The sequence below is a fragment of the Pseudonaja textilis genome, chromosome 1 (assembly GCF_049901715.1).
Source record: "Pseudonaja textilis isolate UNSWEBS1 chromosome 1, rPseTex1.2, whole genome shotgun sequence".
Taxonomy (NCBI): Eukaryota; Metazoa; Chordata; class Lepidosauria; order Squamata; family Elapidae; genus Pseudonaja; species Pseudonaja textilis.
Genome location: NC_141990.1, coordinates 22,334,379 through 22,460,203, shown reverse-complemented (window position 1 = coordinate 22,460,203; position 125,825 = coordinate 22,334,379). Strand labels below are relative to the sequence as shown.

At 41.3% G+C, this 125,825-nt stretch overlaps 5 protein-coding genes and 1 long non-coding RNA gene across 7 annotated transcripts; 4 read left to right on the top strand and 2 right to left on the bottom strand.

Moving 5' to 3' along the window:
• Nucleotides 1–10,465: 10,465 nt before the first annotated feature.
• Nucleotides 10,466–27,959, top strand: POM121 (POM121 transmembrane nucleoporin). The gene is made up of 13 exons (XM_026708473.2): nt 10,466–10,960; nt 12,652–12,867; nt 13,349–13,516; nt 13,985–14,065; nt 15,668–15,842; nt 17,053–17,165; nt 19,211–19,281; nt 19,909–20,033; nt 20,401–20,503; nt 21,076–21,249; nt 22,816–24,519; nt 25,165–25,287; nt 25,661–27,959. The coding sequence occupies exons 1-13, from the start codon at nt 10,530–10,532 to the stop codon at nt 25,753–25,755; spliced, it is 3,579 nt and encodes a 1,192-aa protein (XP_026564258.1). The 5' UTR covers nt 10,466–10,529; the 3' UTR covers nt 25,756–27,959.
• Nucleotides 27,960–28,358: 399 nt separating this feature from the next.
• Nucleotides 28,359–40,804, bottom strand: NSUN5 (NOP2/Sun RNA methyltransferase 5). Its single transcript, XM_026708474.2, has 10 exons — nt 40,630–40,804; nt 38,057–38,179; nt 36,745–36,916; nt 36,080–36,188; nt 34,711–34,846; nt 33,821–33,936; nt 31,754–31,932; nt 31,072–31,276; nt 29,995–30,144; nt 28,359–28,550 (listed from the first exon to the last, which is right to left on the bottom strand). Exons 1-10 carry the CDS (start codon nt 40,753–40,755, stop codon nt 28,445–28,447), a joined length of 1,422 nt encoding a protein of 473 aa, XP_026564259.1. The 5' UTR covers nt 40,756–40,804; the 3' UTR covers nt 28,359–28,444.
• A 2,969-nt stretch (nt 40,805–43,773) lies between these two features.
• Nucleotides 43,774–58,217, top strand: TRIM50 (tripartite motif containing 50). Its single transcript, XM_026708476.2, has 7 exons — nt 43,774–43,983; nt 45,757–46,282; nt 47,381–47,476; nt 52,549–52,779; nt 54,989–55,011; nt 55,732–55,856; nt 56,793–58,217. Exons 2-7 carry the CDS (start codon nt 45,878–45,880, stop codon nt 57,395–57,397), a joined length of 1,485 nt encoding a protein of 494 aa, XP_026564261.1. The 5' UTR covers nt 43,774–43,983; nt 45,757–45,877; the 3' UTR covers nt 57,398–58,217.
• A 2,115-nt stretch (nt 58,218–60,332) lies between these two features.
• On the top strand, nt 60,333–72,400 carry FKBP6 (FKBP prolyl isomerase family member 6 (inactive)). Of its 2 annotated transcripts, XM_026708460.2 has the most exons (9): nt 60,333–60,717; nt 61,809–61,923; nt 64,035–64,124; nt 64,400–64,602; nt 65,763–65,882; nt 66,433–66,627; nt 67,768–67,877; nt 69,492–69,583; nt 71,989–72,400. In XM_026708460.2, the coding sequence occupies exons 1-9, from the start codon at nt 60,634–60,636 to the stop codon at nt 72,012–72,014; spliced, it is 1,035 nt and encodes a 344-aa protein (XP_026564245.1). In that variant the 5' UTR covers nt 60,333–60,633; the 3' UTR covers nt 72,015–72,400. The 2 variants fall into 2 exon arrangements, with proteins under 2 accessions (XP_026564245.1, XP_087784616.1); XM_087928490.1 differs by lacking the exon at nt 71,989–72,400 and having other exon boundaries at nt 69,492–69,933.
• Nucleotides 72,401–103,033: 30,633 nt separating this feature from the next.
• On the bottom strand, nt 103,034–111,975 carry LOC148127523 (uncharacterized). Its single transcript, XR_015742511.1, has 3 exons — nt 111,914–111,975; nt 104,970–105,022; nt 103,034–103,325 (listed from the first exon to the last, which is right to left on the bottom strand). It is a non-coding gene; the product is annotated as an uncharacterized LOC148127523 (long non-coding RNA).
• On the top strand, nt 108,825–111,716 carry FZD9 (frizzled class receptor 9). The gene has a single exon (XM_026708459.2). The coding sequence runs from the start codon at nt 109,456–109,458 to the stop codon at nt 111,250–111,252; it is 1,797 nt and encodes a 598-aa protein (XP_026564244.1). The 5' UTR covers nt 108,825–109,455; the 3' UTR covers nt 111,253–111,716.
• Nucleotides 111,976–125,825: the final 13,850 nt, after the last annotated feature.

Below are 125,825 nucleotides of genomic sequence, written 5' to 3'. Positions count from 1 at the left end.
ATTTTTAATGTAATAGGTGGGATAAATGACTAAATATATTTCAGACCTACATTTGTTATTACATATATTTCATCAAATATTTTTGTTCTAACCCACCAATTTTCAGGGTTGACCTTTAATACATTGCTCAAAAACTCCAGCCTATAAAAGTTACATTTGTCTGAGAAAGTGACAGTTTCTCATTACAGATTGCAGTTCCCATGCATAAAAATCTATACTAACTTTGTACAATTGGTGTCAGAATTATGTAAATTCATAGCAGCTGATTTTGTTCTATGTTATAACATGATGGAAAGCTAGCGCCCATTATAATCCCCTGGATATCTTATCCCTGGCTGAATGTGAAAAGTGAGGTGCAAAAGCATTGCCTGACTACCAGAATAGAAATAGCTTGTATTGCTTTAAAATATTGCTTCTAGTTGTGTGTGGTTTAGATGGGTAACTGAACCTTGCTTTTGGGCTAAGATGAAAAAAAAAATTTCTGTCTTCACAGGATAAAAACTGGGGCACACCCAATTCTCAGGAATGAGCCATATGAAATGACAGAATTGGTAGGCTTTATTGACAAACTGATCTTCAATAAAGCCATCCAGAGTAGCCCTACAGTGAGATGAGTGGCAAATAAACTTAACAAGAACAAAAATATAAAGCACCAGGTCCAGTGGCATCCACCCAAGGGTTATTCAGGAGCTTAAGCTGAGATTGTGGACTTTCTAATTAAAATATGCATCCTGTCTCTACACTCAGCCTCTGTAGTTGAAGATTGGAAGGTGGTCAACATTGCACCAACTTTTAAGAGCTCAAGGAAAACCCAGAAAATTATAGGTCTGTCAGCTTAATGTCCGTCCCAGGGAAGACTGCTATTAAAGATAAAATTGTCAAACATTTGGAGACAGGCTTTGCTCAAGAATACCTGACATGGATGGCTTCATTAAAGGGAAGCTTCTGCCTAACTGCAATATTATAATTATTTTTTTTTGAAAACAATTTTATTAGTTTTTAAAGACAAACAAAACATAAAAACATCCAGCTTTCTTTCATAAATATACAAACAGTGTGTCGGTGGTTTACCAATTTTGGTGCACCATTTTGTAGTCTCAATTACAGTTACATTACATAATAACTCATATTATCAATCAGAAATTATATACCCTAGTATCACTATTAAACAATCATTTGACTATAATTTTATTCATTCATACTTTGCAAGATAACTATAATTTACTTAGTTTATTTTATAACAAATCATATAATCATACCAAATTTATCCTGAAAACATTTTATAAATATGATATCAAATAAAAAAGAAAAGAAAAAATATCTTCTAAATATTCTATTATTGTATTTTATCATCCAACCATTGATAGAAAAGGTCCCAAATTTTATAGAATTGTTTATCCTCTTGTTCTCTAATTTCAAATGTCAATCTACTCATTTCAGCACATTCCAATATTTTCTTAATAATTTTTTCCTGCAATGGTATTTTCTCATTTTTCCAGTTTTTAGCAAATACAATCCTAGCCGCTGTTAATACATTTACAATCAGGTATTTCAAATCTTTACTATATGTATCAGGTAAGATTCCCAATAAAAAGATCTCTGGTTTCAAGTTTATGTGTTTCTTTGTCATTTTTTCCAACCACATGCGAATTTTAGTCCAGTATTTTCCAGCGTCCTCACAAGTCCATCACATATGGTAATATGAGCCAGGTATCTGATGACATTTCCAGCATTTTTCAGATTTATTCTTGAACATTCTTGCTATTCTTGTCAGGGAAAAGTGCCACCTGTAAAACATCTTATACAAATTTTCTTTATAAGCTGTTGACATTGTCATTTTATAATTTTGAGACCACAATTTTTGCCATTTCTCTAAATCAATCCCATATCCAAAATTCTTCCCCCAAGCAATCATAATTTCTTTAACTTGTTCTTCCTCCAGTTTAATTTCCAGTAAATAACTGTATAAATTTTTAATCACCTTTTCATCAGTACCTGTCAAAATCTTATCTAAATCAGTCAATTTATCATAAAATCCCTCTGTTTTAAAATCTTCATCATACCTTGAATGTATTTGCGCATATGAAAACCAATTCATCTTTATACCTTGTTCCTCTAAGTTTTGCATCGATTTAAGTTCATCCTTTTCATCCAGTATTTCCCCATATCTAACTGTTCGTTCCTTCTTATGAATTATAGGATAGGAAAATGCTTCAATAGTCGATAACCAAACTGGAATTTTCAAATAACATTGTCTTTTTATCTTCTCCCAGTTTAACCACAAAGACTCCCGTATATAATGTCTTCTAAAGTAACCCCGTGTTTTAGTTCCCTTATACCATAAAAAAGCGTGCCAACCCAACAGCAAATCATGACCTTCTAGTGTCAACAATCTAGTCTTTCTTAGTGTTATCCATTCCTTAACCCACATCAAATTTGCAGCTTGATAGTACAACTCCCAATTAGGCAAACCAAAACCACCTCTAATTCTAGCATCTTGTAAAAGTTTTAACTTTATTCTCGCTTTCTTACCTTGCCATATATACTTCAACACAATTTTATTTAAATCTTCAAAATAGTCTTTTCCAAGCCTGATTGATATTGTTTGAAACAAGTATAAGATTCTGGGTAGAATATTCATCTTGATTGTTGAGATTCTCCCTATTAACGACAATTGTAGATTTTCCCATTTCTTCAAATCTAATGCTATCGGTTGTTTAAGTTTAATATAATTGTTCTCTTTTAATGAACTGCATCTTGGTGTCAAATAAATCCCCAAATACTTGACCTTGTTCGTGACTTGAATTTTCAATAGGTCTGCCAGTTCTTCTCTTTGTCTTAGTAACTTATTCTTTGTCAAAATCTTTGTTTTATCTTTATTTATTTTCAAACGAGCCACCTCACCATATGTCTCTATCTTTTCCAATAATTTTGGAGCTGTTTCTAAAGGGTCTTCCAAAATAAAGGCCAGATCATCTGCAAAGGCTTGCAATTTAAATTCTTCCTTTTTAATTTTCATTTTATGCTTTTATCATCTCTAATATTTCTATTCAACTCTTCCAAAGTCAATACAAATAGCAAAGGTGATAGAGGGCATCCTTGTCTTGTACCTTTTCTTATATTAATAGAATCTGTGAATTCTCCCTCTATCATTACCTTTGCCGTTTGCTTGTGGTATATGGCTTCTATTGCTTGGATGAATTTTCTGGCAAAACCCATCTGTTCCAATAATAGTAACATAAATCTCCAATTCACATTATCAAATGCCTTTTGGGCATCTAAGAATACCAAAGCCATTTGCTTTTCGGGATGTGCCTCAAAATATTCCAAAGTGTCCAGGATTGCTCTCATATTGTCTTTGATTTGTCTCTTTGGCAGAAATCCATTTTGATCTGGATGAATAAAGTTATTTAAGTGTTTTTTAAGTCTTTCTGCCAAAATTGAAGCAAAGATTTTATAGTCTGCGTTTAGTAAAGAAATAGGTCTATAATTCTTAATTTATAATGGATCAGTCTCTTCTTTTGGAATAAGTGTAATATAAGCTTCTGACCATGTTTTAGGTATCATCTTCTTTGACATAGCTTCATTCATGACTTCTAGCAATGGAATGCTCAATGATTCTTGAAGTGTTTTATAAAATTCTGCCAGAAGCCCATCTGGACCTGGTGCTTTCCCATTGTTTTGCTTCTTAAGTGCTTCAGTTAATTCCATCATTGTTATATTGCTTTCTAACATTTTTTCAGTCTCTTTAGGTATCTTAGGTAGATTACCATTCTGTAGATACTGTTTGACTTTTTCCTCATCAATATTCTCTTGCTTATATAGTTGCTCGTAGAAGTCTCGAATAATTTCCCTTTTCTCTTTATTACCATAGCAAACTTGGCCTTGATCATTTATTAACTGTGATATTTTCCTTGATTCTTTCTCCTTTCTCAATTTGTATGCTAACCATCTACCTGGTTTATTTGCATCTTCAAAATAGTTCTGTTTAGCACTTCTAATTTTCTGTGCCAATTCTTTCTCTATTTGACCCATTTTATGTTTAATTATGTCTCATTTTAGTTTAATTTCTTTTTTCTGTGGCATTTTCTGTAGTTCTTTTTCAAGTCTTTTATACTCATCTTCCAAAACTTTAGTGGCTTGCCTTTTCCTGATATTCTTTTTTCTTATATAGTCTATTATCAAGCCTCTAGCATATGCCTTCATTGTGTCCCAGACATTCTGAATTGAAGTATCTTCTTTTTTATTTTCTCTAAAGAAAAAGGCCAATTCTTTCTCCATCCATTGTGTAAAATCTTTTTCCTTTAAAATAGTATTATTTAGCGTCCATCTCGATCTTTTTTTTGGTCCTTTCCATTTAATTGCCATTGGATTATGGTCTCCCCAAGTACTTGTTTCAATGTTTATTTCTTGAATGTTAGATATTAGTTCTGTTGAGATCCAAATCATATCTAATCTGGACCATGATAAATGTCTATTTGAATAAAAAGTATATTGTTTGGTTTTAGCATTTCTTTCTCTCCATATATCTTTTAAATTTAATTCATCTATCATTTAAAAAAAAGATTTAGGGAGAGTCTTTCTGTTTTGCTTTGTTATTGTTGCTGTATAGTCCAGTTTATTGTCCACAATTCCATTAAAATCTCCCATCATAGCTGTATTGACATAGTCCAATCCAATTATTTTCATGTGTAATTTTTTGTAGAATTCTTCTTGTTTATCATTCGGAGCATAATTTGCAATCAGGAGTGTTTTCATATTATTATCCATTATTTCCAGCATTAATACTCTTCCATCTTCATCAGTATAAATCAATTTTGCTGGGATAGCCTCTTTAATGTATAAAACCACTCCTCTTTTCTTACATTGAGTCAAAGAAGTAAATATTTTCCCTAATTTGGGCCGTACCAACAATTGTTCATATTGTTTTTTGATATGTACTTCTTGTAAACAGATTATATCAAATTTTAATTTCTCTAGTTTATGAAAAGTTTTCCTTCTTTTAACAGCTGAATTAAGTCCATTTATATTCATTGTAATCAGTTTTTTCTCTTCCATGATTATATTTTGTAATTAGGTTTGGCAGCTCTCGTAGTTCACGTTGTTCTTTGATCTCCACCTGTCCACCTATTGTGCCTTCTTCTTTTTCAGTCCCCATTTGGTCCTCTTGGAATTCAATTAGTGAGACCTCTTTTTCTGCCTCTTCCTCTCTCCTTCCAAAAAATTCGGCGTAGAAAAGTTCTGCTTTCTCAATTGAATCAATTCTGTGTCTCTGTTCTTGCCATGTAAACATTAGTCCTTCTGGAATCAGACATCTATAATTCACCTCATTTTTCAATAACATTTTAGTCAGGAATCGATATTCTCTTCTCATCTCTCTCACTCTTCTAGGTATTTGTGACCACAATCTCCTTGCCTTTGTATTTCAACGTCTTCTCTCTTGCCACTTGTAATATTTGTGTTTTAATGGATTTTTTTTGTAAATCTGATGTGAACTTCTCTTGGTAAGTTGTTTCTCATCGCATATCTTGTAAAGACTCAGTATACCTCATCTACTCCATCCATCATCTTTTCCTCTGTTATTTCCAAGGCTTCAGCCAGAATTTCTATCATTATCGCAGCTAAGTTTTGTCCTTTTTCTTCCTCTATATTTTGAAATCTGAGATAGAATTCTGACCTGTTCAGCATCCCACTTTTATCTTGTTCAACCACTGTTAATCTGCTGTCAATGTTTCCAATCTTCTCCTCCCTTTGTTTATCTTCTTCAATTTTTTGGAATCTCTCATCATACTTCGCCATCATTTGTTGGATATTTTCAATTTTTTCATCGGTCTTCCCTGTTCTTTGTTCAATGTTCTCTATTCTTTGTTCAATATTCTCTGTTCTCTTTTCAATGGTATCTAATTTTGTCTTAAGATCTTGGATTCCTTGCATAATCATCTGTAGAATCACTTTTTCTTGTTCTTTATCTTGCTTTAACATTGTCTGAATTAAGCATTGTCCTCCAGATGGTGGGGAGGCAGAAATAGAGGTTGAGGCACCAGAAGGTATGGGTTTCCTACTCATTTTGAGTGATTCAAAACCTTCAAATTCTTTTAGACCTTAATCCAATTAGTAAGGTAGCCAAGTATAATCCAAAGTGGGAAAATAGTAGAGAGTAAAAAGCCCAATAATAGTAAAAGAAGAAAGAAAGAAAAAGTTCTTCAGGTTCTTCTGGACCTTAATCCAATTATGAAATAGTCAATTGTAATCCACAATAAAGGATAAAAATAGGAAGAAGAAAAAAGCCCAATAATAATAAGAAAAGAATAAAAGAGAAGTTTCTTCAGGTTCTTCACAACTTAGTCCAATTGAAAGATCTCAATAATAAAAAGAAACCATAAAAATAAACCAAAACATGGATGGAAGAAGCAAAAAATCCCAATAAAAAAAGAAAAAGGAAAAATTCTGAGGCTTTCCCTTTAAAATAAAAAGCGAACATAAAAATATTGCAAAAATAAAAGTTTACAGTAGAGCTGGTAAGGAGAAAACTAAAAGAAAATAGAAGAAAACACACTGCACTTTATTTAATTATCCAAGGCTCTTGTTATGACTCTCTTCTCCACAAACTTCAAAGCCAAGCTTCAAGTGTTTAATTGTTGATAGAAGTCTAGAAGAACACCTGTAATAACACTCTCCCGTGGTCTTCCCTCTATCTTATCAAGTTGCAATGTCCTTGAAACTGAGAGAATTCTCTCAGCTTCAAGTAAAATATTTTCAAGCCTCTAGTTGGCAGTGTTACAAAGTTTCTTTATTCTCACTTTCCCCCTCCTTTCCCAGGAAAACGTAATTGAAGTTTTTTTTTTAAAAAGAGAGTATATACATACATACATATACATATACATATACATACATACATACATACACACATACATACACACACACACACACACACACACACACATATATATAAAACTAAAGGGAGCCTCTAATCTAAAAAATTGAAAAATCAAAAAGGAGAAGAAAAAAAGAATATATATAAAGGAAAATTCAGTCCAGTTAACAACTGCTAAGTCACGATAAAGTCCAGTAAAAAAGAAGTAAAGAAATAAAAAGCCAAGCCTCACTTTGACGTCTCCCTTTAAAAATCGCTGCTTATTCAATGTTGTCAAAAATCTTACAGATTTCTTCTTATTCTTAGAGTGTCCTTTCAAGTCTCAAAATATTATTAAAAAAAAAAGTTCTCACCCAGCCAACACACTTTCTCTTTCTGTCTCTTCCTTTCGGAGCTGTCCCAACTTCAGCAGCTTTGGGGTTGCCTCTCCGCCCCCGGCAAAAGGGACTTCTCCTAAATCAACCAGGGACTTTGTGGTGTCCCTGGGATCCACAGGATGTGCCCTTCGCTATCACTGTCTCTACGGGACGGCTTAGGTCTGTTTGGACCGACCAGGGGCGAAGATATCAGCTGCAATCTTAGAGCCCCGAGATTGCAAGCCGTACCGTCGCGACCTCCGCCCTCCCGCAATATTATAATTTTTTGAGGGTGTTAATAAACTTGTGGGTAGGAGTTTGACTTCCCAATAAATTTAATAACCATGCAATAAGAAGACAGCTTCTCTTGTGAATAAGCAACTGCCTAAACAACAAAATAGGAATAAATGGAAATTTAAATAGAGGATGTAAGTAATGGGGTTTCCCCAGAGTTCTGTCCCAGGACTTGCTTTTTAACCTGTATAAATGATCTGGAATCAGGCATGACTAGTGGAATAGCCACGTTTGCTTATGACACTAAAACATACACAGTGGTAAAAATAAAAGACTGCGAGCAACTCAGTGGTAGGATTCAAATTTTTTTACTACCAATTCTGTGGATGTGGCTTGGTGGGTGTGGCAAGGGAAGGATACTGTAAAATCTCCAGTCAGAGGAGGTGTTTGCCAGTTCTCCAAACTACTCAAATTTTCTGCTACCGGTTCTTCAGAACTGGTCAGAACCTGCTGAATACCACCTCTGAAGCAGCTCCAAGGGATCTCTGCATATTGGACATCAAAATGGCAATTGTCATTCAACACTGCAATTGTTCAATGATGCATACGGGTGCCAAAAATACTAATTATTCATAAAACCAATGGGAGCAATGATAGATGAGGAAAGTAATGGTAAACAGTTCGGTGAAGGTAATAACAGTGTGCATCTGCTGTAAAAAAAAGCCAAGAGCATGTTAAATAATAAAAGGTATCACAATGCCCATATAGAAACCAATGGTAGGAAATCATTTGGAATACTGTGTGCAATCCAGGTTGCCAGGCATAAAAAAAGGGCATAGAGGAGCTAAAGACGGTTCAGAGAAGGGCAACAAATCAGGGGCTGGATCCAGGAGGGCACCGCTTATCCTCATATTTTATTTCCTGCTATCCTTTCTGAAAAAACAACTACTGGTTGTCAAGTCTAAATGGAACTCAGTCCTAAGACAGCCAGGTCCTTGCCCAACTGACAAATGTCCATTTTATTTGCCACAATTCAGTTATATCCTGGAGAAATTCAGCTATCTAAGCTTTTTATTTTAATACAAATAAAAATGGTTGTTTCTATTTAAGAGCAGGGATATAATTTGTCTCTGTATCTCAATTCCCAGCCCTTAAGAAGGTCAATGGAAAAAGAAAAACAAAACAATTCCTTCAACTATGCTTTTTCAATTAAAAAACCCTGAAATTCCCAGTGCAGAACAAACTTTTCTGAGATCTTTGTATCCTTCAAATTTTAATCTTGGTTTCCTTACAGTGTTGTGATATACCATGGCTTGCACAATTCTGATTTCTGTAGGTATAAACACATCATGGCATTTGAATATCTCTTCCAAGGATTTTGCTTTCCCAAGGACTGTAGCGTATTTCTTACCTACTTGTTCCTTTGCCATTGATGGTTGATCCTAAAATGCAGTAGCTATCCACCACTTCAATCTTCATTTCGTCTAAGGCAGACTGTCCTATCTGTAGTCATTAGTTTTTACATTTTAGTTCCTTCCGCCCGCCCCCCCTTTGTTCCATGACTTTCATTACTAGGGCTTGCAGATCCTTTACATTTTCAGCTATCAGGGGTTTCTTCCACCAACCATGCTTATCTTCCAACATAGCTTCCTTTAATATATATTTTGAATATAAGTTGAATAAGCAAGAGGAGACTATATACAGCCTTTGCCAAAGTGAAATCAGTCTGTTTCCCTATGTTCTGTCCATATGGGGCTTCCTAACATATCTGTTTCTCATGAGGACAATGAAATATTCTGGGATTCCCAATTTTCTGAGCACTTCTCATGTAATGTGATACATTATTGATACATTATTCTTGGGCTTTCTCAGTTATCAAGCATGCATCAACAGCAATGTCTCGTGTTCCTTGGTCTTTTCTCACACCAGTTTTGAACATTTTGCATGCTGTACCTTTATACATCTTTGAGCATTCTTGAATTGCTGTCAAAGTGCCTTTCAATAACTTTTTAAAAAATGCCAACTCTACCAATAGATATTAAAAGTGCCAGAGCCTTTGCCCTGGGCAATACAGTATAACAAGCTGCTTTTTATGTTAAGACAAAGTGCCATCGGCAGGTATAATACAAGATTATCACTCCAGTATTCCCCATCGGAAATAAGTGAGAGATAGAAGAGATAAACAGTCCTTACTCACACTGATGATGCTACCTAGTTAGGGCAATGAAACGTCTGGAAAGAAAACAAGCAAACTCAGAGAGCACCAAGGATCCCCACAAAAGATATTCTGCTCGTGCAGTCCCTTTTAATTCCCATCTAAAGTGACATGAGTTGTTCCTTCCCTTCAGGAGGCAACTGGACTTTCTTGTGTTTTTTTTTAAAGACGTTTCGCTTCACATCCAAGAAGCTTCTTCAGCTCTGACAGGATAGTGGGGAATGGAAGGATTTATATTCCTTGCAGACAGCAAGGAGCACTTAGGGATGACCCTGAGGACACAGATATACCTCCAAGTGCTTAAACGACCGTCTAAAAGGATGCAAAAGGCCAGCTGCAAGGAATATAAATGCTTCCATTCCCCACTATCTTGTCAGAGCTTCTTGGATGAGAAGCGAAACGTCTTTAAAAGATAAAAACAATAAAGTCCAGTTGCCTCCTGAAAAAGCACCTTTGGGACACCCATGACCTGGATGACTGAGTATCTCTATAGAATTCCCTTCAGAACGAAATGGACAGACAGAGAAGCCGCACTGAGCCCGCCTTTTGGTCAGTTAGCTAGTTCAGACACCAGTTAGTGAACGCCCCCTCCTCTACCCGCCCTCCCTCAAGGTCTCTCTCTCCGCGCCTCTCGCAACCGCCCCCCCCGCACCGCGCTACGAGACACCCCGCTTCCATGAGCCACGCCTCCTTTCTCTTCGCGCTAATTCCTTCAACCTCAAAGGCCACGCCCACCCCAGCTCGCCTGCCCGGCTGCCCATCGCTCGCTCTTCTTTGGCGCGCGGTGCATGCCGGGCAAGGGAAGGGGAACTGTGAGAGGAAAGGAGGGGAGACAGCCGTCGCGGCCTCGATGTCTCGAGGCGGCTCGGCGCCCGGCTGGGGCTGGTGGCCTCCGTCGCGGCGGCGGGGGCGGCAACAGCAACGGGCCAGGAGAAGGGCGGCCGCCGGTTTCGGCTTTCTGGAAGGAGCCTGGGCCTTTCCCGTGGCAGTGCTGGCGGTGGCGGGACTGGCGGCGGCGTCGCTCTCTTTGCTGGTGCTCGTGTTGGGCCTCTCTGGAGCGGCGCTCTCCCTGATCGTGGCAGCGGCGGCTGCGGGATCCTGGATAGTATCCTCGGGATTAGGCGGCGGCAGCAAGGACCGGAGGGGGACCCCCTTGCTGACCCACCGCATCTCCTTTGCGTCCAAGAGTAACGATACGGTGCTGGCTAACGGGGGCCCCTCCATGAGCTACTCCTCGCCTGGACTGCTCGTGCCTGAAAGGAGGCGGGGGCAGGTTTGCGGGTGAGGAAATTCATTGTACTGGAGCCCCTCGACCTTTCCTCTCTGTGTGTCTGTCTGATGGGGTTTGCATTGCAATCTGTACATGCTCGCCTGCCTGTGCTGCCGGAATGGAGGTGGCGCTTGGAACAAGCGTTGCCCGGGCTCTTTGGGCCCTCCAGTTGTGAAAGGGAAGAAGAGCATAAATTTGACCGGACAGATGCTTCTGCTTCCTTGGGTACCCGGCAATATTCCAGTGACATGCTTCAAACTTGGTTAGGGAACCACTGGAGAAAATCAGGCTTCTCTCAATCTACTTATATATAATGGGGGGAAATGTAGCCTTATTCATTCAAACTACACGCACATATTTGCACAGTGTATATGCTCTTATTTGAGTGGGTATCTGTATATAAAAATATACACACATACACACACAGTTAGTTAGTTCTTAAGGCATATTTTGGACCAGTCAGTTGAGTTTAGTATTTGAACTCTTAATATGCAGAGTCATTTCTTCTATAGAAGTTGGACTACTTTTTGCTGGTCGTACCCAGCATTCTTTTTGTTTGTTTTTCTGCTTTGTATCTTCTCCCATTTTATTGGCTTTCCGTAATTAATAGTAGAGTTGGGGGTTTTTTGGTAGTTGTTACAATTTCATTCGGTCCCTCAGGTTGGAGCCAGGTTTTCATCTCATCCTTTTCCCTTTACTGAGGCTCTTTTCCTTCATCTCCTGTACATGTTTCATTCTGTTTCTCAGAGATGGTTGCTGTTTTGCTTGACCTTGGTTTTAGGGAAATGAAAAGCAGAGGTTTGGAGATGTGGTGTGCTTTGCACTTCCTAGGGAAGAGGAATAATTTAATCATAGCATCTCCATCGTGCTATCTTTTATTGTTTTATCTCTCACTTCATTCTGATATTAAACTTAGCTTGATTTCACTGCATTCTCCAAGATGCTCTTTTGTCCTTTCCCTCATCCATTACAATTGCCTTATCAGTTTCCTCTTCCATTTGTGCTCTGGGTTTCCCCTGGTGCAGAAGCTCAAATTCCCTTACTGCTGCATGTGTCTATGACATGTTTGCCACCTTTCTCATATTGTATTCAGACCAGATGTGATGGAAGGGAGAGAGCTGGAAATCTAAGTGGACCTTGCGAGTAACTAAGAATCAAGGTTTTTCTCAAGGTTGTAAGCAAGACTAAATGTGTTAGCCGAGGTAAACAGCTACTATGTGTGCAAGACAGGCATTGTGTCCTTATTGTAAGCCAGTGTTCACCAGTGATTCAGTTTTCACTTAAATTGGGTAATTAGATAAAAAATTCAACTCAAAAATAAGCGAATGAATTCCACAGCTGAAGTTTTCTGCAAACCATTTTGAATACATAATGCTCTCACTTTCTAGATTTATTGATCTTCATGTTGATGTGCTGAGAATAGTGTGATAGATTTTCTATTTGCACTTTAAAATAACTTTATGAACTGATGGGAAGTTATATATTTCTATTGCTGAATGAGGAAACAGGACTTAAAGCATTTTGATTTTCTGTGTCTATTATTTGCTGACAAGAGTAAGAAATGAATATAATGGATATAAAGGGTGCTGTATATTTGGTCTGAGATGCATTTGCTGCTGGCATTTTGTACAAGAACAGTTTTGCTGCTTATATAATTTCTTCATTTTCTTTGATTACATGTTTTATTCTCCATTCTTTTTAGGGATTACCTGAGTCCATCAACTCGTTTTACGCTGACTCCTCGGCGGCGCTATCCTATCCAGCAAGCCCAATATGCTGTGTTGGGAACCCTGCCTTCAGTTTGCTGGGATGAGCATCGGCGGAAAAACAGGCTATCCATTCACCATTCTAGCATTGCCCACAGCCCTGTAACAGTGAAGATTGCTCGGCCAGAAAGCAGCATTGGCCGTTCTCCACTGTGAGTTTGTTTCAGTAATTGCTTTTGGGAAGTTTTTAGATTTGCAGGCTTGACTGCAGAAAGGATCTTCTCTTGGAGTGATCTCATTTCTCTTCCTGTTTTATAGCGATACATATTAATGTTGTGGAAAGCCTGGCAATCTCTTAAGCTATTTCCTTGTGGCCCAGTTACTTAGGACACATCTTGATTGGTTGATTGGTGGAACTAACTGAGCTATTCCTCTTCCTGCCATCAGTCTCCACAATTCTTGGCCTAAAATGACTTCTTAACCACTCATCATATTGCCTTAGAAGTGTTTTGTGAGGTCACAAGTAAATCCTGAACTGATGTGAACAGACTGCCTATATTCAGCCAGTTTTCAACTTGAATCCCATTGGATAGGTCCGTGGTCATGAGGAATGGGTAACTTAGTTCCTGGGGCATCATATGGGCAATGAGAGGAAATTCACATTCTTGTGACTACTGTCCTTTAATCTGACAGGTTGGAGCAGTTGGTTTCTCCTGTGGCTTTCTCTCCAGCATCTAATACTATCCTGGATCCATGCGCAAAAGAAACTGTCTTGAATGCTCTCAAAGAGAGCCGGAAGAGAACTGTGGAGGAAGAAGAGGAAGACCAGAACTTTCCAAATGGTCAGGAGAACAAGAAGAGGTAATGACGAATGGTCTCCTTCTGCATGCTGCAGAACAAGACTCTGAAGTTAGCACAGTAGTTAAAACACTTTGGTTAAAGTTGAATGGAACTCAACATTAATCTGAACAAAATACTTTCTGAGATGGATCATAGCAATCCTGTTTACATAGGGGCATATTTTAGTATTTTAATCCTCAGATCAAGACAGGTATTCTTCCGTAATCCTTGTAAAAGTTTTGCGAGAGAGGTTTAGTAGGGTCCACACTACAACAAACAGATAATAGATTTGCAGCAAACATATATTTTGTATATAAATAAAATCTGGCCAAGACTTGTTCTACCAAGCAACAGGGCTTAGAAGAATCAGAATGCTTGCACCAATATTAAATAAATAAATAAATATTAAGTAACTTCCAAATTGTAATCTGTTTCTGATTCATCTTTGAAAAATCACCAAAATGTGTTTAATCTTTTTATTTTCTGCAGGCGCCATGATAGTACTGGAAGTGGCCATTCTGCATTTGAGCCCTTGATGGCCAATGGAGCACCTGCATCTCTTGTGCCCAAGTAAGTGCCAGAGCTTTGCTTAGAATGAGAAATGTTTTCCTTTTATTGTGCTAACAAATGATCCCATGTATATTCTGGAAAAGAGACAGAATATTTGCTTGGGGGACATGTTTAAACCCTTTTCTCCCCATTTGCTACTTCTGTCAGTTGAAGGATCCAGATTATAGTGCATGTATAATTCAGCTAAATGAATGAGAGAAGTGGGTAAAACAGGAATTTTTAGAAAAGGTGGCAGAGAAAATGGTGACATTGCAACTCCAGAGGATCCTTGAGGAAACGGATTATCTGGATCCTGTCGGGTTGGAGGCCTGGATATAGGACTGAAACTATTGGTCGCATGCATGGATGATCTCTGGCAGGGGCAGGATGGAGGTTGTGCTTCCATCTTTGTTCTCCTTGATCTCTCAGTTGATTTTGATACTATCAACCATGGTGTCCTTTTGAGCCAACTTGAGGAGTTGGGGTTGGACAGCACAATTTTGTCCTGGTTTACCTCCTTCCCTCAAGGCCAGTCCCAGTCTATTGATAGGGAGTGAGAAGTTCAACTCAGGCCCCTCCTTTATGGAGTGCTACTGGGTTTGGTGCTCTCTCCACTCCTTTTCAACATCTCCATGAAACCGCTGGGTGGGATCATCTATCTCCATGGGGTGAGGTATCACCAATATACTGATGATACCCAGTCATATATCTCGGTCCTGGGTGAATTGAGTGTTGCAGTGGACATCCTTTCACAGTGCCTGGAAGCTGTGTGATCTGGATGGGGAAATGGTAGACTTTATCTGAACCGTAGTAAAACCGAGTGGATGTAGGTAGGCCCCAGGAGTTTATCATCTTTGGTCTTGGATGGAATTGTACTACCGCAGACAGACCTGATGCCTAATGTGGTCCTCTGGGACTCATGGCTCATGCTTGAAGAGCTGGTGGCAGCCATGGCCAGAAGAACCTTTGCCCAACACCATGTTGTGCGCCAGTTATGCCTTTTCCTAGTCAGGGAGTCTCTATCTCTGGTCATGTCCTGATTGAACTATTGCAATGCACTCCACATAGAGCTACCTCTGGAAAGTATCTGGAAGCTTCAGCTGGTACATAATGTAGCTGCACAAGCCATGCTAGGTGCCTAAAGAAGAGCACATATAATACCCTTGCTCTGCAAATTGTACTGGGTATCATTTTGCTTCTGGGTCCAAATCAAGGTCTTTGTAATAAACACTGTGTGGCATAGGACCAAAGTACCTACGGAAGCAGCTTCTCCAATCTCATCAGTCCATCTCAATCAGGCAGGGAATGAATGCTATAGACCCCGTCAGTCAAAGAATGTTGACTGGTAGAGTCTAGGACAAGGATGTCAAACTGGATTTCTTTGAGGGCCGGATCAGCATTGTAGTTCTCCTCTGTGGACCAGCGGTGGGGTGGGGCTGGGATGGATGCCTCCAGCAACACTCTACTGGTCGAAAATAGGCCATGTGGCCTGTTTTTCAGCCCATTTAGTCCTGTTTTTCAGCTGTTTGGGGGCTGTTTTGGGCCTTGAGTTTGATACCTGATCTAGGAAGAGGATGCATCTAATTGTCTTGCAGCAAACCTATAACCTGTCACTTTTCCTAGGCCTGGCTCTCTGAAGCGGGGACTTGTTCCTTCCCATTGCCTAGAAGATTGCTCTTCTAAGAGATCGCGGACTTCTTCCCTCAGTTCTGTGAATAGTCTGTCTGTGGGTGGTATACCAAGCTCTATCCGCAATGCTATTGCCAGCTCATACAGCTCCACCAGAGGTCTCTCACAGGTACATTGTTAGATTATTAACTCCTTTTATGCATGAGATACTGTAGGTATTTCCCAGTTGTATTTTCCTGAACAAAAGCTGTGATGATAACTTGCTATTCTCTTCTCTTTAACAAAACTGGATTATTCTGCATACAAATGTTAGTTTCTCTGTGTTTTCAGATTAGAAGAATAAATATAGCAATCAAGGGATTTTACTCTTAAAATGTAAAAATATGATTGCAGATCAGTGAAGTTTAGTTTTCTAGGGTGATAAAAAAAATCAACCATAAATTATTGTAAAATGATCTATGAATTCAATCCAAGCTTGTCATGGGATCTGATAATGGAGTATGAATGGAAGTTCAGAAGTGAGTCTGGAGTTGCCTTCTTTGGTGGATTTATTAGAGGTGGACAAACCTTGCTACTGATTTTTATGCTGAAAGTTACGCTACTCCATTAAATCCTTTCACCCAGTCTGATTATTGTTATACAGGTTGTCTACTAAGATCCTAGTGACTTCGACAGTCCCAGTTGATATCTGAATCTGCAGGTCACAAATGGATATCCATACCTGGATGATATCTTCATCATATATTCATCCAAATAATAAAAGTGGAGTATGTACAGCCTCTCATAAATTGTTGAAAGGCCCTTGGTGTTCTATCCACCAGCCATTGCAGAAAGTTATCAGGGATCTCGTAGGCAACAGACAGAATTAGAAGAGCCCATTAGAATCAAACAGCCAGAAAATCTGGCAATCTAGCTGACAGTTCCACAAAACCTGAAGGTAGCCAGCTGCTATGTCTATACTCGGGCAGACTCATCGGGGGAATAAGTCTAACTTTCTCCTCAAAACAAACAAACATACCGAATGCTGATCTATCCAGGCAGAGACTACCAACAGAATGAAACAAGGAGATACGGTTGAGTTAGGGAACCTGTTAGGGAGCAACAACTTTACAGGGGCCAGTAGTAATTGGATAGGGTTTCAAGAATAAAACTGGCATGTGGGATTCTTAAAACAAGTTTATTATAACTATAGCTTTTAGATGGCAGCATTTAATCATGGAAACTTCTTTTTGCCATTCACCTCCTGTGTAAGTAGATTTCAAAAGGGTCTACGTTAATTTAATTTTCTCTGTATATAAATGTTCTGCTTAAAACAAAAAGTATTGAAAAGATTCTTCTTGTTTCCAATAATACTTCATGCTTTATTTTCTCTCCTTTAGCTATGGAAGAGAACGGGGCCAAGTTCCTCTCCTCTTTCCAGCCCAGCATCTTCTCGGTCTCAAACACCTGAAAGGCCTAACAAGAAAGTAAGATATCCCAGCTCCAACATCACGTGAGTGCAGCTTTTCTTTACCCTTTTGTAATCAGAAGCTGGAAGGGTCAAATATGATGCAATTCTTTTGAGGCCTCTTTCTGATAAATACTCCGGTTTCCATAAACTTGCCTTTTTGTGTGTGCTTTCAAGCCAATGTTGACTTCTGGCAACTGCCTGCACAAATCCATACTGTTTTCTTGGCAAGATTTAAAAGTGGTTTGACATTGCCTGCTTGCTACCATGTTTCTTAGAAAATAAGACAGGGCCTTATTTTCTTTAGACCCCCGAAAAAACGGCTAGGCTGTCTTTTCGAGGGGTGTCTTAGTTTTTCCCCCACATGCCTCGCCTCGCCAAGCCACCGAGCCGCTTCTATCGCAGCTGAAAGGGACACGCCAGGTGCCTTGCCTCTCTACTGGGCTGCTTCTTTAGCGGCCGAAAGGAGCTATTCCTCAAGCTTAGCAAAGACTGAGGGAAGAATGGCAGGCAGGAAAATTCCCCTTCCCCATTTTCCTCCCGTGCTCCAAAAAGCCTCCATTCCAAAACTTCAGTGTTCAGAATGGAGACTTTTTGGTGAATGGGAGGAAAATGGAGAGGCGGTGGATTTTCCTGCCTGTCATCCATTCCTCAGTCTCCCTCTCCCTCCCCATTTTCTTGCCTTTCACAAAAATGGCTCTACTCCAAGCCTTCAGAATATCCCAGGACCCTGCAAGGCTTGTTGTAGCGTTGCACGTGTGAGCGGCGGCATTGCTGTGAGGTTCGTCACATCGGCGCAGCCTCTTTGAGCAGAACCCTGCAAGGATTGCTGTGCCATTGCACGTGCGAGCGCCGGCACCGCCGCCAGTTTGGACACACTGGCGCAGCCGCTCACGGCAGGATGCCAGCTGCCCCGAAGTAATGAAGCTCACGGAAGTGCTACCATTCATGAGTGCAATGCCACAACAAGCCTTGCCGGGTCCTGCTCCAATGAGGAATGGATAGCAGGCAGGAAAATTCCCCTCCCCATTTTCCTGCCTTTCACGAAAACGGCTCTACTCCAAGCCTTCAGCCTTCCAATCCTGGGATACGCTGAAGCCTCAGAATGCCTCTGCTTCAGCTCAGAATGACTCTCACCCCTCTCTGCAGCCGGACAGTTGCTCCCCACATCCCTGCGCCCAGGCCGCCAGTCGTGCCAGCCATGCCCGTCCCCCGGGCTTATTTTTGGGATGCGGTAATATTAGGCCCATCTCCCCCCCCCCCCCCAAAAAAAATAGGATTGGTTTATTATTGGGGTGGGTCGTGTTTTCTGAGAAATGCGGTAGGGCTGAGAGTGAGTGATTGGCCCAAGGTATCCAGTTCACTTTTTGCTTAAAACAGCACTCGAACTCAGAGTCCCTCCGTTTCTAGCCTGATGCTTTAACCGCTACATCAGTGGTTGGCTCTCTCTAAATATATCTACAGAGGAGGATTCCTCCCTTCTCTTGTTTAATTGGTAAAGCTGAACCAAGACATCTTTCCTGCATTTAAACATCTCGTGAAGATCAGTCTTCTGCAAGAACGAGAAGATTTTTGCATGTGGTTTTTCATAGGCAACATCCTGTCTGGACTTTAATGGAGGTAGGGGTGGGGGATATATTTATTGAAAAGAGGGCAGACTATTAAATAGAAAGCATTTTCCATGACATTTTACCAAACTGCATTTCTGAACTTTACCTAACCATTAGATAAATTGAAAGGGCTACCAGCGATTGAGGGTGTTCAATGATTTGGGTTGTTGTCTTGCAATCTGTTGCTTGACATTTTGGTTACTAGGGAGGTCTTCAGAGCAACATACTTGGTTGACTGCTTTCATAAGATGCCTGCTTGCATTACCCCGAGAATCTCCTCAAACCAACATGCAAAGGGCAGGTGGCCAGCTACTGTCCATAAAATGAATGACAATAGTATATGGGAGGAAGAAAGGTAGGGAGGAAGGAAGCAGATCTTCCTTCTCCCTTTGACTGTCCCTCTGCAAATCTTTGAGCCAGAAATTCAAAAGAAGAATTGCTTAAGTATTCCCTTTCGCTTGCTTTCTCCTGTTGCTACAGGGAAGAAGAGCCTCAGAAATCCAACTCGCAAATGCCTGTGACAGCAGACAGAGAGACACAGGAAGAGAAGAGTAAGTTCAAGGGATCGGGGTGGGATGGGCCAAGAAGGGTTGGAGAGCAAAACTGAGGGGCAACTTTGAGTCTGGGGTGTGAAGGGAGGATCCTAAAGTAAATAAATAAATATTAAAGAAATAAATAAATATTACATTGTCAGTAAGGCAGGAAAATGTCTCTCTAGAGTGACTTTTACACAAATGGATTGGCATGACTTTGCAGTTGCTCAGAATAAAAAAAAAATCACCTCTGCAATAATAGCAATGTATTGTTTCGATATTTCAGACCTATATTCTGAGTCCCAATTCTTACCTGTGAAGATCACTAAGATCTTACCTCTATCTTTTTCCCTCTGTTGAATGCTTTCTAATTAATTGGGAGGGTCTGTTAAGAACACTTACAGAATATTTCTCTAAGGAAATATTGAAATTTTAATTGCTAATACTGTAGCATATAAATATTCTTACAGTACACCAACCTAGCTTCTTCCTACTTACTTTTTTGTAGCCTCTATGTTCATATTACACTTGTCTGTTTTTAAGCCTTCAAAGATGTTGTGTATAGACATGGATCATGACTACTTCAGAAGCCTGAGCTGCTTCTGATTAGGTGGCCTCATGCATGACTTGTCAACTTGGTCTCAGTTTCAGAATCACCCTTGAAGAATAAATGCAACTATGTGAGTTCACCATCTTCATCAGGAAGCAATGGAAAGCGCAAGCGGAAGATTCAGCTACTTTCAGCCCATCATGGAGATAATTTTGCCTTGGTATGACTCTTCAGTGACTTCTTTCTTTCCCTCCTCCTTTTTCCCAGGAATAAGTAATGTTGAGCAGCACATAGTTGAGTTGATGTACGGAAGATACCATATGACAAGTGATAAGATATCCAGCCAAGAAGACAAGATAGTTAGATTGAGTAGGATGGGTGCTGCTAATTTTGTCTTTAGTCACACATACCATATGCCTTGATGCCTGAGAAAAAAGTGGGAAGCGCTAAAGTCATGTAATCTTTAGGTTTGTTTATACATTCCCAGAGCTAAGGGAAGAACACCTCTGTGTTTTGTTTGGTGCTATTTATAAAAGTGCTGTTTTGCGCCTTCAGAACAAAAGCTTAAGATGTTGTTTTCTTGGCAGCCTCCACCACCTCAGCTGGGCTATACAGTCACCCCAGAAGACTTGGATGCAGAGAAGAAAGCAACACTACAGTGGTTCAACAAAATCTTAGAAGAAAACATTGGTAGGTGTTCTCCAGGCTGCCCTTGAGAGAGTGCCCCCAAATGAGGGATTTATACTAACTAAATAGGGAGTGTGATGGTTCGGTGGCTAAAGACACGGAGATTATGAGTTGGAGAGTTGACAGCCCAGGTGCGAGACCCAAGCTCCATGCAACAGAGTGAACTCGTTACCAGCTCCTGCCCAGTGCCCATCCAGTTTGAAAGCATGCAAATGCAAGTAGATTAATAGGTACCACTTTGGTGGGAACGTTCCATGCACTTTGGCATATAGCCATGTTGGTCACATGACTATGGAAATAGTCTTTGGACAGCACTGGCTCCCTCGGCCAAGAAACACAGATGAGCACCATGCCCTAGAGTCAGTCATGACTGACTGGGAAATCTTTACCTTTACAAACTAAAAGTGGGTAATGATAGTGACCCTCCGTGCAAGGTCTCAAAATGACTTCTTTGCTTGTTCTGTTAGTTCTTGCTAGTCACTGATTCGTTAGTTGGCTTAAATGTCAGCAGATGCTAGATGGTGGACTCTAGTGACCTCGAAATTACCAGAAAGCTGTGATGGTTTTCTCAACAGATTCCACCCCAAGTGCACCTGTGGAGACCACCTCTTCATCCCAGACTTTGAACTTTTCATTGATTTCTGCCAAACCAACACCTGTGTCATTGCCCATCTCTACTGCAGCAACTAATCCCCTTCTGGAGAGCCTGAAGAACATGCAAGAAGGAAAGGGCTCTTCGGCAGAAGCAGGTGAGAAATTTCAGAGGGAAAGGGCATTCATTGCCTGCCTTGGAAGAACGTTTGAGCATGATAAAGGCCTGTGCTCTGAAACTGGTGGATCTGTTCTTAAGTATTTAGCAGCTTCCTACAGAATTGGATGTTGATGAATGAATGCAAGGGGATGAGGACTAAGATTCCTGTCAGTAATCTAGGCCCTAATCTGATGACTCTAGAGAGGGATAGGGTTAGAGTTTTGATTTATATTCATTAAAATATGGATTAAAAAGTTTATTCTGAACACATTTCAGAATACAGAATCTTGCCTCTCTTCCCAAAGATACAGAAGCAGGCTGAACTTCATAGCTTTTTAAAGCTTAGCTTTAAAAAAATCAGATAGTACCACAAATTCATGAATTCTTTGTATTTATAATGCAGGAACTATTCCGCTAACATACTTAATTGACAAGACTATTCCTTTCTCCTCTTTAGCCAAAGGGGAAAGGCAGAAGCAATTTAAGTTGGCAAGTAAGCAGTTTTTTTCATACAGAAAAAGGGTTGTTCCTCATCCTCTTCATAAGGAAAAATATTCTCTTTGTTTAAAAATATTTTTCCAGTTATTAAGAGAAAAGGACTAGAGATCTTCTCGCCCACCAAAGTTTCTGGAGACCAGAATGCAGCCTTTACCTTGAAGAACTCAGTTCTCCACTCAGATGGTGGAGATGCTGTTGAACTCCCCAGGCCTGGCAAATGGCCAGCTGTGAAGCAGAGCTTTCGACTTTTGAGAAATTCCCTTCTCCAGAGACCTACTCAGCCCATTCATTGGTTTTCTTTTAAATTACCAGAGTCTATTCTTTTTCAGGAGACATTTAGAGCAACATCATATTACCTAGTTTGGGTAACGAAACTTCTGCAAGAAAACAAGCTCAGAGAGCACCAAGCACCCCTCATTTCAACCCTGAGATATAAATATTCTCCTTTATTGGTGCATTTAGAACAATTTGGAAAATCCTTAAATATGTTTTTAAATGTTCAGTTTTATAAAATTTTAATCATCTTAACTTTTTATTTCTGCTTGTTATCTAAAGAATTTCTAATTAGATTTAATCCTGTTAAACTAGTTCTTGAATTGACAGTTACTGACCATTTTCTAGAGGTTAACAAACAAAATGCCCTAGGTCAGATAAGATAGGATGAGATAGATTATGACATGATTATCCTGCAACCTAAAGAAACGTTCTCCACACTTCATCCATGCTGGACAATAAGTCCAGAATATTTTTGCCTTTTTGATGTATCCAGAAATTTAATTCTTTAATTCGAGAAATTTAATTCTTGCGCATCTCCCCTGGTTGTAGTGACAGGTTAGATTGTTTTAAGTGGGGTTACAGTGTGGAAATGCCACCCTTTTTCTCTATAAAAAAGTGAAACCAATTCTATTCTGCAATAAATACAGAAGAGGAGGAGGGAAGTTAACATTTATGTATTCCAGATTGTCCGATGTAAATAAATAAGTTTTCTTAATGGTTTACTGTGGAGCACAGTCTCCTGATTACAGTAACGTAATGTTTTCTCCCTTTTCCCTTCCCTCCCCTCCAGCCAAGACAGTTCCAGGGACTACAGGGAGCCCTCAGATACCAGCCTTCTCTGCCTCCCTGGATTTGAGCTCCTCTGTGGCAGTGACATCCCCTAAGCCTCTGACACCCAACGTACCTATTTCCCTGTCCGCTGCTTCTCCTCCTTCGGGCGCTTCTCTGCCCACCAGTAGCGCAGGCAGTTTGGTGACCGCTTCTTCTGAGCCAGGCCACACTCCAGCCAGGCCCTCGTCTGCTCCAAAGCCCAGCATCCTCCTTGGGATCCTCACCAGTCCTCTAGCCGACAAGCCCCCAGCTGCAACGATGCCATCTTCTTCTGCGCCCAGCACGGTGCCTGTTTTCAAACCGGTGTTTGGCAGCCCAGCAAAAAGTGAGAACTTTGGCTTCTCCACAAGTGGCACCACTGTGGTTTCTGCCACTGCGCAATCTGTGCCTTCTATGGCACCTCCTGTTGCTCCCAGCGGCATGTTCAAGCCCATCTTTGGATCGCTGTCCGCACCAGCAACTTCTGTCCTGCCTACAAACACTTCTTCATCTCCCTTCGCATTCAGCCAGGCCCCTCAGCCAGCAGCATCGTCTGGCCTTCCTGCCATCAATGCCTCGAGCAGTTTAGGGCTTCCTGTTCTCCCAGACGCCACTGTTACCACCTCGGTGTCACCCCCTGGAACAGCAAGCGTGACATTTGTCTCCATGAGCAAACCTGTGTTCAGTTTTGGGCCAGGCATACCATCCTCTGCCGCTTCCCCCAACAACAACAACAGCAGCAGCAGCAGCAGCAGCACTCCTGCCACTGTTGTCTCCACACTGGCATCACAGCCCTTGCTATTTGGGGCTGCACCCAGTGCCAGCACAGCTGCCATGCCCCTCTTCCAGTTTGGCAAGCAAGCTGCTCCTACAGGCGCCACTGTCAATCTCTTGGCACCCTCCGGCACCACTAACTCAGCTCCCACTATTACTGCTGCCGCCGCCACCACAACCAATACTGGCTTCGGCATTTTTAGTGGCGGCAGCAGCAGTTCCGCACAGGCTTCTTCAGCCTCATCAGCTACCACACAAGCTCCACTGACTTTTGGATCTTGCACCTCTGCGTTCAGCAGTACCTTTGGGGCTGCCTCAAAACCACCCCCTCCATACCCTGCGGTTACAAGCCAGCTGGCTTTTGATTCGGGGGTGTCTGAGGGCCAGCAGGGAACTCTCAAGCCTCCTGCAGCAGGACCCCTGCTGAACTTTGGGACTCCTTTCAGCTTCACTGGCTCAGTAGCCCAACCTGCAGCCCAGCCAGCATTTGGTAGCTCTACACAGACCCCTTTTGGAGGGGCATCTTTTGGCGCCAAAAGTACTTCCCAGCCAGCATTTGGCGTTGCATCGTCCGTGTTTCCATTTGGGACAGCTACCGCATCCGGCACTCCGACTACAAGCAGCAGCACAGGAAGCTCTGTGTTTGGAAGTTCAGCCCCAGCTCCCTTCACCTTTGGGGCATCGAATCCCTCAGGTGTAGCAGGCAGTGCTTTTGGCGTTGGCGCCAGTGCCACAGGCACAGGAGTGCCCACAGTTGGATTCAGTTTCGGCAGTGGGCAGAGCGGAGCTGCAGAGGGAGTGACGCCCTTTGGAACTTCCTTGGCACCAAACCCTTTGGGTGCCCAGAACCAAAACTCTGCCTTTGCTTTCAGCACCCCAAATACACCCGAGAACAAGTTGGCATTTGGAGGTGAGTCCCCTCTTGCTTGTTCAATATTCCTACTTATTTTTCAGGGGTGGATTGCTGGTTTTGTTTTATTTTGTATTTTGGCTATTCCTGTGGGCTGTTTTGATTCCTAGGATGGGGTCTAGAAGCCCTATCTTTATATTTGAAGCTGTTGGGAGTAAGTGAATTTGTATTTCTGCTCAGGAAACCACATGGAGATTTTTCAGTTCTGACTAGGTTCTGTTTCCATTCTGTCTTCTAAATCCAAGTCTCTCTTCGTTCGGCTCTGTTTGTTTCCCTGTGCTCACTACAACAAACATGGCTTCAAGTGCAAGTGATGAGACTTGAGCCCAATTTAGGTGGCCATAGATTAGACCAAGTTTGCATGTGAGGAAATGAATGAAAGGCAGGCGTTTCTGGGCCGACGATGCCTGTGTTCTTGGCTGATTTTGGGAGGAAAGTAAAATGGAGGAGAGAGGAAAGAGCTGATAGACTCCTTTGGTGTTCTTGTATTGGGATAAAACAATCATCTTTTGTACAAAACAGAGAAAGTAGTTCCTGTTGTTCATGTGCGCCTGACAATATCAGGCAGGGATTGTGATCTTGTTTCTCCATAATGTGACTCCGTTCTCTAATAGACGCTTTGCTTTGCTACTGTTTTGTGATTAGGGACTCCCACGCCTACATTTGGACAAAGTACACCTACCCCAGGTGGTGGCAACGTAGGGAGTTGCAACCTTTCCTTTGGAACACCCATCACCCCCGCCTTTGGAGGAATGACACCTGCTTTTGGTAAGGATTTGGAAGTTGACGGGTAGGGAGCCATTCTATTATACAAGGCAGTCTGTCTTTTTGCACCATTTAGAATGCCGGGATCAGACAGTAAAAGTTAAATCACTACAGAACAACGTTTTGGTTTGGTTTGTAGATCGGGGAATGAGGAGATGTAAAACAAAATGCATGATTATAAGGAACGGTTAACATAGTTCTACATCCAAAATTATTTGGCAATATCAGCGATATTGCCAGACGGTTGATGGCATATTCTTTGACAGAGGCCAGAGATTGAAAATCACTCATGAGTAGCAACTTGGCATGCTTTCTACGCCCAAACCACCTCTGTGAAATGGCTGAAGGGAGACCTTTTGCTTTTCTGTCCCTCCAGGGCCAGCAACAGCTGCCTTCTCCATTGGAGCAGGATCCAAGACAGGAACTCGCCAACGGGTGCAGGCCCGGAGGCAGCACACTCGTAAAAAGTAACTGGGAGCAGCTTCCTGCCTGGACTTCAACTCCCAGTTGATCTGCTGACAGATCCTCCTAATACCGTACTACCCAAGGAAGACTTATCCAGCTGGACTGCCCTGGGAATCTCTTTTCTATAACAACCACAGGAAGCTATTCTGGATCAAAGAGTGATTTTTACCCCTTCAAATGGGATAGGAGAAACTTAAGCCCTTTTTACTTGAACAGTCTATGGCTGAGTCTGGATGAAAAATTTGTACATATCCTCTATTTTCCCCTTCTCCCTGTGGACCTCTCCCATCAATCTCCCCTTCTTTCTCGGCTCTTAACTTGATTCCTTTTGGACTGCTTGGTGAAGGGCGTAGGGTGTTGGGGAAAGTATTTGGCTCGCAGCCATAGAAACGTTTCTGATTGAAACCAACTGTTAGCTCCCTCCCTCAGTTTCTTCTCTCTTTGGAAGCCTTTTCCAGAGAATCTTTAGGGCTTCCTGATTCAAATTCACATCAAAACATAGTCCACACTAAGACCCCTCTGTCCCATTGGGATAGCCATCCTGTCTTGCCAAAGCTCTTTGGCTTCGTGTGGTTTTAGCTGTGAGTTGGGTGGTTAATTGTTAGCTGTGGCTACAGAGCCTAACAGCAGAGATGTGGTTGAATAGCAACATGAAATGGAGAAACATCTTGGTATTGGGGGGGGGAAGGAGAGAATCTCCCTCACTGGTCTGCTTCTCCCATGACCGTTTGGTGAGGAAGACAGTGCCATTCACCCCTACAGCTTTTCATTTAAGCAGCCTTTCCTTTCCCTCTGCCCTCCTCCTCCTCCTTCAAATGTCTGTGTTTTGCTCACAGTATGTTTGTGTTCTTTTTTTATTGCTCTGTGAATTGAGTTTGGAGGAAGAATTGAATTGTATGCGTGGCGGCATGTTGGTAATGCCGGACTTGTAAACATTTTCAGGGTACCTGTCTCCAACGGAGACGAACCCTGCCTAATTGGGTGTGGACAGTCACTGCATGGCTACATGTGCTGAATGAAGTGTGAAGACTGCAATTTGGAAAGAGGAAGACATAACACCTCCCTGATGTTTGGTGGCTCCAGGACCTTGTGAAAAGTTCTCGTTCTGTGCTGGGCCTTGGAATAGGGAGGAAAAGTGTTTCTAAGCTGGAAGAGTAAAACCATAAGCCCTGTGGGGCTCTGACTGAAATCCGATTTCTTTTTTTTTCCAACTTAAAAAGAGCTTGAGTCACAGCAGTCAGCCATTGCGGGTAGACAAGCAGCTTGGCAACAAAAACGGTTCTCCTCAGCCAGTTTTGTTCTTGGAAGTCAGGCCAGCTGCCAGTGGTGTGAATGTGTGCGTGAGCCTGCCTAATTCTAAATTTAAAAAAAAAAATATTTAAACATTTTTTAACAAAGTGAAACTTTATTTTTATATTTAAGCTAAATTGCCTTTAAATTCCTTCAAGCTTGGTTCATAGAGGTGTGAAAGTACAAAGTTGTTCATTAGCAATTTGCCTGTGCTGTTACGAGACAACAGGGCTTATAGGGAAGTGGGGGGAACGCCTGCTTTCTTGCCACCACCCCCTCGGGCTTCACAGGTCAGTGTTTCATGTGTTTGTTGAATAATGTGAGTGTGGCTCAGTCTGTTCCATAATGCTTGAGAGCTCTTGCACGTTTTTAAGTGGGGCTGGGAAAGTGAATCTGGGTCAGCGCTTGTCATGTGGAGGCGAGGCAGACGTGTAGCTTGTAAAAAGAACGGCCACTTCAGTGACTGCTTGGGACAGAGGCTAACTTTGCTGGGGAAAAGGGCCACCTTCAAGAATCCCATCCATTATTTAATATATTAGTTAATATTGACCAATTAACTAATATTCCTAATAACGGCTCGTATTTCATCTTTCCACATACGGTGGTGGAAGGGGTGGGTGGTTAGTCCTCCGCCAGCAACACGGGGAGGCATTTTCTTAGGGCCCCCAAGTCTGCAATGAACCAGTCGTTTCTCCAGCCGGGAAGCAGCTGTCCCACCCTATACAGGTAGAGCAGCTTTTGTTACCAAGATATTGCTGTGTGTGAATGAAATGAAGTAAGTAAAAATAAAAAGAATGGGCTGGCTTTTTAAAAAAAGTTGCAATGGAGACTTGGATCATTCCTGTCAAGGGTTTTAGTGTGACTGTGCAATTTCTTTTCCTTGCTTATGTTGATTTAAAATAAAACTGCTTGAGCCAGAATGTTTTTTACTGTTTTTTTGGCCAGATAGCCTCCTGGAGTGGCTTGACAGATCAATAAAAGATGCTAGTCTCTGTTCCAGTGGTTTTCACTTTCCTTTCATACCTTTTTCCTACCAACATTGAAAAGGGTCGTCTTCCCACAGGATAGGGATGAACTTTCCAACTTAGTTTCTCTCAAGACCTACAGGTGGTCCCATCCACCCCATGGTAATTACACCTGGTTCCAAATTCCGGTGGCTGCCCCAAGCCCCAGAGTCATGAATGCATTTTGGGTGCTCAGCAGCTGCCCCACATTTATGGGTATTGGAGTATCCTGTGGTCACATGACCTTGGTTTATAATGTTTTTGCCAAAGCCCGGTTTTTCTACCAAGTTCCCATTTCAGTACGTCCACACCGACTAACTGAAAAGTTGACTTTTATTTCCATCCAAGATCTTTCTCTTGCAAAGTCCATTTATAAAAGACCAGGAAGCTTCTGAAGAATTTCACTTATTTGGAAAAGCCATCTGTTTCTTCTTTTTTCGTTTCCTGGTTGCTGGATTGGGATTCGTTTCTAATTTACTGCCAGCCTCTGAAAGCAGCATTGCAGAACTATAAGCAAAACCACAAAGAACAGAAAGCTTTTTCCTACATATCAAGATGCAATTATGACACAAATATCTGAAACGTATGTTAAGACTAATTCAAAGTGTGCAAAACCATGAAACAAAATAATAAAACTCTAGAGATAAAAATTATGCATAGAGTAGATTAACATGAGGAGAGTCTGTGGCCATGTAAACTGAACTTTATCTAGTGAAGAGATGATGTTAAATTAGTAATCACCAAGGATTCTCCCATGACTGACTGGGAAGACAGGCAATAGCATTTAGTCCTTTACAGCCCTCTCTAAGCAATTTACAGAGCCAGCCTATTGCCCCCAACAGTCTGGCTCCTCAGCCAGATGGATGTTGGTTTCCTATTTCTAGAAATAAAATCTGTTCCATAATGCTTGAGAGCATTTGAGTATCTTGTATTATATGGAAATTACTGTTTCTTGCTAACAAGATGTGCTTTGACACCTCTGCACCTGAAAAAAACTCAAATTTCTTTGTGTGCTATGCCTATTGTCTGGTTCAGGACTGACCCATTCAAGACTGGCACAAGGCTTATTGGGCCCCATAATGCAGGTTTGTAAACAGATAAATTGAAGCTTATCTCAATTGTGAAAAGTAGGATCCTGTTGCCAGGGTCCAGGACAGAGAGCCACAAACCTCATAGGTTTGGCCTCTAGAATCTTTATAAGATTTTCCGAAAGGTGGGGAATCATCCTTTTTTTAAATAACACTGAAGTGACTTCCGGTTTGTAAGGCTTTGGCGGCGGCAGGAATCCGCGATCGTGCGTGGTTTCTGCTGCGCTCACCGCTGGAGTGCCCCCGATCCAGTCGGATTTGGGCGTTATAGTTACCACGTAGAGCTAACTGAAGACAGGGGAGATCCGGCAGGGGTCCGGAGGGGATTGTAACCCCCCTCCTCAGCTGGCTAAACTCCCTTTTCCAAAAGCGGTGGAGCGGCGGTCAGCAACGACCGTAGTATAGAGCATAAAGAACATGTATGGAGTATTTATGCTATACAGTATACAGATAGTCCTTAACTTACAACCACAATTGAGCCCCAAATTTCTGTTGCTAAGCAAGACAGCGGTTAAGTGAGTTGTGCCTGATTTTGCAACTTTTGCCACAGTTGTAAAACGAATCATCAATTCTTAAGTGAATCATGCTAAGTGCCTTTCCCCGTTGACTTTGCTTGTCGGAAGCCAATTGGGAAGATTACAAATGGTGATCACATGACCCCAGGACAGTGCAACTGTCATAAATACATGCCAGTTGCTAAGCACCCAAATTTTGATTGCATGACCATGGGGATGCTCAATAGTCGTTTAAAGTGTGAAAACTGGTCCTGTCGCCTTTTTCCATGCTGTTAACTTCAGTCACTAAACAAATAGTTGTAAGTCAAGGACTACCTGTACAGAGTACACAGAGAGCATTTTTCTCACCTTGCTGCACATGCTGTGTGCTTCCTTTCCAACATTGCTACAAAGAATCCATTGGTCAGTGTTTCTTCTGGTGATGCTCGGAGAAAGCACTTCGCTTCAGGGAAAACAGGTAAGCCACGAGGGGTCCAGGATGGCAGCACTTCTACCAATCTCCAAGGAAGAAAAGCAGAGAAGTGGTTTAAGAAATCAGTGTTTCCCTTTCTACTCTGCTGCCTTACTATCTTACAGTCGTACTCGGGAAGCAAATTTCCCTCTTTCAAAATCTTCTGATCAGCAGCACGGTAGCATCTAACACCCTGGCCGATCGCCAAAAGCTAAGCAGAGTCAGATCTTGTTATTACCAGGAAGTACCAGGTAGCCTCTAGACTAGGAAATCAAACACCCATCCTAGAAAATGGCCATAGCAAACCACTGCTATGCTGTTGCCAAGGAACCTACATGGAATATCCCCAAAGTCACCAAGAATTGTGTTTTAACTAAGAAGCTTTAGTTCCTAATGGCTATGAAATGGAAAAATGTCATTCCTGTCCCCAACGGGCCCAACCCTAAAAATAGATAAGAGATTGCTGCTTTCAAATGTATTTGTCATGACCTACTAACAAGATGAAAACACTGGAGAAATCCAGTTAGTTTGATCATGTTTGGGAACATGAGAGAACTGTAGATCTACACTCCAGGAGGGCATCAAGTATGAGGAGGATGAGCTATATTAATTGCCAAGAGACTTCTAGCTTTATACAGTCCTTTCCACCAGCAATCCTTAAATAGCAGCAAGGAAGACGTCTAATGGAGATTTTCAGTCATCCAGGTCATGGTTGTGTCCCAAAGGTGCTTTTTCAAGAAGCAACTGGGCTATCATGTTTTTCTTTGAAGACATTTTGCTTCTCGTCCAAGAAGCAGAGCTGAAGAAGCTTTTTGGATGAGAAGCGAAACGCCTTCAAAGAAAAACAAGGAAATCCAGTTGCCTCTTGAAAAAACACCTTTGGGACTAGCAAGGAAGAACCATCCCACTTTGCTGCCTGCCCAAGCTCTACCAGCTCCAGGAAGGCAGGCCCTGATTTATCCACCTTCTTATACCTGAAGGCGCTTCCCTCCTGCTCCAACACATCCTGCACCACATCTTCATTCTCCTCTTGGTGCACCGAGCATGTGGAATAAACCAGCCGCTGAAGGGCAGGGAACTGCAATGCATGTGCCAGCATTTTTCGCTGGAACCCAGCAAGTGCCTGCAGTCGCTTAGGCGGGGAGGTGCTTTCCTCCTCTGCCAGGCGATTGACCATACCTGCAACAGAAGCAGACATCCCAAGCATCAGTAGCTGTTGAAATCTGGCCTCCAGGAAAGCATCATATTAAGCTATGTCTTGATACCTACCTAAAGGTATCCATCTTTGTTTACCTGGAGTGGTAGAAATTTGGCTCAGGAACCATATAGTTCTATTTTTAAGTTACTTGTAAATCTATGTATACAAACCCAGATCAGCTCCATTCTATTACACTTAATCTGGAAAAATCACCATTGTATCTGAGAGCCAAATCATAAATGCCCCTCTTCCTAAAAACTATTTCCAACTGTTCTAATTAGCTGTCAGCTTCCCATCTTGGATAAAAAGGCACAATGTACGGCTCTAGGATACTCTTGACTGTTCCAATTCCAGGTTGCAGAGAAAATATACCTTGATGGTCTCTCATCCATTATTCCTAATAAGATTGTATTTTAATGTAAGTCCAAGCTGGAAATCCACCTCCAACCTTTATTCACCTGAGCCGCTGCATGAAGGATCCAGGAGAATGTATCTCACTTTGCTGTACTTGGAGTCAGTGGGATCTGTTGCTAAGAAGTCTTGATGTGCCAGCTGATGGCAGGTGACCCCTGCCCGTACCAACATAGTGCTCATGGTGGCCAGCCGCTTGGCATCGAGATCAAAGGCAAAGATCTGCCTGCATTTCAAGAAACAGAAGGAACTTTTGAGGGGCCATGGACACATGGGCATATGATCAGATACCTCTGCAGGAGAGAAAGGTGAAAAACAACAACTTTACCCCAAGCAGCTCTTCCTCTCCAAGGTAAGTTACCCGAAGCTTATTCATCTGCAGAGCATTCTAAACAACATTATCTGAGAAGACAGGATCTATTCTCTCTAACCTTGCTTCTTGGAATTTTTGCTTTCTAATTGGAAGAATCAAATAAGATCTACCTCATCCTGGGATCCTGGAAGCTTATTACATCAAAGTTTATCCCTCTATCTGGAGGGTATCCAGGGATTATATTACAAAAGCTCATGGTTCCTTTTTTCATTAAACTGCTGGAAATACTCAACTGGCTGGGTTCACATACAGTATAAATCCACAATCTGCAATGACCACATTCATGCAACATACTAAGTCAATTATAAACAAACAAAATTCGTATTACATTTTAGAATGATTTGTATGAATTCAACTATAGTCACAAGCCCCTCTTGATTACAAAAGTAAACTTTCTAGAAATGTTGAGGCCATGGTAAAAAAAAAAATAGAAGAAAATGTTAAATTTAAACAACAGAAACTTTCTTAGCAAACCCAGACTTAACTTAATGCTCTTAATATGTCATTTATAAACAAGTAAAATGTTATGTGTTATTTGGTACATTTTTAAAACCTCCAGCAAAATCCAGTGATTTTTTTTCAGATGAGCACAAATGTATGAATATTACAAAACAAGCGTTTCATCAGTTTAAGAGGCAGGTAAGGCAGATAATTTTGCAAAGAATTCCTTATTTTGCATAACTATGATTATTTACATGAATTAAACTGTGATCATAGCCTTTACTATGCAAACAACTGCAAATTGTAGAACTACTTATTTAGACAAGCAGTTATCTCAGGGTTTATCACCTAAATCCAAAAAAATAAATTGCAAATGGAAATTGCAGATTTGGGAGTAATAAAAAAATATTGTCATATTTATGACAGCGTGCCTTGATTTCTATAAAAATCACTAGCATATTTTAGATAATAATTTAAACTTTAACATACTGGAAACTGTTGAATATTATTTAGATAATTTAGAGAACTATTATTTTTCTAGTAGTAGAAATTGCTTTATCTTTAATGTGAAAATCTAAATTATACATTTGGAGTAAATTAAACTTTGCCTTGGAAAATTCCCATTATTCAAAAGAGAGTATGGAAGGAGAAAGGTTGAAGAACTGAGAGCTGCTGGAAGAAGAAAGCAGATCCTAAGCAGCTAAGAAATGTAGAAAAGAGCTTTGAAATTGTCCTTTCTCAGCCCAGTCAACCACAAATGTTTCTTTTGTTTAAAAAAAAAAAATCAGCCTGCAACTGGGATGAAATTTAGGTAACTATATCAAGGAGATTTGCAGAAGGAATATATTGCCAAAGGTTGGGGGGCGGGGGGGGGCTGATTTGAGGCTGCAAAAAATCTTCATCTCCGCTTCCAGAAGGAGGAAACTAAGGAGGCTGACTGGAGCAAAAGATTTGTAAGGAAGATGGAGAGACAGATACATAATGTTAAGCAGCACCAGAGGGAGTAACCTTCAGTTCACCAATCAGACCCGCAAAATTGACCAGAGATGGGGGAATGTTTTGGGGGGTGGGGGGAAGCCTTGCTAGCACCATGCAAACCTAGAGAATAGATGGTCCCAAAATCTATTCCAGATCTTTCTGGGAGCCCAATGCAAATGCTACTTTGGCTACATTATCCTTATCACCGGGATCTTTGTAGAAATTAGTGTTATGCTGTGAACTGCCACAGAGGATTCTATAGCTCAGAATGCTGCCTAAAATATTTCCATAAATAAATGGTATCGCCCTTCCGTCCTCTTACCCTTTGTTCTTCATGATGGCAGCCAGCTGGCTGGTTTTGTTGCCAGGAGCAGCACAGGCATCAATTACCTGGGACCCTGGAGTGGGGTTCAGGACAAAGGCAGGGAGGCAGCTGGCCTAGGGTTAAAACACACACACACAAGATAAATGCACACTTATCCACATACGGCAGGCCCGTCACCCTCTTTCCATATTCCCCAGCCTCAATAGCAGCTTCTCAAACATACTGTCAAGAGACATTTAACGCCCATTGCATTCATGCCTATGTGTGTGTGTGTGTGTGTGCATATGCATGTATCTCTCTCTCTCTCAAACAGCCTATTAAGCTTAAGCTGACATTTCTGTATTTCACCTGGAGAATTTATCACAAAATTAGTGGCACATCACTGTCAGACCATTGTCAAGGAGACAACATAGACATGCCTGTGTAGTAATCAAGGCAAACTTCGTTTAAAGAAGATTTACTGTCTATGGAGATTGTCAGTCATCTAGGTTAAGATGTTGCAAGTTATTGCAAGATAGCAATAGCCCTTAGACTTATATATCGCTTCACAGTGCTTTACAGCCCTCTCTAAACGGTTTACAGAGTCAGCATACTGCGGCATATCTGGGTCCTCATTTTACTGACCTCAGAAGGCCTGGTGAGCCTAGTGAGATTCGAACTGTCAAGATAAAATAGGAACTTCAAAACCATAGCATAAAGCCTAAATGCCTAAAACCAGCCAGAAGCTGCCCTTGGAAGGAAGAGGGAGGCCATCAGAAGAGTCTGACTGTGTTTGGGCAACTTCATCAAGGCAGGTCAGCTACCAGGTAAGCAGATCCACCAGCCCTTCCCTCTGGTCCATGTGGAGAAGTCCTCAGGCCACTGTGTCCTGTCCCAGCCTCACTCACCTTGTCCTGGAGAATGATGTGCCCAGCCTGATAGAGCTGGTCCTCATGAAGATCTGTCTGAGGAGGGAAGATCAGCAGATTGGGAAGATGGAAGTCCAGCAGGAATTTCTTCCTAGATAAGATGGCTTCCTCCATACTGAAAATGATAGTAATAAAGATGGAAAGCTGTTGCTTCTTCCCCCCCAAAAACCCCTCTCTCCTACCAGATATGGAGAGCCAGAAAGCAGGGCTCTCTGAATGCAAGCAGCCTGGCACAAATAAGCCTGTCGGTCAATGAAGAAAGTGCCTATCAAGTAAGTGTGGAGAAATTTCAAGGGCTTCCTGCTCTGCAGCAGGAAAGTAGGATCAGAGATAAAATAGCCACCAAAAGTTGCTTCAAGAAATGGCTTATAGGAGGGGAGAGAGAGATTTGGGTAAATTGATGCAGAATTACAAGCATGAATGTACTTGGTCTACTTTTGTATTATGAGGATGAAACTATCTCCTCCCCAGACCCCAAATCAGGGGTCTTCAAACTTGGCAAGTTTAAGACTTGTGGACTTCAACTCCCAGAATTCCTCCTCCAGTCATTTTAGCTCAGGAATTCTGGGAGTTGAAGTCCACAAGTCTTAAACTTGCCAAGTTTGAAGACCCTTGTCCCAAATCCTTTTTCCTCTTTCAATCTGGCCCAGAAGGGAGTAAGGGTGCCGACTGCAGCATCTTATGTCACGCTTACTGGGATAAACTCAGATTAACTATAGCTAGTGAGCACAAGCTAGTTTTAAATAAACTTAAATCTCATTGTCCCAAAGGTGCGTTTTCAAGAGGCCACTGGACTTCCTTGGTTTTCTTTGAAGACATTTCACTTCTCATCCAAGAAGCTTCTCAGCTCTTGAAATATCTTCAAAGTGAAATGTCTTCAAAGAAAACCAAGAAAGTCCAGTGGCCTCTTGAAAATGCACCTTTGGGACAACCATGATACCTAGATGACTGACAATCTCCATAGACAGTAAATCTTCTTCAAACCAAGTTTGCCTTGATTACTACACAGGCATGTCTATGTTGTCTCCTTGACAATGGTCTGACAGTGATGTGCCACTGCCTACTTCTGGGTTATTTCTCAAAATCCCTCTAGTTTAAAGTCCTCGCACTTCCTGGTTGTATGTCTCATCCATTGTAAACCGAGTTGGACTCCACTTTTTTTAGGATAAACTTGCAGATATGCCAGAATGAAAATGGATGCTTTCAGTCTCTTCCTTGTGGCTATACATGACAGGAGGGACAGTGAGCAATTGCAGATTCCTGGAAAGTTTGCAACACTGCAGTCTGCAGACAGAGAGCCTACCTGTACCTGAGATATGGAGCCGGGGTTGAAGAAGACTAAACTAACCTGGCTGCTTTGCCCTGGTAAGAGTAGCCCTGGCGTTTGAAGTAATCAACAACATCATCCACACAGGTCTTCAATAAATTCACTCGGACATAGCGCGGCATCTGAAGTGCTGGAAAACAAAGAGACAGGGATTTTCTGAAATCAAGTTCCTGGATTTTCCATAATGTCTAACTGCTTTGTCTTTTGTATCCATTTTGATCCAGCAAGAACATCATCTCACATAGCTAGAACAAAGATTGTAGCCAGGTTGGAAGAAAACTGTCTAGAGGCACTGCCCTCCTTCACACATTACATTTGTTTGTTTCATCACGGCCTGAGTAAGGTCCAGTTCTCTGGATTCAGTCAGCAAAGTAACTCATAAATCGTATTTTATGAACCATAATGGCTGATTCACACAACACATGAAGCCAAACCAAATACATCTCATGATTTAACATAATATGCAAATCCAACTTTGGCTGGCTGACTAGCTGTCCTTAGTTTCAGACACAGAGCATTAAAGCCTGCACAATTGCTGCCAAGAGACACATTTGACCAAACACTTTAGACAGGCTTTCCAAAAGCTGCAAAGTTTTTATTCCTATTTTTTCAGTTGCAGCTGATGTAACACTGCTGTCTATTTAAATTCGACCCTCTGACCTCTTCCACAAACTCCAAACATCTACCTTTGCCAGATTCTCCAGCTGGTGGCAGAAGATCTTCATTGCGGCTCACTTTTTTCTGGACCTTCAAGCGGGCAAGCTCAGCCTGGAGACGCGCATGATGCTTCAATACCAGGGCCTTCCCACGTCCTCCACCACGAAGCCCCTTGCCAATGAGTAAGTCATATACCAGCACCTAAGAAAGGAAAGCAGCAGGAGAAAAGAGCTGGGATCTGAGGCCAAGATTGGAACTTCTCACTCAGTGTCAGCTGTAGTGAATTGGGGGGAGAGATTTTTAAGAAGATGTATAGGCCACATCTGGACGGCATCAGCAAGGAAGTAAGAACAAGTCCTCAGTAAGACATGTCAGTAAAACAGAATGAAAGAAGGAACCTTCATAGAAGGCACCGAAGGCACATCTAACATTGTTATAACATAAATATATTTTATAACTAATAAATGTTAAAAGGTACTTTTTCTCCACACGCTCAAGACGTATTATATCTTGAATAAAAACACTGAATTATCTGTATTCTCAAATTACAAGATAAGCTGAGAAAATAAGGATGGGCCCAATGACTTTCAATGGCTGAGGAAAGATCTGAAGTTGCGTATTCTAAATCCTAATCCAACACTTTTTACCACTATACTGCACTGATTATTCTACCCATTGCAATGATTTCCTAGTAATATGAACAACACATTAAAAAAAACAGACTAATGAATTTGGGTTACAGGAATCCCTACAAATCCCTGAAAAATGCTTGGGGGAAGGGAGGGGAAGGGGAGGGGAAGGAAAAGGAAAGGAAAGGAAAAGGAAAGGAAAGGAAAAGGAAAAGGAAAAGAAGAATAGATTGCAGAATAATAAAGTTGAAAGGGACCCTGAGGGTCTCCTTTTCCAACCCACTGCTCAAACAGGAGACCCTATACCATTCCAGACAATGGCTATCCAATGTCTTCTTTAAAATAGATGGAGTACCTACAACTAGAGTCAAGAGACAATCATGAAAGAGAAAAAACAAAAACAAATAGCTGACATTGCATGCTTTTCCTACATTCCACCCCATTCATATTGTTGGATTTTCCCTTCTCTCATTGTTCCGCTCTCCCATTTCCAAAGACCTTATCAGGTACCAGAAAAGAGGCCTGCTGTTGTGGATTCCCCCAAATCTGTCCACATGAGCAGCCCGGGGTTGAAGTCACCTATAAGCCACTGATTGTGCATTGCCAAGCACAATGGTCCCTGCAGTTACCAAATGCAAAACAACTCCAGGTAATCTAGACTGTATGAAAAATGGCTTCAACATTCCCATAAGGAATGGTCACACCTGTTCACCTTGGCCAGATGTGGCTGCAGCTTTTTTTCAGCACGGAACAAACCAGCAGCATCTATGATGGAATCCAGTACAGAAGAATAGCGATGTGTTTCTGAAACAAGGGCGTAGAGCAACCGTGTATTCTGCAAAAGGAAGGAATGTTGTTGATGGATCAGAAGAATCTATAACGATACTAAGCAAACAAGGCCAACAAATCTGGAAGACCATACAGTGGACAACATATTGGAAGGGGCCAGTTTACCTACCAAAACTAAAAAAAGGAAACTTAACAGTTTGTGGAAATGATCACACAGTATCCTTAGTTTTACATGCTAACAAAATAAACTGTAAAACTATGAAATGTCCTTAGCAAAATGGGACTCCCAAAACACTGGGAAAGCCACAATCCAGATGGAACATAGCAGAAAAGACTGGATCCAGGTCAGTAAAGGAGTGAGACAAGGTTATTTATTTATTATTTATTCATTCTAAAACAGGGGTCGCCAACCTTTTGGACCTCAGGGACCACCAAACTCATAATTTTAGATCCCAGGGACCATTAACTGGTTCTGTGGGCTCGGCCTAATTTGTGGGTGTGGCTTGGTGCTCATGTGACTGGCTGGGCATGGCTTGTATGTAAATATTATAAATATTTATATAAATATTGAATTTTTTATATAAAAAAGAGCAACTTTTACCAAAAATCAGGCAAATTGAGTTGCTCACAGAATCACAGATTCATTCAAAGATCTATCTATCTGCCATTGGCTAGCTCAGTCTGTCACATAAAATTTTCTTGCAAGCAAACTAATAAAATTTACTAGCAAGCAAACTCATAGAATTAATTCACAACACACCATGTATGTAAATATTGATTTTTTTTATAAAAAAAGCAATTTTTACCCAAAATCAGGCAAAGCAGGCAGATTGAGTTGCTCACAGAATCCATTCAGTGATCTATCTATCTGCCATTAGCTAGTTCAGTCTCTCAAATTTGCTTGCTGTGAGTCTGCACTGAATTTGCTTGCAAGCAAACGTTCAGTTCTAAGGGAAGCAGAGCCAAAGATCTAAAGACTAGCTAGAAAGCAAGAAATCCAACCATTTCCTGCTTCCTAGCTAATCTAAATCTCCCAGCATAGCAAAACAGATGATGGTCAGAAAAAGGAAAAATAGCAATTTTAGCAGGCAAATTTGCCGGGTAAGGAGTGAGTGAGCGGGGAGCATTCCTACGGGCCATGTGGGCAGCGCAGCCTTGTGTTTCTGTGCTGCCTGGATTAATTGCTTTGGGGGGGTGCTCTGGGGGGGAGATTTCTCTGTGGCCCACCAAAATTTTCTCTAGGCCCACGGCCCACTGGTTGACGACCACTGTTCTAAAAAACTCTTGTCAATAGGTACAGCAACCAGATCCAGAGTTGGCAACGAAAATACTCAGTTGGTAGACAGTTCTGCTTTTTAGGACCAACCAATAGTAAAGGAACAAGCCAGTCAAGAAATGTACCACAGACTAGCACTTGATATAGTAGCTATGAGCACCTTAAAATGATATTCAGATGCTGTGATTTGTCAAAATCTAGAAAGATCAGAATTGTGCAAGTGAAAGTTGGACGTTAAAGAAGCAGGACAGAAAGAATTTTGGTCCTGACAGAATTCTGGAGAATACCATGGATAGCCAGGAAAAAAAAATGCATAATTGAACAAGTCAACCCAGAATTCTCATTTGAGACGCAGACTGATATTATATTTTGGACACATTATGCTAAGTCCTAGCTGTTTTGAGAAGAAGCAGCCTATTAAGACACAAATTATGGACTCAATTGTAGTGTTGATGCATACACAATTAGAAGACCTGAAGACCAGATTGGATCATCTATCTGGCTCTTCAGAGTCCCTATTAACTGGCATATATTAAATCACATTCAATTGTGAATGGTTTTCTTTTAAAACAAGGGTTCAATTTGTGCAATGTTTTTAATCAAAAAGCTGCCATACTTCAGCCTGCAAGTGCTATACATAGTAAATATTTTATTCATAGTATTGTGCAAATTTGGGAAAATGGATTAATTCCAAAAACGATGGTTAAATGTGTTGTTTGTAAAAACACAGTAGCATCTGATCTTTTCTGTGCTAAGGTTAAACAGGGCTGGACTGGTTTACATCTGGGAAGGGAGGCTACCAAGGAATTCCAGGTTTGTATCCTGGAAGAGTTCAATGCAAGCCACAGCTGTACTGTGCCAAGAAACTGCATAACATCACCAAGTGCTAAGTTCGATTTGAGGATATTGTTAACCTAAACGCTAAGCATATTACTGTATATCCACCGCATTTTTGCATCATCTCTTCTCGTTTTGAGCATAGGAAAATTTGTTTTTAAATGACACTCAATATTCATTGAACTCCTTCAAAGGAAGCCCGCTTCCTTTTAAGAAAAAACCCACAAGTACACACGAGAGTAACTGTCGCCTCAGTGTCTGTAGCTAGCAATAAAAAGATAGTCTATGCTCACACGTGGAGGGTCTATTTCCACCACCACCACCACCACTACCACCCTATTATTTTTTTTAACTCTAAAGTTGTGCAAAGACCGTCAACTTGCCGGGAAGTGACTTCCATAGACGAGAGTCTTAAGGGAACCTTCCCGACGCTCCAGCTTTGCCAGGATAGAAGCAGCGACACCATAAAGGCCAAACGCCGCGCCGCTTCCCTGCCTGCGCTGCCGCATCTTCCTCCGGTTGTATAGATCCGGACTTCGGGAGCCTCCGGCGCGCACGCGTACAACGAGGAAATGAACTGCGCGTGCGTAAAGCAGGGGAGGCTTTCATAGAGCTATACTAGTTCCACAGCATCTACCATTCAAACTCGACGAGTTTCGAGATCTTTTTTTGTTTGTTTCTGAGCTAAAGCAAAATGCCACGCACAGAAATGAATGGGGAAATGCTCAGTTTTACTGCAGCCATCACTCTATATACTTAAAAAAAGGAGGGTAAGCTTAAACCAGGGGTCCCCAAACTTGGCAACTGTAAGACTTGTGGACTTCAGCTCCCAGAATTCCTCCTCCAGTCATTTTAGCTCAGGAATTCTGGGAGTTGAAGTCCACAAGTCTTACAGTTGCCAAGTTTGGAGACCTCTGACTTAAACAAACACAATAGGTTCGGAGAGCCATCCCAAGTTCTCTCACTTCTGTTGGCTGGAACTGGGGAATTCTGGGAGTTGAAGTCCACAAGTCTTAAAGTTGCCAAGTTTGGAAAAAAGAAAAAAAACCCACCCCCACCCTGATCTAAGACTATCAGAACTGGTTACAAGAATCAAGCCCATAGATGGCACTAAAGACTTAGCATGTTCTCTTTTCTGTATGCCTTGATTCCCATCTGGTGGCCATCGGATGTTTGCATCTCAGATCTGGTCGCCCTCAGTGGGAACGCAACCATAAACATCGCTAATGATGTTACCTAGTTTGGGTATTGAACTGTCTGCAAAAAAACCAAAACAAGATCAGCGAGAACCAAGGTCCCCTCATTTCAACCGTGAAATACAAGTATTCTCCTTTTTCAAAATATCAGTGTTGGGCTGCGTTGGAAGTTAAAACCCACCCCTCTCCCAGGAAAATGAAATATTTTAGGATACACTAAAAAGACGGAATATTTCCCCTAAAAAGAAAAGTAGAAACTCAGAGAGGCAGAAACTCACACACACACCCCTTTGCTATTGGACCATTACTCTGGCCTAGGCCAGTCTATTTTACATAACAAAGATCTATTCCAGGTAGAGCTGTAATAGGAATTGCCCATTACATTCATTACATCATCATCCAGCAAGGCTCAACCAAGCCTGGGACTTAGGACAGCCTAACTCTGGGAGTTGAAGTCCACAAGTCTTAAAGTTGCCAAGGTTGGAGACCCCTGCCCTAGATCAACGCAAATGGAGTCGGCTTTGCCAACAACCGGACCCTGCCACAGCGGGGGAATAACGCTAGGAGGAAGAAGATTCAATATAAGGTTAAAAAGACAGAGGATATTAAGGCTGCGACTTAGCTAAATCATTGTGACAGGCACATAATACCAGCAAATCAATAACTGATTTTGATTTAATGGCATGGAAATAACATTTATCTTGGCTCGATTAACACACACACAACCAGCTATCAATAATTGCCAAAATAATAAGTAAAACCAATCTGAAGGGGCATCTGTGGAGGGGAGGGTTAGAAAAACTGCAGGTAGTGACCATAATTGAAGCCTTGCTTCTTTCTGATGTTGGTTCTCTATGACGCACATAAACTAGGTGTGTGGGGTTCTATTGTGTGATGGTGACTACCAATTTGACTTTTTAGGTCCTGTATTTAATTTCATTTTAATGGATATTTGAAAATGCAATAAAAAAGGTGCAGAAACATAAATAGAAGAGCAACCAAAAAAATGGAAAAGAGATTTACCAACAGTATACATGAATTTAAAAATTCCAAATAATATTAGATTAGCACTGAACATGATTTATATCAAATCAAATATTTATTATTAGCCTAATGACATATCAATTTAGCATTTTAAAGCCATTGTTAAAATCATTTAATAATTAACAAAGAAAACCAGCAAACTAATAAATATTGAGCAAAATTAACAATTAATAAGAGCTACATTAAATTCCATATCAGACTATCATCTTGATTTTCTGGAACCATCCTATGGATGCTCCTGCATCGTGTATTAGGATAGAAATGTGTGCCAGCAACTACCAAAAGAGTTTTGCCAATGATATAAGCTAAGTGACCTTGTAAACAGTTGGAATCAAAGTTCCTCTTGTATATATTCCTGACTCTGGACATGCAAGTTGGCAGCACTATGCCCAGCCTACCAGTTTCTGTAGTATAGTCAGCAATGCCTCTGCTACTGCCAATCCAACAGCAAGGGTTCCCATACTGCCTTATTGTACTCTATGACTATCATTAAGTGTCTTATCATTAAGATTCTTGATGAATGTGTCTTTTCTTTTATGTATACTGAGAACATTTGCACCAAGACAAATTCCTTGCATGTCCAATCATACTTGGCCAATAAAGAATTCTATTCTATTCTATTCAAAATCAGAAAGACTGTTGAAAGCATACAAAGGAAAGGAAGAAGTCATTCACTGTAATTAGGATTGGTCCCTTTGACAAAACTTATGCATACAGTAGCCATCTCCAACCATATACATGGCCAACTCCCCAAATGTTCAGCAATGACAAACTCAAGCTAAACACACCAAGTCAGGAAAGGCTAGTATAGAGAATCAGGAGCTCCTATATGATTAAAGTCTTATTTAAGGATAGATATAAAAGCATTTCTATGAAGCCAAAAGGCAGGTCCTAGATATGCAGGATTGATAATATCAACCCCCTTTTTTTAGGGCGGGGGGGAATCTTAATCAATGTACATATTGTGAATGTAAATCTAAAGAAAGTTTAATTAAAGTCCTTTGTTAGTGTGGCTTTTCAGTGTCAACCTTCAGAAATATGATAAGGACTAAGAAAGGGCGTATCAATATCCATGAATATATTATGTTGAAGAGGACAAGGAAATCTGTTTTACAAGGTGAACATTCAAGGAAAAGACTTGTGTAGGTCTGTTTATCTCCAATTTTCCAAGAATACATTGGTCAGTCAGCGATGTAGCAGGGAGTTGCCTCTACAAGTGCCAAGGATTAGCACATGACTGAAAAGGTGGCTACCACTCCAGTTTGCTTTCTGGAGATCTTTCCCATCAACTCCAGAAGCTCTCTTCTTGAAAGAATTAAAGGCAGAGGTGCTTTTCTTGTCACTTTTGGTGATGAAGTCCGAAATCTGCCATAGTAAAAGAATTATCCAGCAGGACGTTTTAATGTAATGTACAGTGTTTTCTCTAGAAATACTCTGATTACAGAAGAAGGGAGGTGGCAGAAAACTATCAGGAGAAGAGCAGCTGAACTGTGAAAGGTAGGGATATTTTCACTGACTTCTTACTCTGAAGGATTAGAAAGTATGGAAATTAAGAAAGATGTGGTGATGGGTGAAGATGGGTGTTGCTTCTAGAATTCCACTGAAATTTCAGCAAACTCTTCCCACAGGTAATAGATTCAGACCACTGACCTGAACAAAAATTAGATATCCTTGGATATTGGTCTTCAGTTTGTAAAATGTAAAGAGGCAGTGAGACCTGCCTGCCCTAGGAATTATGATGCATATAACAAAGCATATGTTTTGGGTCATGTGCTTTGAGCATTCAAGAGTTAATATAAATAGAAAGGGTGGGATACTTTGATAAAGAGATTATGAGCAGATGTGGTCTATGTGAGTGTTGGTTTTTTTTGTCATCTCGGAACCCCTTGGAAGGTACTTTCTTCAACTTCAACTCCTCATGTTACAACAAAACAGCAGTTACAACACCCCAACCTTCTTGGCACCCGGGACCAGTTTCATGGAAGACAATTTTTTCATGGACTAAGGGTTTACTTTCACTCACTCACCTACCACTCACCTCCAGCTGTGTGGCCTGGTTTCTAACAGATTATGGACCAGTACATGTTCCATGGCCCAGGACTGAGGACGCCCGCAATAAAATATTGAATAACTATTTTCCTTCTTGATATTTTGTTCTTATTATTTTGAAATTTGTCACACTTATTTTCAATTCAATTTGTTCCAAGAGCTGATTTCAACGCCAGTGCTTCTCGTGTACCAAGGTTTCATAAATAGAAACATTTATGTGTGGGTGGGTGGGGAGAAATCTATAGAGAGCAAATGTAATACAAACAGCTTCCAAATATGATTGTATTTTGGTGCAGAGGACACATGCACGATTTGGTCATCAACAAAATGTACAAAATTTAAAACGTTACCTCCTTCTAGTACCTGATATATCTGTTATGCAAATGTACCTTATTCTTCTCCCATATGCTTTTCCGGACATTTATACTCCCAGATCATTTATATTTTGGGCTGTAATGTAAATGTCTTAAATCAATCGTACATTTATCAACAATATAGGAAAAACCTATGCCATTACAGGTAGTCCTCGAATTATAACTGTTCATTTAGTTACAATGGCACTGAAAATAGTGACTTATGACATTTTTCACACTTTGACCATTGCAACAGCCCAATGGTCACATGATTTACATTCAGATGCTTGACAACTGACTCATATTTATGACAGTTGCAGTGTTCAAGAGTCATTTTGCGACCTTCTGACAAAGTCAATGGAGAAGCCAGATTCACTTAACAACCATTACTAATTTAACAACTGCAGTGATTTGCTTAACATATGTGGCAAGTAAAGTCATAAAATGGGACAAATTCACTTAACAACTGAAATTTTGGGCTCAGTTGTGGTCATAAGGTGAGGACTATTGGTATTTTATCAACTCTATAGCAGAATCTCTCAGAATACTTAGGCTCTTTAGCAACTCTTTACTCTTTAGCAACTAGCAGTAGCTGATGAGCCCCCAAAATAATTATTTTAATGTTTCCAAAATGAAGTAGCAAAGGAGGGCAGAAGTTGTTTTGTTACTCTTAATACTATGGAATAGCAGTTACCTGAATGTTACACTTTCAGCTTTCTTCCTCCCAAAACCTTTGACATCCAGAAGTTCTCAAAGTTCCTTAAACTTAGTTTATTACTTTCCTCAGTGTATGTTCCAGGGTACCTTTTTCTTCCTGTGCCTTAAGATTGTATTAATCTCTTTATCCTTCTTTTATTGCCTATTGCAGGAGATAAGAAGGAAGAGCTACTCTTATCTTCTCCTGAGCTGCATCCTACATCTGGTGTCTATTCCTTCTGGGCATTCATCTTCCAGGATTAAGCCAAGGAAAGAAGACATAAATCAGCCAAATGGCCCGGAAATTGAGCATTGAGCAACTTGAGGACCAGTTGATATGCCCCATTTGCTTAGAGTTCTTCAAAGAGCCCTTGATGCTACAATGTGGACACTCTTACTGCAAGTCCTGTGTAATATCTCTCTCAGATGATCTGGAGAAGCAGTTCCTTTGCCCAGTATGCCGGAAGGCTGTGGACTATAGCAGATCACCACCCAATGTCAACTTGGCTCACATCATTGAGTTAATTCATACCATAGGCAACTCAGAGGATAACCAAAAGTCTTGCCCTGACCACCACAATCCTCTCAGCCTTTTCTGTGAGCAAGACCAGGAAGTGATTTGTGGCCTCTGTGGCACCATTGGCACCCATCAGCAGCATAAAGTCATGCCCATCTCCACTGTCTACAGCAGGATGAAGGCAGGTGCTTGGGATGTGTATGTATGTGTATGCATGGATGGAGTGAGGGCTTAGACCAGGGCTGTCAAACTTGCGGCCCGCGGGCCAGATGTGTCACACGCCCAGTTTAGCGAAGGGGGAAAAAGTCCCGATATGTCATTTGACAACGCCCTGACAATACGAGTTTGACACCCCTGGCTAGATCACAGGCAGAACCAAGATGGCTGGCAATATTGGGAGGGCCACCTTGTGTCTCTTGATTCGTGGATTAGGTAAGTCTTGGTGTGATCCAAACAAAGAACTTTTCACATATATAAGGGAAAGTTCTTTGTAAAATTAATGGAGCACATGAATTCTAGTGAAAAAAAAATGGTGTAGCTATTATGAGGCAGAAATCTATACTTTCCCTAACAGAATTTTTGTACCTCTCTCCTCACACCATATATCCCAAATCCCTCTCTGTGTGGGTAATGTTTTCATAGGCTGGGAATTATTTAAGTGTAAGGATCATGGGTGATAGTACCCTGTGATCAAGGGCAGCAATAGAAAACAATGGATAACACTGTTACAATGAGGGTGATTCACAGAAATACAAAAACTAGGTACAACACTCCCAGTGCCTATGAGTGCCTGATACTGAATGAGATAAGAGATAAAACTTCCTTTCTTTTAAATGTAAGCTATGAAAAAGGAGCCACTGAATCAGATTAAACACTCCCTTGCGGAATTCATTTTCTATAATAAGGCATTATAGTTTCATGGGAGAAAGATTACTTGTACATATTTGAATATTAAATATACCTCAAATCCTGCATATCCAGTTCGAAGGATCCAATGAACCTAGACTGAGTGAATGTCTGGGGATTTGATGATAGTCATTAATATAGATAATTCAAAATCTTAGTGGAAGGTTACTTCATGTGATCACTTTTTCAAATCTGAATGTCTCCTAATAGCTACCCTAACTGAGCAGTCACATTTCTTTTGGCCTTCCTTGTGAGCTTTAAGAAGTATTTGGTGGTCATCATTGAAAAATATACATTAAAATGGATAAACTTAGTTTTGTTTTCCTTACATCCTTTCCCCACCAGTTTAGCTAATGCAATTCTGCTTTTTCAGGAGGAACTCTCCATGTTGATAACAGATGTGCAACAGCAGAAGAAAAACCTTGATGAACATGTCAGCAAATTGATGAATAACAAAACTCGCATTACGGTGAGCTTAGACAGGCAGATCACATTATGCCAGTGACTTTCTTGGCTGCTTTTTTTCCATCCAACTTGTATACATAATTGTGGTGTAATAGTATTATGAGTTGTTGTTTTTTCTTTGTACATTTGTGACTGATTCCCAGATCGGTCTGGACAATTGTCTGGCCAAGCCCTTGCAGTTTTCTTGGGAAGGATTCTCAGTAGTGGCTCGCCATTCCTTTCTTCCTAGGGCTAAGAGAAAGTGGTTGTACAAAGTCACCCAGCTGGCTTTGTGCCCAAGGCAAGGTTAGAATTCATGGCCTCCCAGTTTCTAGTCTGATGCCTTAACCACCATGCCTAACTGGCTCATAACACTATTACAATAAATAAGCACAGTGAAGGGAAGGTATGGATCTTTAGATATATTTTACAATAAATTTTAGTTTTCTAGTGATTATCTGCTACATATTCTTGAGTGTTTGGGGATGAGTAAGGTACCCTTGGCAGTTGTGTTTACCTCAATTAAGAGGGGTGAATCTTGCTAAAGTTTCAAATGCGAAATTACCTGACCTTTTTCAGTTGCTTCATTACTTAGACCAGGGGTTTCCAACCTTGGCAATTTTAAGACCTGTGGACTTCAACTCCCAGAATTCTGGGAGTTGAAGTCCACAGGTCTTAAAGTTGCCAAGGTTGGAGACCCCTGACTTAGACCACCAGTTCCCAACCTTTCCAGCTCTACAGACTGGCGGTGCCAGCGATGGTGTAGTGGCAAGGGGATGGTTTCAAGCACATGCATACCACTTGCACAAATGCAGCTTCATGCACTCACCTGCCATTTGCAAGGCCCGGTTCCCAATAAGCCACAGCCTGCTACCTGGCCACAGGTTGGCTAGGGAACCCTGACTTAGACAGTAGCCAATTTGGTATAGCAAAGCTGGCTGAGGAATTCTGGGAGTTGAAGTCCACAAGTCTTAAAAGTTGCCAAGGTTGGAGACCCCTGATATAGTGGATAAAACATCAAGCTAGAACCTGGGAGACTATGAGTTCTAGTTCTGTCTTAAGTATAAAGCCACCTGTGTGACCTTGGCTAGTCATACTTTCTTAGCTTAGGAAGCAGGCAATGGCAAACCACTTATGAAATGTTACCAATAAAATTGTAGAGCTTTGCCCAGGCAATCACCAGCCAACCCCCACTATACTTAACTGCTCAATTTAGATTTTTGACATAAACCACCCCAAATAAATCATGGTAAAATGACCCTTATGTATATCCAGCACTTTACTAAATTCTGAAAATTATCTTCCTATTTCTAATACTTCCAGGGGAGAAAAACAACCCTAAATCTTTGTGGAATAATATTCAATATGATTCAATACATATTGTCTTTTTTCTTCAGTTCTTACACTCAGCTAAATCTCAGGGCTAAATATACTACAATGGTTTCAAACTAATTAAGAGAAAAAGCCAAAACATTCAGGTGAAAAAAGGAATAATTTAGTTTAGTAAGTTGATCAGCATCTTTGCCAACAGCATTCTAGATAGACTTAAAAGAAAATATCTCTCAGGAAATTAACTCACAATAAAGTCACCCTTGGAATTCTTTTCAAAGAAAAGCACCTGACATTTATTGTCAATATTGATTTTGTAGGATTAGTGGCAGTAGCTAGGTGTTTTTCAGTTCCTAATCTTGCTCTTGAGGACATTATGTCACATCTGAAAAATTCTAAATAAGTGCACTACCAACTACTATAGACATAGAATGCCCAATCAGGTAGTCACGTTACTTGTCACAAAAACTCCCTGGAAATAGCCATCTGAATTATACCACTCAATGGAGAGGATTCCAACAGCAATTCAGTAGAATAAAATAGCTAAATTGCTACATATTACATTTCATCCAACAGGCAATATCTGAAAATGATTAAGTGCCCTCATATAGTTCCAAGAAATTCTGATAAGTAATCTGTATTGAAGTAAAGAAGTCAATATTTAGAAACTCTATATTTAGAAACAATACTCAGATCTTTTTACATGTTTCTTGTTCCCACCTCTATGAAAGTAACTACTTAGTGATGGTTTCTGTCTCTTTTTTTGCTTATAGTCAGATGCGTTATTGTGTTGCCTTTCACTGATGAATGAGAACTCTTCTAACATAGGTAGTCCTTAACGGACCCCCTCCAAAGTTGGAACGACCCAGTTCCAAAGATCCAACGGCTGGCCCATCCACAGTCACATGACCTGGTGCTCAGAAAGCAGCCTGCATTTATCGCCATTTGCAGCATCTTGCAGTCACATGACATTTTACTACAGTATGTTTTCCCCCCAAAAAACTGGCATTTGCTTCACGTTTTTGGCAAAAAGAGCCCATAGCAAACAATGGGTTCAATTTATGACCATAGCATTTACTTTGTGACTGCAATGCTCAGTTTACAACTGCAGCATTTGCTTAACGATCACTGCAAAAAAATTCATAAAATTGGTTCAACCACATGGGTGATCCATTTTGACGATTGTCATGGGCAGGCTCCATTATAGTTAAAAGTTGAGAACTACCTGTACATGCAATCTACCTCTTTCACTCTTTTCTATCACTAGTTACTCGTCATTAATTCAGTTTGGCAGGCAACTCCAGATTCATAGACTGGAGACACATTACGCCAAGCTACTGTGTTTCTCCAACAATACGGCCTCCCCCAATAGGAAGTCCCAGCATGTTTTATAGGCATAAAATGAAATTAAGTCCCGCCCCCCAAATTAAGGCCTATATTAAACATGAGAAATGGGGGGGAATGGCGGGGGGGCGCTTGCCATTAGGAAGTACTTTTGTTGCATACCCGGATATGGTGCTGCCTGCGTTGATTTCGGCATTGGTGGGGCACTTCGTATCGGGAGACCTTCCACCCCCCGTTGCTTTCCCTTCTCCCCATGCTGCCGCGGCGTTTAGAGCAACGCCATGGCGTTTGGAGCAGCCACGCGTTTGGCGTAGCCACACGTGGCCAGCCAGGGCTCCTCCCTGCAACCGGCGGAGACACTCAGCTTCAGGCGCTCCTGTCACTGCCTTCCCGGGCATCGTTCGAAAGCACAGCCCAGTCTTTTAAAAATGACGCCCTACTACGAAAAAGCCTCCCCTGCCCAAGGTGGGAGGTAACAGGCGGGCCCTCCGCTCATCCTGCCAGGGCTGTGCCGGAGCTGGGCAGACTGGGCAGAGATAGGAAAGTGAGCCACAGGTGCATGCCCGCCTGCCAAGCGAAAGAGCGGGCCAACCCGAGCTTGGCTTCCCAAGTCCCTCCAGCCTGACCCCGAAGGGGCCACCAGGAGAGGCTGCCCAAGGCGGTGATAGCGCCCACCCGTCCGTGGACAGAGAGGCGAGGCAATGGCAGCGCTGCTTCCCTGGCCGGTGGGTCCAGCGGAGAGAGCCCGAAGCCGCCTATCCTTTCCACCCCTCGCCCAGCCCTTCCCCATGCATCTCCAAATGCGCTGGCAGCTCCAAATGCTGCAGCGGCACAGGCATCGGGCAGAGGTGCTCACTTGGCGGGGCTCAGCTCAGAGGAGGACGCGGCACAGGCCGTTGCCTTGCCTCCCTGTCCATGGATGGGTGGGTGCTATCACTGCCTCAGGCAACCTCTCCTGGTGGCCCCTTCGGGGTCGGGCTGGAGGGATTTGGGAAGGAAGCCAAGCTCAGGTCGGCCCAGCTCTTTTGCTTGGCAGGTGGGTGTGCACCCGCGGCTCGCTTTCCCGGCTCTGCCCAGCGCGCCCGGCTTGACCCTGGTGGGAAGAGCAGAGGGCCTGGTGGGAAGGCGCCAGGCAGGAGGGCCCATCAGTCAGCTGCGCTGGGCGGCCCAGGCAAAGCTCTTCATGCTCTGCCCGGCGCCAGGCAGGGATGGCGGATGGGCGCTTCTCCTGGATCCTGCGCTGCGGCCCCGGGAGATTCGCCTCCCCATGTGGGGTTAGGCTGCCCTCTCGGGCAGGGGAGGTTTTGTCATAGTAGGGCATCGTTTTTAAAAGAATGGGCTTTGCCTTCGAATGATGCCCGGGAAGGAGGCGACAGGAGCGCCTGAAGCCAAGTGTCTCTGCCGGGCTCCGGTTGCAGGGAGGAGGCCTGGCCGGCCCCGCGTGGCTGTGCCAAATGCCGCGTGGTTGCTCCTAACACTGCAGCGTTGCTCTAAACGCCACGGCAGCATGGGGAGAAGGGAAAGCAACGGTGGCAGAAGGTCTCCCGATAGGAAGTGCCCCACCAACGCCAAGGTCAACATCCAAGCCGTCACCACCCACCCGCCCAAAGATGCAAGGGGGAGGAAATTAAGTCACCCCCCAAAAGACGGCCTAGCCGTTTTTTCGGGGGTCAAAAAAAAAATAAGGCCTGGCCTTATTTTGTGAGAAACATGGTATTACTAATTTAATAATAGTTTGTTTAATAAATCACTGTTTGCTTAATTCACCAACTGATAAATCCTGTGTTAAAAATAGTAGTTGAGTTCCCGAAATATGCTAGGTCAAAAATTAACCAGCCGCATTATGGTTTATACTGCAATATTTGGACTCAGTAAGAGAGTATTCACTAATAGGAAAATACTAGGTTGTGTTCGCATCCAGACTTTTCTGGCCAAAAGATTAGCTCATTAGCTCATTCTTAATGCAAACTGTATAGCATAAGATAAGCAGTTTAGGCTGCATGGAAAAAGGAACACAAATTGTTCCTGTAAGGAATTACAAATCCAATCTAGTCCCATAATACAATTAATCATTGTTGAGGGGAGGAGGAATATTGGACAGGTATGTAAAAGAGGGAAATAATACTTTATCAAATTCTTTAGTGCGCAAACTGAACTTATTTCAGGATCAATGTATCTCATGCTGGTGAGACATGAACGACTGACATAAAGATTTTGTCATATTTCTGCCCATTAGTTATCATTACTGATAGCTGCAAAGCAATTGACTCCTGAGATAAGATTGGAGGCAGGAGTGGCTGACAGCATTAGAGATTACATTGAGATGGTCATCAGATTTCTCACATTTTAGCATTATAATATAAAACTATTATTATAGCAATACCAGTTGCTCTGGAGATGCTTGTGATATTTTGTCCCATGCAGAATGAATCTGATATCTTCAAGGAGGTAGTCCGAAAGCAGTTCCAGGATCTGCACAGGTATATTGATGAAGAGAAGGCCAAATTCCTGGGGCAGATAGAAAGGAAAACAACCGGTATCATTGCCTCTATTGAGGTTCAGGTGAGGCAGAGAACAGACACTCTTCAGAAGCTAAAGGAGCTGGAGAACTCCCTGGAGAAATTCAACAATGAAGACCAGCTGGATTTCATACAGGTATGGTTGTCTATCTGCTTGCTATAAATAACCAGGGACATGTTAAGATGTGCTGCCAGCAGCAGAAAATCAAAATTGCTCAGGATGCTTACTCAGAAGTAAGAAGCAGACCGAAAGAAGCCTACTGGAATCTGAGGAACCTAGAGAGATTTAGCAATTTGCACCTATTAACAGTCTAAATTTGCCTCATAGTTTGTTGGCGCATAAAGGCCTAGGCATATGGAAGAATAGTGTTGCCTATTAGGAGATTAAATCTTTGGATCATTGGACTACAGTACAGGTAGTCCTCGAATTGTAACAGTTCGTTTAATGACCATTTGGAGTTGTAACGACACTGTAAAAAGTGATTTACGACCATTTTTCATACTTACGTTCATTGCAGCATCCCCGTGGTCACATGATCAAAATCCAAACTGTGTCCCAAGGTCATGTGATTCCCTTTTGCAACCTGCTGACAAGCAAAGCCAATGGGGAAGTCAGATTCATTTAAAAACCGTGTTACTAACTTAACAACAGCAGTGATTCATTTAACAAATGTGACAAGAAATGTGATAAAATGGGGCAAAACTCACTTAACAAATTTTTCACTTAGCAACATAAATTTTGGGCTCATTTGTGGTTGTAAGTCGAGGACTACCTGCACTCTCCCTACAATGAAGGCCCTAGAAGCAGAGCAATGATGCAGAGTAGGCAAGCTTACATCATACACATCACACAGATTAAGGATAGGATTTCTCATTTTCCTCAGGTTTGGTGGAAAATTTGGAAGGTTTATTTTTTTTATACTTTATGTGAACCCTATTTTAAGTTTTCATATATTTCCTTCTTCAAAATGGCAGAGAACTCTTTAGGAGATTATGGTTAGAGCAGTCAGTTATAGCTGATATTAAAAAGGTTGTCCACCCTTGATCTAATGGTAGGCATAATTCCAGAGTGTCATGAAAGTTTGAGGTGCTTCTTTACAGCCCACATTTTGAAGTGTACATGAAGTGTACATACACCCAACAGGACAGACACAGACTTCAGAGATAATTAGAACTGCAGAAAAAACAATTACTACCAACCTGCCTTCCATCGACGACCTGAATTCTGCACGAGTCAAAAAGAGGGCTGTGAAAAGATTTACAGACCCCTCACATGCTGGACATAAACTGTTTCAACTCCTTCCCTCAAAACGATGCTATTGAGCAGTGGCCTCCAACCTTTTTTGTGCCATGGCCCGGTACCGGCATCACAAAATGATCCGTGGCCCGGTACCAGCATCAGCACGCATGGCAAGGCAAGGCGAGCCGAGCGACCAGCCAGCCAGCCGTCCCCCGCTTCTCTCTGCCACCTTCAACTCCTCCTTTGTACCTTTGTCGATGGGCTTCACTTCAGGACGGCTTCGGGACGGTCGCTCGGCTCACCTTGCCTTGGGTGCTGAAAGAATCCTCGTTCGAAGCCCCCCCCTTCGATGAAACTAAGGCACGAGGATTCCTTCAGGACCCAAACACCACTTTCCAAACGGAAAAGCTCACCCAGAAGCACTTTCTCATCAAACAAGATAGCGGCGCCCAGCAAACCGGTGGCCCGGTTGGAAATGTTCCACAGCCCGGTACCGGTCTGCAGCCCGGTGGTTGGGGACCCCTGCTATAGAGCATTGCACACCAGAACAACTAGACACAAAGAGAGTTTTTTTCCCGAACACCATCACTCTGCTAAACAAATAATTCCCTCAACATTGTCCAACTATTTACAAAGTCTGCACTACAATTACTGTTAATCTTCTCATCACTCCTTATCACCCATCCCCTCCCACTTGTGACTGTATGACTGTAACTTTGTTGCTTGTATCCTTACGATCTATATTGATAGTTTTCTAGTATGATTTGATTGCTTATTGTACCCTATGACTCTTATTAAGTGTTGTACCTTATGATTCTTGACTCTTGATGAATGTATTTGCACCAAGACAAATTCCTTGTGTGTCCAATCACACTTGGTCAATAAAGAATTCTATTCTAAATAAGGGCCTGTAATTCTGTTGCAATTAAGGAATGCATACAGTAAGTATGCAAGAATTTCAAAGTTTACAGGAGTAAATATGGATTCCAACTGCTCAGATAACTCAATAATCCCATTCATTTTCTCCCACCTTCCTCCCCTCCAGAGTCTTTAGTATATATTTAAATAGCACAAGTGCACTAAATCTGTCTATATCTCTTTACAGAAATATAGATCTCTTCCCACCAGGTATGTAAAATAAAAATGTATGAAAGAGAAACAAAACACTGTCATTTTTAGATGTGTTATAAAAAACATGCCTTTACAGAAAAAGCGTCAAGGAAGAGTTGAACAGATACATTTTAACTTTTTCAAAATTCTTATTAAGAAGCATGGTAACAGAATTCATTCTTTTATAAAATCAAAATATGTGTACAATATTCCATTTTCTCAGCAAAGAATACTGAGACATGTTTCAGCAATTCCAATGTCCTGAAGCATATTTACTCAAAAGAAAACTGTGCCATGTTCACCAAAATTTGATGAGACAGATATGCAATGGATGGCAAGCTCCTGCAAAGTTGATGGCTTGTGAAATTACGAGAATTTGAAGAAGCCCTAATATTAATTTCCAGCCCTAAACTCCTTAATTCCAGAGCATATGGCTTCCAGACAAAGCGATTTTATGAAGTAATCTTTAGGCTTCAAGAATGGAGAAATATTTCCCAGATCTTCTAAACAGGATTCTTGAGATATGTGCTTTCTGTCTTCAAAATTATATATTGTCACTGAACGTTCTCATACATATATACTTTCTTGTGGAAAGATAAAGTAATTGCTTTTATGTTCTGAGTTCTTGCTCAGAATTTTCAGTCCCATCAATTAAGATAGGAATTGAATATTTTAAAAGATGATTTATGAAATATTTGAGATTAGGGAAAATATTAACGGAAATTAATACATATCCAGGTCTGAACTTCCCTATCAGCACCCAGTTGAAGGCATATACAGTGCGGTTTCTTTTAAGCCTGACTTCCACCAAGAGGATGTAAAGATGATGGTGTGGAAGCGTCTGCTCCGGAAAGTCCTTCCAGGTAGGGCTGCTGCTGGAGGAGAGGAAGAGGGGAGGCTGTGTCATGACCACTTCCACATACAGTACTTAAATGAACTTGTGAATCTGTGTCTTCATCATGCATTACTGCTTTTCAGGTATCAGAGAAATGGGGTTGACTGAAAAGTTAGCAAATGGCAACGGGTGTTGAGAGTGCTATGTTTCCTGAGTTCTGCAATCACTTTTTGACGATTATGAAAAACTAGCTCTATACCCGTGCTTTGCTACGAAATGTGCCTCTGCCTACCAATATCCATCTGTATTCATCTGGCTTGCTTCCTGTCAGTGTGTGAGAGAGTTAAGGGCTGTTTGGAAACTGAAACACGGAAACTGAAACAGTATTTGCTGTGTAAGCGAGGAGACAGCAAGGAGCCTAGGCATGGCTTAGCTCAACTGTACTATACTAAAGCTAGTTGCTGCTGTGAAACTAAAACTGAAACTCCTCTCCTCTGCTTGTGTTTTGCATTTGGAACAGATTTCTTTTCAGGTGGGGAGGGGGAGTAGAACTCCTTAGCATCAGAGCGTGTTAATAATAATATACAAAATACTAATACTCTGATGGCCATTTCGAAAAATCCTTTCTTAGTGAGCACCTAGAAACCAAGAGGAACATGCATGCCAAATTTCAAGTTTGTATGCTTTATGGTTCTGGAGATTTTGTGATGATGTGTGAATGGTATTTTGCATATATATATATATATAGATTAAATTCTATTCTATTCTATTAATTTTCTATTCTATTCTATTAATTTTCTATTCTATTCTATTTTCTATTCTATTCTATTTTCAATTCTATTCTATTCTATTTTCTATTCTATTCTATTCTGTTCATATAAAGGAGGCTTGATCACCTCAGCTGATTTTTCTGAATATTATGCAAAGTTCCTCAAAGAACTTTGATTTTTACCCCTTCTCATAGCTCCAGAAACACTGAAGCTGGACCCAATGAGTGCTCACCCTATGCTTGAGTTGTCCAAGGACAATACCATGGTGAAATATGGCCAGTTCTTCCAACGGCGAGACAGCAATCCTGACCGCTTTGACTACAGCAATTGTATCCTGGCTAATAAGGGCTTCTCCTGGGGAAAGCATTACTGGGAGATTATTGTGGGCTCCAAGAGTCACTGGCGCCTGGGCATCATCAAGGGCACAGTCAACCGTAAAGGCAAACTGAGTAAGAATCCAGAAAATGGGTTGTGGCTAATTGGCTTAAAAGAGGGCAAAGTATATGAGGCCTTCAATACCAGCAGACTGGTTTTGCCGATTTCAGTCCGACCCCAACGAATTGGGGTCTATCTGCACTATGAGAAGGGAGAACTAACCTTCTACAATGCTGACAGCCCAGATGAGCTGATACCAATCTATACTTTCCAAGCAGATTTCCAAGGCAAGCTATATCCCATTTTGGACATGTGTTGGCATGAGCGGGGTATTCATAACAACTTACCCATTATAGTACCTACTTCCAAAATGCTGCAGACTGAGGATGAGTGCACCAACACTGATGAGCCCACCAAGTTATAATAGGAAGTTTCCATTTGCTACTATTGTGTCAAGTTACTGGGTAAGCTCCAGACTGTCTTTATGGCAGCAATAAATGCAAACCAAATTGAATATAACTCATTCAATGCAAAGAAATTTAGATACCTGCTTCAGGACTCTGTTTTGTTTTTAACGCACCTATGTAAGGGCATCCTGGTTTTAAGGGGTCAAATCAAGACTACATATAAAGCAACAGACCTTTATGCCAAAGCTGTACTCCATGCCAAAGTGTAGAATCTCAATGACATCTATTGTTTAAAGATAGTTAAGTCCAAAAGGATAGTTTAGTCCAAAATTTCAGGAGCTCTGTTGAAATGAACAGTATTGTTCCCATTGTTTTCAGTGGGTTTTTGCAGAATAATTTCCTTGTGATTCATTGTTTGTGGCCTGTGGAGGATTTCCTAGGATTTCATTCTAGGAAATAGTGCTCAGAATCTATTGCTTGGAACAAACACCTCAGTTTGCCTCTAGGCTGCTTCTGGGAAGGGTTGCTTCTAGGCTGCTTCTGCTAGGCAACTGATTTCAAAGGCCCACTTTTTCCCCTCTTTCTTCTTTTCAGTCTTCTTTTTTTCCTCCATTGTTACCCATTTTAACAAGTTTTACAAATCTGAAAGGCTAGATATATTGGATTTTCTAGACAGTACTCATTATTTAAATTAAAAAGCCCAAATTAATATTTCTATTCTAGAGTTTCAAGTAAGACCATAATGAATGCAGTAAGTAAATATTTCACCAAGATTGTAAAAAAAAACAACCTGCAAGCCAATACTTAGCACTATCACTATGCAAATATAACTAAAAGGTGGAGGTATTCATTAATTTCTATCTGTACATATTAATGTGTTAAATTAGTTTACTGTGAAGATTTTATTCAATTTTAGCAACTGCTTATTATGTCTCACCTCTTCTCTTTGCTATTTGTTTTTAGTGGTTTAAAAGCCAAAACTTTTTAAAATCTTTTATACTGAATAAAGTGATTTTACAATCTTTTTACTGTAAGAAGTATACTTTCATGTTTTGCAATACAAAATTAGAAATTATAGTTTTATTACAAGTTGTTTTAAGGCCCTCTTCTGGGTTTTCTATACTGTGAACCTACGTACATTCCCATCAGACTGCTCCCTTTCAAGGTAAGAAGGTGTAGAGCAGGTGTAAGACTATAAACAAAGTAAAAGTATCAGATACCGAAAAGGATAAGTTTAGCTACATCTACTTTATGCCAAGAAATTTTCCCCTCATGCACATTTATTTGAAAATTACACAATTTTCCCCAAATTCATCTCAGAATGTTCCATTACATTTATTATGACATGCAACAATTACCAAAAAATCCTGCTTTCAGACATACCCACAGCAACTTTTTTTTTGGTGCTTTCGAGTCAGTTTTAGACTCCTGGTGACTGCTTGGACCAGTCTCTAAATTTTCTTGGCAAAGTTTCAAAAGTGGTTTACCATTGCGTCCTTTTAGGGCTGGGAGCGTGTAGCTCACGGGTGTCAAACTTGCCACGTCACATTCATTGCCGTCCCATAATGTATTGTGTTTTACCCTTCTCAGAGCTGGGGTGGGCGTGGCCTCACTTGATGCATCGGCCTGCGGGCCGTCAGTTTGACACCCCTGCCACTGTAGCTGGTCCAAGGTCTTGCTAACTTTGCTTTAGGTGGGATTAGAAATCAGTCTCCTGGTTTCTAGCCTGGGATCTTAACTACATACTATACCACACTGACTCTCCAGAACAGTCTAAATATCCATTCATGCTTTCTGTCATATCAGTTCTTAGAGTATACAATCCATAAAAGACTTACAAAGGATCAACAGCTCTATCCAGTCTCAAAGGGCTGCTTTGCAGACAAAATAGTTCTCTAACTCACCTGGCCCACTTTATTTTGTGCTACAAAGCAGAAAAAGAGAAAGAAGCTATATTGATTATGAAGGAGAAAGGCTCAAAATCCATTTGAAACAACGTATTAGCCTCACTGAAGCCAAGAATACAAAACACAACCTTTGAAGTTTGAAAAACCTGTTCAAGGTTATTTTCAAAAGCACAAGAAAGCAAAGACAAGGAAGATGGAATATATGCCATGTGCTAATGCGGAAGTAAATGTGTAAAATGTCAAGAGATAGAGGTGAGTTGGCTGCATTAAAGAGCCATGTTGGCAAAGGGGTTAGAATATACAGTACTGCAGGGCTAACACAGTACTCGCTCCAGGAGTTTGAATCTGACCTGCTCCAAGTTGACTGATCCTTCCATGGTCGATACAATGAGGACCCAGATTGTTGGAGGCAATATTCTGACTCTGAAAACCACTTAGAGAGGATTGTAAAGCACTATGAAGCGATACATAAGTCTAAGAGTGCTATTGCTATTCACAGCCCAGTTAATACAGTTGTGCCATAAACTAAACACGCTAAGCTACAAACAACCAAGTTGTGTTTCACATGTTGCAACTTAGGTGTGTACCTGACCCAGTTAAAAGCGTTTGGCCCCTAATATTTTTATCCTGCTCTTCCCTGAAATTTACAAACAAGATATAATGCCTCAGCTCTTCACTCTTCACATAGTTTCATCTTGCAGTTTTCTGCAATGGAATAAAAGAGTTGGAAGGGACCTTGGAGGTCTTCCAGTCCAGCCCTCTGCTTAGACAGGAAACCCCACACCATTTCGGACAAGTGGTTATCCAATCTCTTCTTTAAAACTTCCAGTGTTGGAGCATTGACAACTTCTGGAGGCAAGTTGTTCCACTGATTAATTGTTCTGTCAGGAAATGTCTCCTTAGTTCTAAGTTGCTTCTCTCCTTGATTAGTTCCCACCCATTGCGTCTTGTCCTGCTCTCGGGTGCTTTGGAGAAGAGGCTTGGCTCCCTCTTCTTTGTGGCAGCCCCTTTTCTGCTCGTATTTCAACGCATTAAACTCTCCAGACGTACCTCTGACTGGACTAGGAGACGTTTGCACACGCAAGAAGCCGGGCCTCACAGTTAATTGCCGCAAAGTCCCAATTTGCAGGATACTACAGCTGCCGCCAATTGAGTCCCCAAAGTAAAAGGAAACGGTCCCACAGCTGCGCTTGTAAGACTTGCGCCGGTGGGTGGCCTGAGACCTCGACTGTTCTGATTGGTGGAGGGCTGCAAAAATGCGGAGGGACGCCTTCCCAATTTACTGTGGCGGTTAAGGCGGGAAAGGAGACCCATTGCTCCAGCTGCTTTTTCGGAAAGCCACGGAGATGAGGCGAAATGGCGAGCGATACTGGCGGGATAATGGGAGCAGTCTGCCAGGAGGAGAAGTCACCGGGATGGGAGATATCGGGGTGAGCCGAAGGAAGAGGTTTCGTGGTGTCCTTCGCCCTTCCTTCACGGCTGCCGCCACCCTCGCAGCTCGCGCCTTTCGATGAAGTCGCGAAGGAAGAAGAAGAGCGGCTTATGCCGACCCGTTAGTTCAGCTTTGGCGGGGATGGAGGCCCACTAAAAGTGGTTTGGAAAATGGATAACTCTCGGGGTTGCTTTGTGTCAGGCTCCCATACCTATATACAAGTCGCTAGCTGGCCTTGAAGCGGGTTTTTTGTTTGTTTTTTGTGGCCCAAATCTGGTAGTTTATCTCAAGTCACATTTTGGGGTAGTACTAGGATTGAATCCTGGGTTCTTCTGATGTTTTGCTGGCCCTTCGTTGCTCTAAATTATTTTATCTATTTCACACCAAATATGTATGGACACATAATGTTGGTTTCTTGGACTGTTCAGACTGCATGGGTTTTCACATATTAAAATGCCTAGAGTTCCCAAACACTGTAGTGCTAATTCATAACCAAAATTTACAAACCATAGTTAGTGGACTCTTTGCCTCCTAAGCAAAAACTGAACTAATGACATTAAAGCTAATATATGAGTTGACCAATGTTTCTCCTTTCTTCACCCAAATTGAAGTGAATGTGCTTTATAGCAAAATATGTAATCTCTTTCAACTTTTGGGTTATACTTCTTGATAATTTTAAATATGTAGTTTTATTGTAATTTACTATTGAAGCCAAATGCAAAATATACAGTATAGCAATGATAAAATTTTACATGATTGGCTCAGTAAATAAAATAGGATGAATTACCACTAATTAGAGATTAAATTAGGAATTTAACTAAACACTGTGAAAGCAGTCTGTTTCCTCAATCCTGATTCAAAAAAATAGGGATTATATAGTAATAAATACATTGAATTGGTATCTGCAATGTATTCTGGTATTGTATAAACTACAAACAGTTTATCCAAAGGTAAAACATTTAACAAATATTAAGTTCATTTTATTGGTAAATTCATTAAAGGCTAACAATCATACAAACCTCAAGATAGATTTGGTTTTGGAAGAGATTAATACTACGTTTAGTATATTCTTATGTTCATTCTTCCAAGTCTTACCAATGGTTGGGTCACCGTATGCAGAATATTACTGGTGACAAAGGAGTGTTGAAAGAAGTAATCCGAGATGGCTCTGGTGAGACAGTCCCTCCTGATTCATCAGTATTAGGTAAAGTAGTTGCTTGATTTGTTGTGGTTTTAGGGTCTATCAAATATTGATATTGTGTGGTATCTATTTTTCCTTATTTAAGAGCTGGAGAAGGAAGACTAAAATATATTTTAATTAGCAAGTGGATCATATTTTTAAACTATTTGTACCATATGTTCTGAAAAATTAGGCAAATGATCATCATTAATTATATTTTTATGCTTCTAAGAGGCTACAGCTGCACTGTGCTTTAGATTCAAATGTAAAAAAAATGCCAGAATACTCACATAGCACCTGTGTAACAGTACAGGTAAGCTAATAATATTAAAATATATGTGCCTTTGTAGAGAACACAATAGGGGGATTAATTTATCAAATGTGTTTGAGAAGGTTGACTGCAATGGTATGAGAAGTGATAACAAGTAAAATTGAGGAGTGACTGTCCAGATTTTTAATTCCTCAGCAGGAATGTGGGAAGAAAAGTTTATTGAATTAATGTGTGTATAATAAAGCTAATACCCTTCATTATGGACTATTTTGCTTGAATATGGAATTCAGTTGGTTATTGAATGTGATAACAATATATAAGGCAAGTAAACCATACAGAAACAATAAAAGAATGCTTAGTAAATGATTTCACATTGAGTAGAAAGTAGGCAAAGATATGTTCTTAGTTGTTTACAAATTTGTAGATATATAAGGAATGTTTCTGATAATGGAGTGTTATCAGCTGGGACCGAGAATGATTTACAGGAAACATTACATTGCATGAAGCAGTGAAGAGATGGATCTGAAAAATAATGCATCAAAGATTATTGTTTGAGAGCCAGTCTGGTGGGGTAGTTAAAGTGCTAGCCTACAGATCAGGAGACTGGATTCTAGTCCTGCCTTACACATGAAAGCCAGCTGCGTTACTTGGGACAGTCGCTCTCTCTTAGCCTAACCCATCTCATAGGGTTGTTGTTGTGAGGAAAATAGGAGGAGAAAGTATTTATTTTATTTATTTATTTTATTTGTCAGTCGCTTACAAGATAATAGATATAAGTATAAACATGAGTAAGAATACAGAAATAGGTACGAATAAATGGGGACAATAGGACAGGGATGGTATGGTGCACTTATGCACGCTTCTTATAGTAGTATAACATATATTTGCTCCTTTGAGTTATTTATAAAGGAAGGATAAACAATTGAAATACTATACTGTACTTGATAAGGAAAGCTGAATGAGTGAGTATTCCATTTCATAGAGCCTGTGACCCCAAAACTATAATAAATCATATGACAAGAAAAACTAGAATAAAATATGAATTAGTATCCCTTGGTAAAATGTAAAGGTAAAAATAAAGGAGGAAAAATGCATGAAGAATCTTACAAACAAATGCTCATAGGACGGCTAGTGATTAGTGAATAGTCCATTAGGAGGAATGTATGTGTGGAATAAAGTAAAAATGACAGTATATACATGTTTCTGTCTATATGCATATATGGAAATAAGCATATGAAGAAACAAAAGATGACTGCAGTGGGAATGGAATACTTATGAAAAGTGTGTAGAAAAAGCTTCAGATGTGAGATTAAGAATAAATGGGTACTGAATGAATGTGAATTAAGTACAAAATCGAGTAGTAGGTACTTTGAAGTGTTTGGTCATATAAAGAGAATCTAAGAGGTTGAAATCACAAACAAAAAGAAAGGGGAAGATCAAAAAAGTTGTGGTTGGATGGAGTTGATGTGAGATTAACAAAAAGTGTCAAGTTTAAAGAACAAGACATAGTGTTTGAAGTATGCGTGGATATAGCAGAAACAAGATGGTTTGCAAGAATATAAAGTTTTGGAGAAGTATAATGAGTGTTGGTATAAAAGGCATTTCTTTTCATTTTTATGTCTTTCTTTGTCTTTGTTTTAATATTTCTACACTTTGCATAACACCATATTCTGCATTCCAAAAGGGAAAAATGTAACAGATAATATGTTCCTTGATTAAAGAATTTAATACAATGCCAAGCATCAACAAACTTCAAAGAAAACATAGCAAAATTATTCCTAAGGACATTTATACCAGTGAAATTAATATGTTCAATGTTTCTCAATGAAATTTATTTTGTCTCCTCTGATTCTGTTTTTTTCAGTGAAATTTTCAGGGTATTTAGAACACATGGACAGACCCTTTGACACAAATTGGTTCAAGAAAAACCCCAAACTCATGAAACTTGGTGAAGGTGAGTGAAGGATACGTGACTTAGTGGATATAAATATTTGAGTTTAATCAGTAAATGCTTACGTAGATATCTGATCTAAGGCCTTATAACTATTTATCCTCGGCGTGATCTCTATTGTCACGTCTTGAATTATTTCCTGTTACCTCTGAGCAAACTAGTTTGCCATGTGCTCTTTTGCCGTTTCTGTATTTTCTGCATGATTTTCCTTTGTTCAAAACAAACAGTAACACAGTATGGAAATTCTGGAAATAAGAATTTTTGTTTTGCTTTCCTAGATATTACTCTGAGGGGTTTGGAAATTGGATTACTCACAATGAGAAAAGGAGAGTTGGCAAGATTTCTCTTCAAGCCAAATTATGCTTTTGGAACTTTGGGTTGTCCTCCTTTGATTCCCCCCAATTCCACAGTCTTGTTTGAAGTTGAGCTTTTGGACTTTTTGGACTCGGCAGAATCAGATAGGTTCTTTGACCTGCCTCCTGTGAGTTATCAAGTTCATATCTAATAGTCTGTATTAGTACTGTTCAATTACATCTTCTGAAATTAGAGGTTTTGAACTATAATTTGTATGGCAGTACTCCTTGTGGAACTATTTTTTACAAGTAAGCTGCTCAGCGTCACTTCAAACCATGAGATGAGCAGCTAAATGTTACACTGAGAAGCTGTTGAAGTTGGAAATTACTCTCTGCCATGACTATAGGAAAAGTGAGAGCAATAGAATTGGAGGTAGCACTTGAAGGGTCAAAATAATAAATAAAGCAGTTTTCCTGCATCGGACCTATTAAAAAAAATCAACTGCCATTTTCTTTTTTTTTTCTGATATTGAAAGATGTCGATATAATTTCTGTTACAGAAACTTTTGTAAATCTTTTTAACATTTTGCTTTTTGTAAACTTTTTAATATCTTGAACTTTAATAAAGTTTTTTTAAAAAAAATTTAAAAAACAACAGCCTTGTTGGTCTAACATTCAATCTAAGAATGGGTGGATCTTGGCAGTTTTCTTTTCATGCATATTTAGTGCTTTCTTGTTTGTTCTTAAGTTCTTTCCACATTATTTATGAAGAAAAATGTTGATTTTGATAGCACTAAGAAAAACGAGCCAAACAAAATTATCCCCTATTTCTAGCCAGGATACAAGAACGCCAACCATACATAGTGTCAAATCTTTGTATTTTCTTTTTCATTTATCTATAGGGAATGTAGCTGGAGGAGAACAGGTTAATGAGAAATAAGTAATAAATTACAGATAATCCTTGATGTTTGTTAGCTTTGCTGCTGCTATTGAGTGATCATACTTTTCAGTTTATGGAATTGCCCTAAATGGGCATTTACAATTACTCCTTGGGTTACAAATACTCATTCAGTGACCATTCATATTACAATAGAGAGCATTCCATCGTCTAGACAAGACCCTCTCCTGTGTCCACAGTATCACCGAACTTCTGATAATGGGAAATAATTAAAAGGGGTCCTAGAATTTGGGCAGATTTGTAGTAGGAGAGGCAGTCTTCTTAAGTCATTTAGGACTTTAAAGAAACTGACATGTAGTTTTCCAGCATAACAATTTTAGCTGAAATTAATAATTTAATTTCATCATTATTGGGAGTAGTTTCTAACTAGATTGTTGCTTCTCTGCATAGGAGCAACAGGATAAATTTCCACTGGAGAAAATTATAAAGGTAGCAGAAACAGAACGTGAATTTGGCAATTACCTCTTCCGTCAAACACGTTTCATGGATGCCAAGGAGAGGTACAAGCGGGTAAGTAACATTCATGGAATAGGGGAATGAATCATAAGCTACATCTAGAAATTTAAAATCGTATCCTGCATAACAATCTTCTCTTCCTATCCACACCAAAATGTGAATAATTTTAAGCCTATGAAGTCCTAGTCTGTATCAACAGAGGGATAGTATCAAGATCACAAGAAGTGATAGTACAGCTCTATGCAGCACATGTGGAACCACATTTGGAATACTGCATTCTGGTTGCCATGATACAAAAAAGATACCAAGACTCTAGAACAGGGGTGTCAAATAGTTCTAGTTCCACTGGGTGATTGGACCATTCATTCCTTCTAATGAAGTGATCGTGAGAAAAAATAGTGGGATCCACTTGGGCTCCTTAATAGAAGGTAGGATAAAACCCTTAATAAATAATACATAAACCTTTATTTGAATTGTCTCTCAAGTCAGCATCCTTTTTCCCCAACACATATGGCAGTCAGTGCATTTGTCTAACGAGCATTTCCAGCATTTCTCTATCACATTTTTCTTCCTCTAAGCTCATTTTTTTATCTCTACTCACCAGGCCTCTTCAGTACTCAATCGTATATGTGCTAAGGAGACTGAAAAAGACAAAGTTGATGCTGCCAGGCTTCTGGTCTTCCTGAACTTATCTTTTGTTTGCTTGAAGTTGGAACATCCAGATCGAGCCTTAGCCTATGGCAAAAAAGCCTTAGAGCTAGATGAAAAGAATGCTAAAGCCCTCTTCAGATGTGGCCAGGTAAGGAGGGTATTTCTTCCCATTTTGCATATCTTGCAGAATTCTGAGGTGTTTTTTTTTTTTATTAAGTCAGACTAGCTTTGCTTCCTGCTTGGAAATTGTTAGGGCAGGTTTGGGTAATGGAAACCGTGAACTAAGCCTATAATTTGCTAAGAGTATTAAAATGTTTCAGCTTCCATCATCATCATCATTTTACAGTAATTATTTGGTATTTCATATTATAAATTGACTATAAAGACCACTGAAATTTGTACAACAATCCTCATTTTAGCTCTAAAATAGGTTGTGAAAAGTTTCTCAGTTTTATTCACCATGAGATACTTATACAGTGAATGCCATCAATATACGAAGAGATTTAAAGCAAATAATTTTAACAGTAAAATATAATTTTATGGAAAATCTACTTTATTCTTTACAAATTACATTCTAGTATGTGATGTCTAATTCTGCTTTGCTTTTCTTATACAGAAATCTCAGATTGAAAATTATGTTAATATCTTCTGTTTCTAATATAGTTAACATTTGGTGACCGGAAGCCAAACAAAAATAGTTAGGCAATGATTTAAATTACATATCATTATAATCCACAGTTTATTAAAAAATTCTTACTTAAATACAATTTCTGGGAAACCAGTTAAACCATAAATCATGATTTACAAACCACAATAGTTAGATTTACACAATGTTAAACCCATCTTTTAAAAACAGGTACTAATATGGAGACTATGGATGCTAAGTGACTGTAGATCTGTGCTTTGCTTGTAAATGTTTCCTATTTGACATAGGTAAACAAATGGTTCGAAGAAAGATTTCTAGGCTAGAGAGTGTGGGAAGAAATCTCATCAATTTGACTTTGACAGATTGTTGTGTTGTGTTTGACTATGTGCTATTTTATGATGTTCCCCCTCCCCACATTGCCTAGCTTTCATTCTCTTATGTGTCTGCAACATGCTGTCAAAACTGATAATAGTCCTAAAATGTCCATAATATGAACTTCTTGCTTACAATCAATAAGGCAGAATTGCAAATAATTCCAGCTTGCTCTATGAACCTGGCAAAAAAATAAAATCCTTACTTTGTTTTACCCTTCAAGAGAAGTGATCAAACTGCAATTGCAACATGTACCTTCTGTATTTCCAGGCATGCCTTTACTTGACAGAGTATGACAGAGCCCGAGAGTTTCTGGTCAAAGCTCAGAAAGAACAGCCCTTCAACCAAGATATTAATAATGAATTGAAAAAGCTGGCCAGGTGATAAGAGCACTTACTTGACTGCTATATTTTTGTAACAAATTAGCTGACTTGGATACTCATTCACTTACTACTTAGACTCATGATAATGGTTCAAATTTATGCCTTGTGGCTATTCAATCCTTAATATTCTTCTAATGATTAAACTATATTGGACTGAATAAGTGAGCATACCAAATAGGCAGAAATAGCAAGTTTGCTACAAAGTGCAGGTGGTACTCAACTTACAACCATAAGTGAACCCTGAGTTACAGTCATAAGTTGTGGCAGTTGTTAAATAAGTCGTCATTCCCAATTTTATGGCCTTTTTGTGGTGGTTGTGAAGCGAAACCTATTTTTACCAATGGATATTTTTACTGTTAACCAGCAAAAAAAAAAAAAAAGGCTGAAAATTATAGTCACAAGCTGGGCCCTGCAAATGACCATAAATGTAAGCCAGTTACTGAGCATGTACAGTGCGATCACGTGGCTGCATCGACATGATGTGTGGCCATCAGAACTTTGAATCCAGGTCATAAGTTGATCTGGGGAGGTCCATCATAACTTCAAATGGTCGTTAAGTGACAAGTTGTTAATTGAGAAGTACTTGTAGGTTAAGTCTGTGGAGATGATGAAGCCTATTGAAACACTGATCAAATGCCAATAAAAAAATCTGTTTCAGTTGTCCAGAGCTTAGAAATGCTGCTCTTACGATATGGGAAAGTTTCCCCATCCTTCTGAAGCTCCCCATTTGTTTCTTTAGATGATTTCCCTCTCTGTTCTTTGCTAAGTGCAGGTTCACTTGGTTTTTTTTTTTTTTCTGGATAACATACAGCTGGAAAAATGCCTTTATTTGGAGAGACTAAAATCCATTTTCCCCACTTTAATGCTAACTTTCTAGCCTTTCAACAGAATGCTAGGAGAATTTCACTGGTTCTTTCAGCTAAAGGGGTTTGCAAACCTACTCAAAAAAGAACAGGAATGGTTTTGGTTGGCTTTTGACACAACTGGCTTCTTTGTTTAGCAAATTATTTTGCTTCTGCTTTACAAATATTGAGTGTCTTCTGGAATTTCAGGTTTAAAAGGTCATTTATCAAGGAATCATTTTATTGGCCACTAGAAATGTATTAATACAATTTAAATGATGCACAACATACTCAACTATTAAATTACTAAAATAACTTTAATTGATATAAACAATAAAGATAATATAAATGATAATAACATACTAAATTAATGGTGCATAAGCATACCATCGTGCTTACCGTCCCTGTCCTATTGATTCTTTTTATTTTTCTTATATGTATCCATTTCATGTATTCATAACTATATTTATACTTATACCTATTATCTTGTAAGCGATTGACAAATCAAATAAATAAATAATGTTCATTATATTCAGCTGGAAACCTCTTGTGACTCCTGATGAGTATTGCATTATAGTCAGTCTGATTTTAAGATTCATTAAACTAAGTGCAAAACCTGACAAGGTGCAGTTATTGATGTTATTAGCCACGCTCACAGAGTTCTGTAGTTCCAGAGTAAATAGTTGCATGTTTAAACTTTCAAAATGTCTGCTTTTTAAAAACAAATTGATGGCACCCCAATGCTGAAACCATTTGCTTTAACTTTCAGCTGTTACAGAGATTACATGGAGAAAGAGAAGGAGATGTGCTGTAAAATGTTTGCCTCACTGAATTCTCATTCATCAAAAACAAACTTGGAAGGTAATAAGATTGCTCAGAGAGTTAGAGGTATTGGTCTTTATGTGATTCTGGGTTGCATCTTGAAGACTTACTCTCTTATGCATACACACATCTGCTTATGCAGGACATTTGCATAGATCAGACAGTGTCTTGCATGTCATTTATTTACTCTGTAGTTATTCAACTATTAGGCATAAATGTTGCTTTGCAACCAAATCCTTATCCCACCCACCTGCCATTCTATTTAAATGGCTGAAGTGTTAATCGCTCCTACATAAGAGTCCAACAGTGATTTCGTTTTTTATAGTTTCTCCAAATATAATTGGAAGTTGTACATTCTTGTTCGATAGTAATATTATCCATGACCATTTCCATAGTTTGCTGTAACTAAATCCCACTATAGACTAAGCATGTAGACTAGCTTAGGCATACTGGACAGTCATTGACCTTAATTTGCAAACTTTCATTACTGTTTTTTAACTGTGACAGTTTAAGCAATAATTCTGATACCTAAATTCTCTATTTGGAATCTAATAGTAAAAGTAGTTTTGGAGAGAAGGCAAGATAGTGCTAATGTTTTTTATTTAGAGGTTTTTTGTCTAAGTAAAATAATGTTTTGTATTTGAGCTTGACTCCTAGTAATTTTGTGGAAACCTGCTCATCTGTACTCCGGAGATCCTTTTTGATTGTGCAATTGCTGGGAGGGAATGAAAAAGATGAATTGGTCAAGTGATTCTCAGAATGGATGCAGGGTTTCTTCTTCCATGTTTTTTTTTCCTTTTTTAATCAGTTATGTGTAAAGAAGGCTTTAAATTTGAACCATTCAAATGAAATGACAAGATTTCAATATTGAAATTCCAACTTCATTGTGAAAGTCCCAGCACATAACATTTTGGAGGAAGGTCATATATTGCTGCTTTAAAAAAAAAATGAAATGGCAAATGCTACACGAGTGTATTTACAAGTATACAACAATGTATTTGGTTTGCATTTCTCAGATATTTTGAAAATAGTCATCCAGCGAAAGAACTGTGAACAAACTAGTGCTAAGTAGACTAAAGGTAAATTGAACTGGGTCTCAAGGACAAAATAAAACAGTGTTGGAGGGAAGGCTGCAACCCTGTAGTCCTTTAAGTTTAAAAAACAGCTTATTCAGGAACATGGAATAAAGACCACTTACTCTGAGTCTGTAGGACAACACCCAACTTACTCTCCTGTCCATTTTACCTTTTCACAGAATTTAAGGTACACATTTGCCTATTTAATAAGTAAGGGTTGAAAATGAAGTATGAAAACTGAGAGACAAGCTAGAAAGTCTTCTGAACCTCTCCATTACGTTACCACTGATGTTTTCCACCTGGATGAGCACAAAAAAGTGTGCAAACCTTTTTTCTCTCTCACTCTCCTGGGTACCATGTGAACAAAATTTGGACTGACAGTAATGCCTGTAGAGGTGGAATATGAACAGTCACTGCTGTCTGCTTGCTCTCCTCTTTTTCTTGTGGTGTAATATGGGACTGGCCACAAAAGGCACAGTCATCATTTTATATTTTCAATTGTTACTGAGTTCTATCTATTGGCAACTCAAAATAGTCTGGTCAGTGAACTTTTTCTTGCTGCATTGGGAGAGCAAACAAAAGACATTGGAACTATTTGCAGAAGTAATTGCAATCTTCACATTCTGCCTTGATGCCTTTCTTTTCTTTTCTTTTCTTTTTGCAGCAAGGATTGGGCCCACACCTGTCTTCTCCCTCTAAAATATTTTGCTACCCTATATACCAGTTATGCATTAATGGATGAGATTTCAAGTAAGGGGAGATGCAGGGGGAAGAAAAAGAATAATGATTTGCTTATTCAACCTCCCTAGGAGTTGCCAAAAAATGACTGCATTGAACATGTTTGCATATTCCTTTGCTTCTTTTCAGTGGGTGGAATGAAAGCGTTGACTTGTTGGGCTTATTTGCCACCATGATATATTTGGGAGGAAAAGGAGTGATTTCCTCAATGACTAATTTTATCTGTCTAGTACTAGAAAGATAGTAAGAAATGATAAAGGCATTTGTTTATAAATGCAGATATAGGGATCAGTAAGAGAACAGAGCTAGGAATAGCCCTCCATGTAACTTGCATGCCCGTTTTCAGACTATTCTAACCTTGTACCCTTTCCCTGCTTGGGTACAGTAGTAGTATAATAGAGCATTAACTATACTATTGGTTGTTTGATTGTCTCCTCTCATCTAGTTCCTTGCCTTTCCTTCAAAATAAAAGTATAATTAGACTTTCAATCCAGTGATTTAAAGACATGGGGTCTTGGTAACTTATTAATTTACAAAATTTCTGAAGCATGATCATTAAAATATTGTTTCTACAGTTTGACAACAAAATCAATTCACCGAGATTAAGTCATTATATGTTGGTAATTTCAGAATCTGGCGGTGCAGAAGAAAGCTGAACTTAAAACAGGAAGAAAACCATTTCATTTTACGTATGATGTATATTGTTTTTGTAATACATATATGGAAGAGCTATACTTCATTTGAAATATTCAAAGCGTGAATTACATGATTTTATATGCAAATAAGCACCATGTTTGCATAAGGATATTCTTATTAGTGGCATTATGTTGAAAAGAAGACTTGTTATAAAAGGAACTCTGTCTCCATTGAAACATATTGATAACTGATTACTTGGAGAGAAACTTATTTTCCCTATAATTTCCTGCCTTACCGGATTAGGTTCCTTAGGAGGATGTAAGTTTGAAAGTATTATGTTTTATGGTCGCTTGAAAATGCTCTTAAAGAGTGATATTCATGAGTTAGAAAAATAAATATGTCTTGAGAGAACTTTCCAGCATGTTTGGTGTCTATTCATTATCAAAATTCTTTTGGTATAAAGCATAGCAATTCAAAGGCTCTTATTTTTGCCTTACAAACACAATTAAGGGTTTTTGCCTAGGGCTTGAAGTGGTATGTAATAAATAGTGGTATGATACTATTTATTGTGGTTTTAAGCTGCCTTGAATGGGGCATGTTACAAATATAATAGATAAAATTTAATAGTATAACATCACAGATTTTTCTAGATATTTCAGCTTGGTGACTGACATGAACTTGTACATTAGCCTTGGTGGCATAGTGGTTAGAATGCAGTATTGCAGGCTAATTTTGCTAACTGCCGACTGACAGCAGTTGAGCAGTTTAAATCTCACCAGCTGAAGGTTGACTCAGCCTTCCATCCTTTCGAGGTTGGTAAAATGAGGACCCAGATTGTTGGGGGCAATAGGCTGGCTCTGTAAACCACTTAGAGGGGGCTGTAAAGCATGATGGAACAATATATGCCTAAGTGCTATTGCTATTAATGCTGTTGCTACATACAGTACTAGTATTGTATTGGGTTGCACTGGCAAAATGCAGTCATTTTAAAATGTATTTAAAAAGAATAGTGGGTGGGCATTAAATACATACACTTTGCTTTAAGCAGAATTGTGGGCATATTGTGGTAAATGCAGTGTGAAAATTAGTGGCAGCAGGTGGCAGCAAATCCCTTCCTAATTTATCTTTGCTCTAATATACTATATATTCTCAAATGTATTTACTTCCACATAAACTGGTTAAAATGCTTCAAAATATTGAATATATTGTGTGAATTTGTATCTGTTATCATTTAAACATGCTTGACCTATTTGATGATTTAATGGATTATTTTGAAGAACTACTTTGAATTTACAAAATATAGAATGCTGGACTGCATTAAAATTAGTAAGCTGATATGGAACTGAATTCCTCTCTAGTGGGGATTGATAGAAGAATGAAGGAAGAAGAACATTCATGATGGAATATTTTTGGGATTATTAGAATTTCTCTTCATTTTATATATTTAGTTCAGACTGTCTGAGGACTAACACTTCAAATTTATCATCCTAAAATACTGCAATATGATAATGTAGTATTGTGTCACCCTAATCATGCAGTTTCTCTCCCCCCTATCTGTTGGATATATCTAGAAAATTTCAGGAAGTATATATATAATACATAAACACACACACACACACACACAAAACAAGCATGCAACCATATTTAAAACTTCAATCTATTCAGCTGTAAGAATATTTACTTTGAAGTTTTTAAATTTAGTCCTCACCCCAATCAACATGAGCTTCAATTCTGTTTTATTTCTGCATGGAAGTTGCTTCATTGAAATTACATTTGTAACTTCTACAGAACAAATACCACATTTTTCTCTGGGAGAATTTATAGGGCTGTTGGAAGAATATGTATATGATGTTTTTTAAATGTCTGAAGCTAAGTTTGAGGAATTTAGATAGATTAGAGGGGTCAGTGATTAAAGACACAGAGCCTTTCAACTGGAAAGCTGACAGCTTGGGTTTGGGACCCAAGCACAGTGTGACAAGAGTGAGCTCCCATTATTTGCTCCAGCTCCTGCCAACCTAGCAGTTCAAAAGCATGCAAATGTGAGTAGATAAATAGGTACCACCTCAGTGGGAAGGTAACACTGTTCTGTGCGCCTCCGCATATAGTCATGCTGGCCACATGACCAGACAATACTGGCTTCCTCAACTCCCTCAGAAACAGAGATGAGCATTGCCCCCTAGAGTCAGACATGACTAGCAGGGGTGGGATACAACAGGGTTAACTACCGGTTCGGGATTTACGAGCTTCTCTACCTGCTGTGAGCCACACGCCTGTTAATCGTCATTAGCACGCTACTGCCGGAGAAGCAGCCTTTGAAACAGCCCTCTTTTCTTGTTTTTTTAAAGATCAGGTAAGAGCCCGGGTGGGCAAAAACATCAGCAGACATAGACCCGGTTCTATGTCTGCTGCTCTTCAGAGCTACCGGTTCTACAGAGGTGGACAGAACCGGTAGAAACCCACCCCGATGACTGTTTTTAAGGAAAAATATAAAATAAATACCTCACTTGATTCAGTTAGCTGTGGAATTGGCTACCAGAAAATACATCTTGAAGAAATTAATAGACAATGATAGAACAGCTTCATTAAACTTTGTGAGCTGTAGAACTGGCGATATTTATTAATTTTCTATCCCACCTTTATTTTCACAAATTACTCAAGATGGTGAACATATCCAATGCACCTACCTTCTAATTGTCCCGCAACAATAATCCTAAAAGATTGAGAGAAAATAAATATCTCATCTCCAAAAGGGGGGGAAGTATTACCCAAGAAACCACAAATGTGTTGCCTTGATCTCTATACAGGGCAAAGCCCTTCAACAGAATAGAAAGGCAAGAGTTTTGTGAGCCCTTGGAAAAGCATCCTGTTACAGGAGTGTGGGGTTGTTGCAAACAAATCATGCCAGACTTAGTTCCTTTGATAGGGTTATTAGCTTTGGGGAGATCAAGGGAATGCTGCAGACATAATATATCTCAACAAAGCTGACAGAATATCTCCTATTCTAAACAAAAAGGTAAATATAGATTAAAAGATATTATTGTTAGAGGGACTCACAATTGGCAGTAGGACTGCTCAAAGCATTCATTAATGTCTCAACTTCAACTTGGAGGAAAATATTGAGAGCAGTGAGTTGAAACGAAAAGGATGAAATTTCATAGCAAGGTAAAGTTCTGCATCTGGGAATAAAAACAGGTGAAAACATAGAATGGAGGACATGTAAAAGAGATCTGAATAATTGACCACAAGGTAAACATCTGCTAGCAGTGTGGTGCAGATTTTAGAAGCAAGTGCTGTTTTTTTCCTCTCTGCTATGCTCCCTGAATCCAACTATACTTGATGTGTATCCTATTACTAGGTGAGCAGGAAAGGTTGGAGGGGAAGAAGGAATAAGAAAGGAAACTCTCAATTCAAGGCTGGTACTAATAAACAAGTCTTTATTTCCTTCAAAAGAAACTAAACAACGAAGTAAGAAAAAGTACAAGACCAGAACAAAGGGAACACTCACGAGATTCAGCAAAGATATCATGACCTCTACATTATATAAAAAATAGATTGAGTTGTGAAAAGGCAAGAGATTCTCCCACAAAGCAGCTTTTGGAAACTTCAACCTCCTTTTCATCTACTTGGCCAACTGAGAAGGGCGATGTCCCTTTATCTTCTCTCTACTTTTCTTTATGGAATGAATTGTGTGTATATGAACAGGCATGCGTGTATACATATGCTGCTGCCTTCTTTGTGTAATCTTCAGTCTTTTGACTTCGTATCTAAAATCCTATATAGTCACATTTAGCAAACACACAAAATCCCTATCATAGAAAACAACTGCCCCGTTCTGTTTTATTCCGGTCTCCACTTGGAATATTGTCAGCAATTTGGGGTACTATTGTTCAGAAAGGACATTGACAAATAAAAGTGAGTTTAGCATGCAGAGAAGACCAACAAAGATGATGAAGGATCTGCAGATTAACTCATGTGCTGAATGGTTGAGGTCTGTCTAGCCTATCAAACAGAAAGTTTGGATGGGGTATGATAACTGTCTTTCAAATACTTGAGGGGTTGTCCCAGAGAAGAGAGGACTGACTTATTCACCAAAGCACCAGAAGGCAGGACAAGAAGTAATGGGTGAAAGCTTGTTAAAGAGAGATCCAACCTAAAAGTAAGGATTTTTTTCTGACAACATTTAATGACATAGATTGCCCCTCACCCCCGAGTTGTAGGGGTTTTGTCACTGGAGGTTTTCAAAAATAGACTGGACAACCATTTGATTAGGATCATAAAAGGGCCCCTGCCTTGAGCAGGAGGATTGGATTAAAAGACCTCTGAAGTCCCTTTCAACCCTATAATTCTGTGTTCTAGAGGAGAGCTAAGATGACAAAGGGTCTAGAAATCAAATAATTCATTAATTAAATTACTAAAGAATGTCATATGCTTAATCTTCAGAAGTGGTGTTTGAGAGGAAGTAGGATAGCAATCCTCAACTCTGGTTTCACATAGAAGAAGGAATGAATTTACTTTCTATTGCCCAAAAGAGTGGGGCTAGATGAAATACAGGGAAATAGATTCAAGGTAAGTATCAGGAGGAATTTACTGACAGCTGTCAAGTAGCGGAACAAGTTTCCTCAGGAAATGGTATACTCCCATGCACTGGAAATCCTCAAGATGGTCATGCTAGAATGGAATTTGCATTGAGTAGGGGATCAGATTTTTCCAACGGTGAGAACTGTTAACCAATAGAACAAAAGTTGTCTTTGGAAGTTGTGGGAGCTTCATCACTGGAGGCTTTCTAGAAGAGACTGGATTGCCATTTGTCAGAATTGATGCAGGGTCTCCTGCTTGAGTGGGGGGTTCGACTAGATGACCTAAAAGGTCCCTTCCAACACTTAATCTGTTAAAGATGCTTTCTAGGGTGTCTTCCAGCTGTTAAGATTCATACTATCCAAATGGTATATATAGTCCACCTTCCTTTAAGTGCACAGAGACAGGTGCTACATTGGAGGAGAGGGGAAATGTCTCCATTTTTAAAACAATGTATATTCTGCATGAAAGCCAATTTGGTTAGTGTATCAGGCTAGAAACTAGGAGATTGTGAGGAGTTCTAGTCCTACCTTAAGCACAATGCCAGTTGCATGACCTTGGGTCAGTCACTTTCTACTAACTCTAGGAAGGAGGCCATGGCAAACTACTTCTAAAAAAAAATCTTGCCAAGAAAACTGCAGGGACTTGTCCAGAGTCTCCAAGAATCAAATATGATTGAATGGAAAGAAAACATATATTCTATTCAGGAGTCTCCGACCTTGGCAATTTTAAGGCTTGTGGACTTCAACTCCCAGAATTCCTCCTCCAGTCATGTTAGCTCAGGAATTATGGGAATTGAAGTCCACAAGTCTTAAAGTTGCCAAGGTTGGAGACCTCTGTTCTATGTGGTATTTTCAGTTACATTTACTTTCTAGTAGTCAACATATATGCTAGCCACCACCTAGCAAAGCTTTCAAGCAGAAAAGATTCATTTTTTTTACAAAGTTAGTGTATTTTAATCATCTTGGCTATATGAATGCCTGAGGTCAGGTGTCTCCAACATTGGCAACTTTAAGCCTGGTGGACTTCCACTCCCAGCTTTGCTGGCTGGGGAATTCTGGGAGTTGAAGTCCTCCAAGGTTGGAGACCCCTGCTTTCAGTAAAGGCACCTATGTTGTGATTGTAACTTTCTTTCTGCCCTCACCTTTCATTGAGTTGGTAATGGAGATCAATGAAGGTGATTTGGGTCTGATCCTGCCCAATGGCTAGATTCTTATGAAGGCATGGTTCCCCATCCCAACGTAACTCCTGAGTTGAAATCAAGAAGGTGACCTTTAGCTTCTAACAGAAGACAACTCTTCCAACTGTTTCAATCTTTCCGCCTTTACTGCTTCTGAACAGAAAGACTTGGGCACATTTTCTCTGCTGCTTTGGTGTTATAGGCAGCTCAAAATTAAGGCAAGTGAAGAAGGAAGACGGTGACCTCTGGAATTCTGCTTTCTGCTGGGTTTCAGCTGTTTCCAACTGAAATTCTGTGAAGATGCCGGCTGGCACCTTTTAGCCTTCCTGAGATTTTCTTTTCTGGAGCGGGTATGTGAGGAAGAAGGGAAGATGGGAGGCTGGTTCAAATGTTCTTCTATGCCTGCTTTTGAGTTTATGTTGGCAAAGCCAGAGGAATGAATGCTGATTTAACTGGCAGTTGTTGTTCTGTGGCCAGGCATTATGAAAAGGGTTTCTGTCTCTTCTAGGTTAATGCTGAATGTTTTTCTTCTTAATATACTGTTCAGTTCATTATTAGCTGAAAGAAACTCTTTTTCAAACTTTTTTTTTTAAAGAACTCCCTTTTTTCCTTCTCCCAGTTCTCCAAAAATATATAAAAGTCCCTTCATAATTCTGGGAGCCGGGAAGTCCTGTGGACAGGAAGTGAGAAACCTGATGGTTGGTGTGATTTATACAGACATTCTTTTCTTCCCCAGTGAGCTGGAACAGAGGGCCAATGTGTCAGTTTGCGGCTGGCTGGCTGCAAACTTCATCTATTGTTGCTCCTTTTGTCCAGTCTACCAAGCAAGCCACTTTGGTTTCAAATTGATGAAGGAGGTGTTCTTTGAGCAAGGAATTCAGGCTAGAGTCCTGAAGAGTATGGCCACCTTCCCCTGTTTTTGCACCCAAAGAGATCTCTTCTCTTGACCCGCAAAACAGTGGTAGGTGGCTGTGTTACTATTGCTGTCTTGACTGTCTTTAGCACAGCTTTTCTCCCTTGTGCCTTCTGCTGATCAAACACATCTTCAAGAAGTTCTTGTTCTTTACAGGAATTACTCACCCCAGTCTTTTTGTCCTTGTCAGAGCCCTTTTTTCCCTCTGCCTCAGCAGTATTTAGGAAAAAACAAATGCCCTGAAATTCTTTCTTGTTAACCTTATTGAAAGAAATTATGAATCTGAGTTGATGGGAAAAAATGATAGAGCACATTATTTGCCTACAGGGAATCCAGAATTCAGCTCTCCACTTGGAATAAACTGGGCCAAAGTGTCTGACAAGACCTCTCCCAAAATCCTTGGAGAATCGCTGAGGTTGGAAAAGTCTGCGATAAACATTCATAGGCTCAAGTCCAGTAGGAAGTGGGGCAACCATACACATGTGAATTAATGTCCAGCAGACTCCTTACTTGACTTATCTGTTTCCTTGATTAGTTTTTTTAGAAACTTTTTCTTAAAGGAGACAAATAAGAAGTCGCAAAAGCCCAGGCTCTTCTTCCAGGCTTATCCTGCATTCTGATCTCATCTTTCTTTCTTTATTTCTCCAAAAGTTGGCCAGTAAACATGTCACTCATGGCTCTGTTTTGCCCCTAAAAAACTGCTGCACTAATTCCCATCTGGCCAAGTTTGTAAGCTGACCAATTATGAGTTGAAGTCCAACAAGGAAAAAAGGGTCTTAGCTCCATACTTCTGTAATTAGAAATCCCCCCACCATTTTTCCAACTAATCATCACTACAAAAACCCCCTACTTATCTCCTGCCCTGACCTCTAAGACTTCAGAGTGCTAGTCACATAGTCTCAAAAAAAGTTAAGAAAGGGCCTAAAGATCAGGTTTTAATTTCCAAGTCATATCTCAAAGCCAGTCTTCTGAACATATGGAATATGCATAACTCAGGCATGTTAAGTTCCGAAAGATTACCCAGGAAAAACTCTGCAATAATGGCAGCTCTATGATTGCATCTTCTCGAAGAGGAATGTAAACACAGCAATCCTCCCACACAGAGTACCTGAAAAAGAGCTAAAAGCCAATATCATGTTCCCTTCTACCATGTAATCTTTGTTCTAAAATTAAAGAATGATCCATAGATCAGGCTTGTGACTGATGGCAACTAACTGTTACTGATAATACTTACAGCCTGCAGACAAGGAAGTGTAGATGATTCCACTCATCCTTTAGAAATAAGCTAGTTAGAAAAGCAAGCCTAAAATATTTTCAAGCTAGTTTAGTTCAATACTTTTGCATGTGTTTGCAAAAAGAACTCTTTCTCAGGAAATGGCAGTATGTTTTATGATTCATTTATTGGCAATTGGCACTCTTAAGTTCTTGGTCTTGCTCTGAGCTGTCGTATGTGTAAATTGGGTTTTATTTTAACATCACTGGGTTTGAGGTGCTATGAAAGTGATGCCTCTGATGGGCTGCCCTTTGTGGTGAATTAAGGATCTTGAGGGTGCAGTTGTCATTGTTTGTCCTCATTTAGTGTTTTGCGACCTTGGTACCTTTAAGATGTGTAGACTTCAACTTCCAGAATATCATAGGTTACAGAGATCTTTAGTGTTTTTCCCCTTTCATACTTAAGAATCTTTGTAAAAGTATATAATAGCAAAGAATTTCAGACTCTTACCAAAAATGAAACTTTATGAGATACCTTGTAGATATAGAAAGATTGGGGCATAATTGATCATCTTCTACATCTTGCAGTGCAGGTCATTTTCTCGGTTGCCTGACCCTTTTCTGCTCTGTGCCTATACTTTTCCTTGCTTATGATCTGTACTGTATGATGTTTCTTGACTGAAAGGCCATATTTTCATGAGTTCTCTCTTTAATGGATTTTTGTTTGTATGTATGAACCCCTGGGCCAGCTTTATGTTAAGTAGACATCTTTAGTCTTTAATGGGGTTGCAGTTTCCCATGCAACACTGATGTGCAACCTATGGGCTTTCTTGGACTCACTGTGGCCAAGAGAACTTTTGTGCAGGTTCAGCTTGTGTGCCAGTTCCTTCCATTCCTGAATTGAAAAAGTCTTCAGATAGTCATTCATACATTGGTCATTCTTTAATTTGGATCATTCTAATGCAATCCACATATGCTTCCTCTGAAGATCATTCAGAATCTACAGTTGGTCTAGAACATAGCAGAGAAGTGGACAGTGATGGGTGTGCCCTGCTTTTCATGAGCAGCACCGGTTGCCATTTGACTTCTAGGTACAATTTAAGATGCTAGTTACCACCTATGAAGCCCTGAATGGGCCTAAAGGTGACTACTTGAGGGACCACCGGTCTCCATATGATTCTACTTGTCCAGTCAGGTCAGCTAGAGTGGGCATGCTCTAGATCTTGCCTACTAATAGCAATAGCAGAGTTATATAATGCTTAACAGTGCTTTACAGCTACCTCTAAGCATAAGCTGAGAGTCAGCATATTTCTCCCAAAAATCTGGGTCCTCAATTTTACCAACCTTGGAAGAATGGAAGACTGAGTCAACCTTGAACCAGTGAGAATTGTACTGCTGGCACTCAGCAGAATTAACCTGCAATACTGCATACTAACCACTATACCACCATGGCTCTTAGATGATAGGGTTGGCTTACAGACCTAGGAACCATGACTTCTCAGTGATTCTCACCCTGTGGAATGACACCCCCAGAGATTCATACCATCCCACCCTTCTAATCTTTCATAAACTGCTTAAGATCTGATTGTTCTTCCAGACCTTGGTCTAAAATGGGAGGCAAGCCGCTTTGGTTATTTATTGGATGCTCTGCGTTTGGTTTCAGTTAGCCATTATCTTCGTCCTCTTGATATGTTTTGTTTTCTTTTCATTTTTATCTGCAAGCTGCCCACAATCACTATGGCGACAGGCAGCCCTGAAGGAGAAATAGTAAACAAATAAATGAAGTCCATCTTTGTGCTTCTCATAACCTATGGACACACATGCGCAGACCCAGTCCTGCAAAGAGCAAAAGCTACATTGTTATTACCTTCCCTGGGCTTGAGGCCTGTTCTGGCAGCCCACCAGAGCTTGGAACTTTGAACCTGAACAAGAGTAAACAAACCACAGTGAAGACGGTCAGGCTGCTCTCCATCTCATGGACATTTTCCAGAGGTGTAAGCTGGATTAGTGTTTTGCAGAAAAATCAAGAGGCTTATGGCACCTTAAAAGACTAAGAAATTTACTTTGGCAGAACTCTGTGGTCCAGGAAAGCATGGCCCGTCATAAATCTGATGTGGCTGTACTAACTCGGCGTTTGACTTCTTCTCCAGAAGCTTGTTGTCTTCATAGCTTGCTCTGCTGCTTTGCTCAAACTTTGGCAGAGGAGAGGTAAACATGGCAGCAAGCCAGATTCTTGCAAACCTAGGTCATATTGTCTACAAGCAATTACACCCACCTTCTTGCTCAGTTGCAATTATGATCGCATAAGGGGAGGGAGTGGGCGAGCTTCTCTTGTCAGCTAAAGATCAAACACAGTGCATCCAAATGCTACTTATCTTGGAGTGAGGGATGGAACTCTTTTGCACAGGATATAATTGGAGGTGTCGTGTGTATGTCTTCCCTTCCCCTTTCACAAAATCTATTTTTAATAAGGCTTTCTTTCTTTTTTTGTTTCTTTTTCTGATGGCACTGCTTGAACACCCGATATTGTCAAGTTTTCTTTAAAAACATACTCTTTTTCCTTACAAGGTAGAGAGCAGGATTATCAACTAAACAGGCAATAGTATTTTGGTTTAACATATTAAAAAAAAAATCACTATGAATTCAGGTTGTGACCCACATTGGTGAATTAATTTGGGGGTGGTCATGGCCATGGCTGAAGAGGGGAAATTCTCTGCATTTTTAGGATGTTAAATAAAACAGAAACCGATCTCTCTGAAAATTGTTTCCTACCTCGTATAAAGTTAGACTTTTGATTTGTGTCTGCTGAAATATCAAAAGTTCTCTCATATTTTAAGTCCCCTAAAGTTAATGGTTCATGCTTGAAAGGGATGGGGAAACTCAAAGTCCCAACCCCAGTGAAGCCTCCCACTCTCCACTGACCACACCTTGAAAGGGCCAATGCCCCCAATTTGCCTAAAGACACTCAGTTCACTTAAAACTTGTTCATATTTTAAAAATGCGTACAAAACGGCAGACTGCGATGCCCCAAACAGTACAATCACCTTAAACAAACATGATTTAAATAAAACAACTAAAATTAACTCATTAAAGAGAAAACATATTACTCATTTTTATTCTGCTTCCTATTAGTAAATGGCATAGTAGGAATATACAGTTAAAATTAAATCCCCATTTAGAACTGGGAATGGGACAACTTGCCAGAGCCAACTTGCCACAGCCAACTTGCCATGGGACAACTCACTGTGGCACAATTTAACAATTCTATTTAATTATTTAAAATAAATAAACATTATTTTAATTTTTGCCATTCAATTTGATTCTGTCATTCCTTTTGCATCCTTTCTTGAATGATTCTATTCCACCATTTCTTTGACATTAGGGTAATTCTTGTCCCACAGCAGTTGTCCTGTGGCAAGATGGCTGTGGTGAGTTGTCCTGCAGCAAGTTGGCTGTGGCAAGTTGGCTATAGCGAGTTGGCCATGGTGAGTTAGTTGTTACGAGTTTGCCATGGCGAGTTGTCATAGACCCTTTAGAACAGGGGTGTCAACTTCAAGGCCCATGGGCCGAATCCAGCCCCGTGGGGTGCTTAAATCCGGCCCACAAGGCCGGCCTGAAAATATCAAAGAGCCAGCCTGCGGTGCCTCTGCTGGCTAAAACAGGCCTCGCAGAGGCCTCGCAGGGCCTCCACATGACCCATTTTGGCTGGCAGGGTGCTGCAGGAAGCGTCTGTCCCGTCTCCCCTCCCACCTTCCCCCTCCCGGTCTGCGAGGAGAACTACAAGGCTGATCCGGCCCTCGAAGAAATCCAGTTTGACACCCCTGCTTTAGAACCAAGGGGGAATTAGCTCACTGCAGTAACCCTGAACAGGAGAAAAGTGAAGCAGAGCATCTATAGAACATCTCCCAATAAAATGGATACAACTTTATCAAAAAGTGTCTGAACCAGAGAACCAGTTGTTAACGTAAGTGCAGTCCACCTCTGTTCTTAACTGTGTCCACTCTGAAAATAATGTAACAATCTGAACCAGGGACTATTCAGATGGGATTTGGAATACAAGGAATTGAGATCAGCTGGATTGCTGAGTATTAGACAAACTGATAATGTATGCCTTTGTCCTGAAAACTATTTTTCAGGATATTTAAAAATATCTCTTCCTCCAAAGTTCTTTTTCCAAGTCAGGTATTCTGAGCTGGATTATTTTATCTGTTTAATCCTGGAAAGTTGACAACTGTGATTTTAGCAGATTATCACAATTTATTTGCACATCAGTTGTGGTTTAACAAAGCTTTCTACTTTGATATTTGCAAGGTTTATTAGGGTAACTGCATTGTAGCCATTTCCTTATGAATACCAACTAGTTCCCTTGCAGATTGACAAGGAGATGAATTGTCTGTGGAATATTTCATTTCATGTTAATTGTCTTGGAGAAGTGCTTTAAAAAACTTTATAGAAAGGGCTGGTTTTTAAAAATGTGACCCTGAGATCTTAAAATGAGAGGACATGTCACTTGGTTTTAAAATCCAAAGGGACATAATGAGATGAGCAAGTGAACAAGCTTTTTCAGGCAAGTGAAAGAAGAGATATAATAAGGACACAGGAGAGGTTCAAGAATGAGAGCAGAAAGCCTTCTGTAGTTGAAAACGTAGCAGAATAGAAAAAAAAAACTGATATTGTTCTCCATTGAAGAGACATATAGTTAATAAGAAAGCAAGATTTTGATCACTACATACTGCATAACAGTTGGGAATAGCCAAGGGCATAAAGATGGCTGTGATACATAGTGGGAAGATCTATGTCACATGTAGGAGGATTTTCTCCCTCCTCACTCTGAATTTTGGAAAAGAATCTGTTAAATGTATTTGAACTACACCCTGTTTTCCACTCAAAGTGTCAAGAAACTGTCATTAATTTTGGCAGTTATAGACTTGGAAGATGGGGGAGGGGGAACACTCTGCCATAAAGATTGGGTCCAGAGGTTGAATGCACCTCTAGGGAATCAAATTGCCTGCTCTTAATGAAAATAAAAGATTTAACCTGGTTAAATATATAATAACTTCAAACTTTGTGCACTCTGTGATAAACCTGTTTAGTTTCAATTTTGCTTATTTTTTTTTAGGCTTGGCCTATTCTATGTCTCTAGTTCTTTTGTTATTTAACTGTTCTAGTGTATTTTGTGAAACCAGAACTTGGGTTAACTTAATTCAGTAACCAACTATGGCCAAGGAAGAGTACTTTTTATTTATTTATCATATGATGTAACAGAATACAGCATTAGTGCATAAAATTCACAAACACAGCATATAAAATGCATATTGATATATAAAACACCAGCACAGTGAATTATTTTAAAAATAAACAATACAAATTATGAGTAAAATTATGAATAAAATTAAATTGTGCATGAACAGTTACTCGAGTGGCTAATCCTATTAGAAGAGTACTGAATGAAGAAGAAACAATTCCACAACCAGTGAGAACCTATAGTGGACAAGCTAGGCAGACAAAGTTGGTGTGTATAAGGCTACTGAAATGTGGAGCTGTCATGGTTTCAACTGGACCAGGAGGCTTCTTGACCATGACTGGTCTACTTGTCCCTGCTGAGATCCTTCAGTCTTTCTATCCATTATCCCAACCAGGCTATTTTAGAAGAAGGTTCAGTTGCAAGATCTTACTTTTCTATGCAGAGGAGGCTCCAAGATGTCCCGTGTTTCTCTTTTTATTTACTTTTGTTGGGAATGTAATAAAACTCGTTCAGGAAATGGATCTGATTCCATGAAATTCTCCACAGCCTGCTGCTAGGAAAACTGAACAAGGAGCCACTTTGTGTGAGAAGAGGGTTTGCTGCCAAGGGCCAGCCTCTGGACGGCTGGGGGGGTTGGCAATGTGACGGTAGGCAAAGAAAGAAGAATCTATGCTGAATTCCACACCAGACTCAGTTGCCTTTACATTCTTTTTTCAATCTCACAGACACACATTCCTACCTAACTTTCATCCCTGGGATAAAACAAAAATATGAATATTCTGCTCTGAAATCTGGCCTTGGGAGATCACATGTATCTGTATAGCATCCTAGGGAAATTTAGCAAACAGTTTCCCTACAAGACACGAATAGAATTCGTAGATGAGTAAGAGGGAATTCTAGCAGGCAACTCTTAATGGAAATGTCACCCCTATCCCCACTGCCCCCAATTGTGGTATTCTGTCTGAGCCTAAGTTGCCATGTCATGTTTTGAATAGCACTAGCACTTAGACTTATATACTGCTTTATAGTGCTTTACAGCCCTTCTCTAGGCGGTTTACAGAGTCAGCCTATTTCCCCCAACAATTTGGGTCCTCATTTTACCCACCTCAGAAGGATGGAAGGCTGAGTCAGCCTTGAGCCTGGTGGGATTTGAACTGCCAAATTGCAGGCAGCCAGCAGTCACCAGAAGTAGCCTGCAGTACTGCACTCTAACCACTGTGCCACCAAGGCCCTTAATGCATCTGTATGAATCGTTGTGAACCAGAGATGGTCTTCCAAAACCAGAAACGAAGCACCTGCAGCAAGTCATTCTTCCCGCAGTCCCCTTTTTTTAAGGGGGGAAAATGAATACGGTGCAGTTGGCTAGCTTTTGCCTATGAGGAACTGAAAGCATCTCAAGTCCAGATGCAGTACAAATGAAGATCATCTACCTTGAAAATTGTAAAGATACAAAAATACTCTAGGTTGGCCGAGTAAACCAAAGCAAAGGATTGAATGTAAAATGTTTTCAGCAGTTGTCTAAAGCAAAGGATGGGAAACCTTTCAGATATTTGGCTCTAATGCTCCTCAGGTTTGGTCAGGAGTGGAACTAAAGAGCTGCTAGTCCTCAGGTTTATTGCTCTGATCCTAAAGCTGTAGGAAAGGGGCCCAACTGAAGCTTCCCAAGGAAAAGCAATGGAGAGGAGGATATAAATCCTGTTTAACACACAAAGACAATAACACTTTTTCCTGCTGTTCTTGAGATAACCACAGTAAGAGACATTGATTCCCACCTGTATTGGTTACATTCCCTTTTCTCTACTAAGCCAGCATCATGTGACTTGATTTAGCTTCTTGAATTATGCTCATGATGTTTCTGCTTGTGGTCTTTGGATCTTCCAAACATGGCCTAGTTTTACTCCCCAGTCTTTGAACTCCCAGAGCATATTTGTGACCATGTTGGTTTTTATTCTTGGCTCTTCACTTTGACCTTGGAAGTCAGGATGAGGCCACACAACCCAAGAATTGTGTTGTGCAATCATGTTTTTTTTCCTTCATGCCAAGAAATCTTTTAGAGTTTCCTAATTTCTTGACTTTTGATGAATGCATTTTTTCTTTTATGTACACTGAGAGCATTTGCACCAAGACAAATTCCTTGTGTGCCCAATCACACTTGGCCAATAAAGAATGAAGAATAATATTATCATGCCCTTGGTAGAGTCGGACTCTGAGGGAGAGGAGGAACAGCCGACAGGGAGTGGAGGTGTGGCTCTGGAGGTTATGGAAGAGGCTAGGGAAGGACAGAGGCTGGCTGGGCAGTCAGAGGAAGAACTAGGCCCATCCCCTCTGCATCCTAGGACACACAGGAAGGAACGGAGAAGGCAACAACTTGGTTTATGAGAGAGGAAGCGGCCATGATCCTCCTCACTGGTGGCAGCTGGGGAGAATAGTATATAGGAGAGACGATTACAACACAGTGTTGCCAGAAGCAAAGTGTGTGTTATTTTGGGCTAAAATTATCTTGGCTGGTGTCCGTCCAACAGACTGTGCCTTGTTATCTCCTTGAATTTGGTAATTACTTATCCTGGTCCGTTGTGGAAATTTCGTCATTGTAGTTTGTTTGGTTTTTTATTTCACCTCTGCTTATTAAGTTCGGACTGTATTGCTTTCTTTTGAAGACTATTTTTGAGTACGTTTTATCTCTAACTGAGAATTATTGAACAGTGGGGCCAAGTTGGAGGCATTAAAGGACATTTATTTACATTTTGGATTTTGTTATATTTGTGTTACACTCTGGGTCATCACATATATTCTATAAGGTTGGTTGGACTAAAAGACAATTTTCTGCCCCATGGACAGTTCTATACTTGCACCTAACCCTGACATCAACATGCTCTGAGAATATATTCTCTCCGCTATGTTCCCATGACTTTCCCTTCAACTTCTCTCCAGCCTATGAATGAGACAGACTTATCTTTAGCTGCATCGGTGTTAAAATAGTGTTTTTTATCCCAACACTGTCTAAAGGCAACCTCAAAAGAGGTAAAATCTTCTGGCCTATCATCTATTACCTTAATGCACAGGTGTCAAACTCACAGCGTCACATTGCCATCATGTGACATTTCACGATGTTTTTTCCATTCATGGAGCTGGGGTGGGTGTGATTTGCACGTGATGCATCCTTCCCACAGGACGCCAGTTTGACACCCCTGAGCTTAATGCGATGTTTTTCAACCTCAGCAACTTTAAGGTGTGACTTCAACTCCCAGAATTCCCCAGTCCACACATCTTAAAGCTGCTGAGATAAAGAGTGTCTTAATGGGAAGCTAGGTGGCTGCAGTGAATTTTATCAGAGGCCATATTGAACCATGGGAACAGAAAGCAGTTTTCTGCTGATTCACAGATGAATGAAGAACACCAACTCAACAACTGGGAAAGCCAGAAGCAGAAATGTGATCACTGAGTGAAGCAGTTAAGTGTTTCACTTAATGATTGCTTTGTTCAAAGATTAAGATTCTGGGCCCAGCTGTGGTCGTATGAAGAGGCCTATCTATATTTCAGCTTTTTTTTGCTTACAGATCTGCAAGGTGACATTTTCATCACTGTTGTAACAATTAATTATTGCTAAATGAGGCAGTTGCTAAAGACTACCTGTACTGCATAAATGTACCACATTTCCACTACATCACACCATGAAACCTCCCAATTGTCATTCCACAAAATAAGATTTATAATGGAGACTTTTAAGGATTAAAACAGGCAGGGGTGAGTTGCGGTAGGAGAACTCAGGGTAAAACTGGCATCAGTTTGGAGAATATAAGGAAGGTGAAGATGTCTCCATGTCAACATAGCAGGCAGGGACATCTTCAGGGAGATCCAAACAATTAAGATGGCCTGGGTGTAAAATATACATGCCTGTGAAAATGGCAGGATTTTGCATGGTTGCAACGACCACCTCGACTCTTTGGTCTCCCCTAATGGGAGGGGAATGAAATTAACATACCCCTGTTATCATTGAGTGAATTGCTCTGTGAATAGCAAGCAGTCACATTTTCCTTGACAGCGGAATCTTTTCAATTGAGCTTGCCTTGGAAAACCATGGCGATATGAAATCCAGCATGACTTTTTTTCCCCTAGCCACACAGCACAATCGACCTTTCAGGTGAAGCCTGAGCAGCTGGGGAAGCAAAATACCACGCTTTCCAGAAAGCTGGACAAGGGAGGAGCCTAAGCCGTGCTGTGGAGAGCAAAGAAGTGGGTCTCCTGTCTAACCTACATAGAGTTCCCCACAGTGGAATTTAGGCGACCTCAAAGGATTGTGTGCTCTTGGTTTGGTTCACTCCTCCCACAAAGTTTTCCAGCATGCGGTGGGTGTTGTGGGTGAGAGCTTTGCCCAGAAATGGCACACATTGATCTTCTTGCCCAATTTAGCTCTCACAGCTGCCGGAATGCCCGAAGCCACAAGGAAACACAGAGGAACCTCACAACACAACCCTCAGGGTAGGTGTGAATCAGCAAGGTGCAAGGCGGAGGACATCCCAAGGGGAGAAATCCTGAGATGTCAGCTAAGGGTCAAGTTTATAGACACCAACCACAAATGGTGCTTTTGCATAGAGGGGAGAGAAAAGGACCGTCCTGTAATCCACAGGTGGGGAAATATGGCCCTTTTATGACTTGTGGACTTCAACTCCCAGAATTTCTCTGCCAGCATGGCTGGCGCAGGAATTCTGGCAGTTGAAGTCCACAAGTCATAAAAGGACCATAGTTCCCCACCCCTGCTGTAATCTCAGGTGGCAAATAAGGAGTCTGGCTTTGTGAATTTAAAGGGGTAGGTTTCCTTTTTCCAGTCTGGAATTTCATACTGGAAGGGATGCAAAAAGGGTGCCAGTCTCTGGGCTCACTTACTCTGAAGAACCATGAAAGGGATGCTGATGGCCCAAACTTGGACCCCTTGCACTGATTTGAGGAAATTCGAGAGATGTTTGCCTTGAAGGGTCCCAAGAAAAATGAGGAAGCAATTCCAGGAGATAACTTGGTCGACTCCAATTAAAGAAAGGTCACATCTCAATGTTGAGATAGAAGCACAAAAAGACACAAAGTATAGGCCAAAAAAAAAAAAATTCCGGGTCATTCAGAGAATAAGTCATTCAAAAGGATCAAGTGGAAACAGGAATCTTCTGCTTGATCTTGTACTCTTATTTCCACCTCAAACCTCTTTTTAAAAAATCGAGGTGGCACAGTGGTTAGAGTGCAGTACTGCAGGCTGCTTCTGCTGACGTCCGGCTGCCTTGCTCTGTAAACCGCTTAGAGAGGGCTGTGAAGCACTGTGAAGTAGTATATAAGTAAGTGCTATTGCTAAGTTTATTTTTATTTTATTCATTTTTATTTTATTTATTTATTTTTATTTGTCAATTGCTTACAAGATAATAGGTATAAGTAAAAACATAGCTATGAATACATGGATACATGTAAGCAAAATAAAAATATATAAAAGAAACAATAGGACAGGGACAGTAGGCACGTTGGTGCGCTTATGAATGCCTCCTACAGACCTCTTAGTGAAGGGGTGAGATCAATAGTAGACAGTCTAAGGTTAAAGTTTTTGGGGTTTGGGGAAAAAACCACAGACTCAGGAAGAGTATTCCAGACATTGACCACTCTGTTGCTGAAGTCGTATTTCCTGCAATCAAGTGCGATTAACCTTGAGTTTGTATTTATTGTTTGCTCTAGTGTTGTTATGGTTGAAGCTGAAGTATTCATTGACAGGTAGGACATTGCAATGTATGATTTTATATACTATACTTAGATTGGACCGAAGGCGGCATAGTTCTAGGTTGTCTAGGTCTAGAATTTTGAGTCTGGTGGCATAAGATATTCTGCAATGAGTAGAGGAGTGGAGAACTCTTCTTGTGAAATATTTCTGGATTTTCTCAACTGTGTTAATATCAGATATGTAATGTGGGTTCCAGACTGATGAGTTGTATTCGAGTATTGGTCTAGCAAATGTTTTGTATGCTCTAGTTTTTAGTGTAATATTACCAGAGAAAAAGCTAGGTCTAGAATTTTGAGTCTGGTGGCATAAGGTATTCTGCAACGAGTAGAGGAGTGGAGAACTCTTCTTGTGAAATATTTCTGGATTTTCTCAACTGTGTTAATATCAGATATGTAATGTGGGTTCCAGACTGATGAGCTGTATTTGAGTATTGGTCTAGCAAATGTTTTGTATGCTCTAGTTATTAGTGTAATATTACCAGAGAAAAAGCTACGTAAGATTAGGTTAACAACTCTTAACGCCTTTTTGGCTATGTAGTTACAGTGGGCTCTAGCACTTAGGTCATTTGAGATGAGTACTCCAAGATCCTTGACAGAGTTTGGATCATCAGCAGAGTTTGGATCATTGACTATTCAGCCTGTATTTTATTTTCTGATATTTTTTTTGCCAATATGTAGGATAGAGCATTTATTTGTTGAGATTTGAAGTTGCCATTTGTTTGACCATTCTGATACATAGTCAAGGTCTTTTTGAAGTGTAGCAGTATTGTCTATGGTGTTGAATAGCTTTACATCATCAGCAAAGAGAATGCAGTTGCTCTTGATATGATCACAGAGGTCATTTGTGTAGAATATGAAAAGAGTTGGTCCTAGAACACTGTCTTTGGGGGACACCACTGTTGACAGGTACAGAACTTGATAGGATGCTTCCAATTTTGACCATTTGTTGTCTGTTTGACAGGAATGCTTCTATCCATTAATGCAGGTGCCAAGAGATACTGTAAGATTTTAGTGTTAGGAGTAATTTGTCGTGTACCATTGAATAAAGGCTTTACAGAAGTTTATGTAGATTGCATCTATTGCTTTGCCCTGATCAAGTTGTGTAGTCCATATGTTTTTGCAGTGTAAGAGTTGCAGATTACAAGATAGTTTTTTCCAAAAAACCAAATTGTTTATTAGAGAGTAAGTTGTTTGTTTCTAAGTGGAGGATGATGGATTGGTTAATAATTGATTCCATGACTTTACAGGTGACGCAGCATAAAGAGATTGGTCGGTAATTTTCAACTAGGCTGGGGGTCTCCCTTTTTGAAGATGAGGATGACTGTGGCTTGTGACCATAGTTTTGGCAAGGAGCTGGTCCACTTAAGCTGTGCAATCAGCTAATGATAGCATTTTAGCCCTTCAACATTGCAGTTCTCTCAAAACCATGAAAAATTTCCCTGTTTGGAAATAAGATGGAGGTTCATCTGAGTTTACAAACGCATTTGCTAGGTCTTGTGGTTAAGCATGTTACAGAAAACCAGCCACCGGGATCTCTCCCTAACTAATCATAGATCATGAAGCCTTCTTTCCTAATTCTTGGAATTGAAGTGTCACCTACACGCTCCAGCCCAGCAATGCTATATACACAAGTGCTAAAATCTAGGAGAAGAGCTTCTGGATTATCATAGTGGTGGGGAAACACCTTTTGTTTTTTCTGTGGCTTCAAAAAGCTTGGCATGAAGCTCATGATGCAGTGAATCAAAGCTCTGCATTGAATTTGGGATTAAGTTGGTCAAAGTTTTAATTTACAATATGCAGCTGCACAGGATAGGTGAGTAAATTGGCTGCAGTTACATAAAGGGAGTGTTGGGTTTTTCTTTTTTCTTTACTGTTCCCCGATACAACCTCCCCTTCTCTTCCCTTTGGTTTTAACAAACAAAACTCTTCCCTATGGTTAAATAAAGCTAACATATTAAGGAAAACGATTTTAACCCTCTTAACCCTTCCTTGTACCAATTCCATGTAGTGGTTGGATGTATTATGTTATCTAGTCAACTGTCAGAAATGAAACTATTCTTCATGTATTCTCCTACTCTTCTCCAGTGTTCATTCTAAGAAACTATGATGCTGTGATTTATGAAAATTGCAGCCCAGCATGTTTGCAGACTGTCAGCTTGAGGAAGGCTGTGTAGTGGACCATAATGATAATTACATGGCCCTAAAACTTTAGGGATTGGGATATCTGCCCGCCTTCTCCTCCTTTCTCATCTACCCTCCTTCTAAAGGCCTGTTGGCTCCACATGTTGCCTCTAGTATCCCTTTGAAACTTGATGCCTTAGGCCTTTTGCTCTCCATCTATTTCTGTAAAATTCCAGAGGAAGATAAATTTATCTCCCAAGGATCAATTTGAATGAGCTCTTTATCCTTGGCCGTGGAGCTCTGTCTGAATGAAGATTCATGGTTGGCTGATGCATGGAGCACAGGCTGGAACAGGAGCTGGCAAATATGGCAAGGTGGGCTCCATACGTTCAATTTTGGGGTTTGGGTAGCACGAAGATCACTATAGAGTCTTAGACCGGAGATGATGGCATTCTGCCTTGCTATCTCTCTCCATGAACCAAGATGGTTCAGTACAGTCTTCCATGTGAGGACTTCTCTCAAATGCTCACCATGATGGATTCTTTTTTTAATTTAAGTGGGAGTGGTTTCAACAAAGCTGCATCTTACTCATTTAACTCTAGGTCGATAGCCATAAACGTTGTCAGATATGGAAAGCAGGTGCTTTTTGTTCATGTTTCCACTAGCAATCCTTATTATTACTCAGTCCTTGGGAGTCTTGTTGGTATCATGATACATTGTTCTAAGTCTCATAGAGATTCTGGTTGAGTAAACAAACGTATTGTTGCTATTGGTGGATGGAATATTTTAAGATGCTAAGTGACTGGTAAATAGCCAATGGCCCAAATTTTCTTCCCTGCTAAGATACGTCTTGAGAACATTACCTTAGTGTAGAAATTGTAAAGGAATTTAAAACTGGCCTTGGGAAAGTTATGAGAGAACAAGGAGAGAAGAAGCGAGCTGTTTAAAAGTGGACAGAAATTTTAGTTCTGAGATAGAAGGAAAAAAGGAGAAAGAGCTCAAAATAGCCCCACTTTGATTATAATATGGGACAATGAAAAACGGGCAGGCTTTCAAGATTCAATTATTCTACTTCATTACTATATTCCTGGTTTCCCTGTTGTGACTGTTTTGGCCGACCTCAAAGAGCTGACAGCAATCTTGAAAGCTTTTTCTTACCAGCTCTCCTTTCCAGAAATCCTGCTATCAGTTGGCATTGTCTACTGTTACCCAGGAAAAAAGGAGATAACTGTAGATTGGATAACATACTCTCATATTTGAACAAGGCGCTACAAATGGAAAACAGGAAAAGAATATGGTCAGTGTTTTTCTAACACAGAAAAGATGAACAAACACTGTGAGAGCAAAAACGAAGGAACATCATACCAAGGTGAATTTTAGGGAGTTGGTTTTTAACCTGCAAAGATTGTAATGCACGCACTTCTTTTTGTTAGAAAAATGATGTAATATGATCAGATAAAATAGTTTTAGTATAAAATAACATTATTGATATTCTTATCAAACTTTCACCATGCCAGCTAGTTAAAAAAGCCTTTTTATTCCCAAATTTGCTGTAGAATGAACGACAAAAAAATTTCACTTGGAGTATGTTTATAGAACACTTCTAACCAAGGAATTAAAGGCTGAACTTTGTTAGTTTTAACCTTTGCTTTTTGTTCCCAGCCTCTGCACTGGAAGGTCAGGGGGTTACCGAAACTTCCTATCTTTTGATTTCTCCCCATTGGTCTGACAAAAATATAGTCCTGAATTGGTTAATGACATGGCAAGGAAGGGTAGGGGACAGAAAAACCTGCAAAACCATTGTGTGAGTCTGACGTATTTTTAAGCCTTCTGGGGCACCAGACAACACAACGGACTAGGAAGGTCAACCATAGCAGCTCAACTTCAGGAATTCACACTTCACATCATCTTTCAATCATCCTCCTTTGTGTTTCAGCATAACTACCCTTCTTTGCACCTTCAGCAGGCAGTAACAACATTTTTGCCTTGGGGGAAAAAGACAGGATTGTTTGTGAACAAAAGAACTACTCTTGTTTAATTTAATAGCTCTTTACAGCCCTCTATTTCATATCTGGACCCCAAAATGGGTAACATTTTCCTTCTGCTCCAGCTTTTGATACATCCTTCAAATGGTCCAGCTTTCTCTTAAAACAATTACTCTGGGATCAGCATTCTTTTGCTACCAGCTTCCCATTCCTTCTGAGAGGCAGACAGATATACACGGCTGCCTGAGAGTCTCACTCTGGTGACGGAAGAGGGTTTTTCTTTGTCCATTTATTTAACCGACTGCTAGGTTGCCTCAAGCACAGTGGCAACTCTGCACATCTTACAAAATAAAAGCAACTAAATTCAACAACAAAGGAAGAAGAAAAAGTAAAGTCTATTGGAGTTGGGCAGCCAATATATTTAAATAATGATATTTTTTAAAAAGCAAATCAGAACAAATAACCACTATGTTGGGAACCACTAGTTACAACCCATAGAGAGCATACAGCAAGGAGCAGGTTACAAACCACTCGGCGAAGGGCCTGCTGAAAAAGCCGGAATATCATGTCTTCATGAGAATCCAATCCAGCTGTTGTAGGGGAAGAAGGAGATAATATCATGTTTTGCTTTTTTACTCTAATGTATGGTTCATCTCAGTGCCTCTGAGTTGGTTGATTTGTATAATCAAATTACCTCAAAAAATCATTAAAATGTATCTGTAGTATAGACATAAATATGTAATATTTTATATTTCATATTTTTATTTCTTGTGTTTTTATCAAAATGTGAGTGTAAATGTACATACAATTAAAAAATAATTGACTCAATTGAACTGTTTCTTGAAGGCACAGGATCATCCCCAGTCTGTTGAAGGAATAGCAATAACAATAGTTCTTAGACTTATATACCGCTCCATAGTACTTTGGAGTCCTCTTTAAGCCGTTTACAGTCCTCTAAGCAAGTCATCATATTGCCCCTAACAATCTGGGTCCTCATTTTACCAACCTCAGAAGGATGGAAGGCTGACTAAACTTTGAGCCAGTCAGGACTGAACTCCTGACTGTGGACCAAGATAGGCTGCAATACTGTGTTCTAACCACTGTGCCATTATGGAAACTCTTACAATTTCCTCCTCCATGTTAAATAGTGTTTTCCACTTATGAAACCTCAAGTCGTACTGCCTGGTTGGCTACTATACACTGTTGTGGGGACATTCTCTCCTTAGGGTCATTGTTCTGGGTTACGGTGAACACTTTTTTGCAAGTTAACTGAAGGAAGGATGAAAGGTGAATGCCTTTTCTAACTACAGGTTGTCTTCATTTTGCAACGGCAACTGAGATCTGCAACTCTGTCATGATTGTTAAGTGAAACATCACATCACAATTTTCAATGTCAGTTCCACTGCAGTCGTTAAGCAACTCATCACAAGTTGTTAAAAGCAGTGTTACATTATTGGAACTTGCGACTACTTGCTGGCTTGGCTTCTCCATTGATTTTGCCCGTTGAATGCCAAGTGTGAAGACTGTGAATAGTGATTCTATGACTGTCACTAGTTTGAAACCAACAGTAATATTAGTTTATCAGTGGTATTGTAAGTTTGAATGGTCACTAAACAGGGCAGCTATTAACCAAGGACTAGCTATGCAAAATTGACAAGAGTTCTTTTCAGTTTTCCTTCTAGTCCAAGTGACAAGGTTACAACTCTTGTTTTCTTGTCTTTGCTTTTCTGGTGACTTTTTGACTTTTTATTGGTCCACTGAACTATGCCCCAAGTAGGAAAGTATTTAGTACAAGGGGGAATCAACATAAAGGTCTGTTAGTAGAAACCACATGTCCCTGAAGATAATCCAGACAGGAAAGCAATTGATGCTTGCTTTCCCAGCATTGGGCACTTGTGGCAGAAAGGAGGAAAATTTACCAAGCCGGGTTCTGGGAAATTCAGTCTGGACAAAGCTTTAGACAGTCAGTAGGGTCCCAATGGAGGAAAGGGAATTTAGAATGTAGAACAACAGAGTTAGAAAGGACGTTGGAGGTCTTCGAGTCTGACCCCCTGCTCAATCAGGGGACCCTACATCATTTTAGAGCAAGGGCTGTCCAGCCTCTTTTTAAAAGCCTCCAGCGATGGAGCATCCACCACTTTTGAAGGCAAGCCATTCCACTGGTTTATTGTTCACGTTGTCAGGAAATTTATTCTTAGTTCTAGGTTGGTCTTCTCCTTGATTAGCTTTCCTCCTTTGCTTCTTGTCCTACCTTCAGGTACTTTGGAAAATAGTTAATCCCCCTTCCCTCTTCTTTATGGCAGCCCCCCAAATGTTGGAGCACTACTATTGTGTCAACTCTAGTCCTATTTTTCATTAAACTAGCTTTGATTTAGGCATCAAACACCTTAAGACTGATCTACGAGAAAGCCCCAAGCTTCTTCCTCCCTCCTTCCCCTCATCCCACGTTTCCAAGTTTGAGAAATGGAGGAAACCAATAGTTGCAAGGATGCCAGGAACCACAGCCTTCCAGCTTCCCAAGATACAACTTTTCCTGTGTTTTCTCCTTCTGTCCTGAACAAGTTCTGGGCAGGCATTCCACTGGAGTTGTATGCCTCTTTCTTCTAGCTATTGATACTGGATCTCCTTTGAGGACCATAAAGAAAGGCAATTCAGCCTTTTACCAAGAAAACATGTTTTTGTTTCCAGAAAAAGCTTTCAGGCAAAGATTGCTGATGTGCAAGAATTCTGGATATTGAAATCTATATGTCTAGAGAGCAGCCAGGTTGGGAAATGCTGTTTTAGGGCAACAGTATTAACTTTCAGGAAACTTTTTATACTTGTTCCACAGATTATGGAGGGTGCTAATGTGGCATAAGAATGAATGAGACAATCCTGTTGGCCGGTCACCTTGACTAAACAAAGTGGGCCATGTCTTAAAGGTCTCTGAATCAAGATCCTCAAACAATTTCAGTCAAGAAGGAATGAATCCAAAGGAAAACACTTTTGTATTGCAAGAAGTGTATATCCCTTACTTGCTTGACTTTCAAAGTATGCAGTATGCATAAAACCTAAATGCACAAGGATCTGTTTCTGATGCCAGGACTGGCTGATTGCTTTTGGTAAAAGGGTGCTAAATATATAAGCCCTCTTTGGGCCAGTGTCTGTGCCAGGAAGTCTTACCACAAAGTAAAAATGTTAATTGCTAGCCCCTTAAACTGAAAGGTTCACAGGAGCTAACAGTAAAGTAGAAGCACGAAACTTTCTTTGAAGACAACATAAACAGAAAAATGTGAAATGCAAAGGGAAATGGATTGGTAGGTAATAGACAAGTTTTCAGAATCTTTTGTCTTGGAGAGGAGGAAAGGCTACTCTTCTAGCATTAAGTATCCTCCCAATTTGGATCAAGAAGCCAACTTTCCCACACCCCCTCTTGCCGTCCTTCCAATCACTTTGTGCATCGCCCCTTCATGCAACTGCCCATCAATCCTTCTGATAATTATCCTAGTCTCAGTTCCTTCTCACTGAAAAAAGAAAGCAGAAACAGTGATCTTGCTGCTTCTTCCAACAGCTGCACCACTGGCAGGCTAGGCTGCTACAGATAGCAGAAACAACATCTGGAACTGGGCTTATAGATAAGACAAACTTTCTTTCCCAGCTTCCTTCTTCTACTCTATATAGTTTGTGAAGGAGCTTAAACCGAAGATGTTACTTGTGAATGAAGCCTCATGCCCTGGGTATCCTACCTGATACCCTGCTGGCGTGTCTAAAAGCAGCCCTTGACTCTGAAAGCCACATATTACTCTTGGCCAAGACTTGGCGTTGCCAGCCAATAGCAACAGTTTTACATATTTAAATAAAATTAAATTAAAAGACATGTATTTTTTTAGATTTGTGTCCCGTCCAGTTCTCTCTCCACGTAAGGCCTTGGCTGTTCTTTGCTGCTAACTCTTTCCTTTCTAGCCTTCTCTGAAGAAGGAACATCCCCAGTGGAGTGGCTGTGTTGGTTGGTTGTTTCTGCCTGCATTCATGTCAGAAGCACCTAGAAAGCCAACCAAAGGGTGCTTCTGGATTGACAGGATTTGCCTGTGACAATACCTTTGCCCAGGGGATGCCCAAAATTGCCAAAGTAATCCAATCCAGTCTTTGGAGAGACTCCTTTCATATCTCCTTGGTTGGTTGTTGAAGGAGCTCCAATAGTTTAATTAGACACATTCGCCTGTGTTCAGAATTTTTCTACAATGTGTTTTATTGTCATAATAATAAAAATGTCCATAATATAGGTTTGGTTCACTGCGAAATGGGGCTGCAACCAGAAAAGGCAAAGGAGTAAACTAAAGATGAGCTCCAAAGAACGGGCTGTATCCTTTTCTTAACCCAGCAGAACTGTTTTCCAGTTGTGGACTTTCTTTTGGCCATAAGTGGTACACCAAGAAAATCTGGATGGGTTACATCAACTGGACAGAGAAACCATAAAGCAGGCAGGACCATCAAAGGCCAGCCATTCCCTTCACTCCCAAATAGAATAAATCCAAACTGATATATGGTTAAAAGACTGGGGGAGGGGAAGAATATTTGACTGCCTAATTCTGATGGCAAACTGCACTATCAAATTTCTGTGGTGAATCACACAGCCAGATTTCAGCAGTGAGTATTTTTGGGGGGGTGCATAATACAGCTGGAAGGTGTTCCTTTCTGTTTGAATTGGAAAACAGAGAGCTCCGTGTCCAGAATCCATCCAGCCTAGCCCTGGCTACTAGAACTGGCAGTGAATCTCAAGATCTCATGACAAGTGATCTCTCCATCCCATTGACTCAAGGTTCATTTTGACAAGAGATACCGGGAACGTGTTTGGCCACTGGGCGGTTGGAGCTGGGCTTGCTTTATTTGTCAGATTATCAAGATGTTTTGGATAAGACGTTCTAAAGACACATATAAAAGCAAATTCATCTCAGCTGTCTGCAAGAGAAGGAATAAATCCAAAATCTATATTAAGGCAATGTATTTCTCAGTCCAATTTAGGTATACAAAATTATGTGAAGACTTTCAGTTTGTAAAAAATATTGGGTTGGTGACATCTAATTCCTACCCTTTTCTCTAAGTGCTCGAGGCAACGTACATTGGGGGTGGGGTATTTCTACCATTATTTTATTCCCATAGGAACAACTATGTTGTAGAGCAGTTCTGTTGTAGAGTAGTTGAGCTAATAAAGAGACACCCAGTGGGCTCCTCTTCAAGACTCTATCAGTCATTTATGTTTTTGTCACTTAAAATAAACTACATGGGCTCCCTTGAAGAGGACTTTGAGGCTTTAGCTAGAGCAAAATGTGATGGCGCTGGGTGTTATGGGTGCTGATTATTCAGCATGTGACACCTCCATGAGCTACATTGGCTACCAGTAAGTCTCTAGATTTCAGTTCAAGGTTCTTGTGGCTTATCTTTAAAACCCTTCATGACCTGGGGATGAGGTACTTACCAGACCACCTTACCCAGCAGCATCAACCCATCCTATTAGACCTGGAAAGAGAGACATAGTCTGCATCCCATCTGTGAAGGGGTATCATCTGTTAGGACCCAGGAGGCCAGCCTTTTCTGCCATGGAGCCCACCCCCCCTGACATAATTCCCCCAGAAATTAGATTGGCACCAACCGTGCTGGAACTTTTGCAAGGCAAAAGTTTTCAACTTTTTCAACAAACTGGTTTTTCAACAAACCAGACTTGGCTACTGAGCTTTGGGCCCTGATCGCATGGAGGAGTCCACATTATGGCTTATTTAAATATTTGTGAGTTTTCTCAGCTGCCATTTTAATGTTATTTTGGATGGTTTTAATTCTGGTTGCTTTTTATTGTTTCTATTCTGTTTAACTGTAATCAGCCCAGAATCAATCAGTCAATCTCTCTCTCTCTCTCTCACACGAATATGTGTGTGTGTGTGTGTGTGTGTGTGTGTGTGTGTGTGTGTGTGTGTATGTATGAGATGGGCTGCTTATAAACCGACTAAATAAATAAACTTGAATTTGGTTCACCCAAATTCGATTCCAGCACTTGAATTATTACACAATACTGTGCTAAACAAACAGAAAAAAGGAAAACATTGCCTGTCAGGGGAAACAGAAATAGAGCATAGCTGATGTGGCCGTGGAATTCATGCCTTTTCTTCTGAGTTGCTTCTTTTAGATTCCTTTTATATGATTTTCTTTTAAAAATATAAAGTAACTGGAATGTTTTGATGGAAATATTATTCAAGCTTGAAAAAAAAGATGAAATATCCACCAGAAAACATCTCCATAACCTTGAAAACAATTGTTTTTTTCTTTCCATCTCCTCACTCTACTTTTGAGATACTGATGTGCCCCATTTCATTTGCATCAATATTTATAAATGGAACAACAACATAACAATGTGAAATGCCTCTCTCAGGCCAGTTTAATCCTGGAAAATGGTACCATAGTAGATCCATTGTTTTCCCCTGGAGTCATTGCTACTGAGCCCCGTTTTTTTCTGCCCATCCTTCCTGAGCTGGACAGGTAGTTTTTTAAATTATTACTTGATCAATACTCATCTTTCTGTCCAGGGAATACTCACAACAACTAGAGTTAAAAATAATAATAAAATGATATTATGATAGTGTTCAGACAACAATCACCCAATTGAGTAGTATATAATTTAAATAAATTATTATTGTTCCAGTATGTTGGAACATTGTTCCAATATGCATTAACCTTATTCAATTAACCATTCTCCAGATTTGAACAATACACAACTCTAAAGTAATCCAAGATCCAAAATTCATGCAACATAATAAACCACAAAATAAAAGAACAAAAACTCCAGGTTTAACCAGCTTTAATTTTAACTAGCACAATTAACCAGAGTCAGTGGGTTTGAGATAATTTAAAATTAAACAACTATAAACTAATTCAGACTGAGAAGAATCTCAGAGGACGGGTTCCACTCCTTTTTTAAAACAAGCATGGGTGCTGCACTCCATAGCTTGGTCACTGCCTTCTGCCAATATGCCATGTGTTCTTCCAACATGCCATGTGTTCACTCAACATGTTTCGTTCCTGAATTAACCCATTTTCTGGGATCACAAAAATACATTCATGTTAACCAGGGGCGGGATTCAAATTTTTTAACAACTGGTTCTGTGGGCGTGGCTTGGTGGTCTTGTTATTGGCTGGGCGTGGCCAACTCAATATCACTCACATCGAGGCAGGCATCTCCTCCCCTGGCCTCTCATGATTGTGGGGATGCTGCAACAGTCGTAAGTGTGAAAAACGGTCATAAGTCACTTTTTTCAGTGCCATTGTAACTTTGAATGGTCACTCCACACAAGCAAAGTACCAGCAAAGGAGGGAAACAAACTCCAGAGAAGTTCCTGAGACAGGAAGTCTAGTCCTGCCAAGAATGTAATAAGGGTTAACGGAGAGGCAGTTTCTATAAGCAACACCAGAATGTTTCCTTCCTGCCTTCCTTACAGGATTAGGCCAGTAATTTCTTCTAATAACCGGTTCTCCAAACTGCTTAAAATGTTAACTACTGGTTCTAGCGAATAGGTGCAAACTGGTAGAATCTCACCCCTGATGTTAACTAGTCCAATAGGCACTACACACTAAATCCCACCAAAAACACAAACCAATATTAATCAAGTTTCTCTGCTCATAGCGCAAATGTACCAGTCTAAGCGTGCATGGTGTGAACGTAAGTGGCATTGGGGTGACAACAAACTTGCATAGCATGATTGGTTCCAGCAAGAGGTTTGAAAGGGGATCAAACTATGAGATATTGGAGGACAGAGCTATACTATGGTGCCCTATGGCACTGGCTGCATTGGTGATATGCAACATTCTTGCAACAGATATATGATTTTCTGCTGGCCCAGCCAACTTTGAAACAATATGGGCAAATAAATTTAATACATGCATACAAACATATACTACATACCATTAGGTGGCAAAATGTCATTGGCCAATCCTGAGGGCTGATAGAATGGTGGCTTTCCATCTGAGCAAAGGATCATTAATATGCTTAATTGTATCAGGTTAAGATCTAAGAGATGAATTAAACATAATGCTAAATTTGATGACTGTGTTAACTCTGTTTTATTGTGGCTTAGGGATGTCTAAATCCAGCCTGACAAGTTACTATCTAGTTGAAAGGATTCTGTAAGCTCAGAAAATGCTTTAATTCAATAATCAGGTTCATTTGCAAGAATTCACCTACATCTGTTTTCCAGCTCCAGGTGTGATGATTGATTCCATCTTCAATCATGTCTGTTCACCTGGCTCTTCTGTTTTTTTCTGCTCCAGTTGTTTATTTCAAAAACACACTTGTTTCCATCACATGCTTTCCAAGTCAATGGATTCCTGCAAAATCACAACTTGACTGTGGCAGAAATGGGCAGCCGGTAAATCATTAATCATCTTCCAGTTCTTAAAGCTACAGCATGCAATCTTCAGCAACAAAACAGTAGCTGACTTCACAGGTTTCACTAAGCCAAAATGTGACTTGCTCCCTGAAATGTACTCTGTTTTAATTACTAAATTATAGCTTGTACCATATTTTTTTTCAAACTTGTCGACTTTAAGATGTATGGACTTCAACTCCCAGAATTCTCCAGCTAGTGGGCTGGGGAATTCTAGAAGCTAAAGTTCACACACCTTAAAGTTGACAAGTTTGAAAAATACTGCACTAAAACTTTAAAGGGTAGCTGATAAAATTCAGCTATTTTCACAAGTCATTTTCAATGGGGGAAATTGTTCTTTACGTTCCAGATGGCAGCTGCCTTTAAAAAAACCTTTAAATATTCTTTGGATGCTCCAGTTTGTACTGTATAGCTTTCCTTTCCTCATCATTGGGGTAAGGCAAGGGTACATTTGTAAAGTTATGCCGAGGCCAAGCAGTTTTCATGAAAGAACCAAATTGTTATCCTGACTGATGAATATGAAAAGCATTTCAGAGCAGTAATGGGGGCTACATATGTTCTAAGAGGAAACACAAATCTGCATATAAAGCTGTGTTTGCTAGGTGGTTTCCTTTCAGACTTAGGAGCAAATGACCATTCAGTTTTATTCGGGCAATTTCTCTGAATTCTAACATTATGGAACAGGGAATTCTCTGACTATATCCGTGACCCACCCACAATGCATTAATTATTAAATCATATTTATCTAGCCACCCATCATACATACTGACTCTGGCTGGCGTACACATTTTAGCAATATCCAGAGTGGTAAACAGTGGTCTTATTTTAGTTACCCATTAGAAAACCAATGTTCCCTAACCTGGTTTTCTCCTGTTGTGTCAGGGCTGCATGTACCCCAACCAACCTGGATGCCAATTTTGGGAATTGCAATCCCAACACTTTTGGAGCATACCGAGCTGAGGAAGAATGATAGGATTGTCCACTCCTTTGTGCTGGTCAGCTAGTGAACTTTGTTCCAGAGATTTTGGACGTGCTTTACCAGCAAAAAAGAGTCTCAAGACATGACAGAATGGAACTTGCTTACTTTTGGATTTTAAGTGTGGAAAGGGAACTTCACGAGGACAGTGGTGTCACTCAAGCAGGAAAAGCTCAAAGGGAACATCAGGCCAGCCATAAAACAAACTTGCATAGGAAAAGGAATCAAATAAAAGGTATTAAAGAAGCCCTTTAGACAAAAGCCCAAATAATTAAGAAAAGTAGGGAAATAAGAAAACCCTTACAAACACAAGACATGCCAAATCAGCAAAACAAACAGACAAGAGCTACAAAAAATATATATAAATTACAAAGGAGACAGACAGGAGATTGCCACAAAACAAATATAGGAAACCATTAAAAACTAAAAGAGATTAGCACAAAGCCGATAATGCAATCAAACCACCCCGCAAAGTTTGCCTTCTGCACCCTGCGGAGTTTACCCTCTGGCAGGGATAAGACAAACCCTGACAGGATTTGAAACATTAAGACACAAATACAAGCACTCACACACAAAAGGAGAAAAAGGGTATAAAAATCAGGGACTTACCATACGAAAGCAGCTAGCCTAGGAACGCAGACTTCTCGCTATCTCTCGCTTTCCTGAAAAATAAAAAGATCCAGCTTTCAAGCAGTTGTCTGTATCCTTGCGCCGGAGCTCTCCCAGCGGGAAAATCGAATCCTCGGAAGAAAGGCATTTTGACACCTTTCAACAGAGTATGGTTACTAAATTATAAGAATGGTGCTATAAAATTATTATGCTCCACAGGCTATCATTAATTTATCCATGGAATTTTAAAAAAATAAAATCACCTGAACAAACCAATTTGAACTAAATACACCATACATTTATTGAATTATCAAATTTAAGTGGGGAGTAGGAAGAAGTTTCAGTTCTGGCCAAGCTCTGGCTGAGTGGTTCTTTCTCCCCATTTTCTTTGTGGTTCATGTGTCTCGTGGGAGAACCTGTGCTCAAAAGCTACTTAAAGAAGGTCAGGCAAGGAACAGTTATTATACCAATTTTTCCTTGCTTTGCATTTGCTCTATGCTGCCTACTTGTAAATGCAGCCTGATAGTCAATCACATTAGACTGACAAATATTCCTCCAGGAAAAGATGCAAACAAGGCACAATGCTGGAATGGGGCTGCAGTTGCTTAAGATATTCACATTTGGGCACCGAACTATTCTTTTAAAGCTAACCTCTAAATACTCACTGACAACTCACTGACAATTATGACCTCAGAAGAAATATCAGTAATTAAGAGTTGGGCTGACTTATCTTAGGTTGAATCTGTGCACTTAATCTAATTGCGTCAAGAGGCAATGAGTTCCATAGATAGATTATGCTTTAATCTATTTTTTTTATTTGAACAGTACAGTAGGCTAGGCTAAAACAGGATCTGTGGTTCAACTTGTTGTGAAAATCAAGCTATAAAGTTAATAACAGACTTTATTTGTTTGGCTGCCTTTTTAATCATGCCGATTATGAGGAGACAAACAAACCTGAACTGAACCTAGGCTCAAGATTTAATACAGGGGTCCCCAAACTCCAGCTATGCTGGCTGGAGAACTGTGGGAGTTGAAGTCCACCAGTCTTAAAGTCGCCAAGTTTGGAGGCCTCTGATTTAATATGATGTAAGAATTCAGCCTTAACATTCTTGCACTCTTGTCAGAAAAGCCTGAAAGGAGGGAAGGAGCAATAACAGATCCTTGAAATTAAGATACTTTCATCTACATGGGCTGTGTAGCCACAGGGGTCCTTGATGTAAAAATAGGAAGCCATCAAGTGGGTGGAGCCTCTGTGGTGGGGGAAAGCAGCATCTGACGTCAGGGATCCTGCCAAATAACACTGCCCAGATTTTTCCAATGTGTGGCCCCCTCCCCCATCTCTACCACTGAAAGACAAGTTACTGAGAACAGTTGGCGGCAACTGATCAAGGCAACCGCCTGGAGCTGGGAGAAGTTTCCCTTTTTAGTAAGAATATTTGCATTAAAGAGGAGGAGGAGACTGGCTACTGGCAGGCGGGTGATTAAATATTCTGTTTATTATCTTTTTTTCTTCCTGAGCAGATCTGCACATCCCCGTTCCTTGTCTACACCTGCTGCATACATAATCATTCTGGGCACTTAACAGAGAACATTTCATCTTCAAAGCGGTTTCTAAAGATTCCCTAATGCATTAAACATGCCCAACACTTCCCTCTCATTTAAAGAGGGAAAGTAGCTCTGCTTCAGGTTTTGAGCTACAGGTCTCAGATCAACCTCTGCATGCAGAGAATTGATGGGTGGTTTTTTTTTCCTCTCTCTCTCTTTTTTTAAAAAAGGTCTAGATGAAAAAAGAAAGTACCCCTTTGACTGCATCTTGAGCTTCAAAAGTTCCCAGGAGAATCCTGAAGTCATTGGAAGAATATGTTAATGTTAATATGCAGAAGCAAAGACTTGGGATAGAAAGCCCTATGTGGAGGGAAGCATTTCGATCCATACAAAAAAAAGCACTCATGCAAGTATCATCTGTAACAGGGATCTCCAACTTTGGGCCCTTGAAGCCTGGCGGACTTCGACTCCCATAATTCCCCAGCCAGCAAAGCCTGATAGTCAATCACATTAGACTGCAAAGCTGACTGGGAAATTCTGGGAGTCGAAGTCCACCAGGCTTCAAGGGCCCAAGGTTGGAGACCCCTGATCTATAAGGCTACATCCACACAAAATACTTACCAAGGTAATGAAAAGCAGCTATAACAGTACAGCTTAGCTACTTTTGACCTTGGGGGTTATTTGTTTATTTTTTTGTGGCTTAATATAATCTGTAAATTCAAGCCACTTGATTAATTAAATGTATTAATTTATGTTGGATCATCACACAAGTCAAGGCAATGACTTAATTCAGAAACAGCTTAAACATTGGTGCTCAGGTTAAGATCAAATTAGAATTCTTTCCCACTATGGGCATGTCCTGGGAAGGAAAATCATTGTACCAGTGATGTAGATGACACATTGTACATTATTTGTCCTGTGGTGCAAATTATATAATTCACCTTATCTGCATGATATTGTGCCTCCTCCCATTAATTCACCTGAGACCAACTATTTTACTTCATGGGGATGGGAGAAGTTTTGAAAGCCCCACAGAGCAGATCTTTCTTGCTGTCTGCCCACTATAATCATGTCCCCAGTCCTTCATTTCCACTGGACTTCTCCCGAATCATCTGGGAAGGAGGACCAAGTAAGGCAGCTTGAACACACTACTCAAGTGTGGCTCTAGTAGGTGGGCACAGTCTCCTCCCAATTAACGGAACAAACTTTAACGTGGCTTTGGGATGCCAGCAATAGATATTCCGCCTGTTTTTTAACAGACCTGCAGCCACCATTAGTCTGATTCGGGTAGACTGAATGTGCCTTGCAGGAAGCAAGAGTTACATCAATGTGTAGTGGCATAATGTGGGATGAGAAACTGAAGATTCCCTGGGTGTGAATGATATTAAATGGAAGGGTATTATAATTTCTTTGGTAGGGGACAATTGTCATTATAGATTTTATAAGGGTAGGGACAACCTTCTAGGGAGAATATTATGACTGTAAACTTTTTTTTAATTATTATTTTGGTGCCTTTGAATCAGTGTTGGCTCCTAGATTGTCTGGACTAGTGTCTGCATTTTTTTTTTTGCAAGATTTCAGAGGCAGGTTGCCATTGCCTGTTTCCCAGGGAGAAGAGTGAGTGGCAGGACCAAGATCATCCAGTTGGGCTTCATGCATAATGTGGGACTAGAACTCAGCACTCTTGGTTTTAGGCTAATGTCTTAACCACTACAAGAAACTGGCTCTCCGTGTAAACTTTTCCAGGGCATATTCCCTTTACAAGCTTAACTTTTCATTTGTTCAGTAGCTTAAAGTAGTTTTTTCCCCCACAATTTTTGCAAATGTTAAGATGTGTGGACTTCAACTCCCCAAATTCCTCAACCACGCATGCCGACTGGGGAAATCTGGAAGTTGCAAGTCCACACATCTTTTTTAGTTACCTCTTGAAAAAAATAAAAAAAAACTCCTTTGAGACCACCATGACCCGGATGACTGAGAATCCCCAGACTTTCACACATCTTAAAATTGCTGCAGTTGAGAAACACCAGTTTAGACTCTAGCACATTTTCTGCAACCTACTGCTACAGCAAGAGGAAAAACCAAACTCAGCAGAACTATTACAGCCTTGACGGGCGGGGGTGGGGGGGTGAAGGGAGAGGATTTTTCCCGAAACCGGACTGAGAAACATCACCTGGCAACTTTAGCGCCCCAGGCCGCGCGGAGAAAGGCTTGAGCCTGGCCGTGAGGGAAGCCAGGGCAAGCCGGCCTTCTTCGCGCCAAGAAAACCAGCGCTGCACCGCCCCTCGGGCGCCTCCGCCCGTTCAGTCTCCACAGGTAAAAGTCCCGCCGAGCGCAACCCTAAGGAAGCTCGCCAGAACGCCGCCCCTCCGGCTCCCGAAAGATTAGGCCGTCTCTGCGCGCCTCACGAAGGGTCCCGCGGTCTCTTCGTCAGAGCGAGTCCCCCAACCGCCGCCTCAAATCCACTTGGGAGCCGGTGCAGGGCAAGGCGGCGCTCCGCGGCTGCGGGGCCTTACGCGCCTCTCTGTGGCTCCCCGGCAGCAATTGGGCGAGTAACAACACCGCGCTGCGGAGAGAGGCGGAGTTGGGGGCGGGGGGCGCTCGGAGCATCGGCGGAGCCCATCAAAGCTGACTGGAGCGCGGCGCCTCGCCTGGAAGCCGCGCGGCTGCGAAGGCGGCGCGCTTCAACTTCCCTCACCCAACCGGCCGGCTCGGCGCCCTTCCCTTCGCTCTGCCCCGCCCTGTGCTGGGTGTGTCCCGCCAGCGCCGGGTCCGCCTCTCGGGGGTTTAGGCGGGCTGCAACAGTGGCGCCCGGGAGCAAAGCGCCGGCCTCGGCGGAGAGGCGTGTGGGGAGCTGCCGCCGCTGGGCTACCGCTCGCGCGCCATGCGGCGCAGGAGGCGCAGCTAGCGGCAGCGATCCGGGGCGAGGAGCGCAGTGAGCATGGCCGCGCCTGTCCTCCGCGCCGGGCTGCTGCTTCTGCTGCTGCGGGCGATCGCGGCGCTCCTCTGCCAGCTGGTGGTGGCCGGCTCGACGCTGGAACTGCTGGGCGGCGGCGGCGTTTACGAGGCGGAGCGTGGCCAGGGCGGGCGGTGCCAGGCCATCGAGATCCCCATGTGCCAGGGCATCGGCTACAACCTGACCCGCATGCCCAACTTGCTGGGCCACGAGCACCAGCGTGAGGCCGCACTCAAGCTGGAAGAGTTTGCCCCGCTGGTGGCCTATGGCTGCCACGGCCACCTGCGCTTCTTCCTCTGCTCGCTCTATGCGCCCATGTGCACCGACCAGGTATCCAGCAGCATCCCAGCCTGCCGGCCAATGTGCGAACAGGCACGTCAGCGCTGCGCACCCATCATGGAGCACTTCCACTTTGGTTGGCCTGACGCCCTGGACTGCTCTCGCTTGCCTACCAAGAATGACCCGCACGCCCTGTGCATGGAGGCACCTGAAAACGCCACCACGGCTGAGCCTCACCGGGGTCAGGGCATGCTCCCCGTGGCACCGCGCCCTGCCCGACCTTCTGGGGATGGCCTCAGTGAGAACCGACCAGGCAGCAGTGCTTCATGTGAGAATTCGGACAAGTTCCAGTATGTCGCCAAGAGCCTGTCGTGTGCACCCCGCTGCTCCCCTGGAGTTGATGTCTTCTGGTCTCGGCGAGACAAGGACTTTGCTTTCATCTGGATGGCCGTCTGGGCCACGCTCTGTTTCGTCTCCACTGCCTTCACCGTCCTTACTTTCCTCCTGGAGCCCCACCGCTTCCAATACCCTGAGCGGCCCATCATCTTCCTCTCCATGTGCTACAACGTCTATTCGGTGGCCTTCATCATCCGCTCGGTGGCTGGTGCTGAGAACATCGCCTGTGACCGGGAGAACGGGGAGCTATACATCATCCAAGAGGGGCTGGAAAGTACCGGCTGCACCATTGTGTTCCTCATCCTGTACTACTTCGGCATGGCCAGCTCCCTCTGGTGGGTCATCTTGACTTTGACCTGGTTCCTGGCAGCTGGCAAGAAGTGGGGCCATGAAGCCATTGAGGCCCACAGCAGCTACTTCCACATGGCAGCCTGGGGGATCCCCGCTATGAAGACCATTGTTATCCTCACCATGCGGAAGGTGGCAGGGGATGAGCTCACTGGGCTCTGCTATGTAGGGAGCATGGACATCAATGCCCTGACAGGGTTCATCCTTATCCCACTCTCCTGCTACTTGGTCATTGGCACCTCCTTCATCCTGACGGGCTTTGTGGCTCTCTTCCACATCCGCAAAATCATGAAGACGGGCGGCACGAACACTGAGAAACTGGAGAAGCTCATGGTGAAGATCGGGGTTTTTTCCATCCTCTATACCGTCCCAGCCACGTGTGTCATTGTCTGCTATTTCTATGAACGTCTGAATGTGGATTACTGGAACCTGCAGGCCTTGGAGCACAGCTGCTCTTCTTTTCCAGGCCATCGGAGTGTGGACTGTTCCTTGGATGCCTCGGTGCCCACGATGGCCGTCTTCATGCTGAAGATTTTCATGTCCTTGGTGGTGGGCATCACCAGCGGGGTTTGGGTATGGAGCTCGAAGACTCTGCAGACCTGGCAGAGCCTGTGCAACAGGAAACTGGGAATGAGGACTAGGGGGAAACCATGTAGCGGGGTGACCTGCACCGGAGCGCACTGCCATTACAAAGCCCCTGCTGTTACGCTGCATATGACCAAGACAGACCCTTACCTGGACAACCCAACCCACGTCTGAAGTTGGACCAGCCCTAGAGAGGCACCTTTGAAGAGCAGAAGCATCAGAGAACACCACACGGTGTCATGGATCTGCCTAATGCCTAGCAGGTTTCAGCAGACAGCATGGCGCTCATGGGAGGGTTGGGTGAGGGCTGGAAGAGGAAGGCAAATGTGGCTGGAGAGAGGCCTCAGCAGGTTTGGAGGGCATCTTTGCAGTACTTGCTTGGGACCTCTCCTGCGGATTCCTCTCTCTGCCTCTTTCTCAAGTAATGTTTTTTCCACCCTAGTGTTACGGTTTAGGTGTCTCTGTTTGCCAAAGTCCAGCAACTACTTTTAACATTTTATTTTGGGAAAGGATTTGTCCAAAATTATTTAATTCTGTAATTTATTTTAGTTTCTTTTTTTTTTTTAAAGTAAGTTCATTAGCTGAAAGTAATAGAAGAGGAAAGAGAAAAGCAATAAACTCTGGCTGTGTTATTTCAATTGAGGCTGCTGCTGTTTGCAGAAATTCAAGAGGCTTTGGAAACAGCTGTTGCAAAAGAAGGGGAGGGGGAAACATTCAGGCACAGCCGTCTGAAAGTCTACGCAGGAGGGTGAAGGAGGGAAGGAAGGAAGGGGGTGAGCGCCCCCCCCCCCTTCCCGATATCCTGCAGGATGAGTTGGGCTACAAGACTACTTACTAGAGCCAAAATGCAACTGGTCCTTTGGCCTTCTGAAAGTATCGTGCCGGGGGGGGGGGGGGGGGGGGAGAGTGGTTTCAAGCAGATGAAGCAAAGAGGCAGGAGGCTCTCAACATATTTTTAGTCCAGCTGGAGAGTGACAAAGCAGAGCTGGCTGTGCCAAGGCTATACAAGGCATCGTGCAACCAGCCCCCTCTTCACACATCCCGCTCGCTGCCAATATGCTGACCTTCAGCTCATTCTACGGTTGAAATCCAGGCAGGCAGCTGCTTGGGGCTTGTGAGCCTCTTGTGCCATGACAGTCCACTTTTCTTGGGCTAAGGGTTTAACCAATCCACCTTCTCTGCTATCTGCTGGAGACCCAAGGACACAAGCCTTGAGTTTTTCCTGGGCCTTGAAGGCTGGGAATTCATGGATTAGGAAGGCAGGGAAAAGCCATCGATCCAAATGGCTGTAATCTCTCCCAGCTCTACCTGAAAATGCTTCCCACCCGTGCAAAGCTCTGGGTGCTCTTACTAAGTTCTTCATCTTTTGGGACTGGTAGAACCGATTAGGGCAAGAACCCAAAGGTAACCGGAAGCTGCGGGGTTAGGGTTAGGCAGAGTATCTCAGAGTGCTGTGTTGTAGCTACCATGGCAAAGCTACTACTCAGAATGACTCTAGGCCAGGGGTCTCCAACTTTGGCAACTTTAAGGCTTGTGGATTTCAAATCCCAGGAATTCTGGGAATTGAAGTCCACAAGCCCTAAAGTTAGCTTTGCTGGCTGAGGAATTCTGGGAGTTGAAGTCCACAAGCCTTAAAGTTAGCTTTGCTGGCTGAGGGATTCTGGGAGTTGAAGTCCACAAGCCTTAAAGTTGCCAAGGTTGGAGACCCCTGCGCTAGGCCATCCCTGGGACCGATGGGGTCATGCTTGTGAATCTCCTTTGCCGAGTGGTATGTTTAGAATGACGGGGCTACTCTTGGAGTTGGCTGAGGGACCCTGGTGGAAAAAGAAGCAGGGAGCTCGCCTGAGCCAATCTGGGTTGCCTGAGGTCACTCCTTCAGGCACTCCAAACAGCCGTGCCATCCAGAAGCCGGATTAAATCACACAGCCATGCTGGGGAACGAGGACACTATTCTAGCCCCTCCCTTTCCCATTCACCCTCTAATCTAGGCCCAAGAGTAAAGAATAAAGACCGTGATGGAAGAAGCTGGATGTGCTTAGCCTTGGGAATAGAAGATAAGCTAGTAGAGATAGCCCTCGACTTAAACAGCTTGTTGTAATGTGCCATGGTGGCACAGTGGTTAGAATGCAGTACTGCAAGCTACTTCTGCTGATTACCGGCTGCAGTTCAATAGTTCGATTCTCACTGGCTCAAGGTTGACTCAGCCTTCCATCCTTCTGAGGTGGGTAAAATCAGGATCCAGATTGTTGGGGGCAAGAGGCTGACTCTGTAAACCACTTAGGGCTGTAAAACACCAAGAAGCGGTATAGAAGTCTAAGTGCTGTTGTTATTTTGTGACCATTCAAAGTTACAAGGGCACTGAAAAAAAAAAGATTTATGACTGTTTTTCACAAAACCGTTGTAGCATCCCCATGATCGCATGATCAAAATTCAGACACTTGGCAACGGATTCCTACTTATGAAGGTTGTGGCGCCCCAAGGTCATGCGATCATCTTTTCCAACTGTCCAACAAGCCAGATCAAAGGGGTAGCCAGTTTAACAACAACTGTGTCACTAATGGAACAATTTGCCGTGACTCACTTAACAACGGTGGCAAGAAAGGTGGCAGATTGGGGCAAAATTCACATCACAAATGTCTTGCTTAGCAACAGGAATGTTGGACTCAAAATGTGGTCATAAGCCGAGGACTATGTACTTTTCCAAGGGGGTAGATCGTGAAATATTAGTTGCCAGGTACAGGAAGGTCATTTTTGATTGATTATTATTTTTAAATAACCTGTTTGTGGAACAGCAGTAGTTTAGTTTACTTTATTGTCATGGCACTTCGTACAACAAATTAAATGCCATCTTCAGTATACATTATGACTATGAAAATAAACACAAACACACATCCTTCACACTCCACACATTGAATTGAAAAACCCTGACACCACACCAACACTGCACTATACAGTAGAATTCAACAGAGCTACTGCCCTGGGATAGAAGCTATTTTTCAGCCTATTTGTCCTTGTTTTTATTATCCTGTACCATCTGCCAGATGGTAATAGTTCAAAAAAAGGGTGCCCAGATGAGATGGATCTTTGAGAATGTTTTGAACTTTCTTAAGGCAGCGGGAGCTATAAAGCTCTTCCAAAGAGGGGAGAGGGCAACCAATGATCTTCTGGGCAATGATGTTAATCCTCTGTGCAATTGGCACTGTGCAATTGGCAAACCATACAGAGGTGTAGTAAGTTAAGATACTCTCTATGGTGCAGCAGTAGGAGGGTCACCAGCAGATTGCCCTTCGCTGGATTTATTTATGCACATTGGTCAAAATGCTTCCATTTGGATTCCTTCAGGGAGCAAGGTGTTGATCTTGAGGGGGTCCCTTCTCTTGAGTTGACAATGTTTTTCTGCTTTCTGCTTGCCAGGAAAGAACATCCTACCGCAGGCCACAGCTGCCTGTACCACTTCACACACACACACCACACCCCACCCCCAGCAGGACCGATAAATAGCACAGACACGGACAACACACACCCTTCCCCAGAGAGCAGTTGGCCACCTGCCAAGATGGAGCCAGTTGCTGACGGGGGGGAGGGGGGGACCACTGTTTGCCAGCCATGCGGGACGAGGCAGACTGGAAGCAGGCCTCTGGCGGGCAGCTGCTGATTTTGGCACGCCTGCCTCCCCCTCCGGGCCTGCCAGGAGCCAGCCTTCCTGGAATGAATAATCCTTTCCAGGCTCCTCCACCCCCTTCCAGGTGATTTGAACTGGTGCCTCACGCACTGACGGCCAGAGCCTCGATGGCGTGAGTAGGGTTCAGTGGGAGGCAAGCAACGTTTGGCATCTGGCGACGTGGGATCCTTCAGCCATCAACTCCACAGGGCTTTTGATGCTCCTCACCCCTCATTTTGTGGGGAAGAGACTGCAGTGGCATTTCCCCCTGTGGGTGACAGAGGGATGAGCAATGAAATAATGCCAAGCTCTGGTTCCATGTCCTTTTGTCAAAATATTTTTATTTATTTACTTATTATTTATAGTTATATAAGCAAAGAGCCTGCCCTTTATAAGGTCCCTTGGAGAAGATCGCAGCCTTTAACTAGAGGAGGGAGAAGAGATTGGAGAACTTATTCACTGCCCCTGTTCAGGGGCACAGAAAGGCAGATTTCAGTCCATGGATGCCAATGTCTAATAAAAGTCTAAAATTTCCAAAAGAAATCCATCATTCCGGAGCCTCCAGCTCAAACAAGGATGGTTTGGCTGCTTCCACACAAAAGAGAGTCAAGATTCTAGAGTCTGCACTTGCACAGTGTGTTCACTTTACTCAAGATCTTTGCACAAAAGGATTGAGGGTAATCTATAAATGAAATGCTTATTTATACCACACTTTATAGAAGCAGGGGGTGAGCAACAGGGCACTAATGAGTTCCAGTGTACGTTCAGACACTTCCATTGGCATCTGCCACCTCCCTACACCAAGGAGAGAACCAACCTAGAACTAAGAAAATTCTGAAGTGAGAAATTCTGAATGGTGAAAATAAATGAGGGGAATGCTTGCCTTCAGAAGTTGTGGGTGCTCCATCGCTGGATGTGCTGTCCAGACAGTTTAGAGTTAATGGGATTTGGGATAGTTAGGTAGGACTTGTGAGCTGTCCCCTGAAGGGAATGTATCATGGTAAATGTAGTTAAGGTATCCTGGGAAATGTAGTCCATGACATGTGGCCACATCTGTAATCTTGATTGGTCACTAAATTGACCCTTGTTGGGTTGGGGGAGGTTCCCTCACTCTTGTCTGAACACAGCCTCATGGTGGCAGCTTTACCCGCTGCAACTATGGGATGAAATATGGGATAGAAAGATTAATATCGTTTACACTATGATTTCAACTATGCAAAGAATTGGACATTAGATGCATCTCGACATAACTGAGTCACCTTGAGGATACTTACCCTGTTTCTCCAACAATACGGCCTCCCCCAATAGGAAGTCCCAGCATGTTTTATAGGCATGAAATGAAATTAAGCCCCTCCCCCCAAATTAAGGCCTATATTAAAACATGCAAAATGGTGGGGAATGGTGGGGGGGCTTGCCGTTAGGAAGTACTTTTGTTGCACACCCGGATATGGTGCTGCTGCATTGACCCTGATACGAAGTGCCCCACCAACGCCGAGGTCAACATCCAAGCCGTCGCCGCCCGCCTGAAGATGCAAGGAGGGGGGATTAAGTCACCCCCGAAAAGACAGCCTAGCCATTTTTTCGGGGCTCAAAAAAAAAAAAAAAAAGACCCAGCCTTATATGAGAAACAGGGTAATATAATCCAATAAAAGAAACTTTGTATGGAAGAATTTGTGGAGTTATTCTATCTGTCTTTATATTCAGCAAGTGAATCATAAGACAGAATACTGGAGGTTTTCAACAAGAGACTGGACAACCATTTGCTGGCTGGGGAATACTGGGAGTTGAAGTCCGCCAGGCTTAAAGTGGCAAAGGTTGGAGACCCCTGCTCTATAGGAGTCATCACGAGCCCAGGTGTGGGCTTTCAAGAGACTCCTTTAACTGATCAAAAGTGAGATGCTGAGAAACATCTCCGCTATGATGAGGCTAGAATTACTTTGATCACAGTTAGAAAGCCCCCTTCCCTCACCACGGCCACCAGAGGCAGCTCATAATAGTTCTTTGGCAGGGAAATGCCTGTGCACAACCTCCAAATCCCATGGTTTCATCCCTATTGCATTTTCCTAACTCTCCCATGACTGCAACTTGCTGAACTCAGAAAAGATGGGAGATCAAGATTGCCTAGTGTGCAATGTTTCTCAATCAAGATGTGTGGACTGGCTGGGGAATTCTGGGAGTTGAAGTCCGCATATCTTAAAAGTGGCCAAGACTGAGAAACACTGACCTGAAGAGATGGAAGCCTGGATTCTCAGATACTCCTAAACCTTACCATTGAGCCATTAACATCCCAATGGATACTGAATCCAGCATCTTCCAGTTAATCCTCTGCTCACACCACCCTTTTCACTTCAAGACCTAAGTCCACATTGTACTTTTGCACACCTTCCTCTAGCCATCAGTCTTACTTTCATATGTCACTCTGTTTTTTAATGTTTTTATGGTGTTTTCAGAAAAGGAGAAGGAGGGTTTGCTGTAACATCTGCCTCTTGCCCCCCCTCCCCCGGGAACTGACACGCTCAAGCCTGCTCTGGCAGAAAGGTGTCTTCCTGTACTTCTGTTGCTCTTGCACTCAGGGAGGGCCTCACTTTGAAGGCGTGTCAAAGGAGAAGTGACAACTACTCAGTGACTGAATTTAGACAAGTTGAAAAACCTGGGCAGTGAATTAACCATGTTCTGGATTCACACAATACACTGAATTCTACTCTAATTAAGTTTATAGATAGTCTGAGTTTATATACCACAATAATGTTGAGATTCTAGAAAGAGTGCAGAGAAGAGCAACAAAGATGATTAGGGAAGTGGAGGCTAAAACATATCAAGAACAGTTGCTGGAATTGGGTATGTCTAGTTTAATGAAAAGAAAGACTCAGGGTGACATGATAGCAGTGTTCCAATATCTCAAGGGCTGCCACAAAAAAGGAGTCAAGCTATTCTCCAAAGCACCTGAGGGCAGGACAAGAAGCAATGGATGGAAACTAATCAAGGAGAGAAGCAACCTAAAACTAAGGAGAAATTTCCTGATAGAACAATTAATCAGTGGAACAAGTTGTAAATTCTCCAACACTGGAAATTTTAAAGACGAGATTGGATAACCATTTGTCTGAAATGCTATAGGGCCATGATGGCGAACCTATATCACGCGTTCCAGAAGGGGCACACAGAGCCATCTCTCCAGGCACGCCAGCTATCACCTATTGCTGTTCCACGTACCAGCACACGCATGTGCGCCAGCCAACTTGTCTTCGCATGCACGGGAGTGCCAGAAACTGGAAGAGCAGCTCCCCAGAGTGCATGCACATGCTGGCCGGCTGGTCTTCGCACGTTCATGTGTGTTAGAAACCAGAAGACCAGGTGGCCGATGTGCATGTGTACGCTGGGAAGCCAAGCTTCCGGTTTCCTGCACCTCTGCACATGTGCGTCGGGGAGCTGCTCTTCTGGTTTCTTGCATGCGCACATGCGTGCACATTCCCATTTCAGCACTCAATGCTGAAAAGCTTGGCCACCACTGTTATAGAGTTTCTTGCCTGAGCAGGAGGTTGGACTTCAAGACCACTAAGGTCCCTTCCAACTCAATTATTCTGTTATTTTATAATCCACAAACACCCCAAAAGACAACAAAAAAATATCAAGATTAATGCTAAGAATTTAGCACATTTTAGCAGATCTTGTTGTTGTTGTTTTTTTGCTTGAGTTTGTTATGAGATGACAGCAAGGGTGTCCACAGGGCAAACTCAAAAAAGTAAAGATGGTGGCCAACTTCACCCAATTTTTACATGCTGTGCTGGGTGGATCATTGACTGAACTCTTATGGCTGCCATGCTGACCTTTTTGTTTTTTTGTTTTTAACCAAAACCTGTGGTCACACCTGGGAGGCAAGTAGAGGCAGCTTTTTGGAGCTGAGAGAGGGAGGTGATGTGGAAGAGGGTGGCCCAAAGACGTGTTGTTGGGTTTGTACCCATTCTGGTCTTCTCTTGAGGTCGCCCCCATCACGGTTGGAGGAGATTCCAGGGGGGGAAGCATTCTTGAAAGCCCAAAACCATATAAATTCAGCACCATTCATATCTTGCTTGCAGCCCTGGCTTGTATTTTGTTCAGCAAAAGATTTCTTATAATCACACTCTGCATTAAGTTGGGCTTCCTTTTGTATCAAGGAAAATCCATTCTCTGCAGGGGAGAAATTCTGCCCAAAGGACAACTTTCCTTGATTTAATAAAGGTTTCCACCCAGAAGCACAAGGCATGCAGCTCCGCCCAGTTTCTCTGAGAGGTCATCCTGAGCCCAGTTTGAAGCTTCTGTCAGTCAAGCTCTAAAAAGAACCATTTTTTTAAAAAAAAATATTTATTTGCTGTTAAAGGTCAGATTTTTTTTTAGGCTGCACTTTCAACTGATTCCAAATTCAGCACTTGTGTAGGTTTTGGTCGGTGTGCTTGGCACTGCTGCCGGTTATAATTAACTCCTTAGTGGTTTGGATCTCACATATCTCAGGAAAGGAAGCAACATCAAATGCAAAGGAATAGGACACAGCTGTTGCCATGGCATGGTCAAAAAAGCCCAGCCATGACAGTGCAATCAAAGCTCTGGTGCTAACAAAGCTTGGTGTTTTTTTTAATGTGTGTTGCAATGGACATTAAAAATGGGCTGAACTTCAATTGCACAATTGTAGCCATCATTTTAACTTTTTGGATCATGTCCTACAGACATCCCTGTATAAGAAATATCTGGCTCAATTGCTGCAGTTTAAAAAGGATCTTAGAATTATAGTTGATCACAGATGGGCCAGCAGTGTGAACTGATTGTGAAAAAAGACTCCATGGTTTGGAACCAGGTTATCTCTCCCCAGTTACATCTACCTGGCCCAATAGAGTGAGAAGGCAGGTTATGTTGTGGGACTTTTCTACTAGGTCCTTGGTGGCTCCTTCTCTGCAGAACATCATTCCCCTGGAGATATTCCCATCTTGATATTTTTCCTGAACTATTCCACAGTTTATCAAAGCCTGACTTGGTCCAGATGGAACACAAGTCTTTCCTGGTGAATAAAACAAAGCAAACACAGAGCTCAGTCAAAAACTGGCATCAAAGCTGGCATTCTGTTAACTATATTCTTCTGTGCCACCCTTCAAACCAAAGACAATTTCACAGAGTCCAGGAAAGCCATCGAACACAATCAAAAGGACCCAAGAACAAAGCCCCCTCCCTGATTTCACTCCCCGCTAACCTCCCCAAATGTGCAGTATATAAAGCTCCCTGGAAGTGCTACTACAAGTTGAGGGAAATGTGCAATTACACAATGAGGCAGCACAGCTATCATTCATCTTTCCAAAGAAGGCCCTGCTTGACCTCCAGCCCACTGTTGTTCTAACTGCTTTCATATGAAACTGACCCTTTTTCCTAAGAAAATCTGCCTGCCATCCCTAGGGCTGTATCAGAGGGATTTCAAGTAGGAGCTAGTAGTCCAGGCCAAAGGGAGGAAGCTGCCAAGGAGGAAGGGATGCTGCCCTTGGTTCTTCCACTCTCTGCTGATAAATAGACCAGGGCAGTGTTTCTTAGTCTCAGCAGATTTAAAATGGGTGGATTTTAACACCAGAAATCACCAGAAAATCTGGGAGATGAAGTCCACTCATTTTAAAAGTTGCTAAGGTTGAGAAACACTGCACCAGAGCACAGGGGATAAAGTTTAAAGCAACAGTCCCAGAGGTGGTATTCAGCAGGTTCTGTCCAGTTCTGGAGAACTAGTAGTGGAAATTTTGAGTAGTTTGGAGAACCAGCAAACACCACCTCTGACTGGAGATCTTACAGTATCCTTCCCCTGCCAAGCCCACAGAACCGGTAGTAAAAAATATTTGAATCCCACCACTGAACAGTCCCCTGGTGATTTGAGAGCCCAAACCAGGACTTGAAACAACTCAGAGGGAGGCAGGCATAGAATATCATGCAAAAAGGAAGCTCCAAACTGGATTTGGGGAAGAGTTATCTGTTTGCAAGGTAAACAGGTTTAGATTCAGTCTCAAAATGGTCAAGTGGAGTAACCTACTGCATGACAGACCTGCATCTGGTGAGACAAAATGATGCAATTGTTCTTCTCTGGTTGCTGTTAGGAGCAAAGTGCTCCAGTTTGCAACAGGACATCACTGTGGCCAATTCACAAGCACTGAAATGTGCACAACTGTGGCAAGACACATGACTTGGCAAATAGACCAGAGGAGAACAAACGGATGGGTTCATACAAAGCGTCAAAGCAGTTAATTCAGGAAGCAAGCTCAGTCATTGGGTTCTCATAATTCATTGAAGTATAAACATGTGGGTTTGCACAATGTGCTTAAGCCACAACCAGTAATACTAAGGTTGGCAAGAACCCAGCTTAGCAGGCTGTGCGAATGCAGCTGCTGGTCCCTCCAGATTAAGGGAGTTGCATGAATCCAGACTTTGCGGGAGAACAGATGCTGCTCCCACCTAAAGGACTTGAAAGATTATGGAGAAAATGCAGGGAGAAGAAATGGACAAGACAAATACATACACACCACAGATAATTAGAAGGCATATGGTCATAGGAATGTTGGAAGAAATATCCATCTGGTTCAGTTCCAAGTGGGCAGAAAAACACTGGAAACATGGAGGCTGATTGGAAGATGGTTTATGGATGGACAGGGCCACATGGGTTTGAGGTCCTGGGCAGCTGACCACTTTGAGTGGAGAGTGAGAGCTATTTATAGCCTCTCTTGGGGTTTGAACTTGAGCTTCCTGTTCCTGTACAAGAATATGTATTCTATTGGCTGCTGTCAAGACTCCCATGTGGCTATGCAGGGGTCATAGCTGAAGTTGTCTGAGAAGTTTGGTTGAATCTTGCTGGGTGATGCAATGTCCTTAGGAAATTTTGAAATGCAGGAAGCCCTGCTGTTATATGGGTAGAGGGCTAATCCTATTATGTCCTGAGGATTCAGATCTTAATCCCATTACCCTGGAGCTGGAGATCTTTTGTCTTGTAGATAGGCTGGCGCAGCCTTTTTTAATGTGCACCAAAATATCTGCTAGGGCAGTGAGCTGGGTTTCTGGGTTTTTTGTTTCCTTTAAGATTTTTATTTCTCTTTTAGGGGAAATATTTCATCCTGCCTTTTTAAATATTTCCTAAAATATTTCATTCTTCGAGGAGGGGTGGGTGCTAACTTTCTACAGGAAGTTATAATGTTTGGAAAGTGAGACATCTATAATGTTATCATCCTGGATAATTATTAATGAGTAACAGAATAGTACCACCTGAATTCTTATTTTGTGTGGCAGGTCTGGGCCCTTAATACAATCTTTGAAATCAGAACAGAGAGGAGGAGAATGGAATGGAATGGAATGGAACGGAACAGAACAGAACAGAACAGAACAGAATAGAATAGAATAGAATAGAATAGAATAGAATTCTTTATTGGCCAAGTGTGATTGGACACACAAGGAATTTGTCTTGGTGCAAATGCTCTCAGTGTACATAAAAGAAAAGATTCATCAAGAGTCAAGACTTAATAATAGTCATAGGGTACAATAAGCAATCAAATCATACTAGGAAAAAGTCAATGGAAATCGTAAGGATACAAGCAACAAAATTACAGTCATACAGTCACAAGTGGGAAGGGCTGGGTGATAAGGAGTGATGAGAAGGTTAATAGTAATAGTAGTGCAGACTTTGTAAATAGTTGGACAGTGTTGAGGGAATTATTTGTTTAGCAGACTGATGGCATTTGGGAAAAAACTGTCCTTGTGTCTAGTTATTCTGGTGTGCTGTGCTCTATAGCATTGTTTTAAGGTTAGGAGTTGAAACAGTTTATGTCCAAGATGTGAGGGGTCTGTAAAAATTTTCACAGCCCTCTTTTTGACTCGTGCAGAATTCAGGTCCTCGGTGGAAGGTAGGTTGGTAACTTTTTTTCCTGCAGTGATTATTTTGCAGAAATGAGCCCCCAAACAAGACACGTTTGGAAAGCTCTTCTCCTTTGCTTTTTGGCAAGTTGATATAGTCTCCAAGGCAAAGTAATTATAACCAGGAAGGTTATAATCATTGTGGTCAGTGCCTTAATTTTTCTAGGCAATGTCACCATTACGTGCAGAAATCTCTGAGCATGTCCTAATGCTGCCTCTATAAATCTTGACTGGTTTAGGAGATGACCTCAGAACAAAGCCTTTGAAGAAGGAGAAAAAAGAAAGAAAGGTGCCAAAACTAATGATTGGAAGAAGTAATAAATCTGCAAGCAAGGATTGCTTTGTGACAGTTCCCCACCCCCACCCCCCTTTGTATCCAGGAACAAATCAGTGAGCATAACACAAACACACCAGGAACTTTGGCTGCAAAAATGGGTTCTGCAGATTTGGAAGATGGAATCTGGTCACCTTTGAGTGTTCACTCTCACTCATTGAGTACTCATAGAATCATTCTGGGTTGAACAATGGAGTAACTTTTCTTCATCCAAAGTGGTAGCCACATAATTGTGCCTGCGGTGGAAAAGCTATTAGTTTCCTCCTTTTCCTCTGGTATTTATTAATCTTCCAGTGCTTGCATATTTCAGTATAAAAAGGACTTTTGTTCATTTGTATAACATCATGATGAGATTCTTGGATTTCAGTCTTGTGGCATGATCTAGAATGAGTTTGAATTGGTGACTCCTGAGGAAGTGGGCAGATTCTCTGCACTGTTACGTTTAGCCACCTGTTTATTGGATCTGGCTGTCTGGTTATTAAAGCAGCCAGAGAGGTGCCCTATATAATTGGATCCATACTGAAGTATCATCCTTGCTCAGAGGGGATGTCAGCCATGAAGGAGGCAGTGGTGTGCCCCCTTCTCAAAAGGTTAGTCTTGGACCCAACATTTTTAGACAATTGCTACCCTTGTTAGGAAGGTATTCAGCCAGTTGTTGCAGAGAAACCCTGGAAAAAAATGAATTATCCAGATCCAATTCAATTGAGACTCAGTCCAGGACTGAGACAGCTTTGGTTGCACTGATTGATGACCTGTGGTGGTAACAGGATGGAGGTGGTATATCCATCTTTTTGTTCCACAGTGGCCTTTGATACCATTGGCCCACAGCATATTTCTGGAATACAGTGGGAGTTGAGGATGGGAAGCACTGTTTTATCTTCCTTCCTTCCTTCCTCTCTTCCCTTCTCCTCCCTCCCTCTCTTCCCCTTCCTTTCTCCCTCCCTCCCTCTCTTCCCTTCCCCTCCCTCCCTCTTCCTTCCCAGACGGTTCCATTTATTTCTGATGGAAGAGAAGGGAAGTCATCCCCTAGTCCTTTCTTATGTGAGGTGCCACAGGGTTTGATCTTCTGGTCTAACATCTATATCAGGGCTATCAAACTCCTGGCCCATGGGCTGGATGCATCACGTGCTGGCCACACCCATGCCCAGTTTAATGAAAGGGGAAAAGGTCCTGATATATCATGTGATGCCTCCATGACACCCCTAATCTATAAGATGCTATGGCTGAGGTCACCTACTAGAGATTGCCCAAGTAAGGCTGTTTAACTTAAGCTTGGAGGCTATGTAGGCCTAGGTGGGAAGAAGCAGACTCAATCTTACTGAAGACTCAATCTTACTGAAAGTTATTACGGTCTCCTAACCCCAGGGAGTTATCTTCTATATTCTAGAATGGAGTAGCAAACCCACTTACCCCCATTCAGGAATGATGTGCAATCTGGTGGACCTCTTGGACTCACAGCTCCTGTTCAGAGTACAGCTTCATTGGGTGTGCAGTTGTAACCCTTGTAATATATATTACCTATAAAGACCCATATGGCATGAGGCCTGTTACTTGTAGCATCATTTATTTCTTCTTGCTCAGCTGGTATATGTTGGAAGTGTTGGCATTCTCCAGATTCCTTCAATTAAGCAGTGATGTTTAATAAAATATCCATCAGGATTTCAGTCCCTTCCCTGCCCTCTGGAATGAGGTCCTCCTGAAATTCATTTGGCTAGCATTTTGTTGGCATTTCATAAAGGCCTTGAAGACTTGTTTGTTCTTCTTGGCCTCGGCTTAAATTGGAGCTCCTTATTGGATATTTTTGGGGTGTATGTTTCTGCATAGTGACCAGAACCCATTTTGTTTTGATCCAAATTTCATTTTTATTTTTATTGTGAACTATTTAATTCAATTCACGCCTGCCTGCCTCTTTAGAGTTGGAGGCAGGCAGGCGTGAATTGAATTAAATAGATAAATATATATTTCAACTGTGAGATGTATATACATCTATGCAGTTTTCTTGGTATAATATAGGTATTTTGTTTCTTGATATTCAGTTTTAGTCAACAGCCCAGTTGCAGTTCCCTACGCAAGTGCTACACCCTACCAACTCTGTTCAGCTTTCTAGATCAGCCATGGTATATTAGTCCCCATTTCAGAGTGTACTGCAGTATTTACTACCAATCTTGGCAACATGAAGACTTCAATTCCCAGAATTCTCTTCAAGCTGCCAAGGTTTAGAAATGCTGGTTTACAGAAATGAACCTGGGAGGAAGTGATTCACTTTTGGTAATGTAGAAAGCTTGAATATTCATAGTTTGTGTCATAAGGAAAAAAGACTTAAGTAGAATTTCCATGTGCTTACAACAAGCAGTAGCTGGTGGGCAATCTGCAAAATTATGCCCATTGTATCAGAAAGAATTAGTAGCAACTGAATGATTTAATAAGAGATGAATTATAGGGAGATTTCACTTTATATCCAAGTGGCTGAAATACTGTAACTATTGTCTAGTTATCCATTTCCTTCTACTGCAGAAAATCACCTGGTCACAACTTCTAACTCCTGTATATTATAGCATATTGTGCAAACTCGGAAAAATGGTTAGTTCAATAACCAGTTTATATATGTTGCATAAGCACCACCAAAATATAGAACTGTTGTGATCTCAGTGCCCGATTTAGGCAAATACGTTATCCTGCAACCAACAAAGCACTTTTGAGTGATAATACAATTCCATGAATGTTAACTTTACGTAGAAGACTTGATTTCAAAGTTTCTACTCTATAGCAACTGAATAATATACTAAGATCCAGGTCTTTATATTGGCACCCTTGGCATATAAAGGTCAGGCATAAACATTATCCCTATTATAATTC

Excerpts from the sequence above, each read along its gene's own strand:
- POM121 (XM_026708473.2), top strand. The coding sequence starts at position 10,530 with ATGTCTCGAGGCGGCTCGGCGCCCGGCTGGGGCTGGTGGCCTCCGTCG. Across the intron at positions 13,517-13,984 it reads GGTCAGGAGAACAAGAAGAG|GCGCCATGATAGTACTGGAA; the intron begins GTAATGACGAAT and ends TATTTTCTGCAG. Across the intron at positions 15,843-17,052 it reads CCACCAGAGGTCTCTCACAG|CTATGGAAGAGAACGGGGCC; the intron begins GTACATTGTTAG and ends TCTCTCCTTTAG.
- FKBP6 (XM_087928490.1), top strand. The coding sequence starts at position 60,634 with ATGAGGCGAAATGGCGAGCGATACTGGCGGGATAATGGGAGCAGTCTG. Across the intron at positions 64,125-64,399 it reads ACTCATGAAACTTGGTGAAG|ATATTACTCTGAGGGGTTTG; the intron begins GTGAGTGAAGGA and ends TTGCTTTCCTAG. Across the intron at positions 64,603-65,762 it reads GGTTCTTTGACCTGCCTCCT|GAGCAACAGGATAAATTTCC; the intron begins GTGAGTTATCAA and ends TTCTCTGCATAG.
- NSUN5 (XM_026708474.2), bottom strand. The coding sequence starts at position 40,755 with ATGCGGCAGCGCAGGCAGGGAAGCGGCGCGGCGTTTGGCCTTTATGGT. Across the intron at positions 33,937-34,710 it reads ACATCATTCTCCAGGACAAG|GCCAGCTGCCTCCCTGCCTT; the intron begins GTGAGTGAGGCT and ends TTTTAACCCTAG. Across the intron at positions 30,145-31,071 it reads CAGGAGGGAAGCGCCTTCAG|ATTGGTAGAAGTGCTGCCAT; the intron begins GTATAAGAAGGT and ends TCTTCCTTGGAG.
- TRIM50 (XM_026708476.2), top strand. The coding sequence starts at position 45,878 with ATGGCCCGGAAATTGAGCATTGAGCAACTTGAGGACCAGTTGATATGC. Across the intron at positions 52,780-54,988 it reads ACCAGCTGGATTTCATACAG|AAATATAGATCTCTTCCCAC; the intron begins GTATGGTTGTCT and ends ATCTCTTTACAG. Across the intron at positions 55,012-55,731 it reads TATAGATCTCTTCCCACCAG|GTCTGAACTTCCCTATCAGC; the intron begins GTATGTAAAATA and ends ATACATATCCAG.
- FZD9 (XM_026708459.2), top strand. The coding sequence starts at position 109,456 with ATGGCCGCGCCTGTCCTCCGCGCCGGGCTGCTGCTTCTGCTGCTGCGG.